Source organism: Callorhinus ursinus, unplaced genomic scaffold (assembly GCF_003265705.2).
Source record: "Callorhinus ursinus isolate GAN/ISIS: 27379988/994484 unplaced genomic scaffold, GSC_fseal_2.0 scaffold1, whole genome shotgun sequence".
Lineage (NCBI taxonomy): Eukaryota > Metazoa > Chordata > Mammalia > Carnivora > Otariidae > Callorhinus > Callorhinus ursinus.
Genome location: NW_027397063.1, coordinates 70,962,532 through 71,105,066, shown reverse-complemented (window position 1 = coordinate 71,105,066; position 142,535 = coordinate 70,962,532). Strand labels below are relative to the sequence as shown.

Genomic DNA, 142,535 nt, shown 5'->3' with positions numbered 1-142,535 from the left:
ACATTCAAAGAGAAGAAAATGAAGCTCTGCCTCTTTTTTTTTTTTTAAGATTTATTTATATATTTGAGAGAGAGAGAGAGCGTGATCAGGGGGAGGGGCAGCAGGTGAGGGAGAGAATCCTCAAGCAGACTCCCCTTAGAACACAGAACCTAATGCAGGGCTCTATCCCAGGACCCTGAGATCATGACCTGAGCTAAAATCAAGAGTCGGCCACTTAACCGACTGAGCCACCCAGGTGCCCCGAAGCTCTGCCTCTTAAAGGAAAGGGTATCAAAGAACTTGTGGACACATGATTATACCCACCCCAAGGACAAACTGAGGTTTGATGACTTACAAAGCCCTAGCCTATCCATCATTCTGGGCCTACCCTCACCTCACCCTCCAGTAACTGTACAATTTAATGATGAAATAGTCTGGGAACGAGTAGCAATAAAACAAAGCAGGCCATAATTGTGTGCTATGCTAGAGGTCCAGAAAGTTCCAGGGAAGGAGTGATCTTGGACTTCATGAAGGAAGTGACAGTGGACATGCGTCTTGAAGAATGAGAGGATTTCAGTGGTCTCAGATTAGAAGCCAGAGGAAGGAAGTGGTCAGGAAAGGCAGGAGATAGTATCTGTTGGGTCCTGGGGAGCTGGGAACAATACGATGTCACTAAAACCAATCAAAATAAAATAATGAATGTTTAACTTTAAAGAAGAGAATGGTGTGGGATTATGCATCAGGGTAATGGGGGAGAAAAGGCTGGTTGGGGCTAGACAACAGGAAGCCTTGTATGTCAGGGTCAGGACATTAGAAATCCAGGAAAGATTTCTTTTTTTTTTTTTTTAAGATTTTATTTAGTTATTTGAGAGAGAGAGAATGAGAGAGAGCATGAGAGGGGGGAGGGTCAGAGGGAGAAGCAGACTCCCCGCTGAGCAGGGAGCCCGATGTGGGACTCGATCCTAGGACTCCAGGATCATGACCTGAGCCGAAGGCAGTCGCTTAACCAACTGAGCCACCCAGGCGCCCCCGGGAAAGGTTTCTGTTGAGAGGTATCTTCCAGCATGCTCCAGTGTACCAATGTGCATTAGAAATATGAGCCTGGTGAAGACCCAGCCCCGGGAGACTGGGTCAGAGTGGGAGAGGGTAGAAGTGGGAGGGCCATATGGGAGGCTGGTGAGATGACCAAGTGCCCTACTCACCCCCAGTGTACATCAGAATCACCTTCTTAAAACTCATGGTGCCCAGCCCTCCCCCTCCCAAGGTTCCGATATAATTGTTCTGAAGTGGGTTTAGGCACGCCAGGTGATTCCAGTGTGCAACTGGGCTGAGAAGAATATCATGATGCAGAGCAAAGGAATTCTTCTCAGCTCCAGAAGGAATTTTGGGCTACTGCCCCCTCTTGCCTCATTTTCTGAATTCCTTTTCTACCTCCTTGGGTCCTTGTCCCTCAGTCCTTTGCGTTTTTATTAAGTTCCCCCCGGAAATACCTCTATTTTGCCTGACTGTTCTATTTCCCAGGGTCTCAAGTTCTCAAACAGCCTATTCTTCCCATGACCCTGCAAACTTCCATTTCTTCAGAGCAGTTGCTCTAAGTAGACATTAGGAGGAAAGCAATACTATTGGATGAATTCACACTAAGATGTGAATGATTGATGACCCCATAACCCACCTAAGGGTATTTGATTTTTAATGTTTTTCTAATCTATTTTTAATATTTTTTATCTTTTAGAAGTTTGTTTATTTGAGAGAGAGAGAGAGAGCACAAGCAGGGGGAGCAGCAGAGGGAGAGGGAGAAGCAGGCTCCCACTGAGCAGGGAGCCCAACACGGGGCTCTATCCCAGAACCCTGAGACCACAACCTGAGCTGAAACCTAGAGTCAGAGGCTTAACCAACTGAGCTACCACCCAGGTGCGCCTAAATGTTTTTCTAATCTTTTTTTAAAAAATAATTTTATACTTACAGAAAAGTTACGAGAAAAGAAATAAAAGATTCCTATATACTCTTTTTTGAAAAACATTTGTTTTATTCTCTTTCTCTCTACACACACACACACACAAACACGCACATATTTGTTTTTCTCAACCATTCAGGAGTAAGTTGTAAGCTTATCCCCAAATCTTCAGTGGACATCTCCTAAGAACAAGGACATTCGCCTACAGCCACAACACACACACCAAAGTTAACACATTGACATCGGTACAACCAACCCTCTAACCTACAGACTCAACTTTTGCCAATTATCCCAATAATCACTTGTATAGAAAGACAACAACATCAACAACAGCATCTTTCTTTTTGGCCTTTCCTTCCTGGTCCAGATATGACACTTGATTCTGCATTGCGTTGAACTGTTATGCCTCGTTAAGCTCCGTCAATCTGGAGCATCTCCCTCGTCTTTGCTTGCACTGCACGGTCTTGACATTTTTAAAGAGCACAGGCCATTGTTTTGTAGAAAGTGCCTCCATTTGGGCTTGTCTGATGCTTTCTCTCTCTCTCTCTTTTTTTTTTTTTTTTTTTGATCTGATGCTTTCTCACAATTAGATTCAGGTTACACACGTCTGGCAGGAACACCACTGAGGTGACGCTGTGTCCTCAGGGCATCCCATCAGGTGCTGTGCCATGTCCATTTGTCCTATTGATGGTGCCATTAATGTCTACCACTGGCTAAGATGGTTTCTCTGTAAAGTGAAAAGTATTTTGTTAGAAACTAGTAAACATTTTGTGGGACGGTACTATGAGGCCATATAAATATCCTGTCTCTCAATAAACTTGCTTCTATTTCTTTTAGTGGCCATGGATGATCCTTGCCTGAATCTATGATTACTATGATGGTTGCCAAGTGAGGACTTTCTAATTTTATCATTTCTTTATACCTATGAGTTGGCCTTCTACTACAAAGGACGGCTCTTCTTTCTCCCCTCCTTATCTGTTTATTTCTATAAACATGGACTCATAAATTCTTATTATATGCAATAGGTTGTAATAAATTGATATCACTATTGGGGTGCCTGGGTGGCTCAGTTGTTAAGCATCTGCCTTCAGCTCAGGTCATGATCCCAGGGTCCTGGGATCGAGCCCCACATCGGGCTCCCCCTCAGCAAGAAGCCTGGTTCTCCCTCTCCCACTTCCCCTGCTTGTGTTCCCTCTCTTGCTGTGTCTTTCTCTGTCAAATAAATAAAATCTTTAAAAAAAAATGATATCATTATTTATTTTGATGCCCAAATTGGCCCAGTTTTGACCAATGAGAACCCTGTCAAGCCAGTTAGATTGTTATGGAACCTGGACTGGATCACCCAACAGAAGAACCAAGTGGCACCAGGAGATCTTGGAGGATAGGTTTATTTAACGCTGGTGGGCTCAGAGGAGAGTGGTCTCCAAAAGTCTGAGCCCCGAGCACAAACAAAGGGGGCAATTGATACACATCTACTTCCTCATACTTGGCACTTTTGGCATGTGCGCGAAGCGGGGCAGGGTGAAGGACCTGGATTGGTGCACACGGGAAGCAGAGCAGGGAGAAGAACCGGAAGAGCCCCAGGGCAAGGACTGGGACTCTCTCGCTGGCTCGGTCAGCCATCTTAGGACACAGATTTTCCTCATCATTCCCCGCTTTGATGCCCCTTTAAACGCCTAGTTTAGAGGGCATCATTTTCATCTTCTATGGGGTGATAGTGAGTAAGGAGTAACCGGAGTCTGATTTTAGCAATTTGAGTAGTGATAAACCCAGTAAGGGCATTAAGAATACAAGGACCAAATGCTACTATGAGGAGAAGCAATAGGAGGGGGCCGATGAGGGGGGCGAACCAAGGGGAACCATTGTGAGAGAGGGTATCCCACCAAATTGTCTGCTGGAGTGTTTCCCACCGGCGATGTACTCATTCCTGTAATTGGGTCAGAGTTTCTTGGACCACCCCTGACTCATTAGCCGCCTTGCGCGGCCATGAGCAAGTCGAGCCCGTGCCTGTTTTGGAGGACCACTAAGGCCAGTGAATCGAGTTGGCCCTGCAGGGCCAGGGCCGAGTGAGTGAGGACAGAAAAATCCGCCTAGAGTTGACTTAACTCCTGATACTGAACCTGAGACATCCCGACGCCAGTGGCGCCAAGGGCAACACCTGATGCGGCCAGCAGGCTCACGATAAGAGGGATGAGCCTCAGGGGAGCGTCGAGGGTGGCCAGGAGCTCTCCATATGAGTGGGGCATTGCTCCCAGGGAGGACTGAAAGATCGGCTAAGAGACTGACAAGCGTGCATGATTGATCGTGCGGAGTGATGCAGATGTATACACCTTGATCACAAGCTAAAAAAGTGTTGTTAGGTGCACAGACCCGACCTTCACCCATGATGGGAGAAGAAGAGTTGCCATACAGTAGTACCAGAGCCAGAAAGGGATAATCTGAGGTCCCCGGTGCCGAGGTGGGAGGTGACATGATAGATAGGTTGAGGATGACACCTAGGTATTGAATGGGACCGGGCTCCATACAGATCCAGCAGTCAGACGCAAGGGGTGGATTCGAGTGGTTAAGCACTTGGTGGGAGGCGTTAAACATACCTAACAGTTGTGCTATAGATGCTTGCTGCGTGTGGATGGGGGACCTGGGGAATGCTCCAGAGCGAGTTATTTTCTGTCTGACTCTGGGGGTTGACTGTAAGGCTTGGAGTGAACATGGACTTAATCATAAATTTGGCCATGGTGGCCATAAAATTGGCCACCCATAGGGTGATACTGGCCCAGCAGGAGAATGATTCCTGTAGCCCATGACGTGGCACTGGGTTCTAAGACTGAGAGGGGGAGTGGTATACAGTGATCGTTAGAGCAAGAGGATGGGGTGGCGCTGTGTGACAAGGAAATCTGGATGTCACTGCGCTGTTTGAGGTGCCACCTGTGGTGGACCATCGTTCCATTCCTGGCCAAGTCACCACCCATGACTCACATCCCCAGGCTTGCGAGCAGAACGGAGGGCAGGTGTTTGGCTGTTGAGGCGTAGGGCCCCCACAGATGTAGATATCCACCAGCTGGTCACCAGAGTGAGGGCCATGAACGTATCAAGAAGCTGGCATCCATCAAAATGGAGGTTAACCTTTGGTGTGTGCCCATCCCAGGTGGAAGAAGTCAGTGTGGGCGCTGGTGCGAGATTGAGGGGGATAAGCTGGAAAGTCCATTTGCCAGTAACAGTGATACGAGAGTTTTCTCCCCTTGCCTGGCCAGACAAGCTAGAGGTAGTGAGGAGGAACAGCACACCAGGCAGCAGAAAACCGGGACTGACTGGGAACAGGAAAACCATGTGAAATGCACTCAGGAGTAGACAGCAGAGGGCCAATAAAAGTGGGACCTGTGACCTTAGGTAGAGGAAGCCATCGTGGCTAACCCATCAGCAGATAAAACCCGTGGACAAGTGAGTGCAGTAATACACCTTAGGGACCCCCAATAAGCAATGACAATAGTAAGTCTCTGAGGGAAAGTCCAGTCAAGAGGGGCAACAGTGTAGAGTCCAACTCCCAAGATGAGGGAAATCATGCTGATGAGAGCCAGGGACCACGGTGAGCAGGTGCCCATCAGTTGTGGGGTCTTGTCGAAGGTGAAGCTGGAGTGGGTTCGTGAAGTCTGGCTGGACTCTCCACTGGTGAGACTCCTCTTCCGAATGATGAGCTTTCTTCACTCTGGAGTGGTGGACCCATGGGGTGACACCTGAGACCTTGAGGGCAGTAGGGGTGGTTAGAACAACAGTGTGGGGCCCTGTCCACTGCAGTTTGAGGGGGTCTTTCTTCCAATCTTTGACCCAAACTGAGTCCCCTGTCTGGAAGGAGTGTACCTGAGATCCTAAGGAGATTGGGGCCTTCTCGATGGTGTACTTTTGTAATTTATTTAGGGTGGCCCCCAGGGCCTGAAGCTGCTCCTTTATCCCTTTATCTCTAACCTGATGCAAGTTTCCTGGAAGGCTTCCCAAGCACGGGGGAGGCTGTCCATATATTAATTCGAATGGGGAGAAACCTGATGTCCCGGGCATGCAGGGAGCATGCAGGAGAACTAGGGGTAGCAGATCCTGCCATGGGAGGTTAGTCTCCTGACAAAACTTGGCTAAGGTTCCCTTGAGGGTGCGATTCATTCGTTCTACTTTCCCTGAACTTTGGGGCTGGTAAGCGGTGTGCAGTCTCCAGATGATGTTGAGAGATTTGGTCAAGACCTGTACAATTTCTGCCACAAATTCAGGTCCATTTTCACTATGGATTGTTAATGGCAGGCTGAACCGGAGCACGATCTCCCGCAAGAGGACTTTAGCTACTTCCCGGCTTTGCTCTGTCCTAGTTGGGAAGGCTTCGACCCACCCAGAGTATGTGCATACTATTACTAGGAGATATCTGAACCCCCTGCTTGGCTGCACATCTGCGAAGTCTACCTCTAGATCTTCGAAGGGGGCTGCTCTCACGACACCTGGCGGGGGTCATGGTACAGACCGAGGATTATTTTTTAGCACATGTGATGCATCATTTGCTCGTTGCTCAGCATAGTGCTGGCAGCTGATTGACATAGTAGTGCTTCTTGAGAAGGGCCTCTAATGCAGTTTTCCCAGATGAGTGAGTTGGTGGTATCCTTGACTAGATGCTCTCCAGTTGCTGTTGGAACAAAGATGCACCCATCTGGCATCATCCACCATCCCTTTTCAGTCAGGGTGGCCCCCTCAGCCATGGCCCATTCCTTTTCCTTTTTAGTGTAACTGGGCGGAGGGACTTCTTCTGGGGGTGTTAAGGCCATGGTGAGGGAAGAGGCTCTGTCCATGTCCTCACTGGCTGCAGTCTTGGCTGCCTCATCTGCCAGACGACTTCCCCGCACTATGGGGTCGTCTCCTCTCTGGTGTCCCTTACAGTGCAGGATTGCTACTTCCTTTGGAAGCCAGATGGCTTCAAGGAGTCTCAGTATCTCCTTGTTCTTGGTAGTTTTTCCTGCTGCGGTTAGGAGGCCCCTTTCCTTGTAGATGGCTCCATGTATATGTACAGTAGCAAAGGCGTACTGAGAGTCAGTATAGATGTTGACTCGTTTGCCTTCACCGAGGGTGAGGGCTTGGACTAAGGCATATAACTTAGCCCGTTGAGCTGACCATCCAGCTGGTAATGCCTTAGCTTCTAGGACTTCAGTGGTTGTGGTTACTGAATAACCCGCTTTTCGGACACCCTCTTGTAGGTAACTGCTGCCATCACTGAACAGTGTGAGCTCTGGATTCTTTATGGCTTGATCCAGCAGATCTGGACACCTCGCGTAGACTTCATCAGTCACCTTGGAGCAGTCATGGTCTGGTGCCCCCTCTTCCGTGGGAGAAAGTTGCTGGATTTAATGTCCTTACTGTTTTGAGGGTGACCTGCAGGTTTTTGCAGAGAAGCCCTTGGTATTGTGCTAGCCGAGAGCTGGAAAGGAAGCAGTATCCCTGTGCATTCATGAGGGACACAACTGCATGAGGGACCTTGACGTTAAGTTCTTGCCCCAGGGTAAGTTTGTCCGCCTCCTTGATGAGTAGGACTGTGGCTGCCAGCGCCCTGAGACACAGTGGCCATCCTGCTGCCACTGGGTCCAGCTTCTTTGACAGGTAAGCAACTGGCCATTGCCAGGGTCCAACAGTCTTGGTGAGTACCCCAAGCACTCTTTTTTCCTTTTCATGCACAAAGAGATTGAAGGGTTTCTCTACATCTGGTAGGCCCAGGGCTGGAGCCTGCCCCAGGGTGGTCTTTATCTCTGTGAAGGCGCCTTCTGCTTCCTCAGTCCAGGCAGGGGGTTCTCAATCTGGTCCCCCTAAGAGAGCAAAAAGTGGTCTTGCTATTGCCAAGAACCCAGGGATCCAGATGCAGCAGAATCCTGCAGCCCCCAGGAATTCTCGTAGGCCCCTTTTTGTCTGGGGCTGTGGCAGGGAGATGATGACCCTTTTCCTCTCTGGCCCTAGTTCTCTCTTCCCTTGGGTGAGGAGAAACCAAGGTATCTGACCTGTTGTTGGCAGATGTGCCTTCTTCCATGACGCTCGGGATCCTGAGTCTGACAGGAGCTGTAGGAGGGCCTTTGTGCCTTTTGTGCAGTCTTCTGTGTGTCACTGGCGAGGAGGAGGTCATCCACATACTGGAGGAGGGTGCACTGTGTGGCCTCTTTTGGGAAGCTGGCGAGGTCCATGGCCAGTGCTTCCCCAAAGAGGGTTGGTGAGTGTTTAAACCCCTGCGGGAGGCGCGTCCAAGTCATTTGCGTCTGACGCCCTGTATCAGGTTCAGACCATTCAAAGGCAAATAGTGGCTGGCTCTGGGGAGCTAAACGGAGGCAGAAGAAGGCATTCTTCAAATCTAGGCAAGTGAACCATCTGGCCAACCCTGGGATTTGGCAGAGGAGGGTGTATGGATTCAGGACCACTGGGTGCAGAGATGGTCACCTTGTTGATGGCCCACAGGTCTTGAACTGGTCGGTATCCCCCTCCTGGCTTCTTGACTGGCAGGAGTGGGGTATTCCAGGCTGACTGGCACTCAACTAGGATACCTGTTTCTTTGAGTTTGGTCAGATGTTCTTGGATGCCAATCTTAGCTTCTTGTGGAAGGGGGTATTGCCTTTGCCTCTGAGGTTGGGCTCCTGGGATCAGTTCAATAATGATAGGGGCCCGATTCCGGGCTAGTCCAGGTGGGTTGTTTGCAGCCCATACTGAAGGGAAGGCGAGTCTGAATTCCAGGGGGCAGCTCGTTTGGGCCTAGGCACAGAATAGCCTCCATTCTTCTTCCTTTGGTGTGGTAATTGCTAGTATTAGAGACCCTGTCTCCTCTTGCCTTGGGTTCAGTCAGAAGCTAGTGTGACTAGTGGGCTCAAAGGTTATCTGAGCCCTAAGCTTGGAGAGTATGTCTCAGCCCAGAAGAGGGATGGGGCAATCGGGCAGATAAAGGAATTCATGTCGGACCTTGTGGCCCCCGAGTTCGCACTGGCGAGCCTGGCAGAAGGACTGTGGTATCGCCCGTGTCCCGGTGGCCCCAAGGATGGTCGCAGTCCTTTTGCTGAAAGGGGTCACTGGGGAGGTGACAACAGAGTCTTCAGCTCGAGTATCAATCATAAAAGTCACTGGTTGGCCCCCCACCTTCATTCTGACCGTGGGCTCATGGGGGCCAAGGAGGACAGAGCCCGGTCCCCCTCAGTCTGAGTCCATTCCCGCAAGGCCTATGAGGTCCTCTTCTCGGGGTTCTTCCTTGTAGCAGCTGGGCTTTTGAGCCTTTCCCCGGTTGGGACCTTCGTTTTTCCAATGCCCTTTCTCTTTACAGTAGGCACATTGATCCCTTGTCAAGGGGGTTCTGGGTTTCCCCCCTTTCAGTAGTTGGGGTCTCCCCGTCTTTGCGTTGTCCTTTTCTTTCAGGGTGGCGGCGAGGAGGCTGACTTTCTTTTTCATCTTTTTGTCAGCTTCCCGTTCGGCTGAGACCTCCCTGTTCATGTAGACCTTATTGGCAATCTCTTTTAGTTGGGTGATGGTCATCCCGGCGAAACCCTCTAGTTTCTGAAGTTTTTTTCTGATGTCTGGGGCGGCCCGAGCCATGAAGGAGGTATTTACCATCTGTTGGCTTTCCTGTGCCTCGGGGTCAAATGGAGTGTATATTCTGTAGGCTTCACATAGTCTTTCGTAGTAGTCCCGGGGGGACTCCCCTGGTTGATGAGTGACTGAGGATACCTTAGTCATGTTCATGGGTTTCTTAGCTCCTGCCCGGATTCCCCAGAGGAGGGTCTCCTGGTACCAGTGGATGTGGGCCTGTCCTTTGGTTGTGGTGAAGTCCCATGCTGGGTGCTCTTTGGGTGCGGCTGTATTAGCCCAGGCAGCAGGGTCAATGACTCCCACTGGTGCATGCTCTTCCAGGTACTGCCATGCACCTTTCATTATTCTAGTCCTTTCCTCTGTGTTAAATAGGGTGTGGAGTAACTGTTGGCAGTCTTCCCAGGTTGGCCAATGAGTCTGGAAGAGGGATTCTGTGAGGTCTATCATGGCCTGTGGTTTCTCAGAGTAGGATGGGGTGCTATGTTTCCAATTGAGGAGGTCGGTGGTGGAGAAGGGCTGATAATACATCATGGAATGGCCAGGTTGGACTGTCCTACCTTCATCGTGCCTCTCGGGTTCTCACATCTCTCATACTGGCATTTGGAGGGCACCTGGACCCGGCCTGGGGCGCAGCCGGGCTGCTGGTCCTGGAGAAAGTGGATCTTTTGGGCCTGGGGGCGCTGGTAGCTCCTCTGGGCCTGGGGGCACCTGTGGATCCCCAGTGAAACTGATGCCGGCAGTGTCTAGAGCTGAAAGACCAGGTGTGGGTGGTCTTGGGGGTGCGTGCGGTCGGGGCAGGGTTGGTTCATCCTCCAGATCTCCGACTAGGATTTGTGGAGACTAGGGCTTTTGCTGATTTTCTTTATGTTACTTGGATGAGGCAATTAAGACTCTGGACTGTCTCTGCCTATTGCAAGCAAATCGCACCCAGGGGGGAAGGGTCTAAGCAATTCCTAGCCAACAGTCAATGTACGGAAACTGGTCAGGGTGTCCTGGTTCTCCTGTTACGACTCGCCATACTCGACGAATCGTTGGGACATCCAGTGTCCCTTCTGAAGGCCACCTGACATCAAAGGTGGGCCATTCCAATTCACATAGGGTGGGCCTGTCTAGGTCCTGGGACCCCAAGCCTTACTGGAATCCAGCGTCGGGACCAGGTCCTCACCTGCCAAGTCTCCTCGAGTCCGGCGGGAACAGCAGAGTGGGGCTGGCCCAAGGCGAGCGGGGCAGGAGACTGCTGAAAATTAGGCAGGGCACGCCTTTTCCGTTACGATCCCTCCTTCTGTCACTGCCCCGCCATTGCCCCCAAACTGGTGGCAACAATGGGCCAGCACGGTTGGGTTTCCTGGTCAGGGAACCAAATGTTACGGAACCTGGACTGGATCACCCGACGGAAGAACCAAGTGGCACCCAGAGATCTTGGCGGATTGGAGGTTTATTTAATGCCGGCAGGCTCAGAGGAGAGTGGTCTCCAAAGGTCTGAGCCCCAAGCACAAGCAAAGGGGGCAATTTATACACATCTACTTCTGCATACTTGGCACTTTTGGCACATGCGCGAAGCAGGGCAGGGAGAGGAACCCAGAAGAGCCCCGGGGCAAGGACTGGGACTCTTCTCGCTGGCTCAGTCAGCCATCTTAGGACATAGATTTTCCTTATCAAGATTATTTGATTTTTAAAAGAGGTGGATTTTCCATTCAAATATGTCCCCAAATAGTACACAAAAGGTGTTAAGAGCAAATGAAGTGAAAAGTTTGGGCAGTGTGCCACAACGTGATGGTGAGCAAAATATCCTTTACTGGATCAGCACTCCCCAAACTGTTCCAGCTTCTCATGCCTTCTTCCTTCTTCTCTGTCCTAAAATGGAATTAAATGCTAGAACTTGGAGGGACTTTAGAGACCAAAAGCTCTGTGGTTCTCAAACACTGGCTTGTGCCAAGGGCTGTGTGACTGGGATCACTGGAGAGCTGGTTTACCAGAGCGCTCCCCCACTGGGGATTCTGATTCGAAAGGGCAGACCCAGATAGGTGAGCATTTTGGGTGTTTATAAGCTCCCCAGGAGACTCTGGTACTCAGCCAACACCCTCTTCTCCTTTACACACACCCTCCTTTTATAGGTGAGGAACCAACGACCCAGAGAGGGATATCAGCATGGTTTAGGTCACACTGTTAGGGTGCCTAGTCGAGGAGGATTTTGAAATCGAGGTCAGTACCTGCTTTGGGCCTGCCTTGTGCTGCCACCTTACCATCCTTTGAAAGCTCCCAAGTTTTCATCCCCTTACAACCCTCACAGCGGTAAGAATGAGGAATTTGCTGTCCAGATGGGGGGAGTGTAAGTTAGATGCTTGTAAACAGGGAGTTGCTTCTGTTTTATTGACCTAATAATTACCTGCAATATGGTTTGCTTCTTTTAAGCTGATCCCCAGAGTTTGATTGTTGTAAATCGGAAATAATAATACCCAATTCATACAGTTTTGAGCATTCATTGTAAAGATATTGTGTGGGAAACCCTGGCATTTTTGCTAGGGAATGCATTAACCAATTCCCCCGCCCACAAACACACACACACACACACACACACACAACACACACGCATACACACACTCCACTAATGTCATGTAAGGAAATCCCTTCTGTTACTACTTCTCTCTCCTTTAGCTCCTGACCCCTACTGAGGATAACAGCAATATGCCCTTTCCCCAAACAGTGATTGAAAACTGTAAGGTAAACAGGTGCCCCTGCATTGCACACACACGTCCTCCCTGGGACCATTCCGAGCCATGGGCCACAAGAATTCGACTATTCAACAAATCAACCTTTATACATACCTTGAAACCTGATAACCCAGGATTTCCACCTAATGACAACTCAGCCACCCACCTTACCAATCTAGAAATCACCCAATGTTTTCAAGGCTTGTGATGCTACCATGAAGGAGCAGCACGTTACGAATGTCTATGTTTCTGATATGGATAACAGTCACCTAGAGTCGATGTGCTCAAGATCGCAAGCCCTCCCCAGTGTACTTTCTCATTAGGTAGGTCATTTCTTAAGCTTCAGCACTCTTCCCATACCCTCTGTCTGCTCTCTTCCTTCCTTCCTTCCTTCTCTTTCCATCGGGAAATCTGAAGGCAAGAGGGTACCGGGGGCCAGGGCCTCTGCCGCATCTGGCAGGCTTCCATTCCCTTCCTTCTGCTGTCACCCAGCTGTCCGCAGCCTTGGCCTCCAGGAGAGAAGGGGCCCTTCTGCAGTGATGAGAGAGGGTGAAGCTAGGAAGTGGTTTGGCCTTGGACTGCCTGGCTGTAGAGACGCTGACTGGTGAGACTGTATCGTCTGGGCCTAGAAAGAGCTGCTGGAGCTACCCACTGGGGATGTTCCTCCTGTGTTTCTGAGTAACTGCAGCAAAGGAACTTAGCATCAGTGCTAATTAAAAACCTTTGGCCTCATAATGCATAAAGCAATCACAGTGACTCAGCACGTAAGGGGCCTCTGGTTTCAAAATAAGTCCACAAGTTCTTTGATCTCCTCCCTTCAAAGCAGCCTAATTCCTCTTTTGAGTGTGGCTTATACACTTTTAATCAATAGGATGTAGCAGAAATGTCAGAATATGACATCCAAGGGTAGGTCATAAAAGACATTATTACACTTCTGTTTTGCTCCCTCCTTTGCGTCATGTGCTCTGTAGGAAGCCAGCTGCCATATCATGAGACAACCGAGCAACCCTGTAGAGAAGCCCACATAGCGAGGAACTGAGGCCTGTTCCCCATAGCTGTGTGAGCACGCCATCTGGGAAGCAGATCCTCCAGTCTCAGGCAAGACAACATGGCCGCAGCCGCTGCCACCATCTACACGGCAGCCAGACCCTGAGCCAGAGCAGCCTAGCTCAACTGCCTCTGAATTCTGAACCTACCAACGTGGCAAGATAGTAGAAATCTGGTGTTTGAATCACCACGTTGTGTGGTATTTTGTTACATCACAATAGATAACCAATATAGGGCTCTTCATCTTTCCCATAGCAACTGTGACGAAAGGCAATCCAGGCTCAGCTCCAACACCCCCAACGACAGAACTTGCTTCCTCCAGCACAGCCCAGGGAATGGCTTGACCACTCTGTTATGGGGTGCTGCCCTCACTGAGCTGGTTTTGGCTTCCCTGTAACTTCCATCCCCGTCAAGGCACACCCTGTGAAGCCAAGGTGCATCCTCTCCTCTTCCATGTGACCGCCCTTCAGACACCTGAAGTCAGCGACGATGCCTGCCCTCGTGTCCTCCTCCACTGGCTACAGGAATAAAGAGGAGGGGCCCAGGAAAAGAGACATAGTCTGTAGTTAAGCCACAGTCTTTTGTGCACCAACCCAAGAGGGACTGGATACTGAGAGGCCTTGGCAAATGAGGAACACCAGTCCTGAACCACTAGGTAATATGATAAGAGGAGTAACACTAATAATAATAACTAACACTAACATCGCACTTAGGGTGCGCCAGATTTGTCCTATGTGTTTTATGTGTGTTAAGTTGTTTAAACCTCACAACAACTCATCACTATTGCTCCTTTCCACAGATGGGGAAACTGTGGTGGTTACAACATGCCAAAGGTCCCCCCAGCTAGTAAGGGGCAGAGCCTGCTTTCAGGGGGTGTTCTCCCAATCACAACTCAATACTGCCTTTCCTCCTTGGTCTAGCTCACCTCAGAGCTGCCTTGAAAGCCTGTATAGAAACAAAAATCATTTATTCAGCATCTGCTATGTGTCAGCACCTGGGCTGAGCATTCTGCACACACCAGAAACAGTAATGCTCAAAGTCACGCATGGTGACTTTGAGCACTGTGATTGCTTTGTCTTCTCAAAGACAGAAATGGACGAGGGTATTTTTGTCAATCCCATGCCCACCATGTGATTTTTAGAAGGATCCATGGTCTTGAGGCTGCCGTTCATTTGTGATGGCAGCAAATCTACCCCAGTCTGTAAAGGCTGAGGTCCTTCATCGGCAGAAAAGGAAAGCTGTCAGATCCTCAGAGCCCCCAGGACACTCATTTATCATGGCGAGAAATATTGATATTAATAAACCCTTCCACCTGGTACAATTTCCTGCCATCACCGCCCACCACCACTTTCTATTTGTAGAATAAAACTCTCAGCAAACAGAGCTTCACACTTCCTGCAGGCCTGTCAGATAAACACACATAAACACTCACGGGCAACCATTTCACACCTAATGGGTGGGGGTTGAAGGTGTGTGCCGGGCACAGCAGGAGGTTGGAGAGCTGCTTTCCCTCGGATTCCCTCTCCCAGGAGCCTGGCAGCAATGGGCAAGATGCAGCCCTCCCCACCACCTCCCACTCGTGAGGTGCCTGTAAGCACTGAAACAAAGTCGAAGTCAGGACTCTGGTCTCCAGGTCGGTCAGGAAAATTCCCCTCCAAGGCGTGCGGCGTGCTTTGAGAAACCTGCCCTTTCTTAGATCTCAGGAAGAGGCAGATCCAGATTTTGTGAGGCCTGAAGCTTATACAACTGGAGGTCCTTTTTTAAGAAAAAGAATACCACATTATGATACGTGAGGTTTGAAAACCACTATTTATGTAAAATGAGAAATCACAACCAATCTCAAAATCTTAAAAATGCTGACCATACCATAAACATCACAAAGTCCACACAAATGATGTACGATTTTATTAATTGCCTGACATATGACTAAAATATTTTTTTCCTACCTTTTTTGGGGGCCACATGTTCTTTAAATTGTTTCTTCGAATTTGATGACAATTCTGCCATAGGAAGACAAGTCAGTCTTAGCTCTAGCATGCTTGATCAAGATTTTTTTCTTACCGATTGTTTCAAAAAAGATTCTTTCAGCATCACAACTCATTACTGGAAATACCATGTAAACATTTAGGATTGTTGTCGATTTGGGGAAAATGTCCAACAAAATTTCTTTCCTACATGATTGCATGACTTCAGAGCATAACAAGTATTCCTTAGCAGTGACTAATCTTAAAAACTCTTATTTATTTATTTATTTAATTTTTTTTACTTTTTAAAAAAATTTTATTTTATTATGTATGTTAGTCACCATACAATACATCACCAGTTTTCGATGCAGTAATCCATGATTCACTGTTTTCATACAACCCCCAGTGCTCCATGCAGTACGTGCCCTCCTTAATACCCATCACCAGGCTAACCCATCCCCCCACCCCCCTCCCCTCTAAAACCCTCAGTTTGTTTCTCAGAGTCCACAGTCTCTCATGGTTCATCTCTCCTTCCGATTTTCCCCTCTTCATTTTTCCCTTCCTTCTCCTAATGTCCTCCATGCTATTCTTTAAGTTCCACAAATGAGTGAAACCATATGATAATTGACTTTCTCTGCTTGACTTATTTCCCTTAGCATAATCTCCTCCAGTCCCATCCATGTTGATGTAAAAGTTGGGTATTCATCCTTTCTGATGGCTGAGTAATATTCCATTGTATATATGGACCACATCTTCTTTATCCATTCATCTGTTGAAGGGCATCTTGGCTCTTTCCACGGTTTGGCTATTGCGGACATTGCCGCTATGAACATTGGGGTGCATATGGCCCTTCTCTTCACTACATCTGTGTCTTTGGGATAAATACCCAGTGGTGCAACTGTTGGGTCATAGGGTAGCTCTGTTTTTAATTTTTTGAGGAATCTCCGCACTGTTTTCCAAAGTGGCTGTACCAGCTTGCATTCCCACCAACAGTGTAAGGGGGTTCCCCTTTCTCCACACCCTCTCCAACATTTGTTGTTTCTTGTCTTGTCAATTTTTGCCATTCTAACTGGTGTAAGATCCTTTACCTCTTTCATTAGGTTTATTCTGAGTTATCTTATGGTTTTTGGTGCTATTGCAAATGGAACTAGAAGCTGGTTCTTTGAAAGAATTAATAAGATCGATAAACCACTGGCCAAACTTATCCAAAAGAAAAAAAAAAAAGGACCCAAGATGACATGATACTTTATGTGGGAAACCCAAAAGACTCCACCCCCAAATTACTAGAACTCAGACAGCCATTCAGTAATGTGGCAGGATAAAAAAGTCAATGAACAGAAATCAGTTGCTTTTTTATACATTAATAATGCAACTGTAGAAAGAGAAATTAGAGAAACAATTCCATTTAAAAACTCTTTAAATTGAAAATCACTCATTGGTTTATTTATTAGTTATCCATGTCCTCATTGGAGAAAGGTAGCATGAGTTGTGTACTATCCTCATGGGTGTCAGTTTATCAACAAGAAATGTAAATCTTTCTCCAATGTATTCATATGATTCACTCCTCATCATTAGTTGGATTACTAAACAATACAAGAGTCTATTCATTATTATTCTTTTGAAAGTTATGTCTCCTACTGAATTATTGCTTTTGATACGATTAATTATAGTTCTATCCTTGAATCAGAATTTCTATTTACTTCATTGCTTTTCTTCTTCTATTAACTTTTTTCCTGAAATTTCTCTGTTATTAAATAAATGTATTTAAGAATGACAAAAGAATATACTTTTCCCATGTCCCCAAATTGGGAATCCTCCTCTAGGAACTCAGCTGCCTCAATGTTAATACTTCGCTAAGGGCAAAAGACAATCTTAGCCCCAACCCCCCAGGATCCTGTAAGTTTACTTGAACATATAAACATTCCTTTGGAAACTTCCTTTCTCTCTACCCCCCCAAGATACACGTTGGCAATCATGCCCCAAGCATATGACCCACCGATATACATCTGAAGGGTCTCGTGACTCTGGTTTTATTAGACAGTAATAAATGACCTTTCCCAACAATAGCTAGCCCCCTCAAGGTCCTGAAAACCTTGCTTCCAAATTCCTTAGAGACTGAGGCTCTCCCTAACCCCCTCCCAACTTGAAAGTATATATAATTGGCCATTCCCCCTCCCCGGTGCTGCTTTCCCTGCCCATGGGTCCTGTCCCTATGCGTTAATAAAGCCACCTTGTTGACCAAAGATGTCTCAAGAATTCTTCCTTGGCCATTGGCTTGAATCCTAACATCTTTCCTACATCATCTACTGCCTTATTTCTTTTAGTGAAATGTCCCAAAAATGTCTTTCCAAATTGAATTAAAATGGCATATTAATTAAGCCTTAGGAACTTTTAAGTAAAACACCTTGCTTCTTATTGTATTCAAGTTTCTCTTCTGAGTCTTCAAAAATAATTTTTAGAGTCTCTTTTCAAGGTTGTTGCATCAATGTTGCAAGGTTGAACAGATTTATAATAGCAGGCCAACCACTATCTACATAATTCCAAAGCTGGGTACTATAGGCCACATTCGTACAAAATGAAACCTCTGCTCCTGTACATTTTGGAGAGTAGAAATATTCTTGGAAGCCATTCCGACACTAGATACCCAACAATAACTCAACTAACCATACATGGAAGTGATAGTGATTTCAAACAACACTATATATGTGTGTGTGTGTGTGTGTGTGTGTGTATATATATATATATATAGTTTAATAAATTGAATATGTCCCCAACTCAGCTTCCCCTTGCCCCTATAGCCCAAATGCCCATGGTCACCACAACATTCCCTAGAATAAGGGGGTGTATGAGGGAGAAGAAATTGCAGCAGAAAGAGATAATGGATTTAACCAATTGCAGTAAAAAAATGTTTGTTTTGAGGAAGTGTTTAACCTGAACGAAGTCCCAATGGCCAAATCTAGGATAATTTGAGCAACGAAATAAATAATAATAGTAATGGATTTAACCTGCAGAAAAAGTTAATATCTATCGGTTCATGATGATATAAATAAAAAAATAAAAATAAATAAAATAACTGATTAAAGAAATGGGGGAGAAGGGACAGCTTTTCCTTAAAGAAGATTTCCAATTAAAACTTGTATAAAAGGGAAGATGGAAATAGAAAATCACCATTTGGCAAACACCACAGTAATAACTGTTGCAGGCAAGAATCATCAATGGATGCTAAAATCAGTGGTGAAAGTATGATGATAAACAATATTTGCATAGTATCAAAGTATCTCCTCATCAGATACTTATTAATTACTAGGGGGCACGGGGGAATCAAACGCTACAGAGGAGAAGGCTCGCAGACACATTAACCAAATGGTTGAAGTTAACATCACCAGAAACAAAACACACCGATATCATGTAGTGCCTGGTATCGTGCCCAAGAGAACATAACATCACTGTCAAGTCAGTGAACTCTTCAGGCATCCAGCGGTTTGGTGCAAGGGGGGATGTCTCTTGGAAATAAAGGACAAATTATTGTATCTCCCACCTCTCACCACTAAGAAAGGAGCCCCATGCCTGGTAGGCCTCTCTGGGATCTGAAAGCCGCTTAGTGAAACTGCTCTGGCCCATTTACCAGGTAACATACAAAGCTGTTAGCTCTGGGTCACAGAAGTCCAGGTGCAGTGTAAAAGAGGACTGATATTGCTTAGACCGAACAATGAGCAGACCCTATTGATATTAGAGTTGTCCGTGGTGGGCAGAAACACCATGTGGAGCTTATGGCATGCCCCAGTAGGAGAATCACAATGTAGACCCCTAGGGTCCTGGAGCAAGGCTATTCCATCTGCAGAGGAGAGCTATATACCATTTGAAACATAGCTCTTGGCATGCTAGTGGTCCTGGTAGAGATGGAGCATCTGACAAGTGACTACGTAGCCAAAGCTTCCCATCACGAGCTGGCATCCAATCTACCAAGCCATTGGGTCAACAGACCCAGCAGCAATCTGTGGGTAACAGAAGTGGTTCATCAGGGATTGGGCATGAGCAAGGTCAGAGGGCAATGTAAGCTGCACTGGTAGATGGCCCAGATGCCCCTGTCATCACCACTGTTGTACCAAGTTCGCTCCCTTAGATAAAATGTACGGCCACATGGGGGATGCCTTCCAATAGCCAAGCTGATGGACGAAGAAAAAGACTGTGACTGGTTCAAGGATGTGTTGGCTTAATTTGGAGATGCTAGCCAAAAATGGACTGCTGTGGGCCTGCAGTCCCACTTGGGGCAGTCCTGAAAGACAATGTTCAGGGAGTCCTTCCACTGGGCAGAACACATGGTCATTCACTTTGGGTGGAAAAGAAATAAGAATAGGTACACACAACTCAATGCTGTGGGAAATCACTGGGCTGGTTGGCCAAGGGGCCTGAAAAGAGAAAGATTACAAGACTGGGGCCTAGGAAGAGCCTGGAGGTGGATCTACGGGTGAAGATCTTTGTACTGCATGTTAATGCCCAGCAGAGAGCATCTACCATGGAGGGGGCACTAAACTCTGTGAAAATGGGGCGCTATCCTCTAGGATGCCACTAACACTCCCCAAGACCATTATGTGATGTAGTATCCCCGAAAGGTAGAATATATGGGTCCAGGAACCAAGGGCCCTGTACACCTTCATTTTCTGTGTCCTACCTGAGCAATCAATGCCTCTCCTTGCTGTCGCATTAGGCTCTGCAAGTCTAGAGGTCTTGATTCCCAGAGGGAAGCATCTGTACTGGGGAACACAGGAAATGCCCCATTAAACCTCAAGCCTCAGTTGCTGCCTAGTCACTGTAAGCGTCTTGTGCCAAAAGAAGGTGAGAAAAGGAGTCCCTACTCTAGCAGGGTAATTGACCTTGATCATCAGGTACATACTGGGGCTTTTCCTGGTACTCTCTTGCCTCTTCTGGTGATAACTTAAGTGCAGCAGGCATGGCCAGAGAACAGCATACTGACCAGAAGCTCACATGTGATGGTTTGGGTCCTCCTAGCAAAGTCAAAAGCAAAAAGAATATAAAATAGGCAATCGTGGCCTTGAGACCAACCACACCCATTTGGGTTATAGATCATCCCTCTAAACTTCCTCTGGTAAGTGGCAAAGGGGGCCCACCGGAATGCCAGCAGAGCTGCTCCCAGAGAGACTGAACTTCCTATCAAAGCCCAAGCAGTGCATAAGGCAGGTGCTCTGGTGCCTCACCCAGAAGCTTCCATTCAGGGTCAAAGTTCCCATTCCCTCAGCTGCCATGAGTGTTGGCTGCTGACTGCTCACACCAAGCCCTCTAGGAATTGCCCCACACTAAAGGGAGTGGTCTGGGGAGCAAGATGGGGCTCCCTTGCCTCAGTCGGAGTCAATTCAGAAGGACCATACCTGTAGAATTGGCTGGGGCCGCTGTTGCAACTGCACCACACCTCAACCCAGCCCTGTGCTCATTCCTGCTTCCTCACTCCCTTACAGGCATCGTTCCAGAGACGATCACCCTGCAGAAAATCTTCCTGCACACAGATGTCTGCAGCAGTCTGTCTCTCAGGAAACCTGACTCAAGACTCCCGGCTTTCCTACATGCTCTTGACATGAGTAGGAGTGTTGGCCCATATACGTAATAGTCCCAACTCCTACAGGTGAGGGGGCATGATGTGAAGCATCACATGGACGTAGAGGGTGAGCAAGAAGTAAAATGTGTGGTTTGCAGTCACTGAGACGTGACGGCTGTTTGTTACCACAGTAGAACTGAACCCATCCAGACTGATACAGAATCAATACAGTAATTCTGCCATTAAAATTTTACAGATTTTGGACCCAGTTTAGAGGTGGCCCAGGCCAAACTTCAATTTATGAAGCAAATGTAGGTCTGAGCTTATGGGTGACAAATTAGAATCAAGCAAGAAAGAGAGAAACAAAGTCAGGGAGGCTAAGTGCCAGCTCAGTAGAGTTTTCTGGAGTCTCGACTCAGAGTTGCAGGACCGAATTCACTTAGAATTGCTTGTGGTGGTTGTTGGGTAAGTCCGGAACATGAGGATGAATTGCTAGTCAGCAGGACATGGTTAGAGTTGGTTAGCCAGCTGTCCATGTGGTTTCAGGTCACTGCCAAGAGCTTTTTGTGGGTAGTCCAGATGTTTCTGGACTCAAGTGGAAAGTGAGTCAGTGCCCATATCTGTGAGAGAAATAAAGATGAATACTTCATTGTTGTGTTTAATGTCTTCATCCAGTGGGAGGCATGGATCTAAGACAAAGGTCTGGACACTTGACAGTGCACTCATAGACAAGAGAACTTGATAAAGTCCTTTTCAAAGAGGTGTCAGCAATGATTTTTGCTGATGAAACTTGACTAGTCACGGGGCTTTACATTGTGGCCCTGTCTCTGTTCAGGTAGGGGGTAGAGTTTCTTGAGCCCGTGAATGTGTCCTTGACAGCCTTGTTAATGCCCTGCAATATAACACAGTGGTATCTGGCTCAGGAATGTTCTGTTGCTATAGCTGCTGAGGGAAAAGCCAGAGTCTCCCTTGTTAATATTTCATGAAGTCAAGTCTTGGGAATTTGTGTGTTGTCGATCTCATCAACCTAAGAGCCATAGGCGGTGCATCTGGCTTCTGGCATCCAGTTTCTGCACAAATCTTGGCCCGTTTATTATTTTTAATCCCATTTTGATATTCCATTCCCTCTGCTGACTGCAGACAATGTGGGCATTGACAGCATGAATAATTCTGTAGGCTTTACAATTTTAAAACCTGACCTGTCAAATGTATGTCCCTATGGTTGGAGAGTCTTCCAAATCTGGGAATGAAGTTTTATAGAGTCTTTGGCTAATCACCACTGCCTCAGCCTTGGCATACAGATATGCTTTACCCATCTTGAAGAGACCATAAATTACTAAAACATGCCCATATGGATAGCATTTTCCTTATCTGGATAACTCGAGCTTGAATTCTAATTACAGATAGCCCCTAGAAGGAGGGAATAAACTGCTTTCTCTTTTTTGACAGTCACCCCGCGCTCCCTCTTCAGTTGTGAGCCTGATAAAGAGGGCCGCTCCTGGTGTACTGTTTGGCCAAACAAGAACACTGTGCACAAATCTGGTCCAGCCTCCTATTTCCTAACATCCCATCTTTGTGGCCATGGGTGGTGTCATGGGCTATGTGACCAAGGGGAGGAGGCAATGCTGTTTGTACCAAGCAAAATAGGGGTACACAAGACCCTCTGCCCATCTCCAAAGATTCTGATATGAATCCGAGACCTCATCCCAAAGTGCTACCTGAGGAGAGTGCCGGGCTCATGAAACCCCAAAGAAGCCACAGACCGAGAGTAGCCAATGGCCGAGGCTACTTGGCTATGAGCCAAAGCAAACACCTTTTTACACATAAAGACACGAGAAATTTTTAATTTTTCCATTGTCATAAATGGCCCAAAGGCACAGCAGGCGTCCGGCTTTGAAGAACCAAGTGTCCCCAGCTCAGGTGGGGACAGTGGTCTGCGCCGCATGAGGCAAGGAGCGGCTGCACCCCCCTGGGGAGAACGGAGTGCATCTCAGAGATTAATCCTCTTGTTTTTTCCTTCTTAAACCAATGACTGCTTTACAGATCCTGCTAAGCCCGACAGAACACAATACCCGCTGCAAGGTAAGCTTATCTCCGTTTTACAGATGGAAGAAATCAGAGTCCAAGAGACTGGTGGGTTGCACTGGCCAAGCCTGGTCTCGAACCCAGGTCCTTCTGCCTCCAAAACCCTTGCACATCACCTCTGCTGTAGCCCTTCCCTTCTCTGCAAAACAGCCCCTCCTCTGTAGTACAAGCCCCAGCTGGATGGAGACTCTTGCTGATCAACCTCCGTGTCTAGGGAACAGAGCAGCAGCAAAGAGATCTACTTGATTCATCTGTGTATTCCTCCCTTCTCTCCTTTATTCTCCATCCATTCACTTAAACATTTGTGCTCCCTTGGGCAGCACATACACTTCCCAAATACTTATTGAACTGTCACTCTGACCCAGATACCCCGCTAAGTGCTGAAATAGGTCAACAGAACAGGGGACACACTGTGGAAATCAGACACCAACCAAGTAAACCCACCAATAAATACATAATTACAAGCTGTGCGGAAGGCCTTTTTTTTTTTTTTTTTTTCTCCGAAGTCCCTTCCCATCTGCAGCAGCAATACTGGAGAAGGAATGTCAGTTGTGTGGTTTGTGAACTGGAACTGAGAGAAGCTCCAGCACCGCACTGCTCACAAGAAACAGACGTGTATCATGCAAAGTGCAGACGCAGGCCCAGTTTCTAGGAGCAGCGTTAGGGCAGGTGAAAACAAACAAGTGAAGTTAATGTTAATAATATATTTGACTCAACCCTGTATGTCCAAAAGACCATTCCAACAACATCTCATTGTTGATGAAATACTTTACTGTTTTTCAGACGGTCCTCAACATCCAGCGTGTTTTTAAGGCTTACAGAAGATGTGAATTCAAACTAGTCTCTTTGCAAATGCTCAACGCTGCGTGTTGGTTGGGGTTGCCGTGTTGCACGGTACACATTTAGTGGACACTGACAGAGCAATCTCGAATGTACGTTGTGTACGTTGGTGCCTTTCAACCTTAGCTATCGTGGGAATCACTGGAAAATCACAATTCTCATTTGATTGGCGTGGGGGTGGGGTAGGGTAGGGGAGAGGGGTTGCCTGGGTGTCCGTATATTTGAAAGCTCCCCAGGTGATTTGAATGTGTAACACAGTGTAAACAATAGCACCTTGCACCCAAAGTCTTCAGATCATTCAAAGTGACAGGCCTGAAGCTCCCCCACCCCCGCTTGCTAACCTCTGCTCTCTCCCCCCTGCAAGCTCAGCCCTGGCCGCAGGCTCCAGGCCAGGCACCTCAGTCTGGAAAGTCGGGCTGAGGAGCCCCAGAGCATTTGTCATCCCACCTGGCACGCACAGCCTGGCTGCTGGTCCCACTCAGACCGTCCAGCCCTGGCTCTCACAAATCTGACTCTACCTTCACTGTTTATCTCCTATGCCTAAGGCTTTCTTGGTCCAGGGGTCTGCGCCATGTCTCTAGTCTTGGGCCTGCCTTGGTCTCTTTCCTGTCCCCCAACTGTCCTAACCTACCCTCCTCCGAAAACATCTCTTGGAGCTTCTACCCTTTCTCCTACTTGCTGGGACACCTGCCACCTCTTTGCCAGGTCCTCCAGAGTCTCTGGATCCCTGGATCCACCAGCCTGTTGCTCTCCCTTCACTCCCCGCCTCCAACCTCTCCCCAGCAGCTGGGCCACCGTCCCTGCCTTGGTGGTTAACCCTTCTCTGCCCGATCTTATCAGAGCATCTTAAACTCAAGCTCCTTTAACCTCTGATCCATAATGGGCTCGTTAATTGTTGTATCTAGGCACGTCAACCTACCCAGGAAACAAGAACCCTGCTTATCTCTATTTTTATCCCTCTCTCTTTACTTTTGTTTTTTATCTTACCTTTTAAGGTTTTTTAGTCTTCAGTTGTTTCTCCTGCTCTAGGCCTGCCATCCCCAGAGGAGACAACAGAAAGTCTAATAAATAGTGGAAGAAGCATGTCGCCCACAGTCACCACAAGAGGTGTCTGCTCTGAGCTGACTCACCGCCCTTGACTGGTCTGGGAGCACGGAGAGGCCTGCAAAGCCAATGGAGAAAACTTTCCTGGGAGATTCGGTTTCCAGCTCAGTGTTCTCATGGCTTGCGTGAGTTTTTTTTGCCCCAAAGTCCTGAAGACAGCATTGTTATAGTCAGCTCTGCAGTCCTGTTATGAGGGTAGCAGAATCCTTGGCTGGAAAGTTAGTAATTCCTACGCTATTTTACATAGCCTTACAGCTGGTGTCTCCAGAGCCAAGCTTGTCAGATAAATAAAATAAAGGCTGTGAGGCTGTTATCTAAAGCCTATCACAATTCTATTCCCACTGGGGATTTAGGCAAAGATGAAGAGAAGACAAGAAGAATTTTTTAAGCCCAGGCATCACACATACAGAGGCCAAGACTTAGGCAGCTTTTCTAAATGTGAGGGCAGGAGGGATGACTTTCCCAACTGGTGGCAAATTCCTACTGCCCCACGCCAACAGGTGGAATTTCTGGGGGAGCTAGCTACTCTAGCCCTCTCCTGAACTCTTGAGTCCATAAATTGGCCTGGTCATGAGGCAAATGTCAAGTTTATCTTTGTATCATTCAGTCCTGTCCATAAACCTAAAACAGTAGGATTGAACAGCATTAATTGGTGGGGTGAGCATTGTAGAACAGTAACACAGGGCTTGTGGGGTCCTAGGTGGATGGGTTGGTGGATGGATGGTTGGATGGATGAGAAACTACCCTGTCAACCACGAAAATAATTTATTCTTCTGTCTTGTGTGCAGTGAGATAATATTTGGAAGCATTAATTAATATACTTTTGTCCCTGATAATATATTTTTATTTCTTGACTTTTCCACCATTAAAAAAGTAAAAGATCAAAATAGTATCTTCTTCGCCAGATTGTTATGATTAAATGAGCTAATTGGAAAATGTTTAGCCAGGGTATTAACTTATAGTAAGAGATCAATACATGAAGCTATTGTTACAATTTCCCCATTTTGCATTAATAACTTGTTCAATATCACACAGCAAATAAGTATAATCCCTGGATATATCCTGCCACACTGGGAAGCAGCTGCTTGCTTGGATTTCTCCAGAACCTCACTCTTCCCCCTTAGAGGGAGAACAGCACCACTGAGGCTTCTCGATATCAGCATAGACCAGTCCTCCCCTCCTTCAAATGGTCATGCTCCTGCACTGTAAGGCAAAAAAGAGAAGTGTGTGTGTGGGGGTGTGTGTGCGCGCGCACGCGCATGTGCGTGTGTGCGCGTGTGCATGTGCATATGTTGGGGGGAGGAGTAGAGCAGAGGTCTGCTATCCCGTTTGGAAAATTATAATATATGGGAGGACTCCAGTGTGTTTTCTTGAAAACTCTTCTAGGAATGGAAGCTCTCAGCTTTTATCTCGGAAACCTCAGCGCCATGATTCTGATGGTCCCTCAGACGGGAGGAAAATCAGAAGCTGTAGGGTGCAGAAGAAGAGCTAGCAATTCAGCCCACCCTCTGCTCCTTCCCTGGGACTCTTTAAAATAAATACACCTGCTCAGAGGTTCTATGCAAATGGGGGGCCTCCCCGGCTCCCTTCACCCCCATGCTGGCCCCAAAGGTCCCCACTTGCCCTGAATGTCAAGGACAGTCTGAGGAGCCTCTTAGTTGAAGGAGAAGGACAGGAAAGGGCCAGCCTCTGAAAGGTGGTATTATATGAGTAGAATAAAAAGTTGCCAAGTAAATCAGCCTTTTGGGCCAGAGGCACAGTCTGTGACTCCCTGTTGGTTTCTAAACATCACCCTTGGGCTCCCTCCAGGGCCCTTGTAAGTCTGGGCCCCAGGAGAGTTTAAGACTGAGAGCAGATGGCTTGACCAGAGCCAGGCCCCCTCTCCCAGGGTTGCTAGAGACTGCAAAGCGTGGACCTGAGCGGAAAGGTGACTTACCAAATAGGCAGCCTCCATGTATGCTCCAGATTCAGGATTGTTCTTCCAAGAGCACATACTACCAACCCCAAGGGGGGTGTTGAAAGTAGCACAGCCACTGCCTTTTCTCAATGCGGATTTCATCTGTAACCCGTAACTTCTCTTTTCCTGGTGCTAAACAACAGCAAAATCTCCATCTGAAGTTATTATGAATTTGAACATTTTTAAAGCTATGTTTCTGTAAAGACCTTCAACCTTTAAACGTAGCATCCGACACCCTGGTTTTCCTTAAATACATCAGTGTGGTAGCTAAGACATGCGGCTTGGGTGGGACACATTTACCGTGGACATACCACAAGAGTCTTGCCGATAGCCAATGGAGCAGTCAGGTGGCAGAGAACCCATGTGCCACTAAAGGACACCAGTACATGAAAACTCAGCTTTGGGAAACAGTTAAATGACTGCGGGTAAGTTTCTGATTTTGTAAGATGTTTCCCAGGACCCCTTTTGATACAGTCGTCCTGGGTCACTTATGATATAGTCTGATTTACAAAAAGCCTATCTGTTTGCAACACAACGTAAAAGTGAAGTGGTGTAGTTTGGCTAGAAAAGAAAGCAGAATCGCTTGCTCAGTGGAGGATGGCAAGGGTAATGTCCAGTTGACTTGGGGGAGCACCTTTCCTGGAATTCTTAGCAGAGTCCGTTTTCTAAGAGACTGTCCCAGTAATTAACCACTCTGACCAGTGCAGCCCAGGAGCTTGTGTAAGTAAAATGATGAGGAAGGAACAGCTGTGATTTTGTCACACCAGCGTGGAAGATGATGGAGGCGGACCAGGACAGCAGGGACAGGTTTGTGCTGTGACACAGACAACACTTACACCTGGAGAGGAGTCATGATCCAGGAATCAGAGAGGCGACTAAGAACCAGGGGATCCATGGAAGCCAAATTATAAAGCAGAGCTGTGGGGCTAAGGTCAGTGAACTAGGGGGTTCATAGGTTCTGACGCTTTGGCCAGCCATAGTTCAGAAACTGGAGTTACAGGGAAGCAGGAAGATTGGAGTGGTCATCAGCTCTAGCCAAGGAACCCCAACTCAGAGGTAAGAGACTGCTTGTCTGGAAGGTGGAGCCAGAAATCAGGCTGGAAGCAAGGACTCACATGCAATGGTTTCTATCTGGAAGAGTTGGTGGTGTAATATCCAAAGGAACAGGAAATTAAATCTTATTCTCTCCTGCCTCCCTGTCTATCTATAGCCCAAGCTCTTACTGAGTAAGAGACAGGCAAGGATAGGGAGGGAGAGTTAGGTAGAGGGCTACTAACCAGGCTCAGAAATCTCAGGTGTGGAAAATGTTATAGACGAGATATTAACCAGAGAGAAGGGAGCATAACAAATCCACCTTGTTTGTTCTAAATATAGAGGGTTATTTTCATGATATTTACAATGTGTCTTATTTGTCTTAAATGTTAAAGACAAGATATTTACCAAGTTCCCCTCGGTTTTCTATAAAAGAAGGACCATAAAAGCTCTTAGTGGCAACCCTTTCAGGATCTCTTTCACTCTAGAGAGCTTTCTTCCTTCTCCTTTTTTTCACCTTCACTTAATAAACTCACTTCACTTCTGCCTTTTGCCTCTGTGAGATTCAGCCCCGCAACCCTGTGACATCATTTTTCTGTAATCTTTTTACCTGCATGAGATATATAGCCAACTTGTCAGGGATGCAATACGAGGGATAACATGGTCTTCCCAAAGCCATGTCTTTTGCTCAACATTATTGGACAGAAGGAAGTTCTCCCAGGAAGGAAATTATGTCCGGAGGACCTCAGCATTTGACTTGCTTTTTTCTTCCTGCTGCTGCAGATTTCATAGGTGGTATCCCAGCTTGGAGAAGACCCAGGGTGCCTCCAATAGTGGGGAACAGCCGAGAGCAGCGGCCTCTTGTCTGCCCTGTGACTTCAGAGGTTTGACAACAAGGGAAGCAGGAAGAAAGAGCTCTGTGCTTTTCGCCGTTTTAGTGGAATGCCTAATAGGGGGAAGATAATGAAGGAGGTGCCTTCAAAGAGGACTGTGCATATTCGCTTCATGGAAACCGTGAGAGCGGGAGAGAAGGGAAGAGAGAGGCAAAGGTCCTGAGCCAAGTTAAATGATTGCAGATACCATGTTCTCTGTAGCACCCTCCAGCAAGTCCATTTTTATCAGCCAAAATAAAAACAGGAGGCATACTGATAAAATCTGAGACACCTTGGAACTGCAAGGAAAAGCCAAGCCATCAGAGAGCAGAATTTGGGTCTAAATTCATCTCAATAAGCTAGGAAAATTTGGAATTTAATCAGATAAGTGGAAAGGCCATCACTAGGGTCCAAAACCACAGTCACCCGAACAGAATGGACGAGGCATGGCTCAACAGCAAGCAGCGAGAGTGCTTGGACTCTCCGGTGTGTCAATGGGAAGTGTGCTGCTCGGTGGATACAAGTTAGTAGTGTGCATCTTCTTCACCCTGGCAGGAGCCCCGCAGGGGCCTGCAAGCAGGTCTTTAGGAAGGACTTCCACAAAAGAGAGCTAGCAAGCATGGAGGTGGTAGCGGGATTCAACACCAGCAGGATGTTCCCACTAGCGGGAACACCAGAGGAGCTGGCCCATGGGGCCTGCAGGGAAGAGCTGTGGGCAGGGTGATGTGTGGGATTTGTAGTGCCCTGTGCACAATGCACCACTTGTTCAAAGAGCAGGGAAAAAAAAGGCATTAAAGGTACTATAATATAAAGCTTTTTCCTTTAAAATTATTTTTACATATCAAACATAAAGCATAACTAGGATGATAAAAAACAGTATGTGAGTAGCACCATAAATTTATAATGTGCAAAAATAACATTTTGATGTCATTTTATGTAATACAGTAATACTTTGTGATACATGGACAGATCATAAGATTTTTCTGCAAATTCATTTATACTTTCAGTGATTTCATTTCCATTCAATGTCATTAAAGGCAGTGAGTTACTCTTGGCAAATGTAAGACTACAAGCTGACAACTGATCTTTTTAATTTTGAGAATAATCTTTCTGATGATGCAGCTGTTGCTGAGCTATTAAGGGGGTTTTACAGGCTGTGGCAACATTGGGATACATTTCTGATGAATTATTTTGAAATCTATGTGTTAGTACACCTAGAACTGATGATTCTCACCAAACGATCTTTCCAAAGAAATTTAACTCTTCATACAAACCAGTTTCATGTGTCTTGAGTTTAATTTTGAAGTCATTTTATACAGTGAAATTTGAAGGTTTCCTCTGACATTTCCTGTAACTCATGAAAATCATACAAGAAACTAAAAGTGCCCTCATGATTTTATATAATTCAGAACATCTGTTTATGCATTCTTTCACTGTATCTTCAATTATAAGGAAAATTAATTTTACAATTGCCTTCCTTGTTGAAAATTGGTTCATCTTAAGCTTCATATGAAAGTAGTGTTCTTTTCCATCGAATGTGCCATCTTTAGATTTAATTTCTACTCTAGGACTGTGCTATCTACTTTGCAATGTTGTAGCAGTTCTCAAAACCGGAGTTGTCAAACTCGCTGAAGAATTCTAGTAACTCTGTGATACACTTTCTTGCAATGTGTGTGCTTTTATTTTGTAATAATTTTCTGACAGTTTACTGTCTGAGCTTTGGCAGCCCCTATCTCGCAGTTCAGGCCAGAGACGGAATGTTTGTGCAGACGTTCTGGGCCGGGGGGCCGGGGCCAGACAGGCAAGCTGGCCTCCCACCAGCAGTCCTCCTTCCCTCCTTTCCTGCGCCTGGCGGCTGTGGCCACCACTGCGGCTTCTGCTACTCCTGGTAGTGTCATTGCCACCAGTCTTGGCCCAGGTCCCTCCCCAGGCAGCCCAGCGCGCACGCTGCCCGCTGCCCACGGGGGCAGCGGACTTGGGACCGTGCACATCCCCTTGCCCCCTCCGTGGGTGTCTCTTCTGCTCACACGCTCTGCTCCACTGTCCCATCAGACTTCATTTACAGAGCGTGAGTTCCGGGATAAGATGATTAAGAATTCACAGCAGTGACAGCAGGGCATTAAACCTAACACAGAGCCCCTTGTGAGGTGGGTCCTATGTGTCTGCACGGGTCACACACGCTGCTTGCGGGGGAGGGTCAGGTATACGATGCGGACCCCAGGCTGTACTTCGGCAAGTCTGCACATGCGTAATCGAGTGGTAAAGCGGTCTCCATTTATCAGTTTGCTTGGGCTTTTCTCTATCAATGCATAGAGAAACTAGTGCCTCAGAAGGGAAGGGCGGGGGAGAACGAGATGGATCCATTCCTAGACCCAGCTCCACCCCAGGGACAGGCACCCAGCCCCTGGCAAAGGGGGTGTTGCCGGCAGAAGCCTAAGGAGCCATTCTTCTCAGGGACCCTGAGATGTGGAGAACCCCACTGAGCTGTGTGGGCTCAGGCAACTGCACGGCAAAGGGCCCCCCTCCGCCAACCGTTCCGAAGGGAAATCAGCCTTCAGCTGCTAGACCACCAAGCTCTCCAGGAAGACCCAGCTGCTCTGGCCCCTTGGGACCACAGGTCTGGGCCACTGGTACCGGCTCTTCACTGCAGACGCCAGCAGTGGGAGGTACGGGGTATCCTGACCTCAAGGAGCTTCCCACTTTGCTCTGATGGGGTCAGGCAGGAAGGGAAAGACACCTGCAGGAGCCTGTGGGAATGGAGGACAATTTGGGATCTGGTGAGGGACATGCCTTGCAAAGGGACAAGAACCAGCACAATTGGGTTAGAATCACTCCTGGGACTCCATACCCATAGGCAGCTGAGGCCTGGGGGGATGCGTCACAGATAGGATCTTGGCTTTGAGTATTTGAAGACCCATCCGATGAGAAAAGAAAGACCGGCTCTGTGAAGAACAGCTTGGGGAAGTAGTGGGAAAGTGTGGGTGTGAGGAAGAACCATTCCAAGGGTCACAGCTGTCCAGCACAGGCATGGGCTGCCTCGAAGCAGTTCCAGCAGAGACGGTGTGACTGTAGGTCAAAACCCTTCTGTGGAAGATGCAAGGAGGGGATGGGGGTAGGGGAGGGAAGGGAGTGTTTTCCAAAGTGCGGCTGGAAGACCCGCTTGCATCAGATGCACTCTGCAGAGAGGGCGTTGAAATGCAGATTCATGGTCCCCCCTGAATTTCTAATTCAGCAGATCTGAACCTGCATCTTTAACACATGCCCCCCCCAATCTTAATACGCACTCAAGTTTGAGAACCTCTTAGTAAGGACTTTGCAGCCCTGAACCCTGATGCCTACAGCCCAGCATTGTTCCCCCTGCCCTTGCAAAAAACACCAGCAACGATTGCAGAGAATCCCTGAGGCTGCAGCCCACTCAGGTCCCCTGTGCCTGAACATTAAATAGAGGAGGAAAATGAGCAGGAGAAGGAGTGGAGTCTCCTACTGATTCTTTTAGCATGAATTAAACCTGATTTTCACAAAAACACTTTCAAGATGTTTTTAAAGCTCTCTTGGCAATCCAAACCATCCCAAGCACGAAAAGGTACAAGCAGCTTTCACCAGAGCATTCAAAACACGGCAAGGAAGATGCTCCACGCAGCGGTGTTGGCCTGAGTCTGAGCTGCCCCTGCCCGTTCAGCACGGAACTGTGGAACAGCTGCATTGAGCCACCAAATGCCTCCCCACCCCCTCCACTTTTAATATGTATGTCTAGTCTGCATCGGCCCCACAAAATAGGTGGTATCATCCACAGTTTGCCTAAGAGCACACTGAGGCTCAGACAGAGAATTGCTTAAAATCCCAGAATAAGTAGAGGAGCCAGGATTCAAGCCCAGCAGGCCGGGTTCAAACACCGGGCTATTCCCAGGGCACCGTGCACGAAACGCCCCCATTTTCTGTCTGGCCCCAGCAGAGCTTTGTGAAATGGTAGCTTTTTGTCATACCTGCTCCCTCCCTGCCTCACAGATAGGAAGAGGGAAATTGCAGATCTTCTGGTGCCTTGTCAGTAAGAAGCTATTAGCTGTGAGCAGAAATGTAAATGTCTGTAAGGGTCAGGCAGATGAAGTAAATAATAAATTAAGCAAGATTTTAAAAAGTAACTTAAATCCAGTTGGCATATTCAACATATAAACATAGTTTTCATTCCACAGAGAAATATGTTCAAAGATTTTTCCCATGCCACGGAAGAAAGCACTTTATTTCTAATTGTTGGCATGTCTGCCAATTGCACCTGCAATTTCAAAGCCTTTGAAGGTAGGATGCATGTAGGATATTAATCTTATTCCAGCCCCCAGCCTCCTCCAATGCCTGGGCATATAGAGGGTTACAGGAATGGTGATGAGATATTCTTAACAAAAGAAAAAATGTGAGGCAGAAGGATTTAGGCCAACCGTGAGGGAAAACAGATACTAAGGGAGAAAGAATGCCCCCATTCACCAAGGGGGATACCTCAGGCAAGTCCTTGGATTTGCTCCCCGTGTTCTATTATCTCCTAGGCTTTTAGGTCTAAGATCCTATTATTCAACACACAGAGAATTGTTTTACTTTTAAAACCCTGGATTGGTTTATCAAAAGTGCTGTGTGTTTTCCTTTCAGATCTTAAAGAAAATTTCTCCCCTGCGTGGGATGGTTGAAATGTGGTTTTATCTAAGGACAGGATGAGTTCTTAGTTCTTAATTGTCCTGCTTCAAATGGCTTGGATAAACAAGTCAGTCTTTTTGCACTGCTCCTCCTTGGTAGAGACCCACTCGTTATTTTATTTAACCTTTACAATAACCCTACAGGGTGCTATTATTCTTATTTTACAGATAATGAAATTGAAGCTCAAAGAAGCTAAGTGCCCTTCCTTCCTATCCTCCTTCCTTCTTTAAATTGCATTAATTTTTGACAAGGTACAAAACGTAGAAAAGGGTAAGGATAAGAATGTGTGTTACCGAAGCCCCTTAAGTTATGTCAAACCACGATTGAAAATGTGTGCTGTGGTTATTGGCTTTGTCTCCCACCAAACTTGAGCCCTCTGAAGGTAGCTCACAGTGGCAATATGTCTTACATAGGAAGCCTTCCAGGACCCGTCAGTTTCCTTTTGGGTACATTCTCGTAGACTCTCATAGCACTCATCTAGATAATATAACTATTTAACCAATGTCTCTGTACCCCGAAAGACTGCAAGTTTCCCGAAAGCGGGAGCCTTGTGTTTTTTGCTCATTGTTATATATATAACACAGTGCTCTGTATGTGCCATGCCCTCACTATCTGTTAATTGATCAATATCTGTTAATTAGATACTCTGGTGTCCCTAAATTTATACTCCTCGATCTAAGGTGCATCTAGTGGTACAAATGCCAGATCCAAAGTATGTACATTTTCAATTTTAATAGATATTGATGAAAATTGTCCTCTAAAAAAGTTATATAAATTTCCATCCCTACCAACAATGTGTGGAAACGCTTGTTTCTCCACATCTTCGCCAAACCAACTTTGGCGTGATCTTTGCCAACTTAACTGAAGATAGAATCTCCAAATATTTCATCTATATTTTTCTTATTTTAAATAAAGTTGAGCATCTTTCAAATGTCCTTTATGTTTTCTTTTATGCAAACTATCTCTATGTGACCTTTGCCCGTTTTTCTATTGGATTATAAGTCTTATTGTAGTGACTTTTTCTATAATATGGAAATTAGCCTTGTTATGCATGTTGCAAATAGTTTTCCCAGTTAGTCTGTTCCCTTTATTTATGCCATTTTTTCCATGCAGTTAAAAAAAAAGTATATAGGTGAACCATCAGAATTAAGTTTTCTAGATATTATGTCATAGTTAGAAAAACATTTTCCACTCTAATGTACAAAATTCTTACATGGTTTCTTCTGTGCTTTTATGACTCTTTCCCTCTCTTTAAGTCAAGTCTTTGATCCACCAGAAATTTATTTTGGAATAAGATATGGCAATTTCTTATTTTATTTTATTCAGCAAGGTTCTTCATGTTTGGCTCTACGAGTCAGGGCTGAACTCCACCTATAGAGAACCCCTTGATTGGAAGATTTTTTAGGCACCCCATTTAGATGACTCCTTCCAGAATTCATTCATTCACTCATCCATTCATTCATTTATTCAATACTGTGCCTGTTATGTTCAAGGTACTTTATTAAGTGATACTCAAAGACCAAGATGCTGGTTTTTTCCCTTGAGAACCCCACAGACCAGGAAGCACACAGTAAACAAATAACCATTTAAACACATGCATATGTGCATGCATACACACATGCGCACAAGCTGGACATAGATGCAATGGTGGTTTTGAGAGCCCAGTGGGGAGCACGCAGCCCAGGGATAGATGACTTGAGGGTAGTGAGCAATGTCTGAGCATCTTAGAGAATGAACAGGCATTAACCAGTCAAGGAGCATCCCGAGTTGGAGGGAAAACATGAGCAGACTTGGGTAAGGAAAAACTATAAGGAGTTCATGGCAAAACGTAGAGAAAGATAAAGCTGGAGGGGGCAAACAGAGGCCAGGTAACAGCGGGCCTTGTATGTCACAGGAGTGACCTGGACCTCATCCTGAGGGCAACAGAAGCCAATAAACGATTTTAAACGAGGGCGCAACACAACCATATGGAGGATGGATTTGAGAGCCAAGAGTGAAGGGAGAGACAACTGTTGGGAGACCCTTGTGACAGTCCAGGTATAAGAAAATATAAGAGTAAATTAAGACAGTGATATTAAGGATGGAAAGTAGGAGAGATTTAAACAATAGAGTCTGTACTGACCTTTCTGCTCCTCTCACCTCCTCTTGTCTATGTAATCTCTCATTGCTTCCTTGGCTCCCTTCCTCCCAAAGCCTTTTCCAACATCTTGCTTCCTCCTCATCTCCCCATCCCCATCCCCTCCGTTTGTCAATATAACAGCGTATGTCTCTGAGTTGCTAAAAATCTTCCCACTCATAGCTTTTGGTCTAGGGAAATTATCTCCTTGAGGAGTAAATAGACAAGTTTGTACAAGTGGCAAGGAGCTTTCTGGGAGAAAGGAATCAAAACCTGATTGTTTTCTTTTTTGAGGCTCAGTGTTTTTAGAACTCACATGATGAATTTCAGCTTTAAAGAGCCGCTTGGCCACAGGTACTCATTTCTTTACCCTACCAAAACGTTGCCAAAATGATAGTAAAGACATAAAAATGGACACAAGGGCATACAGGACAGAAGAGCAACAGCAAACCTGACATTTACATGAATTCTTGGAGGATGGGTAGCAGATCACCGACTTAGCAGAAAGGAGTAAATTGTAACTTAAGAGTCTGTCATAGAAAAATCTGGAATTAGGTAGAACCTGCAGTCTCCTGAAAGGCTCAGAATTTGGAGGCTCTGCTGAGAAAGAGGGATGGGACTCTGGTCTGAAAACAAGAGAGATTCTTTGAAAGCCTGACAAATCTGACTCAGTGTTTGAAAATCCTCAAGAAAAGCGAATCAGTTGACAGGCTCTATCCATATACTGCGGAGCTTCACAGTGGCTTTTAATGCTTTGCTCTTAAAAGGAATAGATAGCCCGGGGTATGACGTGTGAGGAATGCCTCTGACATGGGGGAGGCAAAACCTTCAGAAAACAAAAGGAAACTGGAAGAAACAGACAATGCAGGGCACATAAGAAATGATATTACATCTCAAAATACGAATGTAAGAACTTTAGAAGTAAGAACTTTGATTGACTGGAATAATTCGAGATGGTGGCACATTTGATGGCGAAAGATTGTAGTAAAATAGGCAAATGCAAAACAAATTAATTATGAAGTCTAAGAAGAACCAAGGGCTATATAAGAATGAAAACTTAATCTAACTCACTACCTGGCTCAACAGTGAAAAATATTCGCATAGCCAAAATAATGAAATATGGAGTGTCAGTTTTACACTACACTACAATTGTACAATAAAATACAATACAAATACCCAGATTTGACTTGAGAGCTGGGCACTGTGGCTCAGCTGAGGTCAAAAGAAACCCTGAACTTGGGGGAAAATAGTAATTTTGTGGGGGAGAAACCTGGCAGACACCACCTTAGCCAAGTGATCGAGGCTGAAATCCCCAACATACCATGTGACGGGCTCCTCTAGGTTTAAAGTTATTTCAAATTATGAAGTGTTTTAAAAAGCATAGAGAAGAAAAGCCAAAATCTGTGAAAAGGCAACTGGCAGAAATGCAAAGTGGCCAATAGATCTATGCACATATGTCTGGCACCCCTAAAAATCAGAGAAATGCAACATTTAAAAATTATATCGCCTTAGCCCCACCAGAATGGTAGAAAGTAGAAGAGAAGGAAAACAGCTACTACTTATGAGAACGTCAGGGGTAAGGCTCCCCCCACACGCTGTCTTTCATTGTAAGTAGAAATGTGATAGTAACTCTCTTGGAGATCCACTTTGCTCTACCTTCTAAAATAAGAAATTTGTATTCTCTTCTATCCAACAGTCCCTCCCCCTCGAGTCTACCTGATAGAAATAGAACAACCCATAGGGATATAATAACCATATATTTGATGACATTTTTTCAAGTGACCAACAAAACCACAGTTAAAATCCAAACAAAAGGAAAATAAATAAAAATAACAATTTACCACGAACTCAGTTAATAAAAGAAGGAGTTAGATCTATATCAGAAGACTTGGGGGAATTTTCTAGGGTATATTTTTTCATATTTCCCCCCCTCTCTGGTCTGTATCCTAGGGCCTGGTACACAAGCTGGTTGTCAAGGGTTACTTGGAACGGGAAGGGAGGCTGATACAGAAGAGGCATGCGACAGGGAAGCAGGGAGGGCAGCTAGCAAAAGACTGCATTAAAAAAAAAATCTGCAAAATAAAAACAGCATGCATGAAATAGTCTCATTTAGGTTAGATGATACATGTTTATGTATATGCAAAATATCGCCAACAAATAGTTAATGGGATCATCTCAGGGTGGTGGAATTTTAAGTAATTTTTAAATTTTTTCTTACACTTTTGTATGTTCTTAGAATTATTCCAAAGAGCATGTCTTAATTATATACACCAAAAAACAGCAATAAAGCTGTTGTCAGGGGCGCCTGGGTGGCTCAGTTGTTAAGCGTCTGCCTTTGGCTCCGGTCATGATCCCGGGGGTCCTGGGATCGAGCCCCGCATCGGGCTCTCTGCTCTGCAGGGAGCCTGCTTCTCCCTCTCCCTCTGCCTGCCGCTCTGCCTACTTGTGCTCGCTCTCTCTCTTTCTATCAGATAAATAAATAAAATCTTAAAAAAAAAAAAAACTGTCACCGGGAGGAAAAAAAAAATCTTGCCAAGGATCCATCACCCATGAATCTACCTGATGATTTCTTTAAAACAAAATCAGCTGTGCCCTGGAGCAGACATGGTCCTTTGTTTTACTACGTGATGAAAGAGGTAGTTCTTCTTTTATATATTCTAATACTCCCTCATTCTTGCTATGAGGAGCGTTCCTCAGCATTCTGAGAATTGGTAAAGAAGTATACACGGCCCGTTTCCCAACCCGAAATCATTTCACAGATCTGGTTACTGTCTGCTCCTCCCCCAGTGCGGACAGGAACCCAGGGCTGAGGGGATGAAAACCCCTTCCCAATGCCACGCAATTGAGAGCACTCCCAGACACCACCCCAGGAGCTGGAGATAACTGGAATGACCATTCTGAACATTCTTGGCTGATTTCACCTTGTTACAGCGTTAGTGTCCATGCAAACCCAGCCTCCCCCTCTGCCCCTCTGTGGAGGGCAGAGGCAAGGTCAGCAGCAGGGCCAGGCCCCTCCGCAAGGGCTCCCTGACTAGAGAGAGAACCACTATTTTTCTCCTCCTCTTAGCCCAGGGCAAAGTGATGCAGACCAGCTGGCCCGCAAGCTTTCAGGAGAGATGGTGCTGGCTGCTTTCAGGTCACGGAAGCCAGCAAATCTCCCACAACAGAAACCACCTGGAGGAGAGCCAGGCAGAGGTCTTGACATCAGTGTTCTAGGAGGGAGGGACGTGAGAGAGAGCAGCCCAGCAGCAGGCTAGTGACCGGTTGTTCTAGCCGGCCCCCAGCTGCTGCCCTTGGGGCTCATTTTGCCACTCTATTAAAATAACAGGCAATCAATCAGCAGAGTAAACTTGGAGCATCTTTGAATACAGAACCAATGCCCCTTACACCATAAACTTTTTAAAAAAGATTTTATTTATTTATTTATTCATGAGAGAGAGAGAGAGAGAGAGAGAGGCAGAGGGAGAAGCAGGCTCCCCGCTGAGCAGGGAGACCCATGTGGGGCTCGATCCCAGGACCCTGGGATCATGACCTGAGCCGAAGGCAGACGCTTAACCGTCTGAGCCACCCAGGTGCCCCAATAAACTTTTTTTAAAAAAAGATTTTATTTATGAGAGAGAGGGAGAATGAGAGGCAGAGAGCATGAGGGGGAAAGGGCAGAGGGAGAAGCAGACTCCCCGCCGAGCAGGGAGCCCAATGCGGGGTTCAATCCCGGGAGTCCGGGACCATGACCTGACAACTAAGCCTCCCAGGCACCCCTACACCATAAACTCTTGAGGGCAGACCTGGGGACTCCTAGAATTTGCCTTGGAAGGTACCTTGGAGATCATCTGGTCCTGTTTCCCCACGTTGGTGACAGGTATTCTCCAGAGGAAGCTGAGTGCAGTGACGGCGTGGTCACAGTTACCTGGTGAGTGTGGGGACAGGCCCAGGGTAGCAAACGTAAGCAGCATTTCTGTGGCTCTCACTTCTGACACAGCACACGAGTGCAAAAAACGTCCCTTCTCTTTGGTTGCTACCTGAGCTCCTGCTCCCTAGGCGTCTCTGGTACTCCTGTACTCTCCCCTAAAGCTTCATCCCTCCTGAGGAGGACGAGGAGGCTTTGCAAACTCTTTAAAATGCCTTCCCCACCTCTTCTGAGGATCTAGTCTTATAGACCATCCCTGAGAAAAACAAGAGAGAATGGGAAATTCTTTACCTCTCTCTACTTCAGAACTATGGACTATTTTTGTCGACATTTTTGCCTCCCCCGCCTCCATTTTTTTTTTTTTTTGGCTCTTAGATCTAAAAACAAACAAATAAAACGAGGCTGTCCTGTGAATTATATAGAATCTGAGCTAATTTGGTCCTCTCCTTCCTCCCATCCACCGCAGGCTCTGGCCACAGCCCGTGAGCATTAGAAAATGACTTGTCACCCACTCAGCTCCCCGTCTCATTCTTAAAGGAAAATATTTATATTATGCCACAGAAAGGGTTTCCATGGCAGTGACGACTGCAACACTGTTGCCTTGGCAACCACTTGAGTCCATCTTGAATGATCTGAAATCCCCTTTAGAGACAAATAAGGAAAATCTGTCAGGAGGCTGTTCTGCCGGGGGGGAGGGGGGAGCCCCGAGAAACGAGAAACGGCTTTCTCCCCCCGCCCCCAGTTCTCCCTCTGACTCCTCCTCAGTCTCCACTGGCTCACCTCCTTTTAGACACTCTCTTAAGAACTTTCCATAGCTCCCGCTCTTCCGAGGACCTGCCTTGCCCTTTCCCTAATCCACCATGGAGACACTGTCCCGAGCTCTTTTAAAGGGTTAAGGACTGGCATGCAAAGCCATGCCAAAGATAACAGGAGGCAGAATAAACACACAAATCAGCCTTTTTATAGAGCTTGCTGCTTGCCCCTGGAGACTGGGTGCACGTTCTCCTCGATCAGCCCAAAGCAGGTCTGACAGGAGAGTTTTACAGGAAAGAAAGACCAGTTTATCCTGAAGTACAGCTCCCAGTCAGGACACGTCCTCGGCAAGTCAGCTCCCTGGGCCTCAGCTTCCTCATCTGTTTAAAAAAAGAATAGTTGAGTGGAGGGTCCTTCTGGTTCCTACATTCTAGGAATTTTTATGAATCAAGAATGCAGCATCTCCCAGCTCCCAGAGACACCAGAGATTTCTCTTGGCATGCCTGCTGGGAACTCAGGACCTTGGGACGAGAGAAATCCAGCAGTGAAATGGAGCATGCCTCCACTGCATGAGTCAGTGCCTTTCAAAGCCATGGATACAACGTGAACGTGGAGAACCCCATTATTAGCGCAGCATGCACCCCACTGCAGACCCCAATTTCAGGGCCACTCCAACTCAAAATCTTTTACTGGAGAAGGTACTCCAGCAAGCTGATTAAATAATTGAGCCCCCTCTGGGAAGCAGAGGCTTTTCTCCGGGAGGAAATACCCTTAGCGCAATTCATGCCCAGCTCTGGGGGTTTCTTTGCCTCTTTCCTTATTATTGAAAAGCAGCTTGAAAAGCTAGAAATGCTGACCTGTTTTCTCTCATTCTTCCTCCCGCTTCTAACTGATGGGGAGAAAGCTCTTGCAAGAGAGGAAGAGAGCAGTGTAAATCCTCTTTATCATTTCCCTCGGAGACAAGGAAACCACTCTGCCCGTTGGGTACAGGGACTAGGAGAAACGGGAGGTTTGTGGGGAAAAAAGAAGGGAGAAGCAAATGCCTCTTCCCCAAAGCCCTTCTCAGAACATGGAAACTCTCCCTAGCCAGCTCAGATTTACTCAGATTTCCGACCCGAGAGGCAGAGGGTGCAGGAGTTAAGGAGCCGGCTTTGGAGACATAGAGCCAAGTTGGCTCTGACACACACCACTCTTTTGACCAGGGGCATGTGCCTTGACCTAAGCGTCAGTTTCTCCATCTGTAAAACGGGAGAAGCAGTATCTGCCTTACGGGGTTGTGTGATGATTAGCTTGGAGTGTCAACTTGGCTAGCTTCTAGTACCCATGTGTGTAATAAAACACACATCCAGGTGTTGCCGTGAAGGTAATCTGTAGATGTGGTTGACATCTATGATCAGTTGCCTTTAAGTGAAGGACATTACTTGTCCAATCAGTTGAAGGCCTTAACGGCAGAAGCTGAGGTTTCCTGGAGGAAGAGAAGAAAGTTTGCCCTAAGACGGCGGCAAAAACTTCTGCTTGAGTTTCCAGCCTGCCGGCCCACCCGATTTTGAACCTGCTAGCCCCCACAAATGCATGAGCCAATTCCTTAAAATAAATCTCTGTGTGTGTGTGTATTCTGTTTCTCTGGAGAACCCTGACAAATACAGGCTGTGTGGGGATTGAGATAACACACACGTCCCCAACATGGGTTTGCTAGCCACCCTGCCCCCCACAACTGCAGCCTGTATGAAGGGGGAACTGGTCTAAACCCTCCTGAGAGACCACATTTTGTCCCCGGATCCCCTCTTGCTGGCTGGCTACAGCTGATTGGACTAGGCAGGAATAGGCACTTGACCTAACGGCAACCAGTCATGGCCTGGCCTGATCTGATCCAAAAGGTCGAGCCAGGCCAATCAGCTTTGTTTTCTTAGGAGCTTCAGTGGCAATTCAATAAAGAGCTCAGCAGCTGGGAGAGGACAAGTCAGGTCAAAGGTGGAGCAATTAAAAAGCTGCCTAATGGGCAGTCATGAAATAAGACTGTCATGGCGTATGACCACATAAATGACCCACATTTCTGTGAATCTGTTGCCAGTCTTTACAACTGGGGAGATTTCACACAAACACACAGCCAGAAAATCTGTAACACAGGGCCTGTCCAGCCACAGTGAGCGGGAGCTGGGGGGCAGTGGCCTGTTTCCGGGGGCCCTATGTCCTCTCACCTACCAGCCCCCACCAGGCCCTACTATGCACCATCTGGCCAGCCTCATGCTTAGGCTACCTGCCTGGCAAATGGTAAGGATCAGTGCTTGCAACCCCTGAGTTTGAGGGAAGGTTCTTGGATGACTGCTTCTCAGAAACCAGGGTAGCCTTGAATAGACAGCCACCTAGACCTTGAGAATGATGGAGGCAAAACCTTAATATGATTCCTGTGCCTACATTTCCTTGAGGCTCCCCTGAATCTTCCACATAAATCCTTTGTACTTGAGCTAGTGTCAATGGTTCTCTATTCCTTGCACTAGCAACATCCCATGTATACCAGGGTAATAATGGAAACTCTTCCCAGTTCTCCCAGAGCTCAGATCTCTCAGAGGCTGCGTGTTGTGCAATGGGCTGCCATCTAAGAGGGACTCCAGAGAACACTGGCTGATGATGTCCAGCTGCAGCCTCAGGGATCAGTTGGGTTGGGCTCACTTCTGCCAGGGAAGATATAGAGATGAGGGCTATGGCAGGCTGGCTCACGGGGCCAACAGTTCGGTGAATACCAGAGTAACTCCCATGAGGCACCCACCTAGGGTTTCCTGGGGTCAGGAGTAAACAAAGCATAGATTGGTCTTCTGGATACCTGGGAAAGCCAAGGTGGTGTCCAGCAGGACTGTGAGGAAGTTGATTCATGCCAGCAATGGGAAGGGACCTTAGCCCTAACACAAGAACTGGGGTGCACACTGTGGACAGGGTCCCTAGACAGCTGGGCCAGGATGCTCTTTATCCACCAGCGTGGAAGTGTACAATGTGCTTACTACTGGTATGGCTGACTGCGACTGTAACTTCAACTCACTCAGTAATCGTGGATATCGGGACCTTGTTCCTAGTTTGCCAAGAGCACAACATTGGTGACTTCCCGGGTTCATGCAGCCTTTAGAATCGTCCTTTGCTATGCCCATGTGTTCCTAGCAGCCCTGCTTTGACAGAGGTGTATGAGTGCCAGGGGATTGAAATTTGCTGTCACTGACTCCCAGATATGCTGGATGTGAGCCACCAAACTCAACTCCCAGGGAGGTGCTTACCTCACTTCCTTGGTACAGCTGGTACAACAGACCCGCGTAGGTCTGACTTGCAGGCTGGGCCGAGGGGTGAGAGCAGGACGTCTTATCCTGAACCTGACGCACATTTTGACAGTAGGAGGCTCCTTAGTGTCAAGTTTTTAATCAGTAGCTGGCGGAAGGAGCACGGCTGTCTGAGAAAGGAGGAACACGGTTGTTTTCTTGAACTTCTCCACTATTGGGTGGAATATTAAAAGCCATCTTCTCTTACCTGAGTGGGTCTCTCTCATTTGAAAACAAGTTGGGTTCTTTTGGGGTTTTTATTTTGAAAATCAGTTTTTTATTCTTATTTATTTTAAAGATTTTATTTATTTATTTGAGAGAGAGAGAGAGTGAGAGAGAGCCCAAGAGGGGGTAGGGGCAGAGGGAGAAGCAGACTCCCTGCTGAACAGGAAGCCTTGACCTGGGGCTCGATCCCAGGACTCCGGGATCTTGACCTGAGCCGAAGGCAGTCGCTTAACCAACTGAGCCACCCAGGCGCCCAAAGACAAGTTTTTTAATATACGGATTATTTTCTGAATCTAAATTAACTCTACTTTCAAGGTAGAGAATTTGGAGAAGACGCAAAAGAATACAGAAGAAAGCAAAGACTAATGTTACTGCATAGTTGTAAAGCATGTTGCAGCGTTGAGCTGTTTAGTGATTCCCCTCAGGTGGATCCCAGAGCTGGGGAGGCAGAGCTGGGGGCTGGTTAGGGCTTAGAGGAAACCAGTCTGGAGTTCCTTCGCCTGGGCAGCCAGCGACAGACTCGGTGGTCTTCAATTAGCCCATGAGCACTCAGTAGCATCCTGCACTCACCAGCATCTGCTCAGAGCTCCGGAACAACGGTCCCTATTCCTGAAGGCAGTAATTACCTTCTCTGGGAAAACTGCAGCACTGACTCAGCAGCCAGATATGTCTCAGATCCCTTCTAGCCCGGCCTTAAATCAAGCACATCCTTCCTTGAGGCCATCTCCACCTTCGCCACAGCAGCTGTAGTTAACTCCTTCCACGTGTCTCATGCAAGATACACCCCCCCCCCAAAGTCCGTGGCTCTTTTTAAATCAGGATAGCCGGGGCACCTGGGTGGCTCCGTCAGGCGTCTGCCTTCGGCTCAGGTCATAATCCCGGGGTCCTGGGATCGAGCCCCACGTCAGGCTCCCTGCTCCGCAGGGACTCTGCTTCTCCCTCTGCCCCTACCCCTGCTCAAACTCTCTCTCTCCCCACCCCGCCCTCAAATAAATAAATAAAATTTAAAAATAAATAAATCAGGATAGCCCCAGTATGTGTCTCTGAAACCAGCCCACCACACCCAAGTGTCTACTGGAAGGTCATTTGCCTCTCTCCCAGCTCACACTTCTGCCTGGTGTCTGGCCCCACACTCTCCCCCTACCAGCTTCGACAGCTCATTTCAAGTCGGCTGGTTCAGCACATGCTTGCACAGGGCCGCGTGTCTGTGATAAAAAGAAGGTTCTGAGACACTGCTTTTCAATAAGCTGCTCATGTAACACATCCCCTGGGAGAACATCTTTCCTGCATGCCTATGGCCCCTAAGTCACTCTCCAACCAAAACAAACTCCCACGTCTTGCTTAAACCTCCAAGTTAATTTCTTCTGATAACAAACCTCTGTTAGGCATCTCCCGTGTAGCAGGTCCCTGGGTGCTGGTCCCTGCTGCAGGTCCATGGGTGCAGTGGAGGATACCAGCCGATTAAGATGGGTCTACCACCGATGAGCCCCAGGATTCTGGAGTGTGAGAGCAAAAAAGGCAGGAGACCATCACTGCAAGCTCTCATTACACCTGGGAAAACGAGGCCTGTGCAGGGACATGTCTTAGTTCTTCCGGCTTCCATAGTGAGCAACAGAGCTGGACCTAGGGCCCGGTTCTTTAGACTCTTTGGCCAGGTCCTTGCCATTCCATTCCAAGGGGCAAACCTTAGGTTTCCAGGCAGGTGACCGAAAGGAGTGACGTGGCTGAGCAGGGACTGTGTTGAGCTGGAAGGTATAGACCCCTCTGAAGGTAACCTTTTGTGCCTCATTCAGCCTAGTTAGCCACCAGCTGGACTACCCCCCAACTCCGCACTCCACACCCTGCAGGTGGGAACACAGGAGGGTGGTTAAGTCCAGTCCCTTAGCCCTACTTAGTGGAACACTCTAAGAACTGAAGTTTGTTTAATCGCATTTGCATGGCCTAGCCACCAGGCTCAACTCTACAGTGCCTAAGAATCGCCTGGAGGAGGGGGTTAAAATGTGAATCCCTGGACCCTTCCCGAAGAGTCTGCGCCAGAACCAGGTGGTGTGACTGACACTCAAGCTGTTAAGCCCCTGGGAGAGGAACGGGGCTGCTCTCCCAGAACCTTGGAATCTGGAGCAGGCTGGATGGCCCAGATGTGGGACTTCACTTCCCCTGTGTTGTTACATAAGGAGGTTGGATGGGGTGATCCCAGTGGACCCTCCAGTTCTGACACCCCAGGGTGGCATCATTCGGCAAGTCCCACACGCTCGGACCCCTTGGCATGGCTGAGCAGACAGACGTGGAGTTACTGGGGGGGGGGGTCACACTTAAGCACACCTGCATGGGGCTCCCTGGACAATACTCCCTCCTGAAGATGAACCTAGAGATGTGTGCCTGGTTCAGTCGGAACACCGCATGCCCACTGACAACCTCCCATCACATGTGCCCTCTCCGGGGGGCCCTGAGAACAGAGCCTGGCCAACGGGCCCATCAGCCTAGGTGGGCTGGGCCCTCCAGACTCCACCATTTTCTTTCCCACTGACATGTCTCGCTTCTGAGGATACTCTCTCATACCCCCTGCCTGGGAGGGGATGAGCCCATAGACACAAAACACATGATCCTCCAAGGAATGAGAAAAGAAGAAGTCCTAGGGGAGTCAGCTCTGGGCCAGAGAGCCAGAGGGGTCCTGCCTCTCCCTTTTGAGTCCAGAGGTGAGAGAGGATTTGGGGTCAAACCTGAGTTCGAATCTTGACTCTGCTGCTTACCAGGGGGTGGGTAGTCCAAGTGACTCAACTCCTCTGAGCCTCAGTGCTTCTCATCAGAAAAACGAAATGAGAAAAATCAAGCTTACCTTTAGCGCGTGGGGAGAATAAAATCGGATTACACGCCGGGAGCTCCTGGCACTTAAAAGGGGCTCAGTGATCCCGCCCTTCCCCTCCCTCTTGCCCCTTGCTTTTGTCCACCTCCTACTTAGGGGAAGGTGTGGCTGCCTAGGATCTGCAGTTTAGGAATCATCAGGGTGGAAGACGGTTGGAGGAGGCCGCCTTCTCTCCTTCGTGTTATTGAAAAATTTTCAAAAGAAACATTTACACCAAAAGCAACTCTGGGAAAACAAAGGGAAAGGAACAAAGCAAATATAAATCCATAAAATGAAATGCAGATTGCAGCTCCTACAAGAGCCTCTGATAACTCCCACCCCCACCCCACGGTTCCCAGGGACCCGAACAATAGGTCCGATTGGAGCTGCTGCGCGGGTCTCCAGCTGAAATTGAAGCCTGTCCCTCCCGCCTCCCGCCTCCGGCCTCCCGCCTCCCTTGGGGCCTCCTCTGCCTCTGGGCTGTTTTATCGGCTGGGAGGGTGGGAGGTGCCAGACTTGCAGGCACAGGGAGCACTTGACTTAGCCCTGTCAGCTTTGCAGCTCCTCTGTGGCTCCGGGCCCAACCCACACCACACTGGCCTGCAGCCCCCACCCCGCCCCCGGCAGCCCCTAAAGGGACAATAACCACAGCCCTGCCATCGTGGAGCTGCACAAAGCCTGTCCCAACTTCAGACTCAGGGGAACTGCCACTTGAGTGGCTGTTGGAGCACAGTAGGGGCAGGAGGCTGACAGGACTGCCTTTCTGCGTCTGGGCCCTGGGGTGACACCGAGTCCTTGCTGTGAACCACTGCTCTGCTCTCAGCCAAAAGGACGCCCGGTATAGAGCCCCCAGGACAAGCGGAAGCTCAGAAAGTTCAAGGCCCCCAACAGTAGTCAGGAAGCTCTTGTGCTCAGGATCCACCAAGGCACATCCACAGCCGAAGGTGGAGGGAACTCAGAACCGACACAAGATTAGATTCAGATGCGGTGAAAGAGCAAAGTGGGCAGCTAGTTGTGTCTACGAGGGGGTAGGATTTTTCTGCACTGGAGGACAAAACTAATACTGTGGCCAGACCTTCTAGGGCAGCAGACTTCGATCAGAATAAGGAAAATCTTTTAAGCAGGGCAACGCAGCATAGTGGGCTGCCCGTGGGAGGCTCTCGGGACAGGAGACAAGAGTGTGCCCTTAGGGGGCAGCCACCTGGGTCAGGCCCCAGCTCTAGCAACAGCTGTGTGACCCTCGCAAGTTTCTGAACCTCTCTGACCTCATCTGCGAAATGAAGGCACTAACGGTACCTACCTCCTGGGGCTATTGTTAGGGCTCGAGTCAGTTGGTAAAGGGCATAGAGCCTACAAGTGCGTACACTGACATGAGTGCTATGTATTCACGAGGATTATGTTGCGAGGTGCCGAGACCTCGTTGCTGGGAGTGGTCGAACCTGGGCTGGAAGACGAGCTTCAGGTCCGTGGAGATCGAACCAGACCACGTTACAGAAAAGAGAGCATGGGCTCAGGTGGCAGATGGCTCTGTTTCATATCACACGGCAACCACGGTGACTTTGGGCAAACCACAAAATCTGCAGGTCTCCGTTTTCACGTCGTAAATGAGGCTAAGGTCTCTCACCCCATACACTGGCACGAGGATTAAATCATCACGTGTACAGACATCTTATGGTTTGCACGTTTTCTTGTATATTTCAAATCTCAAAAAATAATAATGAAAGGTATTTAAAGGACAATCACTGATATACAGTCCCTGCTACCATGTAACAGGGGCAGGGGACACAGGACCTTGACCCCCTTCCTGCCCGAAAGCCCCGTGGCTCCCCAGACACCAAAGCCGGTCTTCAGCAGCCTTCTGGCTGGTCTTTTTGTCCTTTTACAACGAGTACCCTCTCCTTTCAGGCTGCCTTGTGTGACTCACCCTTCTTTGCAATTAACTGTGATGTTCTGCTGGAGGCTTCCGTTACAAATGACGAGAAGAACAGCCGATTTGGCCTCAACCAGGGTCTGGCGGGTGGGATTGTCTCACCTCATGATTTACTGCCAAAGAGACAGAAGATGGGCCCCCGGGCATGTCACAGCTGGCCTGTCCTCTCCCCCACTGCTTAGTTTTGTTCCCTGACCTGGGTCCTCTGGCACATTCTGTTCCAAGGGCCAGACCTGCCCAGTCACACATGATTGCAGGCACCTGGCTGGCTGGTAGGAGGGAGGCTGGCAAAGAGAGAAATGCTATTTCTTCTCTTGGAGTTTGTCTCCCATTTAGTTCAGGATGCTTTAATTGAACACCTACTCTGTGCCAGGCACTCTAGGGGATCAGATGTGAATTTGAAGCAGTTCCCACTGCCTAGCAGCTTATAATTCACCGGGAGGCGAAGGCAGATCTGCGCATAGCCCTGAGCCTCTGATGGCACGGAGCAACTGCTGTGGAAGTATAGAGAAGAAAGAGACTTTCCAACCACGGGCGCCCTTGAGAGGCTTATTGTAGCTGCCATTTGTTGAGCACCTACTGTGTGCAGGGTACTTCCCTTACCTCATTTGATCTACACAAGTCTGTGAGGAACGGGATTATTATCATGCCCATTTTACAGATGGAGAAAAGGAGGTTCTGAAAGGTGAAATGACTTACCCAAGTTACATAGCCATTGAGAGGTAGAATCAGAACCACAGTCTAAGTTCCAAACACATATTTTTCCCTGAAGGCCAGGCTGCCTACTTCTTAAAGAAGGCTGGATTTGACCCGGGCTGGAAGAAGGCTAATATTTCCTTGCCTGGGGTTGGGCATTCCTTCTAGATGAGTACAAACTGCCTGCTCTGAGATACAGCTCATGTCCTCCCTCTTCTTCCCACAAGAGGCTGATGAAGACTCATGGCAGGCTTGGTGAAGGACCCTTCTAGTTCTTGTCTCCAGCCTCCATCTGTGATTCCACCCTAAATAAATAACCACACTGTCAACCCAAGTAGTACTGTCCGTCCACTGGAACCATCAACCCAGACTGATGTAACACCTGCTGGGAGTTTTTACATGGTGATGCACCATTAATAACCTATTCAACTCTGTAACTGGCTAAGCACAAACACATCCTTTATGTTCCCTTCAGGCACGTTTGTTCTTGCCCCAATTATAGAATTTTAGATGATTAGTGCTGGAAGATAAGAACTGAGTTCAAGTACTTCTTCCTACAGATCCCATACTGAGGTTCAGAGATGGGACGAGCTGGCCTAGGGACTTTGAGAAAGGACAGCTGAGGGGCATCTGGGTGGCTCAGTGGGTTAAGCATCTGCCTTCAGCTCAGGTCATGATCTCAGGGTCTTGGGATTGAGTCCGGCCTGGGATCCCTGCTCACAGGGGAGTCTGCTTCTCCGTCTCCCTCTGCCCCTCCCCCTGCTTGTGCCCTTTCTCTCTCTCAAACAAATATATTTTAAAGATTAAAAAAAAAATCTTAAAAAAAAAAAAAGAAAGGACAGCCAAAGAGCCACTGTCGTCATGCTCCTCAGCTACTGGGAGAGGCAGAGTGAAGATTCACTGAGCACATCTCCAGCCGGGTTTTGTCCTGGGCATTGTACTGTCACATTTCATCCCCATCACTGATTAGGCGTCCTGTACCCCATTTTCTAGATGAGAAATCTAACTACCTGAAGAATCACAGGACATGCCCAAGGTCCTATGAGAAGAAGCCAAGGTAGGGACACACAGCTGGCTGTCTCCCAAATCCTACCACAGAGCAGAAGGAGGCAGGTGTTTCCCCCCCACCACCCCTTTTTGGGCTTGCAAAATGGGCTGAGGTGTGGTGTAGACCCAGGAGTTCTAGGACCTAGTTGTCCAGCTTAAAGGGGCCTAGCACTGGACCTTCCCACGGCAGAGATCTGAGCTGCCCGAAGTAATGGCCAGCCCTGGGCAGGCGCAAAATGACACACAGAGGGCTGTGGAAAGGGTGCTTACATCTTTTGCTTTGTTCCTGGATGACTCATGCAGCCCACATAACAAAATTAATGTCTGCTCCAGCACCAGCAAATTGTATTTCTTCCTTTAAAAAATCACAACCAGCCTGCAAATGGCCCTGGCTTATTTTAGAGACATAGAGCCATCCTGTGGCCACTTCCCTGGACAGGATGGCAGCTACAGTCAGGACCCCCGGAATGGGGGGGCCTCCCTGAAGCTGTCTCTAAGCCCTGAACTCTGCTTCTGGCCAGACCTTCTGCTCCAGCCAGTGACCTTCTGTCCTACCCGTGTCTCCTCTGAATGGATGTTGCATGTAAGAGCAGGTGCTCTGGAAGTCCCCCACCCGGACTCCCCTCACATGGTCCTCCCCCAACCCCAGGGTGGCCCAATTTACTCACCTCTCAGGCTTCAGCTCCAGGGCATCCGCTCTGTGAGCCTACCCTGCCTCCCCTTGCACCATTACTATGCATTGCCCCTTCCTCACTTTGTGACTTCACTATCTCCATATGCAGGCCTCTTCCCGTAAGAATAGATACCAGCCAGCATTTATATAGTACTTACCGTGTACCATCACTGTTCTAAGATACATATGTGCATAGATACGTGTGTGTATATACTGTGTACGTGTATGTGTGTGTGTATAGACGCACATGCTCATCTAATCTTCACAGTGCTATGAAATAGGCCATGTTATCACCATTTTGCCAACGGAGAAACTGAGACAGAGCGAGGCTTCATAATTCGTTGGCCATCACTCAGCTAGGTAAGCAGCAGAGCCAGAATCTGGGTCCCTTCAGGCTGCATATCTCTCTTCCTACCCTGTGCCCCATGGCCTCCAGCACCAGTCACGCCCAGTTTTACTTGCTGAGTTCCCACCTCACACCCACTCCCCCCATTCCATGGTCTACTTGAGGAGAGGGCTTGCGTCTTCTCCCTCCAGTGGCCCTGTGCTGGGCTCAGCATCTGGACCACAGCAGGGTTCCACACTGCTGACTGACACCCTGGGCCACCAGCCCCTTCCCCTGGCTCCACGCATCTTCCTGCCTCTGATTTCTTCAGTCCTCCCCCCGCCCCCCCACCCCCAGGACATGTCCCTGGACCTGTTCTCTGTGCCAAGGATTTTGGTGCTGCCTCAGTCCGGGCCCTGCCTCTCCATTGGGGGCTCAGTGCTTCATCCTTTGGGGGCCAGGGGGTGCTGGGGGAACACAGACAAGCATGCGCCCCATTTCTAGTTCAATTTTTCTTTGCCTTTCAAAAGCACTGTGTACATATACATGTATTCAACAATAAATCTTGGACATCTACCTCAAATCAGACACTGTTCTAGGCATTGAGAATATACTAGCAACTACCATCATGGCAGTTACGTTCCAGTCAGGGAGACAAGGGGCACACAAAGAGCAATGGGGTGTGTGATAGCGTGCCAAGGGGAGGCAGGTGCCAGAAAAGGGAAGAGAATAGGGAAGGGCAGACAGAGACAGGGATGGAATGGGGAGGGAGGGCTTCTCTGCAGATAGGATATTGGAGCAGAGACCTGATGAAGTGAGGGAGACAGGCTAGCACCTGCAGGAAGAAGTTCCAGGCAGAGGGAACCACGGGGGCCACATGCTGCAATGGCTAGTATGTGAGGAGCAGAGCAGATGAGCATGATGGTGGCAGTGGATCCTACAGATCCTTGTGGGCTGTGAGGAGGATCGGAGGTTTGTCTTAGCCAGGGCTGCTTGAAAAAAATACCACAGCCTGGGTGTCTTATAAACACCAGAAATATATTTCTTGTAGTTCTGGAGGCTGGAGGCCTAAGATCAGGGGGCCGACATGGGCATGGTTGGGGGAGCGTCCTCTTCTGGGTCGCAGACTTCTGGTTGTGTCCTCACCTGGTGGAAGGGGGGAGGGGGCTCTGTGAGGCCTCTTTTATGAGAACATGAATCCCCTTTACCTAAGCAGCTTCCAAAGCCCCCCCTCCCCCGTACCCTCACACTGGGCTTTAGGATTTCAACATGTCAATCTGGGGAGACACAAACATTCAGGCCATAGCTAGTTTTATTCCAACTGTGTTGGAAACTCCCGAAGAGGTGGGTACAATCTGACCTAGGTTTTAAAAATGGGAAAGCTCGGGTTGTGTGTGTTACCCAGTTACCCAGATGGAAAATGATGTTTGGGGTTCTTCAAGTGCCTTCTGTTCCCACTGTTTCTCTCAACAACTCCCTCCCCTCACAGCCATGTTGTGTCTCCACAGACTTCAACTGGAACTCAGGGCCCAGCAAGGGACACGACTAAAGAAATCATTGCTACTGACACAGGCCGGGATGGGGTGGTCCAGGGGCTCTGGGAGCACAGAAAAGGGGCTTCCAGTGAGCCGGGGCCTTCTCGCCTAGAAAGTCAGGGATGGCTTCTGCAGGAGGTAGCATGTGACAGGAGACCTGAATAAGCAGAGGTCTAGCCATGGGGAACCACACACGTGGACAGAGAAATCACAATGCTACTGTAGTGAAGGTCTTGCCTGCACCCTGATTCCCTCACGCCCTCGTCCTTCAGTGCCCACCTTGCCAACCCCAGTGCTGGCCTTTGAACCTCGCTGTACAAATTTGCCACCACTGGTTCCAACACAAACTTACACTGTAATCCCAGCTGGACCCTTGGCCACCCAGCACTCCTTTCCCTGGAAATTAACTGCCTGTCACCTTCCCAACGGCTCAAACTCCAAGCTTCCCTTCTCTCCCTGCTTCCTTCACCACCAAGGTGACCTGACCTCACGGTACAATGGGAACTCTACCTCCTTGCCCCTGATCTCCACCTGAAAGACGTTCACATCTTCAACCCTCATCTCCTTCACATGGTCTCAGAGAGATGCGATCATTCTTCTTGATTAAGATTCACCATTTATCTTCCTTTGCCTAAGTGGATTATATTTTGGGGTAACCAAATGGCCCGGGTGAATAAGGGAGAGTTCCTTTTGGTAGAAGAATTCCAGCCAAAAAAAAAAAAGTGAATGGAATAGAGAATTAGAAAATTATCTTTCTGCAATCCCATTTGGTGCAGGTGAAAATTACCAGTGCATGAAACAATCAGAAGGTCTATTAATGGGGTTCTTTACATGGAGAGAGAAGGCTACCAGCACCGGACCCCCACTGTCGCATCTTAGCGAGATCACTGGGAATGAGCCAACAACACGTACACCTCCTGATGAGACGAAACTCGGGGGCTGGGGCCTCACCTGCACATTAGAATCACCTGGGGGAGCTTTAACACATACTGATGTCTGGATCCATCCCCACTAATTATGATTTAAAAGGTCTGGGTGCAGCCTACCCAAGGAGATGTTTACAAAGTGCCCCCACTGATTCTAATGAGTAGTCAAGGCTGGGATCTCTGTCACACGAAGCAGAAAGCTTTACCCATGAGGCACAAAGTACACCATGAATTGTGCTTCCCCTGCAAAAGTGGATCCTACTCAAGCCTCTCAAGTTAATCTCTAGTTAAAGAAATTTCAAGGGATAGAGAAACAAGTTAAGTGGCACTGTGAGGAAGCAACCAGACAAATCTAATCATTCTGCCCAGCAACTGACTCATGTCATGTCTTCAATAATTCAGTGGCTTTAAAAAGGGGGGTGGAGGGGCTGTTCTAGATTGAGACTTCAAAGACCTAAGAACCACCTGCAGTGCATGGATGTGCTTTAGATCTTGAATTAAACAAATCATTTTTTAGACAACTGGGGAAACCTGACTGTGGACTGGACATTAGAGGCTGCCAAGAGGGGATGCCTAGTTATTAGGCATGTAATTACATCGCAACAATGTAAGAAATGTTTATATCTAGGTGTAAAAGTGTGAAATGATAGGAGATCTGGGATTTGTTTTAAAATACTTCAGCAACAACAAAAAAACCATCGTTGAAGCAAATGTGACAAAAGTTTAGGAATTATTAAATCTGGAGAGAGTACTATGGGTGTTCCATTATGTTTTTCTCTCTACTTTTGTTTATGTTTTCTAATACAGCTTTTACAAAGGTGGCCCCTTTCGCTTCTCCAGTATCAGATGTCATGATTATTTGTGTTATTACCTTGGCTCCCTCGTTCCATCCTCAGAAGCAGCAGCACCAACACTGAGACCAGGCACCGTACCGGGTGCTAATTCCCACCAGCGTCCAGTAGGGTAGGTGCTGTCATCCTCACTGTACAGACAAGAAACTGAGTTCAGAGAGATCGTCACTCACTCCAGGTCACATAGCCAGTTCGGGACAATCAGGATTAGAAGTCAGATACAACAGCCCCTGGTCTTTATCACTAAACTCTGCTACTGTCTTCCCCCTTCCTCCCCCTTGTGTTCTCTCTCTCCCTCCTTCATCATCTCCCTCCTCTTTAGGCCCGCCTTCATCCTGACAGGACATACCCTTCAACCGTTCGGGAGCATGGTCCTTCCTCTCTCCTTCTCTTCCCTCCCCATATCGCTAGAAAGAGTTATCGATACTTACCTACCTTCTTGCTCACCCCCAGTTGTTCCTTAGTCCCTTGTACTCTGACTTCTACCACAAGGCCAAAAGAGACCTCACAAAAAAAAAAAAAAAAACCCCAGAGAATGTTCTCCCCCCCAAGTAATCTCCCTGCAGCATGTGACCCGCTGCCCGTTCCCCACCTTCTTGGAACCTTCTCTCCCACTGACTGGGCAAAGACGGATTCATCTGAAAACTGCCTTCTCTCCTTCTCTGACGCCTCCTCCTCCTTCTACAAACTTAATATCAGCTTTCCCAGGTACTAAGCAGTGTGACCGTCATTATCTACATAAGTATTTCTCAGACTGGGTCCCTGTGACCAGCATCACAATCACCTGGGGTATATGGTAAAAATGCAGAGCCCAGAGTGCCTGGGGGGCTCGGTCGGTTAAGCTCTAACTCTTGATTTTGGCTCAGGTCACAATCTCAGGGTCCTGGGATCTAGCCCCAGGTCTGGCTCGGCGCTCAGAGGGGAGTCTGCTTTAGCATTCTCTCCTTCTCCCTCTGTCCCTCCCCCCTCTCAAATAATAAAGAGGTCTTCAAAACAAAACAAAACAAAACAAAACAAAGGCAGATCCCAGGACCCGCCCACACCTGCTGAACCAGACTCTCAGAGTCTAGTCTCTTCATGTTGGTAAGTTCCCCAGGAGATTCTTACATCCCCAGGTTAACAATGCTTTCCCAGTGCCCCTTCCTTTCCAAAGCTTCCACCTGCTACCTGCAGGCTGATGATTCTGAATACTGCAGATTTGTTACAGTTTTCAAGCCTTCTTTCCAACCCATCACCTGGTCTAGAGACCCCAGTCTCAGACTCTCCCTCACTTTCATAGCCCCACCGTGTTAGTTCTGTTCCCGAACCATTCCTTGCATCCCTCCCATCCCCTGGTCCCACTGAGGCCCACCACCCTTCCCCGGGGGGGGGGATCCCTCATCTTTTCTCACCTGGCTTATTGCATTCGCTTTCTGAGTGGGCCCTTTGCCCCCAGAGACTCCCCCACCTTCCAAATTGTCCTCCAGATTCCTGCAAGAGTGCTCAAAACAAAGCACTGATCTAATTATGTGGATTTCCCAGCCCTGCAATAGGCAGTGCTTCCCTATTGCCTATAAAATCATGTCCACATTCCTCTGTGATCTGACCTCTACCTACCTTTCTGGTCTTATCTTCACTTTAGAAAAAAATGACCCAAACTAAAACCACTCTTTTTTCCCCACATATTCCTGTGCTTTGCTCATGCAGTCCCTTCTGCCAAGGAGATGTTCCTCCTCTCATCTTGAATGTTGAAATCCTATCCTCTGTGACAGCTAGATTCAAAACAGCCTCCTCAGTGAGCCTTGTCTCCTGGTCTTCATGCCCTCATGTCATCCCCTCCCATTGGGGTCTGGCCTGGTCAATAGAATGCAGTAGAAGGGCCGTGGTGTAATGCCCAAGGTTAGCTCAAAAAAGACCTCGCGTTTTATCCCTTGGTCTCCTGGAATGATGCTCACATGCCATGTGAGAAGTTCAAGTACTCTGTTTGCCATGCTGTGAGGAAACTCAAGCTAGCCAAGTTGGAAAACCATGGAGAGAGAGATACCCTGTCAGCCCAGGCTGTTCCAGACATCTCAGACAAGGTGCCAGGCATGTGCGCCGTGGAGCCATTTTGGGTGCCTAGACCAGTGACGCCTTTGAATGGCTCCAGCCCCAGCTGCAACCTGTCACCCCATACGAGACCCCAAGTGAGAACCTCCCAGGGAGGCCAGCCGACCCACAGAACTATGAGAGAGTATAATCAATTGTTGTTTTAAGCCACTAAGGATTGGAGTGTTTGTTACACAATAATAGATTTCTGGAACAATTTCTTTCCAAGTACAGCTCAAATCCCCCATCTTCAGTATAGAGACTGCTGAGTCCTAGGACAGAATGAATTGCCCTCTCCCGTGTGCTCACAAGTCTTTGTGACCATCAAGGACCTATCACAGTCTGACGCACAACTGAGGAAGGGCAAAGATTTTGCTCATTCATCTACTTGGCGCTGGTGCCAATCGCTGTTCATGGCATGCAGTAGTCGTTCAGACAGTGTTTGCTGAATTGAATTGATCTCCTTTCTCTTCCCCAGCTGCTCAAGGCAGCCAGCCTCAAGACCGCCCAGACACTGAGCGTTGGGGAAACCCCTGAGCACACAGGATTGACGAGGGAAGTTGAGTGTACCAAATCAGTGTTGGCAAAAAGCTTTCCAAACCAGAAGGAAGGAAAACTTTGGAGACAATTTCAAAAAACCGAACGGAAGAGAGACGGAAGAGGCTAGAGGTGGCTGTCATTCCTTGCTCGTTGACACGAGACAAACATTTGAGGACCAGAGGCTTCTGGGCCAAGTGCCCACTTCCCCGACAGCCTGGAAGGCTCCCACCCATTCTGGTTCAGGAGGGTGGTGGCTCTGAGCGTCCACCACAGGCCCAGCCGAGGCAGCTACAGCACACACTTAGCTCACTGGACAATGCCAACCCAGGCCTCTGAACTGCTGTGGAGCCTCAGAACCCAAAAGCCATCTGAGCCCTCTGGTGGGCCGGGGATAAATCTTGCAGGTAACCACGCACCCCTTTGAAATCACACTCCCAGACCTCCCTCCATCACCTTAATTCCCTTCCCATCACACAACCCTCGCATTATTCTTGGCCATATTGGGCCAAACAATTTTAAGTATGTTTTCTTCAAACTGCAGCTATCCCACTATGCAGACGACAAAGTCTCAACTCTGTTGTAGGACAGAATTCTAATTAATTTGGCCTTATCCTCTATGTGACGTGGTGAGGATTTGTCTAAGGATTTGTCTGTTACGCCAGGGATTCTCCATCCTGGCTGCATGTTAAGATCCTGGAGAGCTTTGAAAAAATTACTTCTGCCTCGGTCCCACCCCGTTCTAGCCTGCGGGTTCCAGGCAAACCCAGGCAGTTTCCTACCCAGTCCTATTTCTCATTTTGGCTACAAATTATCTTTTCATAAAATTGGTCTGTCCCTATAGGATAGGAGGGACACCAGGCAGACCCTAACATGTCACCAAGGAAGTCATAATTAAATTCAGAACAGTCAAATTGCATGCGTTCAATTTTGTGGCCTCGAAATTTGATTTATTGTCCAACTACAGGGTATGATTTTTTGGGACAACTCTGAAGACTGCAGCATGAGGAAAAATCACTCCATTAAATGAGAAAGCAGAATTGTCTCTCCTCTGTGATAGCAACTCTATAAAAAAAAAAAAAAACAAAACCACGTATATTTTTGAAAGCCTGAAAATGAAAGCACAAAATGATCATAATTAGGGTATTGGATGATTTTTTTTCTTTTTCTTTCAAAACTTCCTTTGTGTTGGTCACCATACTTTTAAAACTTTTTTAAAAAGCAAAATAAAGTCCGAACACCTGGATTTATTTACAGAGACCGCTGTTAACTGTTGACCAGGATAAAGAGACGTAATTGAGCACCTTGGACAAGTCTCCCTCCATCTTGGGCCACTGTTTCCTGTCTGCAGATTGCACCAAAGGGGCCGCGAGGCCTCTTGACAGCACCACGCCCTGATTCAGGCTCCCGTGATGCTGTTTCTAGGAGACCACCGAAGCAACCGTTAGCCAAAAGTCTTCCTTGGTGAGGAGCTGGGGGACGGGGGGGGGGGGCAGGCAGGCTTGCAGCCGAGCTATTTCACCTCCTCACCTCAGAGTGCATCTGGCCCAGCCCACAGCAGGGCCCTAGCCTCCACCCACACCGTCCACCCCACTTGCCAACTTCCCTCTGTGGTCCCCTTCGCCTACTCATAACTGCAGGCCTCCTTCCAGGCTGCCCCTACAGGATGAGCCGTTTGCCAGTTAATATACATCAAGCTGCCGCCTTCAAACAGCTCCAAAAGCCCCATCTGTTCGGCAGGAGCACGCCAACTAGAAGGACCACCCACCACCCACTGCTGTCCCCCAGGTGCTGGGCAAGGGGTCCCCTCTGAGCCCAGCGGGCTTGGTTCCAGGGAGCAAGAGGTGGGAGCGTCGGTCATGGCTGGATGAAGGACCCCACACAGCACCTAATAAAGACCTCCTGGATCTCACTGTTGAAGACTTGAGGGGTCAAGGTCCAGCCCGAGCCACCTGGAGAGCTCCAAGAGCTGAAGATCGCACAGCCCGGACGTCAGCGCCGAGTGGGAAGAAACTTCATCTGGTGTGGATCTGGGATGCTTGTCCTTTACAATAATCCTAATCTCTGTCACCCTTTGCTTCCTGTGTGCTGACTGCTCCAGACTCCTTCTCCCATGTAATGTTCTCAACAACCCGGATGTAGGTACTGTTATTATGACCATGTTTGTAGGTAAGGAAATGGAAGCCTAGACAGGTAAAATAATTTCTCCCAAACACACAGCTAAGTAGTAAGACAGTGTGAAGTGTGGGCTCTAAATTCCAGCTGTCTGGATTTGAAATCTGGCTCTGTCCCTCACAAAGTGTGTAACTTTGGGTGAATTATTAATCTCTCTGAACATCTGCTTGCTCTTCTTATTAAATGGGGGTGATAATCCTTATTTGTCAGGATTGATGCACGAAGATTAAAGGAAATCATCCATGAAAACGCTTAGCACAGAATCTGCACTCTATAAATGCACGTTAATCTTTTTAGCTGGATCTGAACCCAGATCCCTCTTCTGGGTACTAAAAAATGGCTTTCTCTATGTGTTGAGTTTATCTGCTTTGCCCCTTCACGTGGGCCTCTGGGGCACTGGGTTCCATGTGCCAGCAATGCCCTCCAAAGCCCCAGCTTGAAGAAAGTAATGACTAAACACACACACTGAGCACATCTCATTTTAAAGCCCACCAGCTCCCCAGTCTACTTCTGGATGCATCACCTCCTCTCTATTCTCAGAAACAAGGTTGTCCCATGCAAGGGGATGAGGTGTGATGAGGGAACATTTAAAAGAAATGAAATGAGGCCACCCACCCAAGGACACACCCCAAGGGAGAGGATAGTTTCAGAGACTCTTGAGACAGGTGGTCTTACATCCCACCTCCTTCTGCCCCATGCCACCCGATCCTTGCTCCGGTCACGTGGAGGTGGGAAGAATTTATGCAAAGAAAATACAGAAACGCTTAGTGTATAGATGAAATGAAGTATGAACACCCAGTTCACCCCTCTGCCTTTGAGGTTGGAATAATCTCGAAAGTGGATGAGCATTTTCCCTGCTCCAATATTCAGGTAGGACCAGGTAGCAGCATTAGCCACTGGGAACATTCCTAACGTTGTGGATTTGCTCTGCCCAAGTATGGAACATCATCCAGTAAGGGCATTTGCTTTATTCAGTCGGTGTTATTACAGATGACTTTATCTTGACTCCTCCCACACTAATCACCTTGAGAAAACTCAGGAACAACCCACATGGGGATTCAGGCCTGTGGGAAGATTCCAGTGAACTGGGGATTTTCCAGTGTGGTTCCAACAGCTTTAGAAGATGGTTATTCGTGTTTCATTCATCAAACTCCTCCCGAGGACCTCCATGTACCGGGTACCAAGTAGCGGGGGAGGCTGAGATGTGAATAAGACAGAGTCCCGACTCATAAAGCCCACAGAGCCTGGAGGAGAGGAGCTATTTGTAAGGAGAAAATACAGTAACTTACCCTGTGCGTGTGTGTGCACATGTGGTGTTTTTCTGTGGGTGTATGTGTGTGGTGTTAGTGATGTTAGTAGTGTTGGTGACTTCAGAATCCAGGCCACAAACAAACAAATTGAGGGGGGGTGACATACCCATGGAATGGACGTTGATCATAGCTTTCTCCAGGCCACTGGCTTAGTGAATCCAGAGAAAAGTTAAGTTCACTTATCTGTCACTGAGCATTGCTGTGCACACAGTTGTCCACCCCTTGGGAGCTGGGACTGTAATTGGCGAGCCCCCTCCCACAGGGGCAGCTCTTGGGACTACGGAGGAAACCCTTCCCATTAATCTTTGACCGCAGAGCCCATGGGTCCTGGGCTTCCGGGAAAACAGGCTCTGTGGGTGGACAACTCATACTGCAAGGACTTTCCTTTTTCTGTCGTGCTTCCCTCTGAGCAAGACTCACTGGCTCATACAAATAGATGCTCTCTAGAGGGAGGCACACCTTCTGCTCCTTTGGTCGCTCTGATTCATCCTTCCTCCCATAGCTCTCTGGGGCACTTCTGCCAGGTGGCCCTCCGGGGGAAGTCCTCCTCCTCTTTTGAGGTCAGTCATGTTTCCCTTCCTGCTCCTTCAGAAATAACTGGCCCTCCCTTGGTGGTGACAGACTCCCGCTTGGGGCCAGTTGGTCTCATTCTGCTTCCTGGGAGGGCTTATATGGCCTGGCTTCCATGAGGTCTGTCTCCAGGCAGGAGTTCTCAGCTTGGAATTCTGGGCTCTTCCATTAGCCTTTGTCTGGCTCTCCGTTTTGTTCTCTCATTTGATATCGCCTCCACCCCCTTCCCCCCCCCCCCCGCCTCCCCCCCTCCACCATGTTCCTGCATGAGGACAGAGAGTAGAGAAAAGCTGGTTTGGGCTTCCGACACTGAGAACATAAAGAACCCTGATCAATTCAACACGAAACCTCCTGCAGGAATCTGGACTTGATTCCAAGGCCTGTCCCCCAAAACAGCCTTGTCATGCTAGCCCTTCCTTCTCACCTCTGTCTGGTCAGCAGTCATTTGTGGACTTTACCTTCCTTCTGGCTGAGGCTCATGTCTGGGGCCCAGGCGATTCAAACAGAAAAGCCTCTGGGCTAGGTTTACACGTGGCCCTTATTAACGTCCCAGGTATAGTAGGAAGCGGAAAAGGCCAGGCACGGAGAAGTGTGCATAATGAATAGTGACTGATGTGCTGAAGTGGAAGTAGACGAGGCTGAGAAAGCATAGAACACATACACGAAAGGCAGGGATGGAAGTACCATTGGAATGTGAGCTCTTTGGGGGCAGGAGTGTTCTACTGTTTATCACTGCTCTATTCCCAATGCCTAGTATAGGTACTCAGTAAGTATTTATTAAGTGAGTAAGAGAACAGAATGAAAGAATATCCCTGAAGAGTTACGTGGGAATGTGGTCCGGGCAGGAGGCTGTTGGCGGGGAGAGGGGAGGGCGTCAGGGTGGAGGAGGGACCCGGAGACCGAATTCGACTGCGTATCGTATGCTGTTTATGCACCGGTGTACTACCTCTAAAAAGAAAAGAAAGAGTAAGAATAGGAAAGCAGGACACTTCGGGCCTAAAAACAGGTTGAAAAAATGTAAGATCTGGTCAAGAGTCTCTTGCTGATCCCATACTCCATCGCCATGGGGAAAGAAAGGGGGATGTGGAGGATTAGCAGTCCCCGCTCCCCCTTTGCTTGGCATGGGGGGGGGCGGGAGGACTCATCCACTCCTGGTGGTAAATATGGCAAACCCTGAGCTTTTCCTGACATAGGCAAATAAGGCTCCCATAAATAGCACCGCCTACTTGCTTTGAATACTGATGCAACAGGCTTTCATTTTGACAGCCAGCCCTTGACATTCTGTCAACCTCTTGGGAAGTCATTTCTGCCTGTTCTCCACGAAGCTGATTTCACTGACACCGCTGGAAAGAGTAGGCACCCTTAGAAAAGGAAAAGTCCTAGTCTCATTACAACAAACATTCTTCCGGTTCTAGCAATATTTCCAGATGTCCCATTTCAGTGCTCCTTTCAAGAGGTGGGGAGCAGAGGAGAGAGAGATTTAGTACTTTCTATTTCTGACAGAGAATTAGAATTTTACATAAAATATCTCACTTAGGAGCCATAACAACTCTAGGCAGGAGGTGGGTCATCCCATTTTACAGAGATTGGGGCTCAGACAAGCAGGCGGGCAGCGAGGACCCCCCACCCCCCCCCCCCGCCCATCTCTAAAACACATGCTCTTTCCGCCCTACTCTGCTGCCTCCCTACACGGGTGCGAGATCTGCAGCTTACAAAGCAACTCACATGAGCTACTCCCTTTCATCCTCACAGCCCTGAAATCCAGGAATTATTTCTCATTCCCATTTGCAGTGGACTGAATGTTTGTGTTCCCCCAAACCGTTCATGTGTTGAAGCTTAATCCTCAAGGTGATGGCATTTGGAGGAGGGGCTTTGGAAGGTGACTGGGTCACGAGATCGGAGCCCTCCTGAAGGAGATTGGAGACCTCCTCTCCTCTCCTCCGTTCTCTGCAGCGGGAAGATAAGGAGTAGATGGCCATCTGCAAACCAGAGGTAGGCTCCCACCGGAAACTGGATCTTGGCCTTGCCAGCCTCCAGAACTGAGAAATAAATGCTCTTTAAGCCACCCGGTCTATAATAATGTGTTAGAGCAGCCTGAGTGACTAAGACACCATTTTAAGGGGGAAACTGAGGCTCAGGGATGAGCACATGAAGGCAGTGTGGTATAAGAGAGAAAGCACCAGTCTGGGAGCAGAAAGACCTGACTTTTACCCATGGCTTTACCCCCAGTGACCTTTGGGTCCTTGGGCACGTTCTGCATCCTTTCTGGCAGATGGTTTTGTCATCTGCGAGGTGGGGTGATGGACTAAATGGTCTCATGGCCCCAGCAGCTCAAATAGTCTGTGATCCTAGGAAGCGTCTAGGTGTTCCTGGTAATGAGATTAGAACTTTAGTTGCCAAGGGAAGCCACCAGAACCTTGTGTACACAGCTGGCTTAGGCGAGATATTTGCATTTGTTCCTAGGCTGAAGTTCACACTTTCAAGTTTCTACAGTTACAGTGTCTTAATCATACTGACACTGCTTCGAGAGTGCCATTAACATCCCCATCGGAAATGGAAATGCCAGATTGCTAATAGCACCCTGGGGGCTTTGCCCCTCCTGCTACCGCCCCTCGAGATGTTTTTTTTTTTTTTTATCATATTTAAGTTTATTAAAATATCAACCTTTTTCAGTTTAGAAACAGAGAGGTCTATGCCAGTGTTTATACAGGGGGGAAAGAACACTGCCTGCACCAGAAATAAGCCAGCCCACATGTGCCCCACTTCCCCTGAGCTGATGGAAACATCTGGAGGGGGGCTGCCCATGAGGGCTTCCCCTCGGTAGGGGGCGCTGCCAGGTCTAAGGCCCAGAACTGGAGAAGGGGGCCTGGATGTCTTGCACATTAAAGGAGCAGGTAGAGCAGAAAAAGACCGGGCAGGCCAGGTTTGAATCTGGGCTCTGTCACTTGCTGCCCTGTGATGGTGGGTCTCTCCCAGCTTTCTCTTCCTGGCCTGTAACTTCTCAGCATTTCTGGCTGAGGATCGTTTCAAGGATGGAATGAGCTTAAGGTGTGGAGAAAATGACGCTAGCTAGGTAGGTAGTTCTACTGTTCGCGTCGAGTAAATGAGGAAACCGAGGCCCAGGAAGATGAAGTGACTTGCTAGAACGTGAACCATGTCATCCAGCTCCAGAGCCTGCCTGGTCGACCAGTACACTGGGCTGCCTGTCCAAACAAAACAAGGTCCTCATCCGTAGCTACGCAGTTACACTGACAGATCCCCCCACGGGGATGCTGTCTGTGTCCCCAGATTTTCACAGAGCCTCTTTCGTTGCTTCGGTAAGGTTGTCGCGGTCCCAGCCTTGCAAGTCCAGAGGCTAGCTTCTGTGCACACACAGTGAAGGCGGGCCCATCCGCATCAGTAATCTACAGGGAGTACTGACCACCACAGAAACCAGAACCTTTGAGCCGTCATGACCAACGGCGGTCACGTTATACTTGGAAGCCAAGTCAGAATCAGAAGTTTATCTGCAAAACCTGGGCTCAGAATGAGGGGCGTTCAAAAATTTCAGTGGCTGGCGGCTGCAGGCTGGTGAACCCAGGCTCCACAGGTGTACCTCCTACCCCCTTCACCTGTGGGACTGTGAGATCTGAAGGTCCTCCGAGGCTTCCTCTTCTGGGGACAGCACATGGACAGACGCCCCCTTCTCGCCCAACATTTGTCCCTGGGACTTGACTTTTTTCGGATTCCGTGGCTGGCCAATCCACTCCTGTTTATTAACTCATTTTTTCACGTAAGAGTCTTTTTGCTTTCTATCAAGGTACAGTAAAACTTGGAGGATACAGTAAAACTTTTTGTCTCCCTGACATGACTTTGAAGATCTCTGCTGTGATTCTTAATAAGTTGTGCCCAAATTTATTTTTTTCTATTTTTTTAAAGAGTTAACTATTTATTTGAGAGAGAAAGAGAGCATGCAAGTGGGGTAAGAGGCAGAGGGAGAGGGAGAGAGAGAGAATCCTCACGCAGACTTCCTGCTGAGTGTGGAGCTCAATGCCAGGCTCAATCCCAGGACCCTGAGATCATGACCTGAGCAGAAATCAAAAGTCAGATGCTTAACCGACTGAGCCACCCAGGTGCCCCAGTTATGCTCAAATTTAAGTCTTCAAGAGAAATCTTTCTCATAATTCCTAGCCCACCAGTACTGGCAAGAGAACACAAAGCCCCCCACGTAGTAGGTGCCTGATAAATGCCCATGTAACAACAAACACCTACCCTGGTGACATATGGACAGGCACAGTCCTTGACCCTGGGCAATTTCACAGTCGAAAGAAGACAAACACGGATAGATAACCCTGACCCAAGATGCTAGCACTGAGACAGAGGCAAGAGGGTGGAGTGTTACAGGAGCAAGGAAGAGTGCGTGCCACCATCCTCGGAGGGGAGATGCCAGAGAAGACTCCCCCAAGGGAACATCCGTTATAAAGGATGAGGAGAAGACTCACAGGCCAAAAGGCAGGGAGGGTTATTTCTGACAGGCGACACCATGGCACCTTTGAAGAATTCCCAGCAATTCACCAGGAGTGCAGTATATTAAGGGGGGGGGGTGGACAGGGTGTGTGAGGGATCTGGGGGAATAGAAAGAGATAAGGCTTTGTCCCAATTACAAAGAAGGTGCCCCTTTCTCCAGCTGCACTTGAGCACCTCTCCTTGGCTGGACGGCTCTGTGCACACACTGTGCAACTGTATACTGAGGCCGTTGGCATGATACATACTCTATCATCAGGGACATGTGTCATGGTTCTAGATGTTTGGATTTTGTTCAGAACATCCAGAATCTGAAAGATTAATGAGAGGGGGTTTATTTTTAAGATTTTATTTATTTGAGAGAGAGAGCACCAACATGAGTGGGGGTGAGGGGCAGAGGGACAAACAGACAGCCCGCCTGCTTCTCCATCACCCACTCCCCCTGTTTGTGTTCCCTCTCTCATGGTGTCTCTCTCTGTCAAATAAATAAATAAATAATCTTTTTTAAAAAATGTTCCATGTGCTGATTGTGTTGGTGGTTACACAACTGTATACATTTGTCAAAACTCACCAAACCAAACACTTTGAAAAGGGTGAGTTTTATAGTTTATAAATGGTACCTTAATAAAGCTAACCCCCCCAACTAAGTAAATAAGTATATCACCCAGACCATCTTTCTCTGGTTTCCCAGGACAGAGGCTGTGGTTTTCTCCATCTTCCCTGGTCTATGGGCTCCATTTCAACCCAAGGGACCCTCTCCTGTAATTACCCTTCACTCAGTTACCTCAATCCCAGGACCCTGAGATCATGACCCGAGCTGAAGTCAGACACGTAACCGACTGAGCCACGCAGGAGCCCCCTCAGAAGGGTTTAAATCAAGGAAGGGACATGACCATGATTGTGTTTTGTAGAGAATACTCTGGAAGCAGGGAGGCTGACCCAGTGGTGAGGAGTTGAAGAGCAGGCTGAGGGACCTGGGGCAGGGGGAGTCCACGGAGGACTCGGGCAGAGGCACAAGGCAGGGAGGTGGAGCCGAAGGAAGGCTTTGGCAAATGCTTGGAGGGTAGAGTGGTTACAAAATCCAAGCGGACTTGAGAGAAGAGAGGTGAGGACGGGACGGCGGCTGGGTTCTCAGGCGCAGGGGACATAGATGTGAGACTCCTACAGAGGGAGGGCGAAGCAGTGGAGCCCATCCAGAGGGCCTGGAAGAGGGTGTCGGGGAACCTGAGACAGAAACCAGTGCGCTGGGAGCGGGGCAGAGGCTGGGTACGGCCCGGACCCTTCGGTCCTTCTTGCCCTCACGCGGTCTGAGGCGGAGGTATCTGTAGAGACCAGGGCGTGGAGTGGGGCGCCGGGGGCACTGTTCGGGGGCTGAGGGAAGGAAACAGCTGCCATGGGGGTGGCTGTGTGACGTTCTAGACCGGGGACACCGAGAAGAGCTGCCAGGCACGGACTGTAATGAGGGCAGATTCTTCCAGCACAGAAGCTACCCTCTGGGAGCAAAGCAGGTGCTTTTAGATACCAAATTTATTCCCTGAGCCCCTAGGGGGCCACTGGGGCCAAGAGGGTGTGTTACAGGAGTGTAGGAAAAAGCTCCCAAATGCCCTCCCCAGTTACAACCAGGAACCTGCCCTCCATAACCCCTGAAGGCCTGAGCAAGGGTATAAATGGGGGCGCATATTCCAGATGCCTAAATATTTAGAAACTATAAATTAAGCTATTCCCATAGCCGGCATGCATTCCCAGCCAGATTCTTGGAAGGTCTTCCCAGTCGTCACCCTTGCACCCCAGAGGCTGAAGGAGCTGAGCCCTCCCCCAGTCAGCGCATCACCTGTGAGCCAGGGCGGGACTCAGATCTGCTGGCTCAGGCCAGGCCAGCTCTGACTAGACCCTCTGAACTCAGGGGCTGACACAATCAAGGTCCCCGGGAAGCCTAGGCAGGCATGTACCCCTCCCTCGGTGCCATTTTGCCAACTCAGGATTTCCAGGCAGTTCTAAGCACCTCCCGAAACTACATCACCCGAGTAGAGAGAAGGGAACGAACAGTTATCCCGTGGAAATTTCTCTGGCTAGATCCCCACCTTGCATAATTCGAAGCAATTGTAAACAAGGCAGGCCTTCTGGAAACAACCCAGTCTCTTTCCACTGGTAAATGGTAAAACAAAATGTGCTACATCCAGACAATAGAATACTACTCAGTAATGAGAATAAACTCTGAATATCTGCAATGATGTGTAAAAAGCAACCCATAAAGCACTCCAAAGCATTGTGTTGAGTGAGAGAAGCCAGACACGCAGAAGGCTACATACTGCATGATTCCACCTATATGACCTTCTGGAGAAGGCAAGCTACAGGGAGAGAAGGCAGATCAGTGGCTTCCAGAGTAGATGGTGGGAGGGGGATTAACTGCAAAGGGACAGAAGGGAATTTGGGTATAAAAATATGCTATGTGTTGGGGCGCCTGGGTGGCTCAGTCGTTGAGCGTCTGCCTTCTGCTCAGGTCATGATCCCAGGGTCCTGGGATGGAGCCCTGCATCCGGCTCCCTGCTCCGCGGGAGGCCTGCTTCTCCATCACCCACTCCCCCTGTTTGTGTTCCCTCTCTCACTGTGTCTCTCTCTGTCAAATAAATAAATAAATAAATAAATAAATCTTTTTAAAAAAATGTTCCATGTGTTGATTGTGTTGGTGGTTACACAACTGTATACATTTGTCAAAACTCACCAAACCAAACACTTTGAAAAGGGTGAGTTTCATAGTTTATAAATGGTACCTTAATAAAGCTAACCCCCCAACTAAGTAAATAAGTAAATCACTCAGACCATCTTTCTCTGGTTTCCTAGGACAGAGGCTGTGGTTTTCTCTATCTTCCCTGGTCTATGGGGTCCATTTCAACCCAAGTGACCCTCTCCTATAATTACCTTTCATTCGGTTACCAAATCAGAGAGAGAGACAGACAGACAGACAGAGACAGAGATTTAGATAGAAAACATTTCATATTTTGCACTCTGTGATATGCAGGATCCTCCTAAGAGCAGGCCCATGGCAGGGAAAGGGTCATCTTTCCAGGGCCTAAGAACAGTAGGGGAATGTCACAGACTGAGAACACCTCCTTTGATGAGTCTGGGTATACTTCAACTTCTACCGACCAGTAAATTCTCTCTCACTTAACACACAACTCTTTTTATTTTGTTTGTTTATTTATTTTTAGTAATCTCTACATCCAACGTGGTGCTCAAACCCATGACCCCAAGATCAAGAATCGCACGCTCTTCCCACTGAGCCAGCCAGGCGCCCCCACACAACTCTTTAATAGTAAACCTTCTATGAATGTTGAGTTTTTGTTGAAATTTTAAATGAGTGTTTTTAAAGAGTGCCATAGGTAGTCATTTTTAAATGACTATTTCCCCAATTTACTTGTTTCGCAAATTTGAAATTTTTCATGGGTTGGATTTGCTTATAAGGGAGTACACCTGACAGATAAGCCATTGCACCTCCATTTTGTTGGACGGATTTGCCGTGAGTGTGTTTTCACTGTAGCGGGGCCCAACTGAAAACCAGAAAAATGGTAGAAGATAATACAAAACAACTGACAAACACGGTGCATTTCTGTTTGTCTCTCTAATGTGGGCTCGCAGATGCTCCCACCTTCCTCCCAGTTTTATATTTCACTAAATTTCACGAAATCCTAGGAGCCAAGTATGCCTTACACTTATGATAAAAATGAGAGCAATGGGTTTTTAAAAATTGTCATGCCACGGGTACGACTCTCGGCATGAACACCTGTTACACCAAAGGGCTGCTATTGTCTCTGGGGGTCTAGGACGTCTATAATCCCGCCTTTCAGTGACTCAATTTGCTCATATGTCAAATGGGAATAGCCAGAACTATCTTCCTTTCCTCGCATGACCATGGTGAGGGGCAGAGGCATATGGGAGAGGGCTTTGTAAACTTTGCAACAGTACGAGCCCGTGGGAGTGGCTGCAGAGTGGCTGTGAGTCACAGGCAGCTGGGCACAAAAATGTGACTCCCTCCGCATGGCAAGGCCCCCTGGCCCTTAGAGGAGGCCCCCAAAGCTTGTTTGTGGTGGGGATCTTTTTCTTTCTGGTTTAGAACCAACTGCCGGCAGCCCCCTCTGCCCTCCTCCTGCTTCCAGGAACACCATCTAGGGATCCCGCGTTCTGTCCTGAGTACGGGATCCTGGAGCAGGGGCTCGTCAGGGTCCCCCAACTGACCGTGCGCGGGGCTCCAGTGTGCACTGAGAAACTGTGCGGGTCAGCACTACAGCCTGGCCTGCCATTGTCTGGCCCCACGGGTCAGTGAGCAGGCTAATGGGGCCTGTTCAGGGAGGTGGGGCGCGAACAATGGGAACAAATCTCTGCCGGCTGTGCTCCCAAGAGGGAAAGTGCTGGCAGGATTTCCCCCAGAGCTAATCAATTCCAGAACCACTCAACCAGGGTGCTGAGCCTCCATGGTCGCTGACTCACAAAGGGCCACAGTGGTGCCGGGGAAATGAGAAGCCATTTCACCAAAGGGAAAGGAAATGAGATCGTTTAGCAGAGATAAGAGAGGACCAAGGGGACAGCCCAAGCCCTGGCAGAAATGAAGTCAGGGAGACTAAGTTCCCCTTTCTGTGCAAGGAGCTGCTCCCCTCCACTGCACGGAGCTCTCCGCTTGCCTGCAGCTCCTACCACTGCCTCCCTCCCCTCCACCTGCTGGCCAAGCGGGACCTCACAGTTACCCAGGGGCACCTAAATCATTGATCATTAAAGCAGGGAGGGGCTGGAGACACCACCAGCCCGCTGGTTCCCAAACTTTTCACCACCAACTAACTCTTCTTAAGCCCTGTTTTGCAGGGGTCCCATCTTTGGGAGACTTTAAAATAGCTACCTTTACACCTGCTCCTTTGGGTTGTTCACTGGGCTAAGAATTCTTCCTTATTATCTCATCCGGTGCCAGCAAAACCACTGGGAAGGAGGTATAATTTTACCTCTATTTATAGGAGAAGGCTCAGCCTAGGAGAGGTGTGTTTGCCTTAAATACTACAACTACAAAACAGGAGAATCAGAATCGAAACTCGGTCTGTGTGGCTTCAAGGCCCCAGGGGCTGTCAGCATTTAAGAAGAAAGAGCTCGTGCCCCCCGCAGTTGTACTCCTAGCTATATACTCAAGAAAAAGGACATATATGTCTACATGCCAACTTGTACATAAATGTTTATAGCAATAGTCAAATGGTAGAAACAACTCAAATGTCCTTCAACTGATGAATGTAAAGCATCCATATGGTGGAATAGGATCTGACCACAAAAAGGAATGAAGCACTCATACATGCTACACCATGGATGATCCTTGGAAACATTTTGCTAAATAAAAGAAGCCAGGGGCACCTGGGTGGCTCAGTCAGTTAAGCGTCTGCCTTTGGCTCAGGTCATGATCCCGGAGTCCTGGGATCGAGTTCCGCGTTGGGCTCCCGGTTCGGTGGGGAGTCTGCTTCTCCCTCTGCCCCTCACCTGCTCTTGTGCTCTTTCTCGCTCTCAAATAAATAAATAAATAAATACATACATAAATAAATAAAATCTTTAAAAAAATAAAAGCCAGCCACAAAAGACCATGTCATGTATGACTTCATTTACATGAAATGTCTAGAATAAGTATATATATGTAAATACTGATATAGAAGTAATTGTATGTGAATATATACAATAAGCGAATTATTATATAATAAGTGAATACACAGATACAGAAGGTAGACTCATGATTGCTCAGGACCGGGGGGAAATGGGGAGATAAGGTGGTAATCCCTAAAGGGTATAGGGGTTCTTTCTGAGGTGACGGAAATGTTCTCTAATTGGCTGTGGTGATAGTTGCACAGATCTGTGAATATACTAAAATCCGGTGAGTCTACGCTTTTAAACAGTGCCTTGTACGGCATGTGGATTATATCTCAATAGAGCAATTCAAGAGAAAAATCGCCCATGCTATGACTGGCCTAGCATGACTCTTAGGCTTTCATATGTCCTATGGTGGTTCTGTCTCATGAACACTGAGAAGCAGAAGCCGTGTGGTGCTGTGGAAAGAGCAAAAGCTTTGGAGCCAGTGACCTTGGACAACGTGTTTAGCCTGTCTCGGCTCTGGTTTCCTGTCTGCAAACTGGGGTTAGTAAGGCCCACCTTACCAAGTTGTTGCGGTATATAGGAAAGCCCCCAGCCCCTGCAGTTCTAACATTCCCCGATTTTGAAGTGTGAGGCTTGAGTGAAGAGGGAGAGGTGGGTGGTGTCTGTCTGTGGACGGAGAGGTTTGCCTTGCGTTGAGTCACACACACCCACGAGGGAGCCTTCTCTCCTGTGCGGGCCACAGGCTGGTCAGCCAGAGGGCTAGAAGGATGGTTTGGGGATTCACTGCCCCCTGTCACATCCCCAAATAAGAGAGATGAGGGAGAAGTTAGAAAGCAGGGGGATTTGTGTGAGCTCTAGGGACAGCCCTGCGGCCCTTGGAAACTGGTGGGAGTGAGGCAAAGGGGAGAGTGAAGAGGAAGCCAGACTCCCATAGAAAGGTAGCTCTTTCGCAAGGCAGTGGGATGGGTTGGATGGTTCTGATGTATGCCTTCCCAACTCTGAAACGTCTGCCAAAAATGCAGAGATGCTTTTCTGAAAACAACTGGAGGATAGAAAGAGGTATAAAGAAGAGCTAGACGAGTAAAAAATAAAGCAAAAAAACACAACAATTTGGTAACAGAGGTACTTAAATACTAGGAAAATGGTACTAACAGGCCAACCAGAGTGGTAAAGTACAAGTTCTGGATTTATGAATTCGCCCACTCCCTAAAATTTACTGTTAATTCCAAAATCACTCCTCATGGTACTTTTGAGGGCATTCAAGGACATGAGCAGAGCAGTAAGAAATTTGAGTCACCCCGTGTTCGTGTTCCCTGCTGAGGTCAAACGAAGGCTCTGCCTTCTGGTTTCAGCTCTCCTACTGTAAACAAGTATTTTGTTTTGTTTTGTTGCTGTCTATGTAGTGCTGTGTTTTCTGCCTTGTTTCCCTCTTGGTTGGTGATTTCGCTATATAAATTGACCCCCAGATGTAGCATTGAAGTGCTGTCTGGGGTTCAGAGCAAGCTTTCCTTAAAAAGCTGCCATGTGCCCTATGGAGAGGATCTGTTTGTCAACCTTCATTCAGGCCTGCAATGTTAACGCACCAACAATCCACATCAAATAAAGTGTCTTTAAACTGAAACACACATAAAAAAAAAAAAAGGTTAAGTATTGATCAGCTGACAAAAATTCTGTGACCAGAAGTTCACGGGCACCTAACCCTGTATTTTCTCCAGGAACTGCTATCTGCTCTCCAGTGCTCACGTCTTTATAGACCACCACTACTGCAAACATGAGCATTGGCCACCCATGCTATGTGTTTTTAATGCGTGTTCTCATTTGAACACCCACAAAGTAGGTGTTCTTTTTGTGCTACAGGTAAGGAAGTTGAGGTTATCTGTATTAACGTGACTTAGAGCTCCCATGTGGAAGTGGGAGGATTTGAATCCATTTCTCTCCCACTCTCCAGAGAGGAAGCGAACTCTCTAGCCTGGGAGCCTGAATGCCAGTTCTTAGAAAAGGCTGATCAGGCCCGTGTATCAGGGCTGTTGGGAGGGCACCCGGAGAGCTGAGCGTAGTCAAGAACATGGCCTATCTGTGAAAAGAAGGGGAAAGAACTGGACACGATCATCCAGATGTAGTGTGGTCAGGCTCTGGCTGAGCAGGGGGGAAACGATCATCTGCAACCAGCGCAGAAGAGAGGCACCAGAATGAGGAATGGGTGCCAACCACACCAAGAGAGAAGCAATGGCGGGAACAGGAATGGTTCAGCCTAGAAATGAGAGTGTGGGGTCCTACAGGAGGGATCTTTAAATACCTAGAGGGCTATCTTGGGAATGAGAACTGGAAGGAAAGCAGGTTCAGAGTTATAGGGAGCAGGTTATGACTCGGTGTAAGCACCATTTTCTAATACTCAGAGCTCTCCAACAGGCCAAGATTGGGGACTGGTGGTCAATAGGCTAAATCCGGCTGCAGACATGTTGTGTTGGTTCACAGCGTTTTTGAAAAGTTGTAGTTCAGTGCCCTGCTGTGGGACGTGTGTCTCCAGTTTCCAGAGCCTCTGCCGCTCCCTGTGCTTTGAGTCCCCCTTCACTCATGTGTAACTTGACTTGCCCCTCAAGTATCAGGTTGACTGATTCAGCAAATAAAAATACAGGATGCAGAGTTAAATTTGAATTTCAGACAAATGACAAATCCTTTTTTGTGTAACCATGTCCCATGTAATACTTGGGATATACTTATACTGTGTCTATAGTTAGTTATGTCCCAGTACTTGTGATTTACTAATAAGTGTCCCACATTCAATCTGTCAGCCCTACCCTGGAGGCCTGAACTAGGAGCCCTGGAGGCTGCATTTTGAGGAAGCATGTTCTATATTTGGGAAATACTTGAAGACTTGTCTCAGAGGAATGCTAGGGATGGAAACAGGGCTAAAATGATCTAAATGGTCTTATTTGCTTGAGATTCCCCCGTTTCAGAGAGACAAAACAATAAAAGCTAGAGGGAGATAATAATTCTAAATAACAACCCCAGGTGCTATTCTGGTGTGCGTGACAGGTGGGATGCTGGCTTGTGCTGGAACAGCAGAATGTTGTACCAGAACTGGATTGATGGATAGATACAAAAACATAAAGTGTTTTTGACCTCAAATATCAACTGCTAGTAAAACGTTTGTTAAGTGCAAGTTGATGGACATGTCTACAGCCTGGGCAATGGTGGCAATCCCTTTCTGGATCAGGACATGAACCAAGAGGCATATAACGTCCCCAAAAGGTGATTCTGCTTTATCTGTCAAAAGCCATCTTCTACTTCTTCGAGACTGGGGTAAGCAATCCTGACACTTTTTCCATACCCTGCTGCCAGAAGTGCGTTTCTGGTTGTTTTGAACAGACCGTGGCTGACTCCCCGGGGCCTGGAACATGGTGGCAGTTGATCCGCGAGCAGAAGCTGGCCCTCACGCACGGTTACCAGAGCCTCCGTTTCTTCTGCAGAAAAGGAGGGGCAAGATCTCTGAGGTCATTTCCAGCAATTGTGCCGCTGAAAGTGTCGGTAGTCTTTGGTTATCAGCTAGCCTTTCTGCACCCTCCTCCTGACCTCCAAGGAATTAGGATGTTTATGTTCAGTGCGACTTGAGTGAGCATTTGGTTGAACTCCCTCATTTTGGAGACAGAGCAAGTTCCCTTCATGGGAGGGTGAGGAGGTCTGGAGCTCTTTGTGGCTCAGTGGGTGGCCTCCCACATTCTTCCGTCTATGGTTCTTCTTGTCTCCCTCCCTTACTTTGACTCAAATCTTTCAAGGTCCCTCACTCAAAACAGAGAACATGACAAAAGGCAGGGGGAAGTTAACAAAATGAAAAAAATATTTGGGGGAGAGAATGCACTACACACTAGTGTATGGACTGAAGTGCACACAAAGGGAATATCCTTAGCAGTTCTCATTTGTCCTTTTCTGGAAAAGCTGCTAGGAGACCTGGGCTCTGCCCTCTCTTTTAAAGACAGGCACATCGGGAACATCCCCAGGTTGACTCAGATGCTCATTAAGTATTCCTAATGATGCTGGGTTTCCTTCACCATTCTCCTCTTCATCAGGATTAAACAGAGAAAATCTCAGGGGTTACTCAAAATGAGTAAGACTCAATAAAACTCCATTTCAACTCTTGTAAAGTCGGGACAAATTATTTGATATGTGCTTTTTACAGAAAGATTGAGCTTAAAGTTGAGAAGTAACCGACCCAGCAACCTCTGAATCTTAAACAAAGGCTTTCAGGTGACTTAACGGCTCCACCATTTTCAAGTGATGGCTCTATTTTCACTGTCCATTCTTGAGAGGTATTCTGTCTCCTCCATGAGAACTTCAGGGGACCCTCCCCTTTCCACCTTTTTAAATTTCTCAGGGTCTTGTATTTCTGTTATGCACACGGACCCCCAGCTGGCAGGTGTTGAATGAATGAGTTGGAAATGAAAGGAAAAGAACAGGGGCTCTGGAGACAAATACCCTGGATGAAACCCCGGTTCCTCCGATCACCAGCTGGTGAACTTGGGCAAGTTTTTAGTTTCTCTAACCCTCTGTTTTCTTATTTGTAAAAGGCAAATAAACCACCTCATCTACAGGGGTGTTGTAAGGAGAAAATGGAATAGTGAAGGCACTCAATAAGCAGTAGCTCTTACTGTACCTGTTGAATCTACAGCAAACTTAAGCAATGAGAACCACCACCTGGCAGTATGATTTTCTAACCTTTCAATGCAGTCCCATCCTGTTTGGCACAAAGTTACAGACTGGCCATCTGAAGGATGAGTCGCTTTGTGTAACTGCCCACTGTGGTGGGCACTATTTTACTGGTCCCTAAGAGTGTTTAAGGAGAAGCATTACAGTCAACAGTGGAATGCATGCCAATTGTTTTATTTATGATGCCTACTTGGATGACAAGGCTAGCCAGCACGTGGCCCCCAGGGAGAAGCCTGTGGCCCCATCCCCGTCATTACTCCACAATGCGGCGGAAAGACTGCACAGCTGGGGAAGCTGCACCCCAATCAATGGGCTTCCGGTACTCCTTCTTGTCCAGAAGGTACTGCCTGCCACGGTAGTTGGGTAGCTCGTAGAAAATCCAGACGCCGTCCAGCACCTTACTGGAGTGGACCTCTCGCATGTGAAACTGCTCCATGATAGAGGGGCAATCTTCAGTGGTTTCGTACATCTGGCCATTAAAATCTCCTTTCTCAAAGATCTGAATCTTATACTGGCCTCCACTAGACTGGAAAAACACGGGAGGAAATAAACAATGATGATTATGAAAATCACCAACATGTCAAGAACTCCCAGAATGCTGTGGTTCAGAACCCACCATCTTGAAAGCCAGATGATCTGATCTCCCATCCCCACTGTGCTCTGACCAAAACAGCTGACCTTGGTAAGAAAAACTTAATGCCTTAAAGTACTCAGGAGGTAGAGAGTGTGCTCTGGAAATAATTCGTGTATTCAGTCTTGTGATGAACTGACCTTAGGTTTTATGTAAACCTCAGCAGCCAACAGAAGAAAACACTGCATTAAAGGGTAGGAAATTTTAAGAAAATGCTTCCACATAAAAGTAAAAAAAAAAAAAAAAAGGCGGGGGTGGAGTGGGGAGTAGGGGCAAGAGAGACAGAGAGAGCCGGAGCAGGTGAGCGAGCGAGCAAGCAAGCGGGATCCAGCGGGGTCCAGACTCACCAGATGAACAGCTCGGCAGGAGCTGAGGCGGTCATTGAGGCCCATCCAGTGCTGGTACTCGGGGTACTCGCCCCGAGGTAGGATGTACATGTAGCCCGCGAAGTTGGGCCTTTCGTACACGGCCCAGGTGCCTCCCTCCACTCGAATGGAGTTGCAGCGACTCAGGTACATGTGGAAATCTGCACAGTCGCAGTCACAGTCATAGTGGCGGCCTTGAAAGTGCTTGTCCTCATAGAAAGTGATCTGAAGGGCGGAGCAAACCAAGAGAAGAACTGGGGAGTCGGGAGGCTTTATTCATAAAAAATAAAGACCAAGAACATAATCCCCACTTTGAAAATTCCTTTCTCTTCGACTTTGAGGAGGAAATGCAGAGTTCTACCTCACCTCACAACACCTACCTTCTGGCAGACAACTTTAGTTGTCAACAACAGGAATGAGAACTTTCTGAAGGCTTAAAATGAAGCAAAACAAAAGAGTGCCCTAAGATAAGCCAGACCCACGTTCATGGCTTCCTCCTTTTTGTTCCCATAACTCACGGTACTCATCACATAAGAAAATAAATTATCCGCTTATATATCTCTCTCCCATCAGACTCCTAGACTTCTTCCTGGGGCAAAGACCAAGCCTTATTCAAGCTATGGACCCCTGTATCCTGCACTGGACAAACCCACAATAAATGTTGGATGATGATGAGTGAGTTCCAAATGCAGGCCTTCACTGTAGGTGATATGGAAGATACACAGAGAAAAATAAAACGTATCTTAGCTTTAGAGAGCTTATTTTAGATGGATGTGGAGCATACACATGACAATATTTTATGTTCTGTATTATTATTTTATTGCCAACAGAGTAGTTACAAAGCAACAAAATGACAAGTCAAGAATGTTCTTTGCCTCAAACCCTTTACCAAGTTTTCTCCCACAATCTTTGGGGTAAACCTGAGACCTCTAATGGCACGGCCGCCCGCAGCTCTGAGAACCGGGAAATAATAAACCTGGGCTCTTGAGCTGCATCTCTACGGTCAGACTCACTACTTTAGGCAAGCCGCCTCTCTGGGCTCCTGCTTCTCACTTGTCAGATGAAGGACCAGACTAGATTGAAGACCTGGCTGTAAAAATAAAACGTTCCTATTTGCAACAGGAAATAGAGTTCCCAGGCACTCCTGGGGCTTCGTGACGCAGTTTCTGAAAACCACCAGACGAAATAGACTGTAGAGTTTGCCCCTTCTTGTTTTATAATTCCACAATCCAAGATAAATGTTAGTTTATCATTGAAACGGAAAGCAAGGTGTCACGGAGTCAAGCAGTTAATTCCCTAGCGTTATGCTGCCACCTTGTGGCTAATTTGCGTTATCGGTTTAGAAGAAAATCAGGTCAAGCATTTCACAGGAAAGGAGTAGAGCCAGGTGGCCTTGAGAGGATCTCTGTCCAGGGGCAAAGGAAAAGGGATTACCTGTTCAAAGGAATAAAAGAACATGGCCCACTATAGGGACAAGTAGTTCCTCAAGCTTGGCGCATATAGAGTCTGCGCATATAAGAAGTATTCGGAAATAAAGCCAGCAGCCTGCTGCGGATGCCATGCTAGAATCCCTTTGGTGATGATGTGTGTGGAAGCGGGTCGGTGCTATAGGTGTGGTGAGAGATGGTGCGGGCCAGACAAACGGCAACTGCTAGCTGAGGACACGGAGGGAACAGTCAAAAGGAATGGAGGATTTGGTGACTGATCAGATGTAAGTAATGATGGAGAGGCAGAAACCAAGAAGGACTTGCAAAAGGCCATAAAACCTCAGTGTTTTCTACCCCAGGGGAGACTTTCTAGATCATAGCCTACTGATGGTTATTTCCTTCCACCTTAATCTACCCTTCTTGTCTCTCTCCCTTCTGTTTCCTGTTCCCTACGAGCTTCCTTACCCCTTCTCAGCCCTAAATCATCAACTTCATTTCCTTTCTTCCCCTCCCAAATTTCTCTTCCGGCTCCATTTCCCACTTCAGCATAGCAGATTGAGAGATACATGGCATCCCAGTCTACAGATGAAAACAAAATTGCAGCACCACTAGTTACTAGCCCTGTGACCTTGGATAGGCCACTGAACCTCTCTCTAAAGCTCAGGCTCTTCATTAGTAAAACTGGATAACAATATCCACTGCAGAGGATTGTTCTGAGGAGGGATAATGCCAATAAAGCACTTAGTTTAATCTGGTTCATAATTGCCGATAAACTTTTGCTACTGTTGTTACAGATAAAGAAGTTAAAGGACTTGCCTAAGGTCAATAGCTAGTTACAAGTTTGTTGCAGGCAAGTGAGTGGACTGCTGTGCAAAACTCCTGGTTAGTGACCTGTGACTGATTTGAGCTTCCCTCCCTTTGCTGTCTTCCCGCCTGCACAGTTAGCTCTGCTCCACAAACACCATTTACTCTGTTAGTAACGGAACAAGACTGATTCGGAATCTGAGAAGCTGTTCCCAAAGCCTATGGAAAGATGTTTAGGAAAACTAAGGTAACTTCACTAAGAATTAAATGATTCTAAACTCCTTAATTTAACTTTCATTCAAATTACCTTTGGTTTTTGGTCAAGTTGTCACCAAAGAAAAGAGGCTTTGCAAGGGATACGCTATAGGAAATAAAGTTAGTATCTTTTTTACTTGAATGTTTCTCACACTTCGTGCCCTCTGCTCATTTGCCTGGCTAACATCTATATACAGGATGTTTTATAAGGTCACCTTGCGGGCCACCCTTCCAGCAGACTAGCCAGTCATTCCAAGGCTGAAACAAAGTACTGTGTTGCCATGGAGCCATTACTGAGCTCCAGAACCAAGCTCTCCTTTCAGTGGGAGAGCTTCCAAATCTCAGAGCCCAGAGAATGTTGTATTTCTACTCAAATTCCATGTGCAGAAGGACCATGAAATCTACTCTATGGTGAGCTGAGATTCTTGGGCAAAAAAAAAAATTGTAGAGAAGGCTAAGAAATAGTACTGGAGATTTCCCTAGAAATTATTACAAAATTCCCCTCATTTTCGTTTAGTTTTTGAAAAATAGCCTATTAATCCAATATAGCACAAAGAAAAATGTTGAGTATTTGAGAGGCAACAAAACCAAATTTAGTAAAATGCATTGTTCTCGCCAAGCCTATAACTCTGATTAAATTGCTAGTAAATGGCGGGAAAGGGAGAAGCAATAGAGAAAGAGATAAACTTGCTCTTTTGGCCTAGTAAGCAAGTTAGCTAACCACCATGAACAGCGCAGCTACAAGAAATAAGAAAGCACACTATTACTACTCTGGAAATCTTTTGAAAGTGGGGTATTTTCATCTAAGAGGGTTCTTTTTCTTTTTAAGGATTTTAGTATTTATTTGAGAGAAAGAAAAAGAGAAAGAGCACACAAGCAGGGGTGGGGGGCAGAGGGAGAGGAACAAGGAGACTCCCCGCCGAGCAGGGAGCCCGACACGGGGCTCCATCCCAGGACCCCAGAATCATGACTGGAGTCGAAGGCAGACGTTTAACTGACTGAGTCACCCAGCTGCCCCAAGAGGGTTCTGTAACAGTCTTCCCTCAAGGCACATGGATATTCCTCTAAGGACTTAAAAATTCTTTTCAGTGGGATGTGCATGGCATGCTTTCAAGAACCTCAGAGCACTAAAGACACTGTCTCATTTTTCTCCCAAAATCTTTTAGATGACGAGTATGATTATTAGTTTTATTTTCCAAGTGGAAAAAAATCAGGCACTAACCAATTCTGGAACAAGTTAACAGGTGCCTCCTGACATGATGTGATGGGAAATACTTGACGTTGCCTGTTTAACTTTCTGGCCAAAGATGGTTAGTCTGAATTAAAACATTAGGAAACAATCAGACAAATACAGATTTCAGGACTTCCTACAAGACACCTGGTCTGGACTTTGAAAAATGTTAATGTCTCAAACTACAACAACAGAAAGGTAGGGCGACTGTTCCATATAAAAGAGGCTAAAGGAAAAAAATGGTTAAAGAAACATGGCAACCAAAGGTAATGCATGATCCTTGACTGGATCCTGTATCAGGGGAAAAGCCAGCCATGAAGCACATTTGGGGAAGCAACTGGGGGAAATTGGAATATAGTTCGAATATTAGGTATTATATTTATTACAAATTTGGGGGACAAGATAATGATAGTATGTTTATTTTTGGAGATACATGCCTAAATATGGCAAAGGAATTAAGTTTATTTACTGTCAAATGGTTTAGTACAAAGAGAGAGACAGAGACCCAATATAGCAAAAGGCTAACAACTGGAGACTATAAGTGAGGGACATGCAAGTATTTGTTCAACACTTCTTTCTTATTCTGTTAAGATTCAATGGGTTTGAAACTTTTCAAAGTAAAGAGTTGGGGGGGATGTGGAAATCAGGCACCAATGGCTTTGCCTTATACTCACTGGTCAATGGAAGAGCTAAAATAAAGAAATGAAAGTAGAATCCCTCATTCCTAAAGCCCTGCTTAAGAAATCAATTTCCAGTCCAACAACTGTGAATCAAATATTTGAGAGTCAGTTTTCCTAATGTAAGCAAGCACTTTATTTCAGGAGATGGGTAAGAGTAACTGCTTGAATGAAATGGATATGTAGGATTTAATTCACTTGATTGGTCTTTTAGAACATTACTGGTGGAGGCTCACTTTTACAGAGCAGATTTTTAAAAAAAAAGATTTTATTTTCAGTAATCTCTACACCCAACATGGGGCTCAAGCCCTGAGATCAAGAGTTGCATTCTCTACCAACTGAACCAGCCAGGCGGCCCTCACAGAGCAGTTTTTAACTAAATACTAAAAGTTTTCTACTCCACATACTCCTTTTATCAGCATGTCCTATTCCTGGGGAAAGTCACAGAATATTGGTTCCTGGAAGGCAGAAATCATCATGATATCTACCTGTTATATACCTGCACAGTATTGAACATCGCCCTCCCCCACAAAGATAAACCCTTAATAAACTGTTGGGGAATTCTGTCAGAGTAGAAAATATAATGAGCGTTTTTTAATCTTCTCTCCCAATCCCAGCCTTCAAACCACTATCATACTCACCTTTGGGCAAAGAAGAAAAGCTTTTCACCACATTTCTTTCAGTGTATCTTTAGGTACATTGGAAAAGAGGAAATATTCCAAAAGAAAGGAAACACTGGAAAGAAAGGTACAAAGGAAAAGCAAGTGGTAGGCTATAAATCAGTGTGACTGCTAACTTACCTTGTTTCCAGACTTAGACATTTTGGTGCATAGATTGGTTTCCCCAGTGCTGGAATCCAGAATAGCTAGAGAGAGACGCATAGAGACATTTATAGTGCGCTGGTTTCAAATCAAACTAGTAGGGAAAGCTTAGTCATGAGAATAGGATCCAAAAATTGAGTCAGTCATTTAGAGGCTATTGATGGTTTCTAGAAAAACAATTGGGATTATGAAATAAAGGAAAGCTTCAGTACCCCTTCTAATGCTTACCAAGCCTTGCTGCATTATAGACTTTGCTGAGTCAAGGCACCAAAACCCAGCCAAAGTTTTCCAAGTTAAAAACAAAGAAGTCCCCCTTATCTGGGTAATTTGGTTTTCTAGCAAGCCGCCACCTTGAAATCCTCAGTGTCTTCTTTTTTCCTGCAATAGAGCTTGCGGGAAAGTCAAAAGGCTACCCTCTAATTCTGAACAGAAATGACATGTTCCAAAGCAACAAAATGTAATGACTACTAAACACAATGCATGATCTTATGTTTGGAAAATGTCACTACAAAGGACATTTTTGGGAAGATTAGCAAAAATTTTAATCCAGACTGTATATGGTGCCATTGTGGAATTTCCTGAATTTAATCAATTTAATAATTTGTACTATGACTACATAGGAGAATGTCTTTATTTTTAGGAAATCCATGCTAATGTCTTTAGGAGTAAAGGTTTAAGATGTCTGCAACCGACTCTCAAATTGTTGAGTGAAAATACGACTACTGTGCAGAGTGGTAAAGTGAATGTGATGTCACGTTAGGCAAGTGGTAAATCTAGACAAGGGGTACGTGGGGATTCAGATTCTCGCAACTGTTCTTTATGTTTGAAAATTTTTCAGGACACACACCCAAGTTCTAATCCACAAGAAAGGGCTCTACAATATGTAGCCTGAGGGACAGAAAGCTACTGTGAGAATTACGGTCCTACCAAGGTTGAGCTAAGCCCAACTTGCCGCCTGCTTGGTGGCATTTTTTTCTGCCATGATATCCTATGGGAACATGCTCAGAGGACATTTCTCGGCACCTATTACACCTCTGACTTTTGGAATGAGATTACATTTTATGTAAATTCAAAGAAACCACAAATCAATCCTTCTCCATTTTCATTTTCCTGGTCAAGTATATTCTTCTTAAAAGTCCATCTTCCTCATGTTTTCACCAATAAAACTATCCAACAAATGGGATGCCCCCAAGACATATTATGGTCAATTCAGAAAATGGTAAATGTGCCTTGATAGGAAGATTACTGAGAAACAAATTAGTAAGTTATGTGCTTAGCTTTCTGAATTTGGTAAACTGGAAAGGATCTAAGTGATACCATTAATTTCATCAACCAATAGCAATTTCCAAAACACACTTGTTACTCCAGTGTTTCTTTATTGAATTCTCTCTTGAACTTCATCTTAAAATAAAAACTATGAAAACCTCAGAATTAACACACATTCTGAGAGTTAATTTTCACTTTAGATCAAGCCCTTTTTTTGATATAATTACTAAATCAATGACCAGTGAGCATACAAAACAGTGTTTATCAGTGGATTCATTTAATAATTTAATAATTAATAATTTAATAATTCTTTTTCCTTTATCTTAAAGAATACAGCTTTCCCAATCAAATGTAAACTTTATTTTGACATAACATCACAAAGTGACATTGGTAACTGAGAGGAAGAATACATGACCCCAAAATGCCCTACTTTAACATGTGGATTATTTTGAGCTAAAGGCAATGAAGACCCTGCTGATTCAAGAAAAACTTTCCCTTAACTACCTAAAATAATTCAGATAGGGAGCCTGGCCCAGGAGAGCTATTACCAGAGGGAACTTTTAATCTGAATGACCCATCTGTATGACAAGGCAAACATCTAACTGCCACACATCTGCTCTTCTTAACATCCTGTGAATTACCCTTTGAAACCCCAGGCCCATATTCCATTCCTTAGCTCAGGGTAGCATATAAACCAACTGCCTGACTTGTTCCTGGACTCATATTCTTATGAGGCTCCCACAGATATCTAATTAAAATTGTTTTTCTCCTGTTAATCTGTCTTATGTCAATTTAATTAATAGACTAAAGCCAAAAGAACCTAGAAGGATAGAGGAAAAATTCTTTCCTACCCCATAAAACCTATTCTAAAATTAAAAGCAAATCTTTATCTTTTTTCTCAAAAGGAGAAAATTACTTTTTAGAGTTTGCTTACTGAAAATTTGAAGCAGAAAATGAAAAATACACAATTTCATTGTTTCACACTTTTAAGGAATAAAATATCTCTGTATAAAACTATTTCTGCTATATTTATACACCAACAAACTATACTTTCATTCTAATTATTTTTTAAAAGGAGTAGCAATTTCCTTTTAAATAGTTTCAAAGAACTATAAAACTCGTATTTAACTCTAGAAAGGATGAGACCCTTTCATCATACAAATTAAAATGTGAAAGTTACTCGCAAATCTACATTCAGTCACTTTAATATTAATATACAATGAAACTGCCTTCATCAACTTCATTTTGGCAACACAAAGATGAGCTTTCTGATGTTCTATAACAATACATTTATATAATAGTCAGAAGTTCATCTAAAATTCGACCTAAACAGTAATACATCAGTATGGAATGGAAATCAAGGAATGGTGTTAAATAGGAAGGAAAAAGCCCCAGTGTCTCTTGAGCAGCAAGAGCATCTTCCCAATTTAGTTTCAAGACGTGTACCATCTTCCATTCATCATCCTCCTGTTTCCAGGCCCCTGAAGATAATAAGAGAAAAATATCAGTAACTTAATTTTCTACTGCTTTCATGCAAATAATAGGAAAAAACTTCTATTTACAATATCATGTAAATCAAGGCCACGTGAGAGTTTATAGAGTGTTAAATACATAAGGTTTTAAGGTTAATTATATTCCTTTTTTTCTGAGGGTCACTTTAGTTCATAATAGAAGAAAAGACATGAAGAAGTGGCAGGCTATCGGGATTAGCCTCAACTAAAACTTCACCTTCTTATAGTTCCCATTTCCTTTGGGTAATCCTCATCAGATTCCTAATTCTTAATCTCAGCATTTATTAAATAAGTATTATAAAATTTTTTGTGTAAAAAGTAATACACAATTTAAAATGTAAACAATCTATAAACAATAAAGAGTAAGTTTTTGCAGTTTTGGAAAACAGTTCATTTCCTCAAAAAGTTAAACCTATAACCTTGCAATTCTACTTCTAGGTATATACCCAGAGAATTGAAAACATATGTCTACACAAAAACTTGTACACTAAAGTACCTAACAACATTATTCACAATAGAAGTGAAAACAACTGAAAAGGGGAAACAACTCAAATCTCGGATCAACTGATGAACGGATAAAGTGTGGTATATCCATACAATGGACTATTCCAGCCATAAAAAGGAAGGACGTACTGATGCAGGCTACAACATGGATGACCCTAAGGCCATAATGTTAAGCAAAAGAAGCCAGGCACAAAGGCCACATGTCCAATGATTCCATTTATAGAAAATGTCCAGAGTTGACAAATCAAGAGACAAAAAGTAGATTAGTGGTTGCCACGGACTAGAGAAAAGAGAAGATACTGGGGGTGGAGGAATGAGGACTGACTGTCCATGTATACGGGCTTTGTTTTTAGGATGATGAAAATGTTCTGGATTTGTCAGTGGTGAAGGTTGTACAAATTTGTCACTATGCTAATAAAAGCCACTGAATCCTTCACTTTAAAAAGGTGAATTTCATGGTATATAAATTCTATTATCAATAAAAATTAAGAGTAAGTTTTCAATCACCGTAGACATCTAGTCTCATTCCTCAAAGATAAACACTTTCAATAATTTATGTCCTTTCAGAAGTTTTTAAGGCATATAATTAGCATATAAGTATGTGTGATAAGCCCTCTCTTTTTTCAAACACACAAGGCAATATTTTACTCCTCCTTTTCTACCTTCACCCCTCCAAACCCCCAGCTTAGATTCAGTATCAGCACCTACAGGTGGTAAACAAAATGCCTTACCAGTGTTGTATACCAGCTTTTGATCCTTGCCAATCTGATAGAGGAAAAATAGTATCTTACATTTCTTTAATTTTAAGTAAAGGTATCTTTGTGTTTGTATTTTTCTGTGAATTATTTAATATCCTTTGTCTGTTTTTCTATTGTTAGTCTTTTAAAAGACTTCAAAACAAAAAAGTAAACTAATTCCTATATTGAAAAGAGTATTTTATATTTGGATTAAATGACTTCTAGTAAATTTGTCTGTATCCATGTTCTCTTCTATTGGATCTGTGATCTTCCAGAGTTCAGTATACAAATCTTCATTTGGATTAATTCTGGTAATTTATTAATGCTCATGTGCAATTAACAAAGATCAGTTAACTTAATTGATTGGTGTGTGGGTGATGGGAAAGCCGAGAGATGTGTTAGAAAGGGGAAATACAGATGAAAGCTATGTATGGGGAAAGTAGTATCTTTGGACAGTACAACCTGTACTAGGGAAGAAGCAAAGAAGACAAAACTTGGCCCTTACATTTGCCCATTATTCCAAAGGCTCCACCTATGGAATAGTTTGGTTTTCACTCTAAAATGTGGCAAAAATGGGTATGTAAAGTCTGTATATGCTAGTGGGTCTGGCGGAGAAAAAGAGGCAGTGCCCAGTAACATAATATTCTGCACAGCCTTTTTGCATGCTTGTAAGATTTTCCCAAGATAATTTGTTCTAAGTGGTCTACGTTATAAATGCCCACCAGTGTTTCCATGTAGGAGTCTTATCCTGCTGCTTGTTTGGAGCCTGCGGCAGGGGGCACAAGACTGTCCAGCTGTTGCCGATGTCCCGTATTAATCAACCACTCATAAAACTTATTCTCCACAAGTACCTGGAACTGCTTCCTTTGATCCCTAAAAGCGCCATCAAGAACAAAAAGAATCTAAGAACACCAATTCATGTTCATTTTATTCCAAGTGATTATAAAGCACTTTTAATGGGATAGACATTAAATTATTTCTAGTTATCCATTTATTCCCTCCAAATAACTGCTCTGTTCAGTTCTGTACATTGAAGCACCACCACCCCCAGCCCCCGAGGAAAAAAAAAAAAAAAGATTGGTCAGATACAATATAAAAGTATTCTGCCCAGTCCTCAGCTCCTATCCAAACACTGCTAATTCTTCCAGGTCCAACACAAATTCTACTTCCTCCATAAATCTTCCCTGACTACCCACACTGATGTTTTCTGAATCTCTGTTAACAGTAACTGTTAACCGTGTCCCTGGCTCCTAGAGTTCAAAGACCAGTACCCTTGAAATAAAATTTTGTGGTAAACATAATAAACCACAACCATCTACTATCACAAGCATGTAATTTAAAAATAAGATATTTTGGCACCCCAAGTTTAGGAAGGATATAATTTCAGAATAAAAGACAAAATTTTAAGCGGACTAAATTTAGCTTTGTTTTAAAACACTGTGCTTATTTTTCACATTTTACCATGGATTAGGGAAAACTTGGACAAAAACTAGGATTAGTCCATGGAGCAGCATTAGGAATCCACCCTCGGTGAGTTTGTGGTATGGAGGAGTCAGGACATCTGTATTTCGAACAAGCCCCTTGGATGATTGATGCACAACCGAGGTTGAGAACTACTGATATAGTTAGAGAATTAAAAACTAAAACCAATTCATGTAAGTATTAGATCACGTGGATATGATCTTTCATAAATACAAGTTGTTTATCTGTCAACTAAAGCTTCCAAAAAGAAGGGAGTCTAATTCTTGAGCAGCTACTTGCTCCCATCCCCCAACCAAACAACCTGGAATACTGACCTTAACAAAAGACACATTACATCTTTTTTATTACTTTAGTACAGCTGTAAACATGTACAGATTAATTTGTTTTCCCATGGAGTTTTACATAAGACAAATTCTTCTCTAGAAAACACTCACTTTGTCAAACGAGCCTCCTTCACAGTTTTCTGCCAGATTTGTATCTTCTGTTCTCTTTGACCCAGTGCTTTCTGATATGCAGATGGAAGACCCCCAGGTATCTCTGTTGTGTCCCCTTCCATTTCAAAGGGGATAATAAATACATAGAATTCACAAGGTGGTAAGAGTTGGAAGACACTTGTGTTGCAGTTCTCTCGGCACACAATCATTGGATTATCCCAATAGTTAGGCACGGTAGCGAGGCCGGTCCTGGCCATGTGATCCTCCAGCATTGGGTAATGGGTATGAAAAGGGGCAAAGGTTACTGCCTGGTTTCCAGAGAGAATAAGTGGGCGTGTAGGCGTCAGAATGTGAAAGATGCAGCCTGCTGTAGAAGAGATGGACAAACGATGGCAAACAGCAATGACTTTAACGTTGTCACAGCTGTGGAGGTGAAGAGCAGTCTGCACAGGGCCCAAGACGAAGGTGCTATTCCTGCATTTCTCAATGGTCACAGATCTGAAAAATGAAAAAATGAGGTAAATTCCTCTGAATGAGAGGAAGATCAAAAGAATATTTGACTACAAAATTATTCTCTGATGGCAAAAAAGGATCAATCCTAATCTAAAGAAAAGATCAAAATATCAGAACTGTGCTTACCGTAAGGGAGAGAGCAGATATATAAAAGATTCGTTGCACCGATGAATCTTTACATGTGCCCCCACCAGAGTATCTGAGCTCTTGGCCAACGTCTGCTTGTAAACCTGGCTCATCACCACCATGCGGTGCATCTTAGGGGCCATGTGCGTATTACAAGCAATCTTAGCTCTTTTGGTCGTCCCTTCAACTATTTAAGAAAAATATAAATAAATGAGATAGTTTCAAATCAAAGAAAAACAACCGTAGGAGGTTACATATGTCTAGGTGTGTAAGTGTCTAAAATTAGATACATGTAAGGTTTAGAAAAATGTTAAGATCTGGGCATTGGGTAAAGAGGTGTTCGCTATACTGTTCTCTTGTGTTTTTCTGTATGTTTACAATATTTCATAATCTTTTGTCATAAAAATTTTTTAAAACCTCTAGTCCATTCAAGATTGCCTACAGATCTAAGATTTTTTTTCATGTGTATCTTTCAAGTAATGTGCCTAAGGTCATATGGCTAGTGACAGAGCTGGCCCAACTCAAGTATCTTCTCCAAGTTGCCCTAATTTATCATCCCAATCCTTAAATAATCTCTTTAAGTCATCATAATACTAATTTCAAACCCCTCCTAAGCTACTTACCACATCATTCCATGAATTCTATTTGGATTCATGCCTTTAATCCCTACACATTGTTAGTAACTGAGAGCCCATCTTCCTTTCTCACACAGTGCCTTGCAGAAACTGACACTCAAAAACTGTGCAGGGGTTGTCCCCACAATACAGTCTTGCCGTTATGTGATTGGCTTCTCACACTGTACCTCTCTGAAAGCCAGCAGGACACCCCTGTAAAGAATACTGGCCAAGTATGAGGAGGTTGCATAAGTATGCTACTACTTTTAAAAAAAAAACAAAACGATTCTTATTGCTTCCTTTTATTAAATAAGTGATACTGGTTATTGTAGACAATTTCTAAATACTAGTGGTAAAAGAAGATACAAATTATTTGTGATCCTATTATCCACCTCCGCTAACATTTCAGTATAATTCTAAGAGGTTAGATATCCTTTTTCCTACTAGTGACTAGTAGTAAATGTAACAACATTTAAAAATTTGCTTGAGCCTATATTCTTTTATCACCATCAAGAATTATGCAGTATAGGGGCGCCTGGGTGGCTCAGTTGGTTAAGCGACTGCCTTCAGCTCAGGTCATGATCCTGGAGTCCCTGGATTGAGTCCCGCATCGGGCTCCCTGCTCGGCAGGCAGTCTGCTTCTCCCTCTGACCCTCCTCCCTCTCATGTGCTCTCTCTCCCTCTAATAAATGGTATCTTAAAAAAAATGTATTTCATAAAAAAAAAGAATTATGCAGTATATCCTATATATTTATGGGACCCTTCAATATCTGGAAGTCTGTGACCTCTTACTAGAGCAATAGCTTGGGTGGATATAGAATTCTTGGATCACAGTCTTTTTGCTTGAGAGTCTGTAGACATTGTTCAACTATTTTGTTTTTTAGCATTATAAAAATTTGACACAAAAACTGATTTTTTTTAATTACATGGAACTTATTTTTTCTTTATCCTTGAAATTCAGAGATTGTGGAAGTATGTTCTAGGTTTTTTTTTTTTTCCTTTTTTCATTAATTTTGCCTGGCATTTGTCTCAGTGTAGGCATCTACTTCTCTTTAAACTTATACTTGGGTCCCAGAAGTCATACAGCCCCTGAACCTATCCTGTTAGCCATCGCTGGACTGTCAGGAATAAGTATCTGATGCAACCAAGGCCAGATTTTCTCTACTTTAGATTTTTCTAAACTGGAAATGTCAGGTTAATCTGTTTGTGTCTGTGTACCTAAAATGGACCCCAGTTTTACACCAACTCTCTGAGGTTGTGACTGTGGAATGGCCAAATCCGGCTGTGGTACAGAGAAGATAGGAAGGCCCTCAACAAATGAGCATGTGAGAGGGCGAGGGAGAAAGAGAACAGAGAAAAGCAGAGCAAAGTGACAACTGACTGAAGCTGGAGTTCCGTTAACTGCCAACAGAATGACCCGGACCCTGAAATCAGTTCTCTCACACTACTGCTGCCTTGATGGAAAAAGTCCTAGACAAAAGAAAGCAGTTCCCTTTTTCTCTCTTACGGTAGCAATATTTTGTAGGTCTCCAGAAGAGATGTGATTATTAACACGCCAGAAAACACTAGGTTCCTTAACTTGTCATTCAATTTAATATAGATTAAAATACTGAAAAAATACCTTGGTGAGCCCAAGCCAATTTCTTTCCAGACTTAAGGCAAGCAGATGTACCAAATGGATTCCCCGTCAAACAGGCTCTCAACCAGGCTTCCAGCTTGTAGAAAGAAAAGGTCTTAGAGATCCTTGAGAAGCCACTTTCTGCATGCAGTGGTTGCCACAGAGCAAGTTCATGAAGTGGGTATATCTTCCTGGCTCTACTCACTGTACCTTCAATAAGAAAGCTGAGGGCCACAACAGCTTCGCGAGAGACTAGACTACTATGGGTCGAATGAAATGATGCAGTGAGTTGTTCTGGATCTAAAAGCAGCTCAAGGAGATCTGACAGATGATCACAGACAAATGCTTGGTGACTATAATCATTCCAGTTCTAAAAAATATCAAAATAAAGCACTCTTAACAGAACAGATTTTACAAGACCTGAAAATTTTATATTTTAATTATTTTGTATTTCTACTTTGCCTCACCTCCTAAAAAAAGCATTTAAGGCAACAATATAAACCGTGTAAAGATTTTTTAATATTATGTGATAGGTATAAACAGACTCTCTCCCTTCCTTAGCTACTTCAAAAGTAATACTATAGCGAACCTTTAGTGTGTGCCGACCACAAAGCATTGTACAAACTTTAACATATTTAATCCTAGCTACCATCTTGCAATAGATGTCGTTACCATGCCCATTTTACAAATGAGGAAATGGAGATACAGAAAGCTAGGAAACTTGCTCAAGGTCACACAGCTAGTAAATACTCTTAAGTTTCAGATCTAACATAAAAATAGCTACCTTGGACATTCATTCGATGAAACACTGGGTTTCTTTATTTACCTTCTCGTATTACAGGAGGAGTTTCAAATTCCACTGGATGGAACAAGGCAACTGACCTTACCGTAGCTAGATTTAAGAGAAGTTATCACTTTTGGAATATGCTTTGAGTTGGCAGGTGTCTCAATGACTTGGATCATTCATTTGACAGGTATTTCTTGAATATCTCTTATGTGGTATGAGCAGTGTTAAGTGATGAATTATGCAAACTGAATAGGACATAGTTCTTGTCCTCAGGGAACTCAGAGCCTATGTAGTGAAAAGACAATGCAAGCAACTGTTGCACAATGAGATAAGAACTACAGCAGAGATCTGTAAAGACATGCTATGAGCCAGAGAGGAATAAGGAACCCCTCTGGAGGGGGGGAGGGAATCATCGTGGAGTGCTGTTTGAACAGATTCTTGATTAATATTGTTAGTTATGCAAACAGATAAGGAAAAAAGGCATTCTAAGCCTATGGAATACGATACGCAGAGATCCATAGCAGTAAAAGTACCTGCGTGTTCAGAAAACTGGAGGTAGGGACCAATCATGAAAGGCCTGTATGAAACACTAAAGCATCTGGGACTTATTTTGTGTGCCAAGGACTTTAAAACTATTTTCTAAATAGCTATACCTTTTCTCTTTTTAATAAACTCTCATCTGGATACCACAGAACATGTCAAAGCAGGGCTGTTGCTCTTCATCTCTCTTACTGCATCCCCTCACCCATAGCAGGCTCTGAGGTGGCTCCATGGAGCACAAGATGAAAACAACGGTGACTACAATAATTACTGATGGGAGATTTGACAGGAAACACATATAATCCTTCTGCATTTAGAAAGTCCAGTGTAGTAGGTGGAGTGCAGACTAAAAGCAGGGTGACCACGTAGGACCTAATTATAGAAATCAAGGCCCCCCCGCCAAAATGTCAGTATGGCCTATATAAGAGGAAGAAAAGAGACAGACTTTATTTTTATTTTTAAAGATTTTATTTTTAAAGTAATCTCTACACCCACTGTGGGGCTTGAACTCTCACAACCCTGAGATCAAGAGTTGCACGCTTCACCAACTGAGCCAGCCACCCAAAGAGGGACAGATTTTTAAATTAGAGTTATTTTGGAGGCAGAATAAGTAAGACTTGACAAAAAACTAGGTATGGGTGCTGAGAGAATAAGCATGGGTAGCTGGTGGTAACCCTCTCTGGCTTCAGGAATATAAGTCAATTCAAGTAAAGGGAGATTTTACTGTAGGGACACACAGTCATCTCCCAAGCTGAAGTACAGGTAGGCCTCATCAGAACTGGAACTGGAAGGCCATCTTGGGCCCGGTTCTCCCTTGCCAGTGTCTCTACATGTCTGTTCCATTCTATTCTTTTTCTCTGATTACCTCAGAGTTTCTAATCCCTCCTAACTCCAGGTCACTTATGAACATGCTGGCTATTCTGGTCCCAGTGCTACCTGAGCTGCCAGCTCAAGCACCCAGCACAAACTGGTAATTTCTTCAGTTCCTGGGGGCACTGACTGGGCCAGGTCATCAATTCAAACCAGACCAATTTCAAATACATACCTATGAATGGGTTACTCTAGTCAAATGTCCATCTCTGGTCTAATCAGTTGTTGGGAGAGGTCATGTTATAGCACAAACTAAGAGTCACCATTTACTGATGCTTACTATGCCACAAGTCTCATGCTAATGTATTACTAAATTCTCACAGCCACTCAGAAATAGGAATTATCATCCCCATTCACAAAAGACAAGCCATGGCCTAGAAAACTTAACCGACTTGCCTAAAATCATGTGATATTAAATGGGCAGAGCCAATTTGAATGCAGACTACCTTAGTTCAAAACACCATCTCTACACGGTGCCCATTCAACAGGAAATAAGTGTGGAAAGAACAGACAATAATCGGTCTAATACATCTGGACTTGGACATTCTGAATTTAAGGTATAGACAGGGCATCTACATGAGGAGACAAACTTAGGAGTCATTGAGATATGTGAAGTCACGGGAAGAGAAGAATTATGTTTAAAGAATATGTCTAGTGAGAAGACAAAATTTCCCCAGGCAGAATCCTGGGGGAATAGTGGCCTGTAGGGGCCAGTGGGGAGGCTCATGGAGAGTGAGAAGAAAAAATGAGAAGCACAATCAGGAGGGAATCATATCACGGAACATAAGGGTGGACAGGTTTACTTGAAAAAGGAGATTATAAAAGTGCCAAATATCAGAAAGGTTTTTGTTGTTGCTGTTTGCCTCAGAACATTTTTAAAGAACCTGCACATGGCAGTAAGACTGAGATCTATGTTTTACTTAAGGTTTTTTAGAATACCTTTACATAAACAGGTAAAAACATTTCAGTTTTCTTTACAAAAACAGAAAGAAGAAATAACACAATTTCTAAAACTCACAATGTGAGGCAGTTAAGTTTAACTACTACGTTGTTGCATCATATAATATGACAGAAGCATGCTGAGCTTAAGTATATCAAAGCACATCACTTAAACATATGAGAAGATATTTTTATAGAAATTTTTTTCACTAGATTTCAACAGACTTTGTAAACACTACATCTTCTCATTTAACCTAACTTAGTCTAAAGTAGATTCAAATTCATTAACATTTGCAAAAATGAAAATGCTAATGAGAGTACAGTGAATAATTTGCCCCCGGATCACGCAATTTTTGTGTCATTGAAGGAATGAATGGAAATTACTTCTCTATACTTGGGCTAAGATTGCAAATATTTATTTTGTTTTATAATAAGGAAAAGAAACAAAAAAGCAAAACAAAACAAAACACGCCAACAAATGACTGGCTTATATAAGTAATCCCAACACAATTTTTAATGAAGGCAAATCATCTTCCTCATAAATTGTCCCTTTCAAATAAGGAGACCAAAATTTAAACAGTACCTTATTATGGCAACTGGATTTTTCAGTCAAATCAGGAGACTGAGATCTATTTCTGGGACTAGGCCACTCTTCTCCAATCAAAGATGTTCTCAGGGAGACCTTGTTTAACTGCTGTATGTATAAGAAGAGCAGAAACTGTAGGGTGTTCACTGAAAGCTGGCCAAAAAGAAAAGAGATGATGAATACATGTCCTAAACCACATCAGTTCCTAGTCTACAGCTAAGTAGATACAGTAAAATAAATTCACAACAGTTTGCAAATCCTAAAAAGAAAAATGTAGAAACTTGCTAGCATTTGATATGTATGTTTCTGATACCCAGATATAGGAATTTCTAAAACTAATTAAACTGGAGTTACTTACCTTCTCAGAAAGCTATGTAGCATCTATGGCCATAGACATTCTCTCCCCAAAATCGATGAAGAGGAGAGGATGAAGTACATATTTTTTAAAAGTATAGTATTTCAGAAGTTTAAAATTGCAGTTAAAATAAAAAAGACAAACTTTAGTCACTTGAATAAATAAATGGAAGAAAGGAAGAAGAAAATTTCACGAAAATATGCAGTTTAGTCTAACCTAAGGCTCAAAGACCTATCAAAAAAAATTTAGGGTATCAATGCAACATCTGAAATTGTATGTAATTTTTTGGTGTATGTGCATTTTGTGGGGGAGAAGGACTCAGTTTTTCATCAAGTTCTTAAAAGAGTGTTTGACTTAAAAAAATACTATTGGTCTGAGAGATGTTTATAAGTCATTTCTTATTTGAAGAAAGGTATTGAAGCTCAGGATTTGAAGCTCATGATTATCCTCATATACCATTCCCATACACATACAGGAGGCACAAAAATGTAATACATCGGGTACTACAGCTGTATTCACCCTGCTTCCCAACCTGGCTAAAAATTGCTAAACTAAAGAATTGAAAAATACAGATTCTCAGGATCACCTAGACCTATTTAATCAACTGTCAATCAGAACCCCATCAATCTACATATTTTTTAAAATGCTACTTTCTTAATTTTTTGAGATAATTGTAGAGTCACATGCAGTTGTAAGAACTAACAGAGAGATCCTGTGTACACTGTATCCAGTTTCCCATCTTGCAAAGCTATAATACAGTAGCACAATCAGGGTGGTGACATTGATGCAGCCAAGTTACAGAACATTTCCATCCACACAAGGATCTCTCATGTTGCCCTTTTATAGCCACAACTACTTCCTACTTCCCTCCCACCCTCACCCCTTCCTTAATCCCTGACAATCACTCATCTGTTCTCTATCTCTCTAATTTTGTCATTTCAAGAATGTTATATAAATGGAATTATACAGTCTGTAACCTTCTGGAATTGGCTTTTTTTTTACTTAGCAACGTTCCTTCATTTTATATATAATTCCATTTAACAATTATTGTTATATTATCATTATTCATATACTCTTCTTCATGAAACTGTAAGATCCTCATCTTTTTCATTTTTATATTCCTAATAAGTAGCATAGAATCTAGCACATAATAAGCACTCAAAAAATCTGGAGCTTCTTGAAGGTTTTATTAATCTCTGTATCCAGCATCCACTACTGTACCTCATACATAGTAGGCACTTAATATTTAATTAATGAGTAACTATAACGTCCTTCCTCTCTTGCCAAACTTTTCAATTTCCAAACCTTGTTTAGATATTACCCCATGTGGCACAAAGTGGCTAGATACTAACTAAATACCTTTACTTTTCTTCCTGGGCCCGCATTTAGATGGCATTTCTCAGCCTCCCTTGAAGTTAGACATGGTATAACTGGGTTACAGTCAATGGAATGTGGGTGGATTGACATATGCCACCTTCAAATCTCCCAAAAACACTCCACGAAAAAATGGAAGTGAAGGACTCTGAGGCCTTAGTGGGCACGACTGGGGCAAACTGTATTATACCTGCAATTATTCACTTCCACATCCTCTAGGAGGCTTATCCATGGCCATGGGATTGCCCTACCTACTGTGAGGTAGTCTACCTCCCCATCTTCCTGATTTTAGACACAGACATATAACAAAGCTTTAGCCAATGGGATGAAACTAGTTACAGTTTATGTCCCATCAGAGCAAAAGAAGCATCAAGAGTCTTCTCCTGCTCTGCTACTCTTCTCTTCTGTCATAGAATAGGCGTTAACTATACAGAATATGTTTCTTCAGCCTGGGTCCCCAAATGAGTAGACACATAGAGTCAAGCCATAACCTTTAGCCCTAGCTAAAGTGCAGGCTGCACGTAAAATAAGCAAGAAACAAACCTTTGTTACTGTAGGCCACTGGAATTTCATTTTTGTTTTTTAACTGCAACAAAGCTAATAACACTGTGGCTCCAAGAGATAAAAGATGACTAGATCCCTGAGTCATTCCTTGGACAACAGCAGCCTAGAGACTCATCCAACCAGATGCCCTGTGTTATATACTGCTGCATGAATGAAAAATAAACTGTTACTGTGCTAAGCCACTGGAATGGCAGGAATGTTTGTTACTGTAATGAACCTACTCTGGTTAATATACTTTCTCTGTGAAGTCTTTCCTGATCACCAGAACTAACCATTCTCTTCCCTATCCTATTTCTGTACTTTATGCACACTTTTACTATTATACGTTCCACACTATCAAATAGCACTTTTTTTACACACCAACTTCCCCTACTAGTCTAAGAGCACCAGGAGGACAGAGATGCTATTCCAATCATCTTTGAATCCCAGCACATAGCAGATGCTCACTTAAAAATAGTCAGGTTCTCTGACCATAACGTATCAATGATTCATAACCTCACTCACCTTAAAATGTTTTTAAAGTCAGTGAAAGCATTTCCCTCTTTCAATTACAGGGTTCTTGTAACATTACTGCTTTGGAAGTAGGTGAATAGAGATTGCTAAGTAAGAGCTAATTCATTAAATACTGCCCAAATGGAACAGTTAAAAAAATGGCATTTTGGGATCACAATAGTCATTAACCTAAAACCACACATTGCGTACAGCTAGTACAAAAATTAAAGATAGTTTATTTCTTAAAATAATTAAACACAACATACAAATACATATAAATCCATACCTGATTTCTTTGCTTTTCAACTTCATCCTCAGACATGCAGTTGGACAGAATCTCAGACCATTCCAGGCGCTCCTCTGGTGTCTTTACTGCAAGACTATCAAATATTTCAAAGTAAAGCCACGCCAGATCCTTAGCCAACTGCAGCTTCCCACATGCAATGTGCCTCCATGTAGACCAGTACAGGCGTGGGTAAGCTCCTTCTGTGGCCCGGGTTCGCACATACGTGGATATCTTCCTGAGATAGTGAAGACTGAACTTGGACGGAGGGGGGACCTGCAAGGCACCCACTATAAAGGGTTCTGCTTTCACCCAGAGGAGAACTCCGGACTGATCCATATTATCTCGAAGGACATCTGTGTAATAAGGCTTCTTGGCATACCTAGGAAACAAAAGTTTTTTCACACACCGATTTGAAACAAAACTCATTTATACATGTTCTTTTTGTTGTTGTTGTGTTTTTGTCTGTTCCATTTATACATTTTCTTTAAGGTGGCCCCCTCCCTTCACTATTTTAAGGTGTACTATGTCAGTTTGAAAAGCAGATCTAAACAAACTGAGGGTTGCTGGAGTGGTGAGGGGTGGGAGGGATGGGGTGGCTGGGTGATAGACATTGGGGAGGGAGGGTATGTGCTATGGTGAGCGCTGTGAATTGTATAAGACTGTTGAATCACAGACCTGTACCTCTGAAACAAATAATACATTATATGTTTAAAAAAAAAAAAAGAGGAAGAAGATAGCAGGAGGGTAAGAATGAAGGGGGGGAAATCAGAGGGGGAGACGAACCAGTTTGTTTCTCTGAGAAACAAACTGAGGGTTCTAGAGGGGAGGGGGGTGGGGGGATGGGTTAGCCTGGTGATGGGTATTAAAGAGGGCATGTTCTACATGGAGCACTGGGGGTTATATGCAAACAATGAATCATGGAATACTACATCAAAAACTAATGATGTAATGTATGGTGATTAACATAACATAATAATAAAAAAATAAATAAATAAAAAGCAGATCTAGTTTATCAACCAAGCGCAGAATAAATTTTTGGTCAGATGTCACTACAATCGATTTGAACAAGAAAAATTGTGTGATAAAACAAAATTATCTTACTTGAATTGTTCAAAGTGGTTGTTTTAGGGAGAGTGTATAAACGCATGAAGTATGAGTTGGAATCCTGCTCAGGAAAGGAAGAAAAGAAGAAATGGGAGAGTCATCTCTTCACAGGAAATCTCTGCCTACACTGAGGGGCAATGCTAGTCAAAATAAGGGGAATAAAATTTGAATCAAATCACTTACACAAAGAAGATGGTGGGTTAAAGATGTGGACGTGTTAGCTGACATATAGTTCAATATGAAGCACTAATGTGGTATGGCAGACGAATGCTCACACAAGTGTGGGCTGCAGAAAGAGATCATTTTTGTTCTCTGTAACAGTGAACCTGCTCTGGCATATTCTTTTGCTTAGTTCAGGTGCAGTGATTTCAGATTTTGTTTGTTGTTTCTTTGTTACAACAACAATACATAATTTTCATGGAATACTTATAACATATCTCAAAATAGAAGGGGAGGAAATCATTCACTGTCCCGCCATCAAAGGGAAACTAGTTAATATTCTATTGTACTTCCTTTCCATCTCTTTTTCTACATAGACTGGATGTTAGTTTTTGAATTTTCAAACTTGTGATAACAGCATATATACAGTTCTTTTAAAAGCTTCATAGCACTCTAAATAAAGGTACCCTAGTTTATTCACCTGTTCTCCTATTTTCGGATATTAAGTAGGTTTAAAATTTTTCACAAAAACAAGATAGGCAAAATACTAATCATTGTTGAAGTGGGGTGATAAGCACATGGTGGTTTATTTACCCATTCTACTTTTGTATATGTTAAAATTTTCCACTGTAGAAAATTTAAATGTAGGCGAAGAGTGAAGGGGATTAAGAAGTATAAAATTCCGGTCATAAAATAAGTAAGTCGCAGGGAAGAAAAGTTCAGCATAGGGAATATAGTCAATAATATTGTAATAACTTTGGATGGTAACGGATGGCAACTATACTCTGTGTGTGTGTTTTTTTGTTTTGTTTTATTTAAGTTGGGGAGCCCAACAGGGAGCTTGAACTCACAACTGAGATCAAGATCTGAGCTGAGACTGAGTCGGAGGCTTAACCAACTGAGCCACCCAGGCACCCCAGTGGTATTTTGTAATGTATATAACCGTCAAATCACTATGCTATACAACTGAAACTAATATAATGTACATCAACTATACTTCAATTAAAAAGAAAACAAAAAGTTTAAATGTTTCACACTATAAATAATGCTATAATTACCATCTTTCTGCACATTTTCTGCACTATGACTATTTCTGAGAAAATTTTCAGATACGCATTGGTGAAATGAAGTAAATGACATTTCTAAAGCTCCTGACGTATATTTCCATCGCTTTCCAAGATGACTGTATCAAACTGTACCATCACTTGACCAAGGTACCGTCGAGTACCACTTAACCATTGAGCACTCCTCAGCATTAAGTAACATCACTTAAAAAACCTTCTTTATATGACTGATGGAAAATGTTTTATTGCTATTATTATACATTCCATTTGATTCCAAGAACGTCATGCCTCTTTAAGGAATTCTCTGCTCAAAAAATAATTGACATCAATTAGGTGCTTACGATGTTCCGCAGGCTAAGTATTTTTCGTTCTTCACCTCCTTTCGTCCTCTCAACCATCTAGAGATACGACCGTCCCCATTTTCAGACGAGCACATGTAGGCTTGGAAAAGTTAAGGGACTTACCCAAAGTCACATACTTAGATTGGCACCACCCTGGATTAGAATTCAAGTCTGTCTGACTTGAGAACTGTGTTACTTACAAATGGACTTTAGGAACCCAGTTTTGGGAAAATCTCTGGAAAATGGGAGTGGACCCAGATGAGGATTACCAGAACGAGTGGCCTTAGATGTGAGGCCACAGAGCGCCAGGTAAAGGAACGTGGAGTCTGTGTGTTCCTGAAACCCAAAAGAAGGGTGGGAGAGGGTAAAGCGCAGCTGTCTTCGTACACGGGAATGGCTTAGCGCTGCTCTGAGGAAAAGAGATGAAGTTACGTGAGGAAGATCTTAGTTCGCCCCGAGATAGAAAGAGGCTGCGTGAGATCCTCAACTCCTGTTCCTGAAATGTGCAATCGAAAGCCAGATCCTGGGGAAGGAATTCTGAGACTCGAGAGGGCTAAATTCCTAACAAACATGGGCTCTTTCCCTCTCAAAAGCAGCCCCCGGGAGCGCTGAGGTGATGTTTTCAGGCGGGGAGATGGGCGTGAGACCCACAGCGGTCCTCCGGGACGGGGTCCTTCACCACCACCTCCGACGCCGTCCTGGTCCGGGCCGCACGAGCTCCCCGGCCGGACTCTGGGAACTGGGAAACCCCAGCCGGCAGGCTCCGTAGCGGACCCGAGACCTGGGGAGCCAAAGGGCAGCCTCCCCGGCCCGCCCTCCGTCCCTGGCGTCGGCCCGCGCGCGGTTACCTGCGAAGGCAGGGCCGCTCCGCCGCACCCTTCGCGCGCCGCCGCGCCCAGCTCGCCCGGCCCGCCCCTCCCCTCGCCCGCCGTCTCACCCACTGCGCAAGCGTCAGGCCTCGCGCCACCGAGAACCGGAGGCTGATGTTGCTAGAGAGGCCTCCCGCTTCTCCCTCAAGCTGAGAAGTACTTGGCTGAGGCCAAAAGTCCTCGGTGCTGGGACCTGGAGCCAGACCCGGCCGCTTCTGGTATCGCGCCTTTCACCTCAGGGAAGTAGGGAGTTTTCTATTGCTCTACACATCTATGGTCAGCCGACAGCTGCTGGTAAGGTCAGCACGCTTTGATCAGTAATGTAACGACAATGACAGTTTACATTTACAGCGTTCACCGCGGGCCGGCCCTGTGTAAAGCACCCTTATGTGTATTATGTCTTCCGAAGAGCCCTTTAAGTTAAGGACGTCTGTTTTACCGACAACTAAACTAGGGCGTAGAGAGGTGGAAGTAACACACCCCTAAGGTCACAGCAAGAGAGCAGCCAGGATCGAAACCCAGGAAACCCAGGCCGTCTGAAGCCAGAGCCCCCAGGGTTATTAGCTCCTTAACAAAAGAGCCCGCAGACTAGCTTTGTTAGCTTTCCCGCCACGTTACCGCTTTCATGAAGCTTTTTTTGGATTCCACCCTGCAGAAGACACCACTCCTTCCTCGAAGCCTCCACTTTTTAGCCATTTCCTGGTTTCTTAGTTCGTTTATGGCTTGTATAGGTGTGGGAGTTACAAAGGTAAATAAGACCATAAAATGCAATTTGGTTCCTCTTTTATGTGGCCTCTCTCCTCCAGTAGGCATCTTCCTGAAAACAGTAACCTTGTCTTCCCCTTACCTCTGTATGAGCCAAGAGTAGATAGGGGCTTTGGATTCAAACTGATCTGGGTGAGAATTCAAGCTGCACTAAATAGTTCAGTGACCGTGAACAGATTCTGTCACCTATGAGGGCACAGATCGTACTGGGCTTTAAAAATTTTTCCCAGCTTTATTAAGACACAGAGTTTTGTAAGCTAGCGTAAAGAGTTGGGATTTTATTTTAAGCACAATGAAAAGCCATCAGTGGGTTTTGAGCAGGGGAATGACGTGATCTGACATGTTTGCAAAAAATCATGGGGTTGGGGGTCAGAAGTTTAATAAGAGATAGTGAAATATCAAGACTGGAGGGAGGGAGACCACTTAGGAAGTCTTGCTAGGTAAGAGATGGTGTGACTTGGCCCAGAGAGGTAGTGGAGATGAACAGAAGTGGACAGATTCAGGATATAGTTTAAAGGCAAAGATTTGGATAGGGAATACAGGGGCGGAATCAAGGAAGACACCTAGAATTTTGTCATGAACAAATAGGTGGGGGAATCAAAGAGTTCTCCTAAGTGTGATAATAGTTATTCATTGCGTGCTTATTGTGCCAGATGCTGTGCTAGACAGTTTACAGCTTTTCTCCCATTAAAATTTCACAACACTGCCAGAAAAATGTTTTGCCTCAGGTTTGTAAATAAACCTTAGGCTAGACTGGGGGGCTAGGGAAGGGGGATGTTCTCACCGCTAAGTGATGGAAGCTGAATCCACGGCCTCTTCTCAGTGAAACTGAGGCAATTTTCTTCCGGGCTTGTTCCAAGAGGGTAAAATAAGACCTCTTAAGCAACGCGTTCGCCCTACCGTCGGCGTAGAGTAATTGTCCCCGCCCATTTCCCCTGTGTCCCTCCACTCCCGCATCCAGCGTAAAGTTCAATATGAATGAAATTCCCAGACTTGTAACAAGATAAATCCTCCCTCCCGTAATTGGTCGGTACTCGAAGCGGAGCCTTGTGATTGGTGGAGAGTCCGAGGTGGAGGGCGGGGGTAATTCATGTACCTCGAGTGCCCTCTCTTGGCACCGGTTCGTCCCACCGCCTTCTTACGTAATTTTCTACGACTCGCGGCTACCGGGGCTGAGCGGATTCCTGTGGCGGCGCGACTCTCTGACGTTTCCTCCTCTAATTGGCCCGGAGCTGCGGCTGCAATTCGGGGGCCTAAGTGGCCGCCCGCGCCGCCTCGGAGGTGAAGTGTACTGCGCTGATTGGCTGCGAGGCGCCGGCCGCGTGTGATGTCCCGGGCAGCGATTGGCTCTCGCCTGCTCAGGGCTTCTCTCCCGGGGACTCGGGACTCCCGGGAAGTGGACTGGGCAGAGGAGGGGGCGAGCTAGCTGTCGCTCCGGACCAAGGAGGAGACCCCGGTGTGAGGCGGCCTCTCAGTGCCGGGTGGGCTGGTGAGCTGACGCGGCGGCGGCGGAGGCTGTGAGGAGCGCGTGGGCTAGGGACCGGCACGGAGGCCGGCACCGAGAAACCATGGCCCCGCAGAACCTGGGCACCTTCTGCCTGTTGCTGCTGTACCTCCTCGGGGCCGTGATCGCCGGGTGAGGAACAGGCACCCGCGGGCACGGGGCCCGCGAGTCTGTCAGTCTTGGCTGGGGATGAGGGAGCATTGCCAGACTGAGGGAGTGGAGAGGGGCGTTGCTGAGGTTGGGCGGTGGGGGCAGAAGAATGGGTCGTGTGGGCCAGGCTAGCGGGGTGGAGAGGAGAGCAGTGGGTGGCACGAGTGAGAGGGGCTTAGGTCCAGAGGCCCTTAGAGCTAGATTTGACCAAAGGAGTGGGATTTGGATGCAGTGCCAGACACACCGTGGGGGTGGGGTTGCTGCTGAGCTGCAGAAGAGGACCATACAAAGTTGAGCCTGCAACAAGCCCCTGGGGGGGGGGGGGTGATATTAAAGTGGGTGGGTTATGATGCGAGGCTGAGTGACGAAATAAGGACAGGTAGGGAAGCCATGCTGGGACTGAAGAAAATTGGATTGAGGAAGCAAGGCCAACTCTTTGGAGAGTTCTTGTATTTCCCAGCTTCTTGAGATAATTCACCCTATGGCTGTCATGCTTCACTGTCTCTCGCCATGTACATTCTTGAGAAGCTTTATGATCTTATGAACGCGAAGAGCATTTCACCGACAGGTAGTGAGGTAGAATTCAAGACCATCCATCCCCACCCCACATACAAATTCTCTGCCTCTGAAGGAACCACCTAAATTCTCATCTGTAACATGAAGATAATAAGGTGTCCCCTGTGTGAAGGGAGTAGGACCACCTGAACTCTTAAGGATTCTTCCAACCTTTTAGATCCATGATCCTAAAGCGTGGTGACCACAGGATACGATACGCCAGGCTCATATTAGAATGTGGGGAAGTCTTAGCTTCTAACAATTCATACATTTCTCTAACTGGAGGAGATGCTACTTAGCAAACCTTTAAACTTTAAAATGCTTGTTATTTCTTAAAAGTCTTTTTCCCTGTGCATATATGCTTAAACTTTGTTGTCATTTTTTTAACTTGTGAAACATTTTAAATTGCTTAACAAATTAATTTCTTCTAGGTAATGCTCTATTGTTTTTCTTAGTATGTTTTTGTTAGTCCTTCACTTAAAGCAACACATACCCTAAGATGTTTAAACAGAATGTCAGTATGAATAGTGTTAATTCTGTAGCTTTAAATGTCAGCCTTTTTATAAAGAAGTCTTTTGGGAACTGTAATATTGATGCTGAACTATGCCAGCCATCTTTTCCCTGGGCTGTTACTTAGCCATTTTTATATTAAGCATATTCTAAATAAGCCTCATTTTTTAAACAGCTCTTTTGTTATTAATTTTAGTGAACCTTTTGATTTATTTAGTCCTTGTCTCAGATCTCAAGGGTGTTTGCAGATTTTGGGGGGGAGGATAAAGCATCTAATTAAGTCTCATGGAATCCCTTGGGGGTGATAATTTTTCAAACTTATTCCTGAAATGATTAAAGGACTTTCCATAATGGGACTAAGAGCTTATGAAATAATTTTTTCAGTGTTCTGTCTTATATCACCTGGCACCCCAATGCATTTTATACCCACTGCATTTTAAAATCACTGTCACTACTACATTAGCATGTCCTTTGTGAACAACTTTCCCATCCCCTGTGTTGAGAAATGCATTTTCAGAGTAATTTTTGATGGCTAAAGTGACTCTGGCAAAAGGAGTAGGTTTTTTTGAGCATGCTTATTTATTCTTTTCATCCAACGATTATTTGTTGATGTCTTCTGTGGACTACAGTCCCTGACCTGAAAGTTTATTATTATAGTCTGTTCCATCCATTGGTCCTTCATTTAAAGATTCCTTTTATAATTAATTTGGTTCCAGCATAGTCCCTTGCAAGGAGGTCGCTGAATCTGTACCTTATCTCCCAGCTCATGCCATATGTATATTTGTAGCTCCTGAGACTTTTAGGCTCCTACATATGCGCTTCAGCAGCTGTCTATAATTAAAACTTGACCAAGACAAACCAGTATAACCACTAGCAATGAATTCAAGATTGATATTTTCTCTCACTTTTAGCAAAATAACTCCAAATGGATGTTACTCTTTCTTCAGGGTTCTCACTAGGTTTTGGCTTAACCTCTATGTTAACCTCTCAAGTTAATTTCAGTCACTTCATGTTTAACATTCCAAACAAAGCTACCTAATGTAATCTTTTTGGATAAAGAAATCATCCTTTGGTTTTTATTTGACCTTTGGAAACAAATCATTTGAAGTCACTAATAGAGGGAAGGAAAAAGGAGAGAGTTAATTTGATTATACGGTTATTGGTTGGAAATAACATGTGACCATAAATAAAATAGTTTTCTTGCCTGAAGATAGTTCTAAGAGAAGCGTACCACAGATGTTTTGAATAATTCTGGCAAAGTTCAAAAAGTGCATAGCCTCTCATTGTGACTACTTCAATATATAAGACTCATTACAAAGTCTGATGTGTTCTCTTTTTAGACATTCTTTTTTGTGTGTCACATGTATACCTTCATTTTCCTACCTGTTTGCTCATACACAAACCTAAATGTAAAGGAAAAAATTCACTTTTAAAAAAATGTAATGTATAGCTCTTTAATGAAGTACCGTCTCCTCCTCCCTACTCCCCAGGCGAGATTTCTATAAGATCTTAGGGGTGCCTCGCAGTGCCTCTATAAAAGACATTAAAAAGGCCTACAGGAAACTAGCCCTACAGCTTCATCCTGACCGGAACCCTGATGATCCTCGAGCTCAGGAGAAATTCCAGGATCTAGGTGCTGCTTATGAGGTGAGTTGGGAAAAAGATGAAGTATGAATAAAGCCTACAGATAGGAGTCAGTGTAACACAGAGTAACACTCCTTTCTTTCAGGTCACTTCTTTTTAAAAATAGACAATAGATAAAAATAAAAGTAGTGTTTGCTGCTGTATTGTATATTAATGTTAGTATATGCTATTTCCTAATTTTTTCATACTGTTTTTGTTTGATTAAGGAGAGTAAGGTGAAAAAGATGAAAGAAAGAAAGATTGATAGATTAATGAGTACATTGATCACCATTCAGTCAGTTTGGGAGCTAGAGCCAGAAATAGAAACAAAATCTAAATGAGGATTGCAAATTAACATGTCTACATGGACCAGACACACAACATGCAGGGCAGTTATAAGATAAAACATGACAGTGAATATTCTACCGCCATGTTGGGAATCAACAGGGATTGATGAGGACTGTGACAAACTGAAGCCTTCTTGCCCATTTCCAAGGGGACAGCTGTTACTCAACCCCAGCCAGTTTCTGCCATGTACAAATGGAAACATGGTGTTGCCAGATCATGTAATTTTTCAAGAGAAGTGGAAATCCAGATTTTTCTGTAATTCTTTTGATTGGAAAATGTTGGTAACTAATTCTATTTAAAAATTTCTTTTTTGTGCAGATCAAACAAAACACAGCTATAGTTTGTAATTTGTAGGCTCTAATCAGGAGATGAAGATACTTTGATCAGTATCATCTCATTTAATCTGCACTAGGACACCATGAAATATAGTAGAGCTGGGCATATTCTTACTCCTATTTTCTTTTTGTTTTTTTTTTTCATTTTTAATTACACCAAGGAATATTTATTGAATGCTTAATGAATTATTTACTATTTGGAAAACTGTTGTACACAGATTCTTTCAACACTATGGTGAAAACATTTTACAAATAAGTTCTAATAATCTTTTGTCTATTAGATTAGGAGGTAGCTATTTTGTGTTGCAATTCACTTTTCCTCTAGAACTAGAATAAGAGCTCCAGCGGGAGCCTTATTGAGGTATAACTGACAAAATTGATGATGTTTAAAGTGTACATCATTATGATTTGATGTATGTATACATTGTGAAAGGACTCTGCCCGTGTAATTAATAACACACCCAGCACCTCACTTATTTGTTTCTTTTTATGGTGAGAACATTTAAATTCTGCTTTCTTAACAGATTTCAGTTATACGTTACAATGTTATCACTCTAGGGATAACATTCTCATTTTCTAAAAGGGCACAGGAAAAAATAATTTAACTCTGAAAGTTATGGAGCTAAAACTTCTGAATTCAAGTTAAAACCCTGGATAGTGGAAGGCTGGAGCCAAATTTGAAAAATATTTTAGTACTGGGAAAAACCCCAAAGGAAGGGATCCCAAAGCCTAAATTAAAGAATCCACTGAACTAAAACAGTGATTGATACCTAGGGGAAACCTAGAGCTAATAGGGTTCCCCTTTTTCTATTGACACTTTTAGGGATCCTATAGGACTGAAATTCCTAACCTGGGGCCCATAAATAAACTTGATAGCATTGGTGGACTCTCTTATATGTAACATTTTGGTTCTTGTTGATAATATGGATTCCATATTTTGCACTATTTTCCTATAAATATTCCCATTTTTTGCTAGGAAGCCAATAGTCCAAAATATTTTTTAGGGAAGCTGTTGCTAAGAATTTGTCATGTTCTTTAGAGTCTACCATGTTGGGGCACATGGGTGGCTTAGTTGAACATCCGACTCTTGATTTCAGCTCAGGTCATGATCTCAGGGTCATGGGATAGAGCCCGACATCAGGCTTCATGCTGAATGAGGAGCCTGCTTGGGATTCTCTCTCTCCCTCGCCCTCTGCCCCTCAGCCACCACTTGATGTTCACTCATTCTCTCTCTGTGTCTCAAAAAAAAAGAAAAAAGAGAAAAGAAAAATATTTAGAGTATACCAGGTTCTTTAGCTATGACCTAAGCAGGCTATACATAAATCATTCATGAGATTGCAGTTTATTTAACTCTAAGAAACTTTCTCATCACTAGTTCAAATTTTCTTTTTTGTTTGTATCACTCACTTCATTGCCTTTGGTCCTTAGATAAATTAGTGTTCACAAATCAAAATCCCAGTTAACTTGAAGAGTCTTTTGTGAATACAAATCTGTCTTCTCTACTGAATTGGGATTACTGCTGGCATTTTAATTAGTTGAGACTCTGGGTTGATTGGCCAATCATCTAAGAACCTTTATTTTCTCTTGAAAATAAAATAGTTTCCAAGACCATGGAATAAAATTGCATTCTTTGGACAGAAGAAAACTGAGGAGGAAGTGAATTATAATAAATAACTTTAAGGATAGTTTTGGGGGTGGTTATTCCAGGAGCCTCTGCTTTTTGTAAAGAGGCTGACTTTAAAATAGTCTTTGGGGGTTTTATTTTGTGTGTGTGTTAAAGATTTTATTTACTTATTTGTCAGAGAGAGCACACGAGCAGGGGGAGTGGCAGGTAGAGGGAGAAGCAGACTCCCCGCTGAGCAAGGAGGCCGATAAGGGACTCAGTCCCAGGACCCAGAGATCGTGACCTGAGCCAAAGGCAGACACTTAAGTCATTGAGCCACCCAGGTGTCCCTGTTTGGGGGTTTCGAAGTGGTGTTTTTCATAGACCCAAATGTGGGGTTCATTTCTTTGTCAAGACAAGACCACAGTAGACTTGAAAGTAAAAATATTGGAAGTCCAGGTTTTAATAATAAGAGTTTTGGGTTTTGTTTTGTTTTTTTTTTTTTAAAGTTAACTCTGCCCATTTCTGCTTCCCTGATGTAGCTAATTTTTTTTTAGGATATTTACCAAAATATTCCTTTCATGTGAACTATCATAGTGCCTTTAGTCAAGTACTCTGGTCACTTCTGAACTAACCCATTTGTCTCTGTTTTTAAGAATGCTCTCTCTCGGGAGCCTGGGTGGCTCAGTTGGTTAAGCGACTGCCTTCGGCTCAGGTCATGATCCTGGAGTCCCGGGATCGAGTCCCGCATCGGGCTCCCTGCTCAGCGGGGAGTCTGCTTCTCCCTCTGACCTTCTTCCCTCTCGTGCTCTCTCTCATTCTCTCTCTCTCAAATAAATAAATAAAATCTTTAAAAAAAAAAAAAAAAAAAGAATGCTCTCTCTCAGGACGCCTGGGTGGTTCAGTCAGTTAAGCATCTGCCTTCGGCTCAGGATCAAGTCCCGCATTAGGCTCCTTGCTTGGCGAGGAGTCTGTTTCTCCCTGTGCCTGCTGCTTCTCCTGCCTGTGTGCTCTCATTCTCTCTTTCTCTGACAAATAAATAAATAAAATCTTAAAAGAAAAAAAAGAATGCTCTCTCTCATACACTCAATTTCTTGTAACATTTAAGATAAATTTAGAAAAAGAACATTTTTGCAGTGGCTCCTTACACATCATTCAGCCCAGAGCCAAAAGTGTGTCCTGTTTATATATGCCAGGCAGGTCTTCCCTTTCTTTTGCTGAGTCAACAAGCTCCATCTACTTCCAGCCTCTCTTTTCCTGAGCCAGTGCAAGTATGGGTTGGAAATAACTTTCCCCTTCAATCTGCTGTCTAAATAGGAGATTTAAAATAACAAAGAAAGTATAAAATTATTTAGTTGTCAAAATTATATATGTGGGAAGCTTTTACTTTTTTTGGCATGTTGAAAGCAGATTTTAAAGAGTACGGAAGCTTATTTTGTTTTTATATTCTTTGGTATTATAAATGGAATGGGCCCAGTCTTTTCAAGCTGTGAAATTGTCCTTGAGCAGTCTTCATAGAGCAGTGGTTTCTTTGTTGGTTTGTTTTACTCTCTGTAATTCAGACTCAGAAGGTTACAAGCTTAAACATATATGGCAGACAGCATTCTGCTACAAAAGGATTTCTACATACCCCCAAAATGGAAAAGGGAATATGAAAATATAGCAGTATAGACCTTTCCGAAGGGCCTGTCGTTTGATTCCCTTGATCTGTCAGTCTCCTAATGTGTGTGGGGGGAGGCACCTATATGGTGTGGACATGTAGGCCTGAACAGATTTTAAGGCTGTCCCATTTTACTGCGTCTATCACTAATGACAGTCTGTCATAGTCATATCCTAATGTATGGTTCAGAGAGCTACTGTCTCATAGACGTGAACAGCACAAGCACAAGAATCAAGCTGCATGGGAAGTAAACCTGAGGAATTCATCTCACCTCTTTCCTGTTGCTGCCCTCCCCTTCACAGCCACACTGCTAATCTCAGATACGATTTTTATGTGTCTAGGCCAGTTTTGGTAAAGACATGAATTGAGCACTGTGGAAGTTCCAAAATGAACAGCGCATCAAAGAATTTAGTCTGCTAAAGAAAATATATATGTGCCTTAGTGCCGTACATAATGAAAACTGCATTCCACAAACATCTTAGACACAGTATCAGAGTTTTAAAAAAAAAAGCATAAATCTGAATGTACCTTCATCGCATATAACCAACTCCTGATCTTTTCCTCAACTGGCTTTTGTCCCCAGGTTCTGTCAGATAGTGAGAAACGGAAACAATATGATACTTATGGTGAAGAGGGATTAAAAGATGGTCATCAGAGCTCCCATGGAGACATTTTTTCTCAGTAAGTCATTTGCCCATCTGCAAAGTGTTAGCATCTGAGAATGGATCATTGGATGATTATTAAAGATATATCCTTACTCCCTTGTTCAGAAGCTTTTGATGAAGAATAAAACTCAACTGATTCTTGACGGAAAGGTCAATCCTCCTCCTCCCTGTGGGAATGCATTCTTCTCTTTTCATAAAGTTCCAAAAAAGACAGGGAGCACTGAAAGTGCTGTCCATCCAGCTCACCATATCAGTCAAATTACCCTGACAGTGTTGGGGGCCCTGTATGTTGGAAACCACTATATGCTGTCTCTTCTCTGTCTTAGAATCTGCAAACCGTTAATGCACAAAATTATTCTTACAAGCAGAGAGAGAGAGAAGTTCCTACTCCCATACCCAAAATTGCGTCTTTTTCATTCTGTCAACAAGAAAGGGACAGTTACGGTAATCAGCATTGGTGGAAGGAGTTAGGGTAGAGGCTCTTTATCTCCTGTTGCACATGACTCTCTGGGAGTGCTAAATGGCTGGAATAATACACACCTTTCCCTCACGCTCTTTGAACCCCTCTTTATTGAATTTCTGTATGCCTGGATGGATGCCATATAAGATCTTAATCTGGGGTTTCAAATGAAGTTACAAACAAAAAAATGTTTACGTATGCTTTCCTATGGGGAGAGGTTTATTGCTTTCTTCAGATTCTTAAAGGGTTTTATGAACCCTTTCCCAAAGAGGAAGTAAGAATCACTGTTGCATACAATGGTTTTCCCCATTTAGTATTTGGGGGTGACAGTAGATTTTTCAGAACTTGTGAAGATGTGTGCGTAATATGATTAGGAAGTCCTTTTCTTCCCCAGGATTGATTTGGTTGTTTTAGCCTCCCAAGAAAGTGTCCTGTTCCTTTTGGCTATTAGAAGTGATACCAGAAAGAGAAAGCTTCCATCTGTACCAACCACCTCCCCCCCCCCCCCGCCGCAAATCCTCCCTCTCTGTTTTTGTTTAAGATTCAGGGAATCTATTCACCAAGATTGGTTGGTGGGTGGGAGGGAGTTACCCAGTTGTCATCACTGTGCTAACATCTGAGGCTTCTTAACATCAAAAATTAACGTTAAGATTAGAAACCTGCACATTTGAAGGTCATTGTTTGTATTAATTCAAAGTGATGCTTTTGTTACTTACAAAAATTGATTTTGGTTCTGTAGAGAACAGAACTTCCTTTTTCTTAAGGTCCAGAATTCTACTAAGGCTGATGCTTTTTTAGCTTATTTAATTATGTACCCAAGAGTTTTATACAGAACAGTAGCTTCCTTGACTAAAGCTAGGTTCCTAAATATACAAAGTGAACGCTACAAATGTTCAAAATTACCATTAGAGTCAGCATTACCTGAGTTTATATATCCTGTGCCCTTTCTCAGTAAGTCCATTATATCCTGATATCCCTGATACTAAAACAGATTATTATTATTGATTAAGCCCAACTTTGAATTCATCAGCACACTGTACTTAGGCACTTTACTGTATGTCTGGACAATATTTATTAAAAGGAAAATTTTTTTGTGGCAGGGGACAATATAGTTGATATTAATTAGTATTAATAATATTAATAATAAATAATAGTATTAATTAAAAGTTGTGTATGATGTATGACTCTCAATGTATTAAAAATGTCAGGTTTTTACACAATTTGTTGGTAGGACACAATATTGTATCCATGTGAAGAAAACTAAATAATTGAAGACATGAACTCTGCTTTCTTTTCCTGATGATTTTACACTTGTCCACAGCTTCTTTGGAGATTTTGGTTTCATGTTTGGAGGAACTCCTCGTCAGCAAGACAGGAATATTCCAAGAGGCAGTGATATTATTGTAGATCTAGAAGTCACTTTGGAAGAAGTATATGCAGGAAATTTTGTGGAAGTAAGTTCAAACGATACAGCTAGTCATATTAACTCCCAGAAGTTGTTCTTTTGACTAAAAACAAGAAATTTCTGAGTCCCTTCCCTGTCTTTTGGGAGTCGGGAGAGTGACCACATGTACCGAGTTGAGTTAATCATAATCCTTGGTTCCGTGATACACAGTTACTGTTTCATGAACTCATCGCCCAGCCCAGGAACTAACTACAAGCAGACCACCACTTATGTCTGCTCCAGGCTACTTCCCTTCTCCATTCCTCTGCCTCCCTTCATAGCTAGCTACTGTCCTGAGTTTTGTCCTTACTGTTCCTTTGTCACTCTTGTTTGTTTGTTGTATTATATATGTATGAATACCTGAATAATGTATTGTTATTGTTTTTGACTTTGTAAAAATGGTTATCATACCATACCTTATCTCCTGGGACTGGTGTCTTCTTTCACTATTATGTTAGTGATTGGTGCCTGTTGCTGTCACTGTAATTCTGCTGAACAGAATTTATGTGACAACAGTGTATTAGTAGGCATGTAGGTTATTTCCAGATTTTTTTTTCACTTCCTTACAGTGCTTTTATGAACATGTTGTACATATATCCAGGTGCATGTGAGCAAGAATTTCTCTTGGGTGTATATACAGAAGGGTGGAATTGCTGGGTAATGTGAACCAATGTTGATTTGTACAAGGTGATTCCATATTGTTTTTTCAGTTGATTACTACCAGCACTTCCACCAGCAGTTTATAAGAGATCCTATAGATCTGCCACCTCTCTAAAACTGAATTATTAGACTTCTCAATTTTTGCCCATCAGGTGGGAAGAAATGTTATCTCATTGTGGTCTTGATTTGCATTTTCTCAGTTCATAATTAGGATAGACACCTTCCTATATTTAGTGGCCATATTTGTTTCCTCTCTTGTGCAATATCTGTTCATATTTTGCCCATATTTTTTTTGCCCTTTTCTTATTGATTCCTAAGAATAGTTTATTCTTACTATTAACTTTTGTTGGCTAAATGTAGCCAATCAGTTTGTAACTTGTGTTTTCATTATATTGAAGATTTATTTAAAATGAAGAGAAGTAATTAATTTTAACGTGACCAGATTTATCAGTCTTTACTTTTATGGTTAGTTTTTGTGTCTTGTTTAAGAAATTCTTTTCTGCCCTAAAATCAGAAAACAAGTCACCTATAGTTTCTACTGGCACTTTGGGATCTTTTCATTTGAGGTTATTCATCCCTTTTTAGTTCTGGAAAATTTATCTCCATTATTTTTTCAAATATATAATCCTCTTTGTTGGCATTTCTTCTATCTGCTCTTAACTTTCTTTTAAATATTAAAAAAAAAAAAAAAACAAAGCAAAAAAAAAAACTATTCTGGTTCTTTAGCCTTCCCTGCTTCCTCTAGGAGAGTGCCTTATTTTGTTTCTGGCTCACTACAGTCTTCAACTATGTCCATCCTAATAATATCCCATTGGCTATGTTTTTATTTCAATTCACATTTTTAAACATAATATCTCTACTGGATCCTTACGTTATTTCTTACATTATTGCTAATGTCTTTCCTTATCTCCTTAAATATTATGCTTATTTTAAATTCTTGGTCTCTCTTCTCTAATACATTTGCTTAGAATGGATGTTTTATCCAGTTTGTTGTCTTTTCTAGGGCGTAAGGGGCATATAGCTGGACTTCTCAGGTGTCTAGATGTTTTTTTGGCCTTTGAGCTTGTATTTCCCCCATGGGTATCAGCAACTCTCTTTCCCTGGTAGAGTGTCTTGGGGCAAGCCTTTGTATAGTGGTTTTAACTGTGTTTTATTTGTGTTCTTGGAGGTTTGTTTGGTTTCATTTGTGGTGTCTGGGGTCTGTTGTTTTGGAGGAGGGGGCCAAATGGTGCTTGTCCCAAGGCAGTTCAGGAGAGAGATAAGAGCAGAACTTCAGTGACTCTTCTCTAGCATCTCCACAGTAGCCCCCAGTAGCTGCTATGCCGAGGTGTAGCCGCCATATTATACACGTGCCCATTCCAAACAGCCTTCCATCTCTAGAGTTTTCTAACCAATTGAGTGTTATAATTATTATTTCCTGGAATCCATGTTTTCTTTTAGTTTTTTGAGGATTTTGGAGCAGATAGCAAGCAGCCCATGCATATGTACTTGCTTGACAAGAAGCATTTTCTTTAGTTGTGCTTTTGCTCTGAATAGTTGAAAGAAGAGGACTGGACAGTTGCAGAGGATGCACTGGCTTCTAATACTGGGGTTCAGTCTGAAGGGTGGGGGAAAGGGCACTGAAAGTATTTGGGCCGTCTCTCCTTCAAAAGCAAGATAGGTTGTTGAGGTGGGAGAGGGAGGTGAACCTAATGAGCTCCCCTGTTCCCTCCAGACCTGTTGTCTTCAGTCATCACTAATACACTGTGTACCTCACTCTGTGCAGTTAGTGTGTCCCTAAACAAAAATCCAGTTGTTGTAAAGGATGTCAATGACCTTGCCATTTAAATGACCCCATGGAAAATTCTTTTTCAAGGAAAAATGACCTTGAGAGAGCATAATAATTAAAAGCACAGACTTTGGAGCTAGACTGCCTGATTTCAGATACTGGCTCTACCATATTTTAGTTAGGTGACCTTGGTCATGTTCCTGAACCTTTCTGTGCCTTCATTACTTGCCCTCTAAAATGGAGACTGTATCAATATCTACTTCATGAGGTTGTTGCGAGGATCAAACAAGTTCATATATGTAAAAGTGATCAGAGCATTGCGCGGCACGGAGTAAGTGCTATAGAGTGTCTACTCTAAGTACTGTTGTTGTTGTTGTCATTTATTCTGTTGACCTAGGCTTTCATGTATTTGTAAGGGGCTTTTCTCCCAAGCATTTGTGTCCTCCTGCTGCATGAACATGTGCCTTGTGATTAGGTGTTTGACTGATGAAACAGACAAAACCGGGAATACATTTCTTCATGTGCCTTGGTTCCCACATACCTGGGGGGAGCAGCGTGTTTGGTTGCAAGCAGCTACAAAGAGGTGATCATTGTGTCCCTCACATGTTCAGTATCTGAATTGAGATAGCAGTGGAAAACAGTCCTAGATCAAGTTGCCTGGAACAAGGAAGTGTTTTCATTAGATTTATCATAGCTAATGGTATGGTGGCAGCTAATACCAGCTTTTCAAGGCTGTGGTTGTACTCCAGGGGTTGTGCTTGCACAGCTCAGATTTCTTAAAAGATAGCAATTCTGTGAACTGCTTTAACTCAGTGGTGTTTAGTTGTGCCTTAGAAATGCCGATATCAGGGGCGCCTGGGTGGCTCAGTCGTTAAGCGTCTGCCTTCGGCTCGGGTCATGATCCCAGGGTTCTGGGATCGAGCCCCTAATTGGGCTCCCTGCTCCGCGCTTCTCCCTCTCCCACTCCCCCTGCTTGTGTTCTCTCTCCTGCTGTCTCTCTCTCTGTCAAATAAATAAATAAAATCTTTTAAAAAAATGCCAATATCATACACATTATTTTTTGGTTCTCTTCTTTCTTAATCTCCTCTCTCTTTTCCAGCTTCAGATGTTGGGTCATTTAAGTATCCATTTGCTTCATTCCTGTATGGGGGCTGATTTGTAACTCCACAAAGGCTTCTGTCAGCGTTAGGTCTCCCTGGGGTATAGCTTGCCAGAGAAGGGAACATTCCAGCTCCGGTACGTGTGCAGCCCTGATCAGTTGAGGAAGCCAAAGGCTCTTTTACAGACAGAGAAGCTGATGTTGTTTATGTACTTCTTAGGTAGTTAGAAACAAACCTGTGGCAAGGCAGGCTCCGGGCAAACGAAAATGCAACTGCCGGCAAGAGATGCGGACTACCCAGCTGGGCCCAGGTCGCTTCCAGATGACCCAGGAGGTGGTGTGTGACGAGTGCCCTAATGTCAAGTAAGTGGAGCACCTTCTCTGTTCTACCAAGAGACACTTTCATCCTCTCACTTGTCTAATAAAATGCTAATGGTCCATACTGAGATTTTTTCCTCTATCTCCCGACACCCTCCTCTCTCTCTCTCTCTCTCTCTCACGTTACAGCAGAGGATAGAGCAAAGACGTGTACCTTTTTATTTTTCCCAAAAATGTTTCTTCTAAATCTCTCCTTCTGTGTTTCTGAACTAATAAGCTGTGCCTTTAACTCTGAATATACTTAGCAAATGTTAATATTTCATTTTTCCTACTTGGAATAGTAGAGCAGTCATATATGTCCAGCTAACATTGCAGATTAGAGAAGTACTATTTGCTGATTATGTTATAAACATAACTATTTAATTGGACTGTACATTTATATATATCAAAACTCGATCAGTTATTTGTGGGATCAGGAAAAATATCAGGTAGGATAAACTTTGCTTCTGATTCCTATCCTTCCAGGTGCAAATTTATGTAAGAGTGAGTAGTTTTCTCTGTTACTGATCACTCAGCTCAAAGTAATCAGCTCAAAGTAATCAGTCTACTGCAGGCTGCTTTGGAGGCCGCAGTTACAAGATTATATAATATGTAGTAGTTTTGCCCTGGCTTTTGGCATGTAGGAGATGTAAATAGATCTCAGATGGCTATGTCAACTAGAGGTATGGAATAGTCTTTTAAGAAACAACTCTGATAGAACAGAAAAAATTAATTATGTGTATGTGGGGTTTGGTTTGTATTTTCATTTTTTTCTTTCTAAATTCTCTCTTTCTCAGACTAGTGAATGAAGAACGAACACTGGAGGTAGAAATAGAACCTGGGGTGAGAGATGGCATGGAGTACCCCTTTATTGGAGAAGGTGAAATACTGATATTGATGTTTTACTGTCATAATTCTCTGTTCTCTGTGTGCTTGTGAATACCAGCAACCCCCACCTCACACCATATCCTAATGGCCACGTAGTAAGTGCGAGTATCATTTCCAACACTCTCAGGTCAGTTTTAGTGCACAGAAAGCCTTTCATGGCCTTCCTGGATGTTCACCTTAAACCGCGGCACTACAGTTTATCTTTAGAATATCACAGCCAAAAGTGACTACCTAGTAACTTTTTATCTAGTAGCCTAAGTTATATCAAAATTTAGGGTGTTCAGACCCTATTGGATTAATTTTAACTCAGCAATGAAAGACAATATGTAGCTCTGGTTGGCAGTAATAAAATCTCTCAGACCTCACCTTTGAGGCTTCTGAAAGAAAAGAAGCTTTAAGACTTTATATTCAAGAAATCAATGAATCTTTCTTTGTTTAGGTAACAGGTCAAGTGATTTATTGCTGTGCCTGAGATACAGGTGATCTTCACTAATAATCCGAAACTTGATATAACCAGTTAGAGACACTGCTCTCACAGGTAGACTTGATAGGCCACACCTAAGGTAGTGGCTTTAAAAACTTCTCCTAAACTATAGATAGATTTGCAGCGTGTGTCCTGTGTGACTTAGAGTATGCCATCATGTCTTCTAACTAGGTGAGCCTCATGTGGATGGAGAGCCAGGGGACCTGCGGTTCCGAATCAAAGTTGTCAAGTAAGTGATCGGATTTTGGAGGCCTTCTCTTTAGCCCCCACTTTTCAGATTATTTGGATTAGAGAGAGATGGATAGCCACCAGGACGCTGCTAGAGTTTTCCCTCTGTTTCGTGCCCTTCACACCCTGAATGATGATCCTTTGTGACTCTACAACAATACTGAAAATTTGGGGGTGTGGCCAAGGATTGAGCTGTTAACATATTTACTCAGGACCTACAGATCCAAAAGATGTTGGAAGGAAAGAATTGATGAGACAAGTAAGGAGTTGTAAAAGAGAGGCAAACATGAATGGGACTCAAGGAGACCTGTGATTTCGACTGAGGAAGCATGGCACCACAAGGATGGAAGACTTTAGATAGAAAGAACTTTCTTTTACATAATATGCAGCTTCTCTTTAGCATGAAGTGCTGCTTATATAGGAATTTTGCCTGGGACTCAGGCTTTCTGGTTTATTATTTCTCTCTTGTTACCACCTTGGAAAGCAGCAATTACCTCTGCTTCTAAGGATTCATTGGAACAAGTTTCCCACATAAATATGGAGAAATGGGCCCCCACTGCCTAGGACTTTCCCCTTCTACTTTCCTCTAGGACTTTCCCCAGCTTTCCTTACCTACTCTATCTTTCTCACATCTTCCCAGAGAAACTGGAACATGTGCTATTCCCTGAGTAAACCTGGTACCTTCTCAGGTCCTGGTCTTTGCCAGAATTCCCTCATACCCCAGCTCCCCCTCCCCCATTTCTACCTTATCTGCATCTCTAGAGCTGACCTGACCTTGAGCCCAGCTCTGGAGACCTTCCCAAACCCGTTCCCAATGCCCATCGCCCAGTCCTCACTGCCAGAAGTTGTCTTTCTCTTTTCTATAATCTAATTACTTACAGTTTTACTTATGTGCTTTGCCTTCTCCTGATTTATAAGCTTCTTAAGCATAGGATTTAATAAATCTTACACAACTTTATAGTTCTGATTAATACTACACACAAAGGAGTATCTAATAAATGCTTATTGTTTGAAAGACTGGTATTCATCCTTTCACAAGATTTTTCTAAAACCTTTTGAACACTTTCCAAAGAAAGATGGAAGTTTTTGATTTTTACCTTATTCTGTTTTTAGACACCCAATATTCGAAAGGAGAGGAGATGATTTATATACAAATGTGACAATCTCACTAGTCGAATCTCTGGTGGGCTTTGATATGGATATTACTCACTTGGATGGCCACAAGGTAAACAGATCAATTTTCCTGCTTCCTGTCCTTTTAAAACCTTCATGTGGGTGGTTTGGAGATTACGTGTTTGGTTTTTCTTTTTATTTTGAAAATGTATTTCTTTGGCTTGCAGTATCCTAATGGTGTTTCCCTTGTCCCTTCATCCTTGCTTCTGTGCTGAGCTGTGACAGGAGCTGTGGACACAGTGCTCACTAGAAGCCGTGTGTTGTATTTCAAGAGTCCTAGTCCAGTTCCATACCCTTTTGCTTTCTAGGTACATATTTCCCGGGATAAGATCACCAGACCAGGAGCCAAGCTATGGAAGAAAGGAGAAGGGCTCCCCAACTTTGACAACAACAACATCAAGGGCTCTTTGATAATCACTTTCGATGTGGATTTTCCAAAAGAACAGTTAACAGAGGAAGCAAGAGAAGGTGAGCAGTTTAATGAGAGAGAGAGAGAGTATGTGCGTGCCTGTGTATATGTCTGCGGCATGTGAGTATGAGAACAGGGGAGGGACAATAAAAACAACACCCTCCAGGGACATCAGACGTCAGACACAGGACCAGGAAATGAACTTGACTTTCTATAAAGGAGATACTCAAAATTCTTCTGTCACTATGTTACAGAAGGCTGTGTGAGCTGGGCTTTGAATCCAAGGTGTGGATGTGAATGTGAAAAGGAATCACATAAAACAAATTAGCTGGACCAAACCGTAAAGGGAAGGATCGGGTGTACATTAGAAGGGCTAGAGGCTGAGGGGAGGGGTGGCATCAGCAATGGCTGCTGGAGGCAAGGGCCCAGTTGGTGCATCTTAAATAGGAAGAGGAAGGAGAACAGTGAAAGAAGCCAAAACTGTAAAGAGGAGAAAGAAGAAGGAACGGAAAACAACTGAAGAACTTTATTTCCATTCTGATGGCTTCTTCTCATTTCTCATTTGATAGGGTTTTGTGGGAGGTGTGTGGTCTGTGTGCCTGAGAGACAGAAAGAGACAAGAGGTCGTCTTGGACATATATGTGCCCGTGGGTGGTGGAGGGGATCCACACGCAATGAACTTGAACATAGGTAGTTATTTGTTTAATTTGGATCTGCCATTGTCATACGGCCTTTTGTGAGCCTCCCCATGGAACCTGCTCTTTAAATTCTAGCGAAGTCACATTTTTTTGATAGAATTCACTTGTTCCCTCTTTCTTCAGGTATCAAACAGCTACTGAACCAAGCATCGGTGCAGAAGGTATACAATGGACTGCAAGGATATTAAGAGTGAATAAAATTGGACTTTGTTTAAAATAAGTGAATCAGCGATATTTATTATCTACAGGGGTTTTTTTGTGTGTGTTTTTGTTCTTATTTTCAATATGCAAGTTTGGCTTAATTTTTTTCTCCTAACGATTGTCATGAGATGAATAAGAGGGCTTAAGAATTTGTCCATTTGTGTTCAGAAAAGAATGACCAGCAAAAGGTTTAATAATACCTCTCCGTTTGGGGATTTAATGTCTGGTGCTGCTGCCTGAGTTTCAAGAATTAAAGCTGCAAGAGGACTCCCGGAGCAAAAGAAACACAATATAAAGGGTTGGAGTTAACTGTTAGCTACTTCGTTCAAAATGCCAACTGGAGAAGTCTGTTTTTAAATACATTTTGTTGCTATTTTTTTCTTGACTCCTGTTTCTTGTTAGTTTAGCTGCCCTGTTGTCCTTCTGTCTCCATCTGGTCACTTTCCCTTGATCCGCCCAGTTGCCCCCTGGCTTTCTATGGGCTAGTTGGGTTGTCTCCTACTGGCAAGATGGACACACAAATCTGCAAAAGGCTGGTAATGATCCAGTCCCCCATGCCCAATCAAACACATATAATATCTTCTAGAAAGGAGCTTGAAGAAACTGAGTAGATTAGAGATTGGGGAACATGAGTCAAGGTTACACAAAGATCTAACTATTCCTGAGAAAGTATATTTCCTCTCATTTAATTTGGGAATGATCTGATATGGATACTTTGCTGTTTTTTTTTTTTTTTTAAAGATTTTATGTATTTGAGAGAGAATGAGAGAGAGCACGAGAGGGAAGAGGGTCAGAGGGAGAAGCAGACTCCCTGCTGAGCAAGGAGCCCGATGTGGGACTCGATCCCAGGACTCCAGGACCATGACCTGAGCCGAAGGCAGTCGCTTAACCAACTGAGCCACCCAGGCGCCCTACTTTGCTGTTTAGAAAGCACTTTTCATATATACAATCTCGGTTGACCTCATGATTAAAAAGCCTTTGGTTTGTGTTAGGAACGAGCATTACCACTGGCTCTAGAAAATGAATGTGAGGTAGACCTGTGGATTACTTTTGGCTCCCCGAGTGGCCCCTGAGTCAGAGGGCACGTGACTTTTGAACCTCCTTCACTCTTCCACAGGCCCGTCACACTACTCTTTGTATACGTTTGGGCTTCTGGCCTCAGCTGGTGAGGGGTTCAATAGTGTCAAACAACTTCTGTTGCAGGATGTGTGCAGCTACCTTCCTGCCATCCGTGGAGTTCCAGCAGCATTCCCACCTTTGTTCAGGTAGCCAGTGCTGCTATTTGCCTTTTTGTTGCATTTTGCCCCCGATTTACAAAAACTAGAAAATTTCATCAATTTAGAACAGTTAAGAACAAGATGAAAAGAAGCACACTTTTAACCTCAATTGGATACTATTTGGACTTGAATACAACTGTGTGTTCCTTTGTGAAGGAAAAGAACAAAATTAAAAGGCTTATTTGAAATGCTGGAAATCTATTTTAGAATTCAAATGAAACCATGTAAATACATATTTAAGTTTCGTGGACTTTTTGTACATTTGATCTTCATTATATACTGAGTTACCTCATTGAACATTTTTTAGAAATAATCATTTCCCGTACATTTCTTGGCCCAAGGGAACTCTGGATTGTTATCTGCACTTGCTCATCCCCCTCTTTCTAAGATTTTTTGCAAGAGTCAGTCACATCCTAAGAGCTAGAGTTACTAGTCTTGGCTAAAAAGACCCCATAGAGATAATGTTCTTACTACAAATAAGAATGTTAATGGGGCTTTGTCACTCCTGTTAATTCATGGTCCAGACGGCCATGGTTTGAGAAGTTAAAAAGAATATCCTTTTATCATTTTACTGAGCTTCAGTTCACTTTAAGCTTTATCTGAAGCACACTGTAATGTGGAAAGATTTGTATCAAAGTTCTGTAGATTTTTCTCGTTATAAACCATTGAGGCAAAATGGTGGTGGTGATGATGGGGAGATCTTAAAACCAGGCTCCAGAGCCCAAGCTTTTTGCACTATGGTATAACTTTGCCCAGAAGTTAGTGCCGTCCACAATTGGAGTGCTGGTTCCTGAGAGAGCTAGCTCCCTCCAAAGTAGACTAAAGATAAACACCTATCCAGGAACGTTGCAGAGAGGGTTATTGGTCTTGGGAGGTTGTAACCATCATATGTATGTTCTCTTCAGTCAGAAGTTTCTCTGTATTACAGAGTTGTCAAGTGAGGAACAGTTAAGAGTTGTCTTCTTACTGAGTAAAAAATATTTATTGAGTGCTTACTATGGGCCAGGTTCTGTTCAAGTACTTTATAGGATGAGCTCATTTAAATAGAAGGGAAACTGTTATCCTTGGGGTACAGATGAGGAAATTAAGTTCCATCTCACAGCTTACAAGTGGTGGAACCAGCATTTGAACCCAAGCAGTCTGCTCCAGCATGCAGAGAATTTGATCAAAGGGGATGTAAATCCAAACTGTCACAAAATACCACACTAGGAGTTTTTTATTTCTTCTGGGGCCTTTGAAGCACAAACCTTCAGGTGAATCTGAAGTTTCAAGTTGAGACCTTATCACTGTGGCTCACTTTAAAGAGGAACTGGCTGAGCTGAGAAGTAGCTATGGGCTACTAGCCATGGGCGTGTTGTCCCTGGAATTTTGGTGGCAGCATATGAATCCAGAATGATCATGGTATTTCAGACGATCTGGCCAAATTCTGGGTAATTCTTAGAGTACACAGATATCTTTTATTTAACTCTCACTGTAGAAACCGAGAGCCCCATCAGTGATCTGGACGCAGGTCCAGGAAGAAGACACCCTGACTGATGTGCCCCACAGTTGCCCAGAAAGCAGTCTGTGAATCTACAGGGTTCTCAGCAGTTTGCTCAAGTGTGAGCGTGCTTAGCCCCAAGGCTGCAGTCCTTTTTTTTTTTTAAGATTTTATTTATTCATTTGAGACAGAGAGATACAGAGAGAGAGCACAAGGAGGGGGAGAAGCAGAGGGAGAGGGAGAAGCAGACTCCCCACTGAGCAGGGAGCCTGGTGCTGGGCTTGATCCCAGGACCCAGGGATCAGGACCTGAGCCAAAGGCAGATGCTCAACTGAATGAGCCACCCAGGTGCCCCCAAGTCTGCAGTTCTGGGTCCAAGTGTTGACAGTGCAGTGAGACTATCTGGATTCAAATCCTGCCTCTGCCAATTACCAGCTCTGTGACCCCAGATAAATATCTTAACCTCTCTGAGCTTCAGTCTCCTCCCCTACCTCATATTCTGACCATTAAACAACATGATGTATTTGAAACTTACCACAGTACCTGGTATGTAGCAAGCACTCTTTATTTTTTTTTAGAGAGAGAGAGAGAGAGGGTGAGCAGGGGGGAGGGGCAGAGGGAGAGAGAGAAGTTTAAGCAGGCTCCAGGGTCAGATTGGAGCCCAACACAGGGCTTGATCTCACGACCCTGAGATCATGACCTGAGCTGAAATCAATCATTTAACTGACTGAGCCACCTAGGCACCCAACAAGTACTCTTTAAATATTAGTTATTGCTATGCACTGAATGTGCCCACCTCTCAAAATTTCATAGGTTGAAGACCTAATCCCTAGTATGATGGTATTCAGAGGTGTATCCAGAGGGCCCTTGGGAGGTAATTAGGGGATAAAGGTGGAGTTCTCATGAATGGGATTAGTGTCCTTATAAGAAGAGACCTGAGAAAGAGGATTCCTCCACCATGTGAGGACAGAACAGGCCATCTGCAAACCAGGAAGTGAGCCCTCACCAGATGCTGGACCTCCAGCGCCTTGATCTTGGTCTTCCCAACCTGTAGAACTGTGAGAAATAACTGTTTGTTGTTTAAAGCTTCAGTCATGGTAATTAGTTACAACAGCCTGCGCTGACTAAGAGTTATTATTGCTGTTATATAATAAATGTGACTCAACTGTTTTTGAAGCGATTTGCATTTCTGGTAAAACATCATTATTTGTGAACCACTAACAGGTTGTCTTTCCCCACTGTCAAACAATGTAAAACATACCTTGACCTGCACATGTGTGGATTTCTGACCTTGTGACAACACCGCCCCCCAGTACACTAACTGTGGAAAACAAACAGGAGCATCTGCTGAGGGATTTCTGAGAGAACCAATGGAAACCAGCACTACATTCTCAGTCGGCTCCAAGCACAGAAAGAGAGGAATGTGCTAGGAGGGACATGTGCTAAGTAGTAAAAGGTGGAAAAAGCAAAGCACCCCCAGGCCTTACAAGAAAAAGCAGCTGTCTCCAGAGCCCACCTGCCACGTGCATTTACACAGCAGGAAGCCTCAGATCTCTTGGGCCTTTGCTCCCGCAGCTGTGACAGGCAAGACTCATAGTACGTAGTGTGACTCTCATCAGCACTAGGGGGGACCAACTCCTCCCTGTTTGCCTGGGACTTGTTTCCAGTTTGGGCGCCAGAAGTCCCCCATCCCTAATGGATAAAGAAGATGTGGTATATATACACAATGGAATATTATGCAGCCATCAAAAGGAATGAGATCTTGCCATTTGCAACGACATGGATGGAACTGGAGGGTGTTATGCTGAGTGAAATGAGTCAATCAGAGAAAGACATGTATCATATGACCTCACTGATATGAGGAATTCTTAATCTCAGGAAACAAACTGCGGGTTGCTGGAGTGGTGGGGGGTGGGAGGGAGGGGATGGCTGGATGATAGACATTGGGGAGGGTATGTGCTATGGTGAGCGCTGTGAATTGTGCAAGACTGTTGAATCACAGATCTGTACCTCTGAAACAAATAATGCAATATATGTTAAGAAAAAAAAAAGAAGAAGAAGATAGCAGGAGGGGAAGAATGAAGGGAAGTAAATCAGAGGGGGAGATGAACCATGAGAGACGATGGACTCTGAAAAACAAACTGAGGGTTCTTGGGGGGGGTGGGGGGATGGGTTAGCCTGGTGATGGGTATTAAAGAGGGTACATTCTGCGTGGAGCACTGGGTGTTATGCACAAACAATGAATCATGGAACACTACATCAAAAACTAATGATGTAATGTATGGTGATTAACATAACGATAAAAAATTTTTTAAAAAAGTCCCCCATCCCAGAAACCCCTTAGTCTCAGGCAAACCAGGATGGCCTGTCACCCTAAGGTCCAGCAACTTGCACAGAAGCCTCCGCAGCTCATGTCATTTATGTTGTGGGCCAGCACAGAGGGACAGCTGATGGGACCAGAGGGGCTAGAGCCTGGCTGAGTCCTGAGATTGCTCCTGGAAGGAGGAGTCCATGAGACATGTGCACGGAGGCCCAGAGAAGCAGGGCCAAGGTCAACTAGTACAGGGCAAGTGTGTGCAGGGACAGGACAGGCCCCGCGTGTCACTCCCAGCTTGTTCAAAGATTGGCATGCCTTGAAAACAATTTTCCACTTTGGATGATTATACAGGGGACAGGGAGAAAGTGACCTTCTTTGGTAAAAGTTATATATTCACCTGGCCTATTACGTTGAAGGTAAAGGAATTACTGCATATACTGACTATATGATTAAATTGTAAACGTCATTGTCTTTCATTTCCCAGTTTTCCATTTACTTTAATGAATAACTTTATCCATTTATGCCAAGAATACAGGCCTCTTACATGGTGCTAGGCTTAAACTCCTCTAAAAATATCTTTTAAATTATTTTTTCTGATTATAAGTTGGTACAGTTCTCCCACTTTAGCTTGTTTTATTCTTTTTGTTTGTCTGTTCTTTGTTGTGTGGTTATTTGTTGTGTGAGTCTTGAGCCAGGCATCTGCTTAAGACACATATTAGGGTCTTAATTTTACATAGCCGTTTCTGTGAACAGCGGTATTGTGTTTAGCAGCATCCTGCTCTGATGGCTGACAGCAAGCACCTGCCGGCTGGCTGGTCTCAGAGGCCCTGTTGCAGCCTGAGCTTGGGGGCATGGGTTACAAAAACCCTCCAGAGGGGGAAGGCCCAGCACTCGCAAGGTTTCTTTATTTCCACGGGAGGGCACTGTCTACCGTGGAGGGGATGGGCCTGTGGTACCCCCGGAGGACTAAGGAGTCCTGCCTGGAAGTTTGGACTGACTGGCTGCCAGGTTCTGGTGTGTTCTAGGGTCATTTTAGCTCACCTGCCTCGCCCCTTATGACCGAGGCAGAGCCTCTGTGTGCTCTCGACAAGACTGAGACAGGCGCACTGGTGTCTGGTGGAGAGGAGTGGGCAAAATTACATCTAAGGGAGAGAGAGACAGCTGGATTGTGGAAGACTTCACAGACTTCATTTGGTGTAAAAACAATTAGGACTAATTGCAGACTTTGTCCAAGGGAAACAGGAGTGGGAAACAGTACTGAGTCGTTACACAGGTATTAAGCAGCCACTATATACATGATGACCTTTGGAGGCCGTGGGGTGCAGAGATGGCCCTGGAGGAGGAGCCCAGCCAGTGCAGGGTGGGGGTGCAGGCTTGTTCCCTCTGCAGCCTCCCCCCGACCCTCAGCTCAGACTCCTTGCCAACACAGAGCTTCCGGAGGGGCTTGCCAGTCCACAAGGCCAGGGGCACACACGGAGGCACCTTGGGCCATCCCTGGGCCAGGGTTTGCTGAAGATGGTTCCGGTTCTGGGGAAGACTGTTCCTAGTGACACGCTGAGTCTGCTCCTGGACCATGGCCTCCATCACTTTCTCTCTCCTCCTTCACACGCCTTCTTTGAAAATGGTATCGCATGCCTCTCCTGTGTGTGGCTCAGAGCTAGACCCTGCCACTGCCTTTCCACCGCACAAAACTCCTCCCTGGGGGTTACGGCTGTTCTCTGCACCCCCGTTGGGGAAATGGGCCCTGGGGCATTCGTGACACCATCAGAGGGGCAGAGCAGAGGCAGGACAGAGGCTCACAGGCACCGCAGGGTGAACTGCTACTCAGCGGTGGGGCTCAGGGTGGCCTGACTGGGGCTCGAGGGAAGGCCGCTGACATGTCGCGAAGTGGCGCTCACATAGCATTTGATGTCCTACAGAGGAAACAGCACTCAGGCCTATCAAAGGAAGGGGCGCACTGCTGGAGGTCAGGGCCACACACCCCCACCCACTGCAGCCCACCCTGTCCCAGGTTCTTGGGGCAGTAACTTTCCCCTGCACCTGTCTTTGAGCTCATGGACAGAAGACATATGAATAACAAACGGACTTTCGACCTATCTTATTGCATCAGAAAGTAAATCAACCTTGAACTGTTAGTTTTGGATTTTATACAAAGAGATTGTGCTGCCATCCCCCTCTCTCTCCAATCTCCTGATGATGTGTGGTCTCTGTTGGTTTAAACTGTCCTGGGTAACCATTTCCTATCCCTTTTTCAATGGGATGCTCCCACATGTCTTTTGCTGAATGTCCTGTTCTCTGTTCACTTCTCAAAACACCGTCTGTTAGCGATTTGGAGTGAGTGGACACTGTTTTTCTAAAAATGATCTAATGACATGGGCTCTGTGAGAGCAACGCTCTTCTGCAGGGCACCTCTCCCCGCCACCCCCCCCCCCCCCCCCCCCCCCCCCCCCCCCGCACTGCCGGTCCTCATCCGGGGCACCCCGGCTGGCTGCTAAACCACGCCCGCTCCTGCCTCAGCTCTGTTCCTGGAGCATCCAGGCCCCCAGTGAGTTCTGGGCAGACAGTGCAGAAAGATCTCTTTGCTCTTTTGTGTTACAGGCTGTCAACGGGCATACAACAGAAATGCTTGAACTTCCTGCGGTCTTCTAGGGACAGCCCCTCTTCAGTTCTTTCTCATAATAGGGCTCAGATAATGTGTTTAAAGCAAGGCCAGACGAGAGACAGAGCTGAGTGATGGACAATATTTTGTCGTTCCCTTTGACCAGGGAGGAGGCTTCAGTACCAGGCAGACCTTTCAGTCCTGGCTCTGTTCCAGGGAGGTGGGCTCGGCCCCGGAAGGCCCCCCCACCCCTCCTACAGATGGTGGCCTGGTGTCTGTCCCATCAGTCTTCAGACGTGCGGCAACACAGCCTGGGAGGAGGTTGAGGCTCTGGGGCCACACAGGCCACACAGAACTTCACTCGCTATCTATGGAACTCTGTCCCATTGAATTTAGGAGAGGAAGCTCCAACTTTTAGAAACCATAGGAAAAGAAAAATCAAAAAATCAATCAATCAATAAAAGAAAAATCAAAGCATGTTGATCCAGCGGCAAACTTCAGTCTGTATGCAAATCACACTGGAATACAGCAAAATGTATATTGGCATGTCATTCATGATCCATGTGTTAATGGAAATAAAATTTTAAATGCCAATTTTAGGATGGTAAGGTCGAGGAAGAGACAGATGTTTAAAGGAAACGATGTTTTTCCTTTCGTGTTGTCCCTTGTCTGTGTCGCCAGGGTATTACTCTGGGTAATTTTATAAATGCCAACACGTGCATTGCTTTCTGGACCACTCCAGGCTTCTGGTTGGGGCAACCCAGCGCTATGGAATGAAATGGGGGCCATGGCTGTGTGGGGTTAGTGGGCAGAGGACAAGCCGTGGACCCTGGTCAGAATTCTATCTCCACCATTAGCCCGCTGTGCAAATCCCTACACAGAATTTGCTTTATAAAAGACAAAGAGAAGACAAGTTAGACAATGGGGATTCCAGATTGAATTTTCTCTTGGTCTGTATTTCATCTATTATTTTACTTGTTTCAGTATTTTTATTTCAATAGCAATAATTTTCAATTAAGAATTTCTATTCGAGGGGCACCTGGGTGGCCCTTTAAGTCTTTAAGTGTCTGCCTTCAGCTCAGGTCATGGTCCCAGGGTCCTGGGATCGAGCCCCGTGTCGGGCTCTCTGTTCGGCGGGAAGCCTGCTTCTCCCTCTCCCACTCCCCCTGCTTGTGTTCCCTCTCTCTCTGTGTCTCTCTCTGTCAAATAAATAAATAAAATCTTTAAAAAAATGAATTTCTATTTGATTATTTGTTACATCTACCTCTCCCCATCCCTGCCCCTCCCTTGCTTTCTGGTTCCTATGAATAACATGGCTAGATTTCATTTACTAGTTGGACAGGCATCTAGCAGAATGGCATTTGGAGGAAAGACTAAGAAAGGCCTTGGGGAAAGGGCTGCCCCCTGAAAGGGCAGCTGAGCATGGCACTGCCCCTCAGGAACAGGCAATCTGTGTTTACAAGGGTTCTTACCATTCCCTAAACTCAGCCCATCCGTCTCCACCTCTTGACTTGGCCAGTATACTTCTTCCAACCAGACAGCCATACTCTGATTTCTACCTGTCTGAAACCTGTCCATCCTCAGGGTTAGACTCAAAATGTGTCCTCATCCATGACTCCTTTCCTCTCCCTTGCCCACCCTCAGCTGGGAACAAGTCTCCCCTTCTCCCGTGAATGTTGATGGCACTGGGTTCCCCTTATGTCCCACCTATCGTTAATAGGACTGGCTACACGATTTCTTGGCTCCATGTGAAATGAAGGCACAGGGCCCCTTGTTCAAAACTTATTAAGACTTTACAGGATGGCTACAGCAGAGCATCATACCAAGTGCAGGGCCCTTTGAAGTGTGAGTCACACATCACTGCGCCCGATCCTCGCCCAGCTAGATGGCCAGATGATGACTGGGACACTCCAAGGGAAACTGAGGCCCACTGGACAAACATGATTATTTAAATGCCTATTCAAATCCCCTCCTAGGGAACCTCCTTAGCTGCCCACCTTCCTGAGCCTGGCTTGTCGCCCCAGCACCTACATGCCTGGCTCTCCGCCTCTCCAGCACTGAGTGGAGGGCGCTCTCTTGCCCCTTGTCCTTAAGTCTTGCCTGGTTGATTCCCCGGGTTGGCCACTAGGACCAGGAACAGGGAAGAATCCATTGGTTATTTTCCACAAAACCACCACATCTCCCTTTCTCTTTCTGTTCCCTCCTGTTGCCAGAAATTGCCAACAAACGACTCTCACTGCCAGCATGCTGGTGCAAAAATGCAGTCACGCTCTTCTACCTATTCTATTTCCTTTTATTTATTTATTTGTTATTTATTTTTTTATGTATATATAAAATAAAATATTTTATTTATTCATTTGAGAGAGAGAGTGTGTATGTGAGAGCATGAGCAGAGGGGAGGGTCAGAGGGAGAGGGAGAAGCAGACTCCCCACTGAGCAGGGAGCCCCATTCGGGGCTCAATCCCAGGATCCCGGGATCATGACCTGAGCTGAAGGCAGACCCTTAACCGACTGAGCCACCCAGGCACCCCCTACCTGTTCTATTTCTTTAAGTGGTAATATAGATACTTACCTGATGCAGGAATGGGAGTGTACTATCTCATTTAATGCTCTTAATCCTTTGAAGTACATGCTGCTATTATTATGCCTTTTACAGATAAGTAAACCAACTCAGAGAAGTTAAGCAATTTGCCCAAGATGATCAAGTTAAGGAATGCTTACTCTTAGCCACTGGGCTGTGTCGCCTCTGTACAGGCTAACTGAAGGCAAAGACCAAACTTGGTCTCTTTTCCCCATGGTACCACTTTTTGCATTCAGTCCTAGTGTGCTATTGGGGTTATTAAGAGCCCCCATTTATTGATATTTCACTGTGTACCGCCCTAGGCTGAGAATTTGCAAATGTTCTCATTAAATCCTTAGCACATCTCTCCTAGCCGGGTTTTACTGCCCATTTTTCACAGATGAAGAAGCTAAGGCTTAGCAAGATTAAATCTCTCGCTAGGTCACATAGCTAGTAAATCGTGGCACTGGGGTCGGTCCTGACTCTAAATGCAGGGCTCCTAATCAAGCTAAGCTGCTCTCATGTCTTCTCTTTCCCATACCCCCTTCCCGCCACCCCCCTCCCCTGCAAATCTGGCCCCTCTCCGCCTTACTCAGCCTTACCTTCCTGCTATGATCCATCCTCACACTGCCTCAGCCTCCATTAGAATCAGAGTCCTGGAGGCTCAATTTTTGCTTAACCCGCTGAATGATTTGGCTGCCTGTTGCACAATCCCAGCATGAAAAGAGATAGTTGCCCATGTTACCTGCCCTGGCCGTATGATTGGCACCTTCTGTATCTCAAGTTGTGGCCTCCTAATGTCCTAACAAGAATGCCAGAAGCAATGACGTTCTGTATCACCACATGACTTCTAGAGATTGGACAGTGAGTAGTGAAGACATGCTACCAGCTGAGAGCTCTGCCAGATTTAAGATGAATGGAAACTTGTTCTCCTCTTACAGGTCTTCCATGAACTAACCTCATACATTTTCCCCTCTCAATTTTCAAGAAGTCTAATCAAGGCAATCTATGGAGAAAAATGGCCTCTCTGTTTCTTGGTCTCATGGTAACTCTTTTTGAGAGTCAGGATAAGTCCCTGGAAACCAGGAGAAATCCTCCTGTCTTATGAGTGGCAAGTGGCCTGACTCTCTGCCTACTAATTGCTGACCTGTCCTTCACCTGTGTACACAGGTGCATGCACAAGTCCACCCCCACTCAGATCTCTATGAAATTCATTTGACCCCCGATCACAGGATGATTCATCCTATTTTTTAAAAAGATTTTATTTATTTATTTGACAGAGAGAGACACAGCGAGAGAGGGAACACAAGCAGGGGGAGCAGCAGAGGGAGAGGGAGAGGCAGGCTCTCCGCCGAGCAGGGAGCCCGATGCGGGGCTCGATCCCAGGACCCTGGGATCATGACCTGAGCCCAAGGCAGATGCTCAACGACTGAGCCACCCAGGCGCCCCCATCCTATTTTTAACCACTGGTGCCAGACTTGCCTATTCAATAACATGATGAGGTGGTCTCAAAACTAAGTCACCTGAGAAGTACCTGAAGAAAGAGATGATGGAGGTCAGAGAATGGTAGCGGGATACAACTCTAAATACCTAAAGTCCAACATGTAGACCAGAGAATTGACTTAGTCTATGTAGATCCCGAGGGGAGAATCTGGGTCCATTGGTGAGGTTACAAGGTAGGTAGGCATTGACTCAATATTTCCTGATATCAAGGTTTCCTGATAACTAGAGCAATTCTGCAATAGAATGGACTACCAGCGGGGTGGAGAGATTCCTGAATCTAAATATCTTCAAGCAGACACCACACAGTGGAGGGTGCCTCTGAGTGGGAAGCTGCCTAGTGCCTCTTGGTCAGCGATCATGTATGGGAACCCGATCTGTGCTCGGCAAGAGGCAGGTGCCAGGGATACAAGATTAAAAATGACTTAGACAGTGCTGTCTTGTGAGAACCTTTCCAACTCAGGGATTATGTTCCTCGGGATTTAATGCAGGATGAGGGCAGGAACAGCTTACACTTCTCTTGTGTGTTCATAATAACCAACACAGTGCTGAAGAGCCAGACCCACTGGTGACCATCTGAGGACAAGAACTGTATCCCCCATCTGTGCATCCTTTAGCACCTCGCATACTGTAAGCGTCCAAGAAATCGCTTTGAAGTTAATGAATGTGTGTTCAGAGAATACTCAATACAAGGCAATAAATGGATCCACAGCATCTAAAATATTCACTCACTGTTGAAGGGACCCATTCCAAACCCAGATAAAGAAGTGCCCCGATTTTCCAAGGTGCAATGAGTTACTTGACTTCAGTGGCCTCACTATAACCATCTGACCTTCCAATGGTAAAGCACAGCTCTTCTGAACATCTCCATGTCCGAGAGCCCCAGAAAGCACACCATGGGGCCCGTTAGATGACCATTTCAGCTCTCATCTTCCTTCTCATCTGAAAGTACCACTCACCTTGTTTTGAAGATATCAAAAGTTGATGACAGAAACCAGCAGAAGAGATGGATGTGATTTTCTGCATTGACTCCCATTCCCCTGGAAAACATTTAACCAGAAATAATGTAATAACTTACCTCTTATTTACCTTCCAAGCCTGAAGTCAAGATAATTTCAACACCAGCTGAGTCATCACTTAAGTCAATAGGTCAAAGTCTCTTCTGCAAAATTGATTTCCAGATATTTTCCACCGACTGAAATTATGTGAATAAGCTAATTTATTTATTCTTTTCATTGTTAACCAAACTCAGTACATTTTCCTCTTTTTTTCACTTTTCTTCAACTATAGCACATAGCCGTGTTTTCTACTGTTAAGAATAATGATTTGTTCCCTTATAGACGATACACAGCAGTCAACTTTCTCAGCTCTCTTTGGGCGCTCTATTCTTTTGGTTTGGGGTTAATAGAGAAAAAAAATGATTGGGCCAAATCCAGACTTCATTGCTGTGTGATGTGGTCAAGTTGCAGAACCTCTCTGAGCCCGTTTCTTCCTGTAAAGGAGGAAAGATGAGGATGGTACAGCTCCCAGGGAGTTACGATGATTAAAGCACAATGCTTTCCACAGAATAAGGAGTCACTAAACATGAGTGAGGATGCTGGCATTTCCCTGAGGAGGAGCTATTCCAGCCTCAGAAAGGCCAATCTCCCCATCCTTTCTTTAACCCTACAGTGGTTCACCCTGTCTTTTGTGAGACAGGATCTTTGCATGGGTGTCAAGGCCACAGTGAACAGTAAGAATAGTAGGAAGTTTTCCTTCAAACAAAAGAGAATGGAAAGTTCCCCATAGTTTCTTTTGTGATAATGAAAAGCTTATTGCAAGGATCACTGTGTGCTTGAGGGGGATTTCACGCATAGCATCACCAGCCCGAAGGATATAAGAACTTTACCTGAAAGAGTAGAAAGATGTGATGAAGTGCAAACTTTTCTTTCTGTCCTGGGTTTAGATAAAACCTCTTCCCCAGGGCTGGGACTAAAGTGTAACGCAGGCTAGGCCTAGGGCATAAAATTTAAGGAGATACAACCCTGAGGATGAGCACCTCCTTAAATTGTGCACCTTCACCCTCTCCCTTGCCCCACCCTAATCCAGGCCCTACTCCTCCCCCCATTGATACCCTCAAATGCAGTTTCTTTTCGGGATTTAGATCTGCAGAACCTGGTCATGGTTATGAGGGCAGGATTGGGGGGAGCTTGTAGAACCCTCTCTCTACCAAAAGAAAGGGAATAATTAATCACCACTGGTCACTGTGATTTAATAATTTAATAATTTTAATAATTTCTTCCCACATCTCCCAATTTTGGTGTGTTGGCACTGAGTACAAAGGGCTTTTCCAAATTACTCCTAGAGCAACTGTGCTAAGTTACCTTCACAAAAAACCTGATGCGTCCTTGGACAGGGGTAATTTGCATTCCATTGACTGACGTTTTACATTGAAGAAATAAATTCCGGTCTGTCTCCATAAGACAAACGTTATGATAATTTTGTATAATAATTTGTAGTTCTTGGCTGATCAGACATTGCTGGGCCACATGAGTCCAGGTGAGCTCCTTTAGGGCAGATGGTGTCTTCTTGTCACTCTGCGTCCAGGCACCTGACATCACAGGTAGTGGGTGTTCAATAAACATTTGTTCAATGCCCATATGAATGAAGAAACACCAGGCTTATCAGAAATTAATGCTCGGCCTCTCAGGGCTAGGCCCTTTAAGTACCAAAAAGGGCAGAGCCAGAAATCCAGCCCAGCGATTAACGCACCAACCACTGTGACTTCCTCCCTCCGAAAACCAATTGTCCCTCTGGCTTCTGCTGACGTCCACTTGTCATGTTCTGTTTTGTGCGAGGCTGGGTTTCTAGCTTTCACCTCTGTTCTCAAAGTGTGACTTGGTATTGCAGCCCCTTCTAGCTCTATCCTTCCCCTCTGAGACCCGGGTCGGCCTGCAGGGCCCCCGACACAACTGACCCCCAGCAGCTCCGACCCCAGCTTGCCACGATCCTTCTCGTCTTGGCTTCTGATTGGTAATTATAAACACAGACTCAGCCTCGGAAGAGTTCAAATGCATCGCCGCCCTGGGGGAGAGCCCTACTTTCGACTTCAGAGGACCTGGTGACATCCTCAGCCGCCATCTTGAGAACCCCGCCACCAGCCGCACGGGGGCTCCAGCCAGCAAGCTCTGCCCAGCGCCCTGCTGCCATGTCCTGCAGGTTGTTGACCCTCTCCTGGCCCTCAGGCCCTTGGGCCTGGTCTCCTCAACCAGCTTGAACAGACCTCTGATAGCCTGAATACGCTCAGACATTAATGTCAATGGAAATTATTGTTTTAGTACAGTGATGTGGGCCTCAGAGATTAATGCACAGAAAAGTAATTAAAATAATGAGACTAATGGGCGCCTGGGTGGCTCAGTTGGTTAAGCGACTGCCTTCGGCTCAGGTCATGATCCTGGAGTCCCAGGATCGAGTCCCACATCAGGCTCCCTGCTCAGCAGGGAGTCTGCTTCTCCCTCTGACCCTCTTCCCTCTCGTGCTCTCTATCTCTCATTCTCTCTCTCTCAAATAAATAAATAAAATCTTTAAAAAAAATAAAAAATAAAATAAAATAAAATAATGAGACTAATAAGCAGAAAATGGAGTAAATACCTATCTCCTGCTGGCATGCAAAGAAGTTGGAGCCAGGTAGATGAAACTAACCCAAGGTCACTTATTAGTGCATGCATTCAGCATGTGAAAATCTTCCCCAGTTTGAAATTGGTGCCACGAGGCACAGTGAGTACCGTAGCCTCCCTTGGACACCCTTTGCTACAAGTATCTTGGAAAACATACCAAAATATCATCTATTTTCTTCTTCATTGTCAGTAGGTAAATGGCAACATTTTTACCTAAGGAAACTGAAAAAAAAATTTAAGGGACCATTTTATTCAGTTTGACTCTACAGGTATTTCAGTTTGTGAGTATTAGACATATGGAGAAGTTGAGATATAACCAAAGATACTCATAAAATACATTTAAAAAGAGTTCTGATGATTTTCCCATATCTGATTCCCACAAAAGTCAGCGTGGAAACAGTAGCAGAGGAAAAGAGACAATACCCAACGTGACCTACACCAGCTGAATGGTAGAGACATAAATCCGCACATTCTTTCTGATCACAGTTAGTGATTTGGCCAGAAAAACCTAGAGCTTTAAAAATGTCTAAATTATTTGAATTGATGATTCCTCTAGTAAGAATCCATCCTGCAAAAAGAACTAGATAGCCAAAGATTCCTAAATACAAAAGTTCATTGCAGCTCATACATGATAATGATCATCTGAGAACAAACTAAATGCTCAACAATAAGCAAGTGGTTACATACACCATGACATACACGAGAGAATCATAGGCAGTCATTACGTTTTCTAAGTCAGTTTAATGACATGGGGATATATTCAAGTTACAATGTTAATGAAAGAAAGAAGACAAAGTTGTATGTGCCATATGATTTAAATTATATACAAAACAATTCTTTGCATAGAAAAAAAAGACAAGATGGAAAAAAAGACTATATGACAGACCATTGACACCATTAAAAAAGAAGGAAAGAAAAAGAAACATGGGCACTGTTGACTTCTGGATGATGAGACTGTGGATGAGTGCTGTTTATATCTGATAGGGTGACAGGTGAGGTATCAATTACTCTTTACTACAGGCTTTGTGTTTCTAGCATCAGTGAAACAAAACAATACCTCATGCTTTAGAAACTGCCACCCATGGAAGATCTAAGAACAGAGATACCAAAAGAAAAATGATCAGAAAGAATGATCAAAGGGAACTTCTTTCTCCCCCCTCCCCACCCTCAGGTTGGGGTGGCAGCAGAACCACCCCCAGACCAGTGTGGGGAGTCCCAAAGCAGAGGAGAGGTGAATCTCACTTCAGGGGTGGGGGGCAGGGGAGGGGTGCATGGGTAGCATGGGGAGACATCACGTCACGGGGAGAAGTCTCCTGCGTGGCGGGATAGCACCAGAGTGTGGTGGTGGGGCCATGATTCCAGTGTCTGGGCAGATGGGCTTGAACGCAGCTTCATGAAGCCCCGCATGCCAGGGTTGGGCACAAGAGCCAAATTTTCCCAAGGTTAAAGAAGGGAGTGGTACTTCACTGAGAAAAGGCCCTTTTTGGTATAGAAAGGGTCCAGGGCTGAGACAAAGGGGCCCCTGGTCAGAGGATGCAGGAGGGATGTCTTACTATGGACTAAATGGGGGCAAGTGGGACATTAGCTTGTGTGGGGGGGGACATGTCAGGTGGATGTACCTGAGCACCAGCACAGATGGTTACCTGGCAGAAGGGGCCAGCAAAAACCCCAGCTGCACAGGCAGAGGTGGACGCCTCTCTCTGCCCCACTAAATACACTAACGTGGTATTTGCCTAAGTCTCCCCCTCCCCACTCAGGCTTCCTTCTAACCCTAGGGGGCAGAAGAAGCATAAGGGGTCAACCTAAATGGGACTGGATTGCCACCAAGCATCTGGGAGATAAGGTTACCTATAAGTGACTAGGTTAAATTTCACAAAAGACGGCTCAGACTCAGAAATTCAAGTGTGTGTGGGAAATAAAGTTGTATTGTATACACCTGAGCTTATGACCTATGAAGTATGTACTCCTTGCATATATTTTCGTGACTTTCAAATTTTTAGTAATGACCATATTTTATATCTTAAAAGATTACTTAAAAGAAAAGCATTGCATCCACACAAAGTTGCATAAGGTGGATGGAAAGTCACCCTTGGTCCTGAAGATCATCCTGCTATATGACCAGAACTTGTGTGTCCCGAAGAGCCAGGACCTCACTCTCAGAGAGAACCTGGAGCCGCAACCACAGCTTCTGAGCCTCTGTCATTAAGATTCCATATGACCATAGGAGTACCTGGAAGTAAATATGAAAACAGTCCTTACATCTACCTCCTTGGCCTCCTCACACTTCCCCCTTGCTTACCTTTCAGCTCCCAGCAAGTCAATGGGATTACGCTCCTTTGTAGAAAGCTTCTCTCTTTTTTCAAGATGAAATATTATTCTCAATATCAGAGAACAGGACAAATCCATCTACGCTTAATGGTGACCTCTAAATGTTTGAAGAACAGGTGGGACTTCATGTTAGGGCTTCTCTGCTCCAGGCTAAACCAAGCCAGGTCCTTCTATGATTTTTTCCAAGCCTCTCACTATCCTGCCCACACTCCTGTAGGCCACACTGGGGATTGTCAAGGGCCACTTACCAGCAATGCCTGGAACCAACACTCTGGCCCTGTGCTCTGGCCATAAAGACTCACTCTAATTCTGCTAAGGCTTCGAAGGGCATTACAGAGGCATCTGTGTTCTTAGCCACCCCCAAAGCATCTTAGCCTGCAGGGAAGGACTCAAACCCAGAGCTTTGCCAAGGGAGTGGCTGTTAGACCAAGGCCCCCGCCTGCTGCACTGGGGGGGGGGGGCACTGATCACACCCAGGTTGGTGCCCATCTGCGCAGGGCCCTGGCAGCGTGGTCTGAGGGATCAAAGCTGCCCACCCAACCCTGCCTCGGGAAACTCCTCCTCTCACCCCTGTTCCACACTTCAGGCAGAAATCGCTCCCTCCCTTCCTTCTTTTCTCCAAGGCTCTCACCCAAGATCTTAGCGTCTCCCGTAGCTCTTCCGGCTCACTCTAGACCATCTGTATCTTTGCTACATCTGCGGGCCTCGTTTTCCCTCCAGGAGGAGATCATTCTTTCTTTCTTTTTTCAATTTTTTTTTTCATTATATTCAGTTAGCCAACATATAGTACATTGTAAGTTTTTGTTGTAGTGTCCAGCAATTCATCCGTTGCGTATAACACCCAGTGCTCATTCTTTCTGACACTAGAGGATTTTATCAAATTGCTGCCGATCCCCACTTTCCCCTCGCAGACCCCATGGCAGGCCCTGATCCCAGCAAGGGACACTCCATGAGCATGACAGGGCTGGCTGTGCCGGCCCCTCCTCACCTTGGTGCACAGCTCACCCCCTCCATGTTCCAAGCCGACTTTGGAGCACCTCTTCCCCCCCCCCGCCTGCCCCCAGCAGCATTGACTTTGGCAGATTTCTGGGGGACCAGTGATGTCCTAACCTGTTTGCTTTTCCAGAGCTGATGTTCGCAGGGGTTTACTTAGAACCAGAACAGAAATCATCCCACGTCCTTATGCAACTCCTCCAGCAGGCTCCGTCAGATAAATAAAGCCCTCGGCCCTCCACCGGCCTACTTTTTGGAGCAGAGCACCTGGGTTGGTTCCTGAAGCTTCCAGCCATCCACCCAGCTGCTAGGGCCTCTCTGGAGCAGCCATGAGGTCCCTCGCCCTGCTCCTTTGCCTCGCTCAGCTCTGGGGCTGCCGTTCTGTCCCAGTGGGGCCAACTCTGGCTTATGACGAACCGAACTGTGACGACCCAGAAACAGAGCAAGCAGCCCTGGCGGCCGTGGACTACATCAATAGCCACGTGCTTCGAGGCTACAAGCACACCTTGAACCAGATTGACAAAGTCAAAGTGTGGCTTCAGGTAAGTGACCCTGCTGTGTCTGAGCCCAGAGAAGCTGTGTGCGGAGCTCCGCTGGGTGCCTCAAAGATCACACCTCCTAGCAGGAGGAACCTGCAGAGGGGAAAACTCTCTGGTTTCTTCCCAGGAGCAAGGGAGGGAGCGGGGGTGGGGGGGTGGGGGGTGGCGGGGAACAAAGAGGAGACATTCTGGGTTGTAGTCATGGGTCTCAGGAGGGTGCTGGACAGGGGGTGAGGAGGTGTGTGAGACAATAAAAGTCCTCAAATGATATTTTGAACAACTACAAGGATTTACCAAGCTCCGCTATCTCCGCCTTCACTGTTACTCCTTCCCAACTGTACTAGTGTTTCGTCAGAGGGAGGCTCGCTCTGCCCCCTCATCCCCAGAAGGGGGCAGTAGAGAGCAGCAACTTCGCATCCAGGCATCCACAAGCCCAAAGACAAAAGCCAAGGACAACTTTTCCTTTAGGAAGGAAAAGAAAATGGGGAAGGAAGGAAAGTAGATGATGAGAGAGAAGGCGGAAAGAAGTAGAAGAAGCGGTGGAAAAGACAAAGAAGAAACACTAAAATATTATCCTGTGCCACCCTATTTTGCCACTTGATTGAAAAAAAAAAAAACCAAAGCTGATTTTTACAAGGCATCCCTTGAAGGGTGAAATTTTAAAAATTAATTATCAATGCTCATTTTTAGCTTCCAAATAGAGCTCAGAGTGATGACTGTGGTTCCATCGACCTACCCAAGCCCATTGGCCCTTTCTTCTTTGCAAACACCATCTAAGAGCTTGCCCAGCCAACAGGAGAAGACCTGAGAAGCCCTAACCATCGTCCTGTCCACAGGCCAGGGCAGAGCTGGGGGGAGGTGCCGACTAACAGGAATGACTTTTCCCTCACCTCTCCAACAGGGCTAACTTCAAGCCCAGTGGGGGCTCACACTTTGGTGCGCTCAACGGGATCAGTGGAATAGGCTGCTCACCGCTTCATTCTGTGTCTCCACAGCAGCCAGTGGGACAGGTGTTTGAGCTTGAAATAGACACGCTGGAAACCACCTGCCATGTACTGGACCCCACCCCCCTGGCCAACTGCACCGTGAGGCAGCTGGTGGAGCATGTAAGTGCCCCTCCCAGGGTGACTGCAGGTGGTGCCCCAGCCAGTTCCCCGGTGGTTCTGCAAAGTGCAGGCCCATTTTATCCAGCTTCCCAGCCTCTCTTCATGGCTAGCCAGCGTGCAGTTGCTAAAATGACCATTTGATGCTGCCTGCCCTGGGACGGATTTTGACAACAGTTCAACTTCCTTGTAGCCCTTTCTGAAACCAGAGAGCATTATGTTTCAGTAACACTCAGTCAAGGTGATTTCATGAGGCTCATCTGTGACATCATGTCTGAGGGACCACCCCACCCCCCACCCCCGGACTTCCAGTGAGAAATGAAAGGCCAGCCCCCCTCCCCAGCCCTCACTGTGGGTTTATTTCTCCAGGCTGTGGAAGGGGACTGTGATTTCCGGCTGCTGAAACAGGATGGCCAGTTTTCCGTGGTGTTTTCCAAGTGCGATTCCAGTCCAGGTAGAGATGATAATGATTATTGTTATTTTTACCTTGTGGAGAGAGTGAGGAAGGGACCTGAATTGCTTTCAGTGTAAGCAGTTTTAGCCACTTGGTTGGTGAGGAAAAGAAGGAGCCCAATTTCCTGGGATCTGGAATTGTGAAACTTTGTTTAAGGAGCTGTTGTCCTTGAAGATGAAAATTCCCCTTGACGAGAGGGGCTCCTGCAGAAACGTCCAGCAGGACAGGAGCCACCTGAAGGCTTAGTAAGAAGCAGAGAAAGCAGCTGACGCCATTGGGAGCATGTCCTAGGCCTTTCAAAATAAGCTAGAGCCGGGGCGAATGCCCTGGAGAATTCCAACCCATACTGGTTTGTTTCTTCTCGGTGCGTAGACTCAGCGGAGGACGTGCGCAAGGTGTGCCCAGACTGCCCCCTGCTGGCCCCGCTTAACGACACCAAGGTAGTGCACGCCGTGGACGTTGCGCTGACCGCCTTCAACGCTCAGAGTAATGGCTCTTATTTTCAGCTGGTGGAAGTCACTCGGGCTCAACTTGTGGTAAGACTGAGACCTTTGGACAGGACTTTGGGCAGTTTGGCGGCAGTGCGGGAATGTAGGTGGTAAAACAGCGGTGAGGGACGGAGCAGGGGCAGGGGCAGCGACAGGAAGGCAAGGCGGGTGGTAGGAGAAAAGGGAAAGATGGGGTCCTTAGGAGTATGAGCGGTATGAGGACACCGAGTGTCACGAGGATCCAGAGAGGACCCTCAGCACCTCACCCATGGGGAGTCACCCTAACATAAAACAGCCAGCCGCTGCCTGTCCCAGGTTCCTCAGCTCTGGTTACCACCAGGGCTCGCTGG

The 142,535-nt window shown here is 45.3% G+C and overlaps 4 protein-coding genes and 3 long non-coding RNA genes across 14 annotated transcripts in view; 3 read left to right on the top strand and 4 right to left on the bottom strand.

The window, feature by feature from the left end:
- Window positions 1-13,195: 13,195 nt before the first annotated feature.
- On the top strand, window positions 13,196-26,323 carry LOC141374813 (uncharacterized). Its single transcript, XR_012381950.1, has 5 exons — window positions 13,196-13,921; window positions 20,705-20,868; window positions 23,650-23,798; window positions 24,736-24,935; window positions 26,197-26,323. It is a non-coding gene; the product is annotated as an uncharacterized lncRNA (long non-coding RNA).
- A 49,888-nt stretch (window positions 26,324-76,211) lies between these two features.
- Window positions 76,212-82,169, bottom strand: CRYGS (crystallin gamma S). Its single transcript, XM_025869332.2, has 3 exons — window positions 82,149-82,169; window positions 76,937-77,179; window positions 76,212-76,484 (listed from the first exon to the last, which is right to left on the bottom strand). The coding sequence occupies exons 1-3, from the start codon at window positions 82,167-82,169 to the stop codon at window positions 76,212-76,214; spliced, it is 537 nt and encodes a 178-aa protein (XP_025725117.1).
- A 1,521-nt stretch (window positions 82,170-83,690) lies between these two features.
- Window positions 83,691-103,010, bottom strand: TBCCD1 (TBCC domain containing 1). Of its 7 annotated transcripts, none has more exons than XM_025877066.2 (8): window positions 102,854-103,010; window positions 97,768-98,146; window positions 94,694-94,849; window positions 90,978-91,344; window positions 88,743-88,929; window positions 88,104-88,601; window positions 86,910-87,060; window positions 83,691-84,916 (listed from the first exon to the last, which is right to left on the bottom strand). In XM_025877066.2, the coding sequence occupies exons 2-7, from the start codon at window positions 98,101-98,103 to the stop codon at window positions 86,931-86,933; spliced, it is 1,674 nt and encodes a 557-aa protein (XP_025732851.1). In that variant the 5' UTR covers window positions 98,104-98,146; window positions 102,854-103,010; the 3' UTR covers window positions 83,691-84,916; window positions 86,910-86,930. The 7 variants fall into 7 exon arrangements, with proteins under 7 accessions (XP_025732851.1, XP_025732858.1, XP_073752099.1 ...); XM_025877073.2 differs by lacking the exon at window positions 102,854-103,010 and adding an exon at window positions 101,923-101,954; XM_073895998.1 differs by lacking the exon at window positions 102,854-103,010 and adding an exon at window positions 101,785-101,803.
- A 411-nt stretch (window positions 103,011-103,421) lies between these two features.
- Window positions 103,422-121,276, top strand: DNAJB11 (DnaJ heat shock protein family (Hsp40) member B11). Its single transcript, XM_025877032.2, has 10 exons — window positions 103,422-103,705; window positions 106,279-106,435; window positions 110,941-111,038; window positions 112,804-112,936; window positions 116,674-116,816; window positions 117,608-117,690; window positions 118,354-118,411; window positions 119,524-119,635; window positions 119,892-120,051; window positions 120,814-121,276. Exons 1-10 carry the CDS (start codon window positions 103,638-103,640, stop codon window positions 120,876-120,878), a joined length of 1,077 nt encoding a protein of 358 aa, XP_025732817.1. The 5' UTR covers window positions 103,422-103,637; the 3' UTR covers window positions 120,879-121,276.
- An 11,337-nt stretch (window positions 121,277-132,613) lies between these two features.
- LOC141374800 (uncharacterized) lies at window positions 132,614-135,344 on the bottom strand. Its single transcript, XR_012381927.1, has 3 exons — window positions 134,988-135,344; window positions 133,584-133,664; window positions 132,614-132,658 (listed from the first exon to the last, which is right to left on the bottom strand). It is a non-coding gene; the product is annotated as an uncharacterized lncRNA (long non-coding RNA).
- Window positions 135,345-138,254: 2,910 nt separating this feature from the next.
- LOC141373333 (uncharacterized) lies at window positions 138,255-139,839 on the bottom strand. The gene is made up of 2 exons (XR_012379213.1): window positions 139,719-139,839; window positions 138,255-138,510 (listed from the first exon to the last, which is right to left on the bottom strand). It is a non-coding gene; the product is annotated as an uncharacterized lncRNA (long non-coding RNA).
- AHSG (alpha 2-HS glycoprotein) overlaps window positions 139,825-142,535 on the top strand; it is a 6,726-nt gene continuing 4,015 nt past the window's right edge. Inside the window, exons 1-4 of one of the 2 annotated variants that reach the window (XM_073895988.1) lie at window positions 139,825-140,143; window positions 141,139-141,246; window positions 141,613-141,697; window positions 142,070-142,233. In XM_073895988.1, the coding sequence (XP_073752089.1) occupies window positions 139,931-140,143; window positions 141,139-141,246; window positions 141,613-141,697; window positions 142,070-142,233 (570 nt within the window). In that variant the 5' untranslated portion in view covers window positions 139,825-139,930. Of the gene's footprint in view, window positions 140,144-141,135; window positions 141,247-141,612; window positions 141,698-142,069; window positions 142,234-142,535 lie in introns of both variants that reach the window. The other variant, XM_025869311.2, reaches the window with a different exon arrangement.

What these genes read in the sequence shown, in the direction of transcription:
- CRYGS (XM_025869332.2), bottom strand. Translation starts at nt 82,169, where the DNA reads ATGTCTAAGTCTGGAAACAAG. An exon ending in TGTCTAAGTCTGGAAACAAG is followed by an intron (nt 77,180 to 82,148) that starts GTAAGTTAGCAG and finishes TCCGCCCTTCAG; the next exon opens with ATCACTTTCTATGAGGACAA. An exon ending in CCTGCCGAGCTGTTCATCTG is followed by an intron (nt 76,485 to 76,936) that starts GTGAGTCTGGAC and finishes GTGTTTTTCCAG; the next exon opens with TCTAGTGGAGGCCAGTATAA.
- TBCCD1 (XM_025877081.2), bottom strand. Translation starts at nt 100,530, where the DNA reads ATGTGCTCGTCTGAAAATGGGGACGGTCGTATCTCTAGATGGTTGAGA. An exon ending in AATCCAGTTGCCATAATAAG is followed by an intron (nt 91,345 to 94,693) that starts GTACTGTTTAAA and finishes GATATTTTTTAG; the next exon opens with AACTGGAATGATTATAGTCA. An exon ending in TATCTGCTCTCTCCCTTACG is followed by an intron (nt 88,602 to 88,742) that starts GTAAGCACAGTT and finishes TTCATTTTTCAG; the next exon opens with ATCTGTGACCATTGAGAAAT.
- DNAJB11 (XM_025877032.2), top strand. Translation starts at nt 103,638, where the DNA reads ATGGCCCCGCAGAACCTGGGCACCTTCTGCCTGTTGCTGCTGTACCTC. An exon ending in CATGGAGACATTTTTTCTCA is followed by an intron (nt 111,039 to 112,803) that starts GTAAGTCATTTG and finishes ACTTGTCCACAG; the next exon opens with CTTCTTTGGAGATTTTGGTT. An exon ending in ATGCAGGAAATTTTGTGGAA is followed by an intron (nt 112,937 to 116,673) that starts GTAAGTTCAAAC and finishes TGTACTTCTTAG; the next exon opens with GTAGTTAGAAACAAACCTGT.